The sequence below is a fragment of the Haematobia irritans genome, chromosome 1 (assembly GCF_050003625.1).
Source record: "Haematobia irritans isolate KBUSLIRL chromosome 1, ASM5000362v1, whole genome shotgun sequence".
Lineage (NCBI taxonomy): Eukaryota > Metazoa > Arthropoda > Insecta > Diptera > Muscidae > Haematobia > Haematobia irritans.
The window spans coordinates 119685220-119829398 of NC_134397.1; the positions used below are offsets into that span (position 1 = coordinate 119685220).

At 32.6% G+C, this 144179-nt stretch overlaps 1 protein-coding gene across 1 annotated transcript; it reads left to right on the forward strand.

Annotated features, from left to right (window-relative positions):
• Window positions 1-15236: 15236 nt before the first annotated feature.
• Window positions 15237-106552, forward strand: Ptx1 (pituitary homeobox homolog Ptx1). The gene is made up of 5 exons (XM_075291500.1): window positions 15237-16706; window positions 31606-32371; window positions 72859-73005; window positions 78156-78412; window positions 104297-106552. The coding sequence occupies exons 2-5, from the start codon at window positions 31891-31893 to the stop codon at window positions 104876-104878; spliced, it is 1467 nt and encodes a 488-aa protein (XP_075147615.1). The 5' UTR covers window positions 15237-16706; window positions 31606-31890; the 3' UTR covers window positions 104879-106552.
• Window positions 106553-144179: the final 37627 nt, after the last annotated feature.

Below are 144179 nucleotides of genomic sequence, written 5' to 3' on the forward strand. Positions count from 1 at the left end.
GAGATAATTATCGTTATAAATTGCATTTATATAGCATAGTTTGCAGCGCCCACGAGCCCATGCAAACATAACATTATTTAACAGAAACATACATATGTTTGCCACGTGGAGCAGTGGTTAGCATGTCTGCTTTGCATGCAAAGGGTCGAGGGTTCAATCCCTGCTCCGACCGAACACTTTTTTTATTTTTAATTTACACATTTATATTTATACTATATTAAATTTTTATAATGAAACTTCGAAATGTGGGTTATTAAAGATTTATAGTCAGTAACAGTGCTTGATATAAACGAAATTGACTGATTTTTGGATAAAATATTATTGTTTTATTGCAAAAATAACAATTTTGCAACAAAAAACTGTTTTTGGTACAAAACTTTAAAATTTGGAAGGAATTCAAACACTCTAACAAAAGAAGAACGTGGAGTCGAATATAAACATACATAAATAATTTTATAATATGAACATAAATTTAGTTAGGCGCGAACAGTTTTTTACTAGCATTTAACACCGTCGCTCTAAAATGCCTTTTATTTTTCTTTAATAATTCATTTTAAAGAAAATAAACTTTTTAAATTGTTTTAGCTGCAAAACTCGAATTTAATGCCCGCTTTTATATTTGAAGGTGTCCGTCAACTCCTCGTGGACTACTTATTAATAAAGAGGAACTAAACTTTGTTTTTATACATTTTACTGTGTAATTTTTCATATTTCCTCCTTATTTCATTTTACTGTCCCAACTCTAAAAAGAGTATAGTGCCCTTTCGTTATTTTTATGAAGACCCCTGATTTCTTTTAATGAACCAAGAAAAAAATTGTGCCCATAATGCCAAAATGATAAACAAAACACATGTCCACACATACATAAAATGCTGCTCTCAAGGCGAAAACATATGCTGTTTGTTTTTCAAATGTCTATTCTCTTGGTTGCGAATGTCCATTCTCTTTATTCAAATTAAATAATATTTAGACTTAAGCATATCAAATTTTTGGCCTTATCATAAAACAGTATTCCGAAACAACATACAAGCGGTTTCACAGAAATTGTTCTCTTTTGATTCTTTCGCTGTTATGTTGATATCTTTCGTCAACTCTCCCGGTTTCCATCTCTATTTCTTTCTCTATACTCTCTCTGTCGCTTTGAATAAAATATCACAACATATGTATGTTTAGTCGAAATTTGTAAATTTATATATGTTTGCATTCACACATATGATTTTTATGAAACATTCATGCCACAAACATAATATATTCTAACATATTAACATAGATGTCCCAAACATTTAGTGTTAGTTTAGGAACATTACATATTTGCACTTAAATATATTGTGTTTTAAAATTGTGCCCGAAACACATTTTGTTTATATCGGAACATATGAAAAACATATTTTTCTAACAGTGTACTTTTAGGCCAAAAAAGGTCGTTGGGGTCAAACCTGGCAACGGGAACCATAAATAAAAATTTCTTCAGCACAATTCAGTACATTTATCACAATGTCATGTTGGAGACCATAGCCAATCCTCACTTAAAAAAATTTAAATATAAAATTAATTTTTAATTGCTTCAATTATGGAAATGTTTAAATCAATCAATTGAAAAAGTAATTGACAAAATTTGGTTGATTTACTTCGCAATCTCTTACAGTTTCTGCTAGAGGTGTGCACGTGACACGAAATTGTTGTGACTCACGAAAATTTTCGTGATTCGTGCCTGAGTCACGCTCATGACAACAGCGTGAGTGTGCGTGATTAACAAACCAAAATGTCGTGCGTGAGCGTGAGTCACGAAAATAATATCTTCGTGAGTGTGCGTGAATAACGATTTACACTCACGAAAATATTCCTGCTCACCAACATAAAACGCTTAAGAGTTAAATGCAATTACAATTTTAGTGACACCTGGGATGTTAAGAGTTTAATAACACTCCCAATTTTAATAATGCTCATGTTTTCAGAAACATCGGCAAGGTAAATTAATCATAAAATTATTCGTGAGTCACGATATTTTTCGTGAGTCACTGTATTTTTCGTGAGTCACGACGTTTTCGTGCGTGAGTGTGCATGAGTACAAATTTTCTTTTCGTGAGTCCTACCAAAAAATATCGTGCGTGGGTGTGCGTGAGTATGATTTTTCAGTCGTGAGCGTGCATGAGCGTGAGTAGACTATTACTCACGTGCACACCTCTAGTTTCTGCTAGATGACTAGAGGGGTTCATTTACAGATTTACCTTGGATTTGCTGGTAAACTTCTTCGGCGTCACAAAATAGCTGCCGTATACTTTACACGGCCAGCTATTCTACAGTATTTTTAGGCTTCAAACTGAATACAGCATTTAGCGAAATTTAGATGGGGACTATATGCTGTACAAGATAGACTTGTGATCACAGTTGCCACAGTTGGTAGATTCTACCAAAAATGGTAGATTTTTTTACTGTTTGGTAGATTGGTGGAATTCTTGAAGTTTTGGTAGATTTTACAAAATATTACTCTCCATCTGAGTGTTACTTCACAAATTTTTTATAGAAATAACATTTTGACAAAATTTTCTATGGACATAAAATTTTGCCAACATTTTTATAGAAATGAAATTTGGACAAAATTTTCTGTAGAAATCAAATTTTGGCTAAAACTTCTATAGAAATTAAATTTTGACAAAATTTTCTATAAAAAATAAAATTGTGACAAAATATTCTTTAGAAATACAATTTTGACAAAATTTTCTTTAGAAATAAATTTTCGACAAAAATTTCTGTAGTAATAAAATTTTATTTATATCAGCTTTTAAGCTGAAATAAAAAAAAAAACAATAATGATTGAAGAATAAACCAACAATAACTAACAAAACGAATGAAATATAATTTTGACAAAATTTTCTATAAAAAAATTGACAAAATTTTCTATAGAAATAAAAATTCGACAAAATTTTCTATAGGAATAAAATTTTGACAAAATTTTCTATAGAAATAAAATTTTGACAAAATTTTCTATAGAAATAAAATTCTGACAATATTTTCTATAGAAATAAAATTTGGCAAAATACAATTTTGACAAAATTTTCTATAGAAATAATATTTTGACAAAATCTTCTTTAGAAATAAAATTTTGACAAACTTTTCTGTAGGAATAACATTTTTACAAAATTTTCTTTTTAATTTTTCTAATTATACGCACCACCATAGAATGGTGACGGGGGTATAATAAGTTTGTCATTCCGTTTGTAACACATCGAAATATCGATTTCCGACTATATAAAGTATATATATTCTTGCTCAGGGAGAAATTCTAAGACGATATAACGATGTCCGTCTGTCTGTCTGTTGTAATCACGCTACAGTCTTCAATAATGAAGCGATCGTGCTGAAATTTCGTCTTTTATCTGCAGGCAGGTCAAGTTCGAAGATGGGCTATATCGGTCCAGGTTTTGATATAGTCCCCATATAAACCGACCTCCCGATTTGGGGTCTTGGGCTTATAGAAATCGTAGTTTTTATCCTATTTGTCTGAAATTTGAAATCTATTTTATGACCATAAAGAGGTGTGCCAAAAAATGGTGAGTATCGGTCCATGTTTTGGTATAGCCCCCATATAGACCGATCTCCCGATTTTACTTCTTGGGCTTATAGAAACCGTAGTTTCCATCCAATTTACCTGAAATTGGAAATCTAGAGGTATTGTAGGACCACAAATACGTGTGCCAAAAATTGTGAGTATCGGTCCATATTTTGGTATAGCCTCCATATAGACCGATCTCCCGATTTCACTTCTTGGGCTTATAGAAACCGCAGTTTTTATTCAATTTACCTGAAATTGGAAATCTAGAGGTATTGTAGGACCACAAATACGTGTGACAAAAATTGTGAGTATCGGTCCATGTTTTGTTATGGTCCCCATATAAAACGACCTCCCGATTTGGGGTCTTGGGCTTATAGAAACCGTAGTTTTTTATCCAATTTGTCTGAAAATGGAAATCTAGAGGTATTTTCGGGTCATAAAGAGGTGTGCCGAAAACGGTGAGTATCGGTCCATATTTTAGTATAGCCCCCATAAGAACGATCTCCCGATTTAACTCCTTGGGTTTCTAGAAACCGTAGTTTTTATCTGATTTGCCCGAAATTGTAAATATTCTGGTATTTTAGGCTCACAAAAACGTGTATCGGATTAAATTTTTATCGGTCCAGTTGGTAATGCCTCCATATAGACCGACTTCAATTCTTGAGGGTGTAGAAGGCGCACTGATCATCAAAATTGCTTGAAACTCAATGTAAAATTTCCAGATTTTAGTTCTACAGATTTAAGATTTCAAATCAAGACGTTATTTTATAATTTTCTTGAACACTTACAAGAGATGTTAATGATTCCTCTAAAACTCAAACAAAAATGGTTCTTATAAATCCAAAATCTGATATAGTCCTCAAAGGTGAAATCTTTAAATTTATCTTCGGGAAGTGTCCTCAAGTCCTCAAGCTCTCCTGAAATTTCAAAGGAAACCCTAATATTTGGTTCATGGTGGTGTGTATTTAAGATTCGGCCCGGCCGAACTTAGTGCTGTATTGACTTGTTTTTTGGTAAATTTTTCTCAAAATGTTGGTATAATTTTTTTTGGCTCGAGTGGCAATCTGGCTTGTGATACTGTGTAAGATCAACTTCCGGATATTTTTCTCTATTTGATTAAATGAGTCTTCCATTAAGACTGCAACTTGGTTGCATAGGCGACCGTTTCGGAATTACCACATATTTCATCAGTGTTAAACTATGTTTAAAGAAAATATATTTATGATACACGACTGATATAACATATCTAAACCATGAATTGTATTTAAATGAATTTTTTGAATTATCGGAATGAATTTTTATATAAGAAAATCTGTTTCTTACAAAAATGTAACTATAAAGAAATTATTTATACACTATGGGAACTCTTTTTTCCCGCAAGTGGATAAAAAATTTCCCATACATGAGAAAACTACTAAAATTACATCGCTTACCGCTGAATGCAATCAATCATGGCTTCCCCATTCTATGCTTACCAACATATAGTCATTCCCATAAAAGAGAGCCTAGCGATAAGACATACTAAACCACAACCAATAAACCCAACTTGAAATTCTGAAAAAAATTTTTTGGTTCTTTTCTTTTCATATTGGGAACTTTTCTATATCTTTTTCGTTGCAATCTGTGAGTAATATACAAAATATCGTAAAACTCACAGGATTGTACAATCAGCATCCTCCACTTGCAACATCCCTACTACACGCAAAGAAAAAAAAAACGTTTGGAAAACATGTACCGAAAACGTTTTTCTTTTGTTAGAGTTTTTTGAATTGCTTCGAAAATTTTAAACTTTTATCACCAAAAAAAAATTCGTTTGGTACAAAGTTTTTATTTTTTCAATAAAAAAAGTTAGTTTTGAAACAACAACAGAGTCCATTTCGTTTACATCAAACACTGTTCTTTTCTGACTTTTGGTCTTTAATAAAACACATTTTACAGTTCAAAATTTAATATAGTACAATGTAATGTTGAACATTTTTTCGGAATCTTCCGAACATATGTGGAATGTATGTAAAAAAAAAAAAAAAAAAAAACTTTGGTCGAAGCAGGGATCGAACCCACGACCCTTGGCATGAGAGTCAGACGTAGCAACCACTGCTCCACGGTGCCAAACTAAATGTTTGTTTCTGTTAAATAAACTTTGTTTATTCGGTTCGTGGGCGCCGCAAGCTATGCTATATAAATATAACTTATATGGATAATTATCTATTGATGACCATAACAGGTACATAGCTCAGTGGTTAGTGTGTTGGTAAAAAAAGGTAAAAAAATTTTAGAAATTTATAAATTCGCATGATTTCTTCTACATTGTTGGTATTACAGGAAAAGGTGTTAAGAACTAAAAAAACTCGTGGATGTGAGAAATATGTGAAAAAAATGCAATTAGCAAGAATTTTTTTTTTTTAGTTTGTCTTTATGAAATTGTTGTTACATCCTGGAAAAGAATAAATGTTTATAACAAAAATTGTATACTTTTCTTCCAAATACACTTCCTTACAGCGAAAAGCAAATAAGAAACGAACTTTGTTTGTCTAAAATTTCGTTTGGGAGGAAAGAATTATTTTTTTGTACCAACCAATTATCAGAGTAAATTCGGATAATTCACCCATTCCTTTAACCTAGCCCACATTGACCCTATCTACCTTGTGACCTCTAGGCTAGGTTTAAGTGTCCAGCGCAAAACTTGAAAGTTCTTCTAAAGGCACAACTTTAAAGGCACTTCCATAAGTGTCCTCCAAAAGATGTTCTTTATTTTAACCACTCAGGAAGTTCTTTTAATTAAATTTTTTATAACTCGCATTTTTCATATTTTTAATGGGTAATTTTGAGTTTGTTTACTTCAGATGTGTAAAAAAAAAAAACAATAATAAAACTGTACAAATTATTTAAATTTTTTTCGAAAGAAATCTAAATCCATTTCATAAAAAGTGCGGATTTCTGAAAATATTTAAAGTCAACCGTTTGAGGCAAGCATTAGAATGCATTAGAAATCATAAAACATTATAAAAATTATTTATTTGTCAAAATATCACAAAATTTTTTAATTCACATCCAAAAGACTGAATTCGGATCGCACCTTAAGAAGTGACGCATATTCAGTGCAACGGCTGATGAAGTTGTGAACATTCAGCCTATGACAAACCCATGTTAAATTAATCGTTTATGCGCCAATTTTGTATCACTTCCAGATCCAAAAAGAACATTTTCACTACTTTTTTGGTCTAGTGTGCGGTTTAAGCTTAGGGCCCTATTTTCCCTTGCAATTCTCCCATTGGAAATTGTCATCATAACAGCCTTCTTTCGCAGTATGAGTTTGAAGGGAATTTCAATTCCTTCCTAATCTTGGTAACTCGTCCGCTTCGCAGTTCCCCGGTATGTTCCTATTGCCGGGCACCCATATTAAACATTGAACTGCTCAGCCACCTCGTTGATAACTTTGGGACAGTCTATGACCGTTTTAAGAGTTCAGGAATTTTACTGCAGCTTGACTTTCCCGTTCTCCTATCTAAAATTTGAATGATTTCATAGGTCAAACATTTTAAGATACTCATTTCTTATAATCCAGGCATTCTCACAAAAAACGAAACTAACTTTCCAAAAAAAGGTTTCATTCATTAATACATTGCTCTGTTCCTACAAATATCTTCACAATCTTTATTTTTTGCGGTGGTTGTAGTTTTTTTTATGAACTTACGGTACTAAAATAAAGGCAGTGGTGTAGCTGCTTATATTTTGGCCGAAGCAACTTCATTTGCTCTGTAAATGGGTTAAGGCAAAGGTTCACCTTGTGATTAGCTCCCACACGCACAGAAAAAACATGGTTGCCGCATCCATTTAATACTTATCTAGAGTGTGTAATTGTCGCGAAAACCATGTATTTTGTTTTTGTAAAAATAATTTTCGAGCGAAGAAAAATATATGTTGGCAATAAGCATTTAAAAGGATCTCAAATGCCGTTCTATTATAAAGGGTGATTCTTTTGAGGTTAGGATTTTCATGCATTAGTATTTGACAGATCACGTGGGATTTCAGACATGGTGTCAAAGAGAAAGATGCTCAGTATGCTTTGACATTTCATCATGAATAGACTTACGATCTGCCACAACGTCGAATTTTCAGTGAATGGGCCCTAGAAAAGTTGGCAGAAAATCCGCTTTTTTATCGACAAATTTTGTTCAGCGATGAGGCTCATTTCTGGTTGAATGGCTACGTAAATAAGCAAAATTGCCGCATTTGGAGTGAAGAGCAACCAGAAGCCGTTCAAGAACTGCCCATGCATCCCGAAAAATGCACTGTTTGGTGTGGTTTGTACGCTGGTGGAATCATTGGACCGTATTTTTTCAAAGATGCTGTTGGACGCAACGTTACGGTGAATGGCGATCGCTATCGTTCGATGCTAACAAACTTTTTGTTGCCAAAAATGGAAGAACTGAACTTGGTTGACATGTGGTTTCAACAAGATGGCGCTACATGCCACACAGCTCGCGATTCTATGGTCATTTTGAGGGAAAACTTCGGAGAACAATTCATCTCAAGAAATGGACCGGTAAGTTGGCCACCAAGATCATGCGATTTGACGCCTTTAGACTATTTTTTGTGGGGCTACGTCAAGTCTAAAGTCTACAGAAATAAGCCAGCAACTATTCCAGCTTTGGAAGACAACATTTCCGAAGAAATTCGGGCTATTCCGGCCGAAATGCTCGAAAAAGTTGCCCAAAATTGGACTTTCCGAATGGACCACCTAAGACGCAGCCGCGGTCAACATTTAAATGAAATTATCTTCAAGAAGTAAATGTCATGGACCAATCTAACGTTTCAAATAAAGAACCGATGAGATTTTGCAAATTTTATGCGTTTTTTTAAAAAAAAAAGTTATCAAGCTCTTAACAAATCACCCTTTATAAATGATAGAATTTGAGACCATTACATGGTCGGGAAAATCATGTACCTGACCATCCAATTTTTTTACTTTTTTGCAGGAAAAAAAGTATTTTTATGGGTTTCGTATAGACATGCCTAGAACCATTACGTGGCCATAAAGATCATGTAAATTTTTTTCGTGACCATTTAATTTTTTAACTTTTTTGCAGCGAAAAGAATTTTATAAAAGCATTGAGCAGGTACACACGATTTTCATTTTGCGCGTCAGTCGTGTGTTGATTGTTTCTTGGAATGGACAGAGAATACGGAATTACTGTGTTTTGTGTTAATTTATTTATTCAGAAGTGGCACGTTGTTTTATATGAACACAAAAAAAGGGAAGTGTAAATAAAAAAAAATTACCTGTTTTTTGTTCTGCTTTTTGATATATGGTATAATTTATTTTTATTTGCAGTTACATGATGTCTACGTTGGTACATTTGATGGGCACGAAGTAAATATGGAATGATTACTTATTGTTGAAATTGAACCAAAATAGAGTTTTGAAAAATATGTGATATTGGCTTGCACGACATTATAAATACAAATAAACAATGAATTAGTTTATAAATAAATGAAGTTAATTTTGTGTTTTCTTTTCTCAAGTGGCGTCCTTTTCTCGACGACGAAAAAAGTTTTTTCATAAAGATCAAAACATTTTAGGTTGTGACCATGTTCTTTTGACTGGAAAAAAAACTTTTTGACTAATAACATAACATTTTAGATCCTGACCATTGTCTTTTAATGGAAACAAAATTTTTTTTTTATCAATATAAAAACATTTTAGATGAGGCCAATTTTATTTTTCTTAGAACCATGTTCACTGGGCCAACATGGTTGCAGGTGAAAATGTTACATGGTCGCTGCAAAAATAGCTCCTATAATATTATTTTGCTCTTCGAATATGATTGTGACAATCATGTTTCTTCTATGCGTGCAATAACCTTCAAATAATTACAACATTTTCCTAAAACTTCGAAATCTAAATGTATATCCGTTTTTGTTGGAGTTGGTTGTTTGCTTTAGATATCCTAGAAACATCACGGTCTAGGCACACGATGCCAGCCATTGACATAAGAGTATATAAATAAAATATTTCTTATTTATTTGAAAATTCAATATCATTTTGAAAGAGACACTTATTCAAAAGGACAATTGTGTCCCTAAAACGAAAACGAAGGATGGAACACAGACTCAACCCGACAATCTAGGGGTGGGACAATTTTTGATATTGAAAAATGGTAAAACCTTAAAACGGTCGAAAGCGAATGAATAAAATAAACAAACAAGCAAACGCCTTGAAGTGCAAAATAATGGTATGGAGTATGCTGAGCAACGGATAGGATGCTTTGGATAGTAGTAGCAGTAGTGATGATAAAGCAGCTATCATTTTCACACAAAAGAAGTGGCCGATAAACAGGCTGGCAGTCAAGCAGTATATAAAAATATATTAAAATGACAAACACGCACACATTCACATACAAATACACCAACAAACAATGCCATTGAAAGAATCATGGCGCAAATAGGGATTTCGTTTGTGTTATTATTTTTTTTAATAAGATGGAAAGAGTTTTGTATCATGCAGGAAGTAAATTATAAAAAAATTAATGACCATTGACAATAATTTTGAAAGAAACTCTAGTGGGAGACTTAGTTGTAGAAAAATTTTTGATATACTTATAAAGGGTGATTCTTTTGAGGTTAGGATTTTCATGCATTAGTATTTGACAGATCACGTGGGATTTCAGACATGGTGTCAAAGAGAAAGATGCTCAGTATGCTTTGACATTTCATCATGAATAGACTTACTAACGAGCCACAACGTCGAATTTTCAGTGAATGGGCCCTAGAAAAGTTGGCAGAAAATCCGCTTTTTTATCGACAAATTTTGTTCAGCGATGAGGCTCATTTCTGGTTGAATGGCTACGTAAATAAGCAAAATTGCCGCATTTGGAGTGAAGAGCAACCAGAAGCCGTTCAAGAACTGCCCATGCATCCCGAAAAATGCACTGTTTGGTGTGGTTTGTACGCTGGTGGAATCATTGGACCGTATTTTTTCAAAGATGCTGTTGGACGCAACGTTACGGTGAATGGCGATCGCTATCGTTCGATGCTAACAAACTTTTTGTTGCCAAAAATGGAAGAACTGAACTTGGTTGACATGTGGTTTCAACAAGATGACGCTACATGCCACACAGCTCGCGATTCTATGGCCATTTTGAGGGAAAACTTCGGAGAACAATTCATCTCAAGAAATGGACCGGTAAGTTGGCCACCAAGATCATGCGATTTGACGCCTTTAGACTATTTTTTGTGGGGCTACGTCAAGTCTAAAGTCTACAGAAATAAGCCAGCAACTATTCCAGCTTTGGAAGACAACATTTCCGAAGAAATTCGGGCTATTCCGGCCGAAATGCTCGAAAAAGTTGCCCAAAATTGGACTTTCCGAATGGACCACCTAAGACGCAGCCGCGGTCAACATTTAAATGAAATTATCTTCAAAAAGTAAATGTCATGGACCAATCTAACGTTTCAAATAAAGAACCGATGAGATTTTGCAAATTTTATGCGTTTTTTTAAAAAAAAAGTTATCAAGCTCTTAACAAATCACCCTTTATATAAAATTTAAGAAATACACAATTTAAGCGCGAACGAAAAAAACTATTTAAGCTAAAGCGGCTAGTGTTAATGATGACCATCAATCATCGATTCGTCACCGTTCACAGTAATGGAGCCTCTGATACTTACCAACGTGGAAAATTTTGCGGAAGAATTTAGATGAAACCTAGATCATGCGATTTAACGTATTTAAACTATTTTTTGTGGGGCTACGCTTAAGCACATTTCTATACACAGAAAAAAATTTCACGAAAATGTTTCCAATTAAAATCTTAATTGAGTTTTAAAAAATATTCAATTAAAAATTGAATTGATTCAACAAATTGTTTAATTGAAACTAAAATAAATCACACAAATTTATAGTATCAATTAATTTTTTATTGGCTGTCAATTAATTTTTTAATTGATACTATCATTTCTGTGATTGAAGACATTCCAATTAAAAATTTAATTGGATCAATTAATTTCGTGATTGAATCAGATTTTTTTTGTGTGTACTGACAAGCCCGCATCAACGAACGAAGCACGGTTGCAACAGTTGGTAGAATTCAACCAAAAGTGGTAAAATTCTTGATGTTTTGATAGATTTTGCAAAAATTTTGAAATAAAAATTTGACAAGATTTTCTATAGAACTAAAATTTTAACAAAATTTTCTATAAAAAAATGTTGCCAAAATGTTATATATAAATAAAATTTTGACAAAATTTTCTACAGAAATAAAATTTTTACAAAATTTTCTACAGAAATAAAATTTTGACAAAACTTTCTATATAAATATAATTTTGCAGAAAAACATTTATTTGTTTGGTAGTTTTTTGGTAAAATATTTTCCAAATTGTGGTAGATTTTTTATGGCTGGAATGGTAACCGTGATTGGAAGACAACATTAATGTATTTATTCGTGAGATACCAGCGGCATGTTGTAAAGAGTTTGCCCAAAAAGGACTAAGCGGATGTACAATTTGAGGCGCAGTCGCTGTCAACATTTGCATGAAATAGTCTTCAAACATTTAATTATATGGACCGTATTATCGATTCAAAAATATTTTCATGCATTTTTCTGAATTTTATGTGAACATTTTCTTATAGTTTTTATGACACCGCCCTTTATAAATAATAAAGTGTTAGCTAAAATTGCATCAATAAGAGAAAGTTTCCTTCACCTTCCCAGCAAAAAAAGCGTCACCAAAAAAGTAATGAAAATGATCTTTTTGGATCCGTAAGTGGTACAAAATTGACGCAGAAGCGATGAATTTAACATGGGCTTGTAATAGGACGGAAGTCCTCCATTTCAAAAGCCGTTGCACTGAATTTGCATCACTTCTTTAAATGTGCTCCGAATTCAATGTTTTGGATGTAAATTAAAAAATTCTGTGATATTTTGTCAAATAAATAATTTTTATAATTTTTTATAATTTTTAATGTATTTTAACGCTTGTCGGAAACGTTTGACCTCAAATATTTACAAAAATTCGCAAATTTTTCAGATTGGATTTATCATTTTTTCGACAAAATTTAAATGATTTCTACCATTTTATGAATTCCTACTCTGCTTTTAACCTATTTGAAACAAAAAAAGTTTACATTACCCATTAAAAGTACGAAAAAAAACAAGTTATAAAAAATTGAATTAAAAGAACTTCCTGGGCAGTTAAAATAAAGAACATCACTGGGAGTGCGTCTTCTGGAAGTGTTTTTAAAGTTGTGTCTTTGGAAGAACTTCCAAATTTTTTTGCTGGGTTTTTACGTTAAAGAAACTAAAAAACAGAAAAAATACTAAATTTGTACTCCCCAGTAAATAGTTTAGAATTTCTTACAATTTGTAAATTTTGCTAAAAATGGGCCAATCTTGAATATCGTATGGCGCTAAAAAGCATTTTCGAAATTTCGTACTCCAAGTTTTTCCTCCCAACTACGAAATGTTCTTTAACAAGTGAAAAAATGTCTAATAATTTTTCTTGAATTTGTTGGCTTATATTTTTTTATCAAATTGAAGAAGCTTTCTTACAAATAGCACACTGTTTTCTGTTATTTAAATAAATTCTAAAAGTCCAGCTCACTAGAGAATTTAACTGCACTGAAAAAAACAGTGAACCCACCAGGAAAAAATCTTTCGGTTTATTTTAGAAAATTTTTAATATTTTTAGAAAATTTTAACTAAACAGTATTACAAAAGCTGGCATCACGCCGATATCACAAAAATAAGTAAATATTTTTCGACAAATTGAAGAAAATTTATTAGACATAATTAAGTTTTTTCACTTGTTAGAAAATTTTGTAGTTTGAAAGAAAAAATTTGAGTTCAAAATTGCAAGAATGTCTTTAGTGACATACGAAGTTCATGATAAATGCATTTCTAGTAAAATTTACAAGTTTAAAGAAATAATGAACTCTGTTTTGAGAAATACGAATTTAGTAAAGCTTTATACTTAATTTATGCATAATTTTTTCCCGTTTTTTAGTTAGTTTAACTAACGTACGCAAATAATTATTAGAGTAAAGGAAACTTTCTCCAAACATAATAATTCCATGAACTACAATAAAGTTAAATTGGCCTTAGTGAAATAGAGAGTTCATTTTTTTTGAGTGTAAAATTAATTTAAATTAAGATACAACAATTAAATCATTTTAATAAGTAAACCCAAGCCAGTTCTTCTTGTCTTTTGGACTAAAGTTATTTTTGTAACTAAGGCGTCTTACTGAGCGATTGTTTTTACCCGGCTGGCTAATCGACGCTCATATTTTGGATATTTTTAGAAACAAATCCCTGCTTCTCTCAAATCACATCCCTTGGTTGTCGGTTAAGAGTGTGTGGGGTGTGAGAGAGGCACAAAAACACAGAACAAAAATCGGCAACAAATAATAATAATGGGATAACAAAACGCCCTTGACACCCAGTAAAACAAACAGCCACAAAAGAATGCCAAAAAAGAGGATTAAAGTCATTCATACAAAATGAAACTAAATCAGCTACCACAACAACATATATAAGAAATGTAAATAAGTAGCAGCAACGACAAAGAGAAAAAAATGTTACCAACAACAATACCAACTAAAAAATAACCAAATGAGAGTTGAATAGAAAGAAAGGCAAAGGAACAATCAACCCTTTGGCAGAGTAATAACTCCCCCTCCCATTCTCTTACTATCTATACACTCAAAAACAAAATATGGGGTAATCTTTAAGGTTTCGTGTTTTTATAAATGCCAACTATTTTAGGTAATTGTAGAGAAAGTTGGAAATTTTCTGTTTACAAATAACAAATGTAGGAAAATCATTCTCCGGCGTTTCGTATTTTCTTCCTGAAATTTTTGTACCGTTCTGGAATAATGCCGTTTTAGAATGGCTCAACTCAATGGGGGTATGTTCATTCAGATTCATTATGATAGGCAAGCGAATTGTTGTTACTGAGGAGAGAAAACTAACCTCTCTACAAAAACACATATATCTCTCCTTGTCTAACATAGGCATTAGGCTTTGGTAAATGTTGTCAGTTTCTTATGGGGGGTTGTTTTTTTTTTTTGCTTTTGTTTGAGGGCTTCCATTATACTCGGTAATGGTTACCTAAAATACATCTTCTTGTCTCTCTTACACTCTGAGCTAATATCTCTTTCTTGTAGCTTTATATTGAATCCACAACTCGTTGGTTTCCCTAGAGAGAGTGTGACCATTGTTTTCTTTCCTTGTTTGATGGCTTCATGGAGTAGCACAGTGTTGAGTAGAAAATTTCTTATGTTATTGTTTTTACTGCTTGTTGTGAGTTCGTTGGAAATGAGTAAATACTCGTTTAATTTTCTTATCAGATTTTTTGTTGGTCGTTCGTTCGTTTCTTTCCGCACACTCGCATCCCTATATCCATCCATCCATTCATAGGTATGCCTGCCTTTGTGTGTTTGCATAGATATCTGTTTTGGCGCTGATATAGAGACAAACACACTCTATTATTAAGCATTATATGCCTGGTTTCTTATCTCCTATATCGTTGGGTTGTGAGCACCAAACAGCGATAAGACCATTTAAACACTGGTCGGCGGGTGTTGTGTTGTTGCTGGGGCTCCATGCTTTTGTGCCTTTCCACTGTAGTGTAGTGTGCGCCACTCTGAAATTTCTTTTCTCTGGTTTATTTTTTTCCATTGATATCTCTCAGTCAGTCGGTTCTAGTCTCTCGGGAAAAAAGCATTTAGGTGCCACGGTTGTACATTCGTTGCTTGGTAGTGCCTTCCTTTGAAGGTAAATCTAAAAATTGTGATTTCCCGCCGCTCTACAACGTAGTTCGATCCGGTACAAGAAGTCAACAATTCGTTATCAAAACCAAGCTCCGTGTCTCATCACCACCCACTCTATATGGCCCATTGGCTTTGGCAACGAGTAAATATCCATTAAAGAGAGTTCGAAGTACCCCCAGTACAAAAAAGGGGTGGCAAATACCCATAACCGCCCTAAAATTACTCTTCGTTGTGGTAGTAGTGTGCTGCTTTCGCCTTGCAGAGTCACTGAATGAATGTAAACGCGCGCTTCCATATAGTCCACAGTGTTTGTGTGCGTATGTGTGCGTGAGTTAAGTGAATCTACTTTAGAGCTGTCTCCGGCGGCGCGTTTCCGTTTTCCTTGGCTGCCTGCATTGTCATTCGTTTACGGTTACTCGTAAAGCAGACAACAGACAAAACAAATACCGCTCGTTTAACCTCATTACCAATCAATCCCATATCAGAGTTGGTTGATACAAAAATCCACCGGCCCTAGCGACCTAACGACCAACAATAGATCCACTCTTCATAGAGAGCCCAACATATCAAGTTCTTCCTCGTTTGTCCGCCGCAACCACATAGTGTCCAGAAATCATAGGCTACGAAGACGATTTCCCCATACATTCTAATTACCCCGCTGGATTAAATTATTAAAATAGTTAAGCCGTCGCGTATTAGAACTCCAAAGCTTTTAAAGCACTCAAAGCAAAAGCAAAAAACAAAACAACAATTCAAAGCCGCAAGGTTGCACAAAACAAAAAGTAGCCGTCGCCGTCGCAGCCATAGAGTTTAAATGATTAGCAATGTCCGATGACAAGAGTCAGTGAAAGTGTGATGAAAAAGAGAAAATAAAACGAAATCAAAGTTGAAATCATAAAAAAACAACAACAAATTAAAATGAATACAAAAACAAATCAAAACATAAAACGGTAAATTCAATAAATCTCCTCCTAATCCCGGCAAATACTACAAATTAAAAAGGAATTTCATAGTGCTATATAAAAAAATTATCTTTGCAAATAAGAAAAATTTAATAACTTTTTTAAAGCAATAAACAAAATTTAAAAAAAAAAATTAGAAAATAAGAAATTAAATCTCAAAAGGCGGTATAACAAATAATAAATTTTAACATTTTTTGCCAAATAAACAAAAGAAAAAAACGACAACAACATAATACTATAACATTAAAAAGTGTTTAAACTAAAGAATTGTGACAAAAAGATTTAAAACAAAAAAATTTCCAGAATAGCTATAAAATTGTGTGAGAATATAAAATAAAAAAACTCGAAAAAGTGGATTAAAAATCAATAAATCTTTTGCTTCATCATAAAATCAAGGCGTTCAAAAAGATACATCTCAAAGGTGAGCATATTAAAAAGACAAACTCATAAATATTAAGAAAAATCAATATGCTTCCATCATCTATGATATTTGACAAATGTGTCCTCGTGCCTCCTGCTTGGGCAAAGTTCACACAGTGGTCTTTAATTTGGTCTTTTCCTTCACTATGATTTATGGCTACCATTATCCCGGACCTCTTAGTTGTAGTCGTTCATGGTATATTAGCTAACTTATTGAGCAGATTTATTATGTTAGGCCAAAGATAATTAAAGTTAATCCCAGCCACATGAGTTCTTTGGCTATTTTATTTAAATCAAAATCGCTTTTTATGGGGTCAACAAGTTAGGCCCCTCCCATCATACAAAAAAAAAAAAACAAACATGGATAATAAAACATTTTCATGGATTAGATTTAAAGAATCGTATTATGTAAAATAATCAGTGCTTAATAGATACAGCGTTTAATAGAATATGAAAACAAGTTAATATAAGCCAAAATTTAAAGATGAAAAATTAAAAAATCTATTGAAATAAATTTGTATCACTAAAATCACTATGCGGTATAACAAAATGAAGTACTTTGAAATCAGAAAAAATGTAACTTTGGTTGTTTGCCAGTCCGTCCTTCTGTCCATCTACATGGTGTTCTCAGGATAGAGATTGTTTAATATAAGTCTGATCTCAGCAAAATATATGTTCTACTAAAAACAAAAGTTTCCTTGGATACACATACTCTCATTTTCCCTTAATGATTTAGCTATTATGCAGCTTCTTTAAAATAAGGACCTTTCCTACAAAGCTATATGGCTATATAAATCTAGGCTCCATAAAATTAAGATACAGATCACATTTATCGAATTTTTATTCTTCTTTTGCAATAAATGTATGTAAAATAACATTTCTTAGTTTCAAAAAAAAACAAATTAAATCAATGATATAACAGTCTCAAAATATGTTCTAGCCCATATTTGAATCTTTCTAATCTTTAATCCACAGATATTGAAATCTATAGGTTAAAATTATTTCTTTAAATCAATCATTTTTTTCCTTAATATAAAGAAAATATTAATAACTAGCGGAGTGATGCACATTTCGAAGATTAGATTTGTGTCCTAAAATTTAATGAGACGAATTAAAGAAAATATTATGAACATGCGTTTAATAAAATTTTTTAATTTTTTCTTTAATATTGTATATATTACGCGTCCCAGAATTGAGGCTATATAACTTTCATATTAGGTCAATATTTATTCAGTATCCAATTTCAATACAGCTCTTTTTAGCCGATTTCTTTCTAGATTTCCGTCGGTGTTTTGATATGGTTTTTATTAGCATGATAGGTTAGGTTTGGTATAGTTAGTAGCAGCTCGATATTTCAGGCTCACTTAGACATTCAGTCCATTGTGAGATCACAGTGGTGAACTTCAATATTTATTCAGTCAATATTTATTCAGTATCCAATTTCAATACAGCTCTTTTTAGCCGATTTCTTTCTGGATTTCCGTCGGTGTTTTGATATGGTTTTTATTAGCATGATAGGTTAGGTTTGGTATAGTTAGTAGCAGCTCGATATTTCAGGCTCACTTAGACATTCAGTCCATTGTGAGACCACAGTAGTGAACTTCTTTCTTATCACTGAGTGCTGTCCGATTCTATGATCAGCTCAATGACACGGGACCTTTTGGTGTTTGGTCGAAACTGAGTTTGAACCCACGACCCTTTGTATGCACGGCGGGCATGCTAACCACTGCACCACGGTAGCATGATAAAAATCTTCGTACAAAAAACATAACAAAAAACAGTTGTCTTCATTTTAGGACACAGATGTAATGACTTACTTGTAGAAACTTTGAAAACTTTATTTGGAAGAATTTCTTCATAAAAACCTTTAATCACGGAAGCATTTTTTGGAAAATGAATAATTTTTCAATTGTCTATATATCAATACATTCTTCTTTGAACAAATTTAGTTCTAAATAGCATGTGATTCAACTTCAAAATATAATGAAATTATTTCTTTTAATAAAAAGTATTAAAAATTGAGCACAATATCTAAATGATTAAGTTTTTATACCCTGCGCCACACTGTGGAACAGGCTATTATAAGTTAATGCATATGTTTGCAACACCCAGAAGGAGACGAGATAGACACATGGTGTCTTTGGCAAAAATGCTCAGGGTGGGCTCCTGAGTCAATATAACCATGTCCGTCTGTCCGTGAACACATTTTTGTAATCAAAGTCTAGGTCGCAGTTTTAGTCCAATCGACTTCAAATTTGACACAAGTATCTGTTTTGGCTCAGAATAGATCCCTATTGATTTTGGAAGAAATCGGCTCAGATTTAGATATAGCTCCCATATATATATATATATATATATATATATATATATATATATATATATATATATATATATATATATATATATATATATATATATATATATATATATATATATATATATATATATATATATATATATATATATATATATATATATATATATATATATATATATATATATATATATATATATATATATATATATATATATATATATATATATATATATATATATATATATTTCGCCCGATATGGACTTATATGGCCCCAGAAGCCAGAGTTTTACCCTAATTTGCTTAAAATTTTGCACAAAAAGAACAATTAGTACTACTCCGATTATTATTCAACCGTCGAATGGAACGGACGTGTTTTTTTAATAGCGGATAATAGGTACCTACTAAGAATTTCAAGTGTGGTGGGATATTAAGCCACCATGCAGCGAAATTCAAAGTCATCCACTGGGTTGCTAACTTCAGGGTCCAATGGACGGGTATCGACTGGAGTTATAAATTTGGGCAATGACCAAGAGTTAGGCCCAATTAGTCGACCTGTAGACGGGTCGACAGGTGGCGACACTTTGACAAGTCGTACTTTTTCTAAGGTAACGACATCAAAAGGAGGTAATCCCTCACGAAAGAGGTTCAAGGAACGCAGAAATGCTTTGTTTATCCTAAAGAAGTTAGGATCAGTCGACCCAAGCACCCTGTCGGCTAAACAAAGTGATTCCTTAAAATGGGCTCAAGGAATTCTTGAGGCTGGAAAAAGGGAACGATCACCGGATGAGCTGCCATCCTCCAAAAGGGATCAAAGATCGTTTGCCTCAGTTGCTAAAGACAGCCTTGTGATGGCTATCATTAATAAAGGAGCATTGGACGGTATGGTTCCAAAGCAAAAATGGGGGGAAATTGAGAATGCTTTGTCTGGCGTCTACTCACAGGTGCTGGAAAAGTTTCCCGGTCCAGATCCTCGACACCAAGAGGCTGGTTGGTATCAAGGACGATTTAAGCTAGTCACATTTGAGGACCAGAGGTCTATAGAATGTTTTAATGCTGCTCTGATACTAATCGGTTCAGATTTAGATATAGCTCCCATATATATGTTTTTCTGATTTCGACAAAAATGGTCAAAATACCAACATTTTCCTTGTAAAATCGCCACTGTTTAGTCGAAAAGTTGTAAAAATGACTATAATTTTGCTAAACTTCTAATACTTATATATCGAGCGATAAATCATAAATAAATTTTTGCGAAGTTTCGTTAAAATTGCTTCAGATTTAAATGTTTCCCTATTTGTTTTTTTACTAACATTGTGTTCCACCCTTGTGCATTATCCGACATAAATTTTGAGTCTATAGATTTTGTAGAAGTCTATCAAATTCTGTCCAGATCGAGTGATATTTAAATGTATGTATTTAGGACAAATCATTATATAGCCCCCAACACATTTGACGGATGTTAAATGGTATCGAAAATTTAGATCTAAAAAGTGGTGCAGGGTATAGTATAGTCGGCCCCGCCCGACTTTAGACTTTCCTTATTTGTTTTTTTTTTTTTTTTTTTTTTTTTTTTAATTTTATAGTCGAAATAGTACTGTAATTATTATTTAACAAATGCTAATCCAAAAGGCTTATAAAGCCTGAAAATATCGACCAAATGTGAAAGTTTATGTAAACAAACATTGTCTTAAAACTAAGGATAGTTGTTTTTATTTTAAACATATTTTAATTAAAATAAAGTTTATTTTTTTATTTTAAATACATTTGGAATAGTTATTTCTAAAATGTACGTCTTTCTATAAAAAGACTTTGAAGCACGCTCAAATGTTTGTAATAGGGAAAATAAAATTTAAAGAATCAACGCTTAAATATGCTTAGTTTTTGTATCATTCAATTAAACATTCAAAACTTAAAAATTGGGATAGACTTAATATTGAGAATTTTACAACATTTATTTAAGACACTATTGAAAGCAAATCCACTATACTTTGGAAAATCTGCAGTAACATAAATCCTATCCTATTTATAAGTCCCTAAATGTTCATGTAAATCTATTTGCTTCTTCAAAATATTCTTCATTTTATAGAAACTCTAGTTATGGCTCTGAATTAGGACCAAAACCCTTAAGTGAACGTTTTGTAGTGCTAATATTTCGTTGTTAGAAAGAATTACTACGAATCACTGCGCAAATTTTTAAACGAAACTTCATTAGCAGGTGAATAATTTCATTAACATTAATTGTCAACACGGAATCGTACCACAGCAAAATAAAAGCGTCGCCAAAAAAGCAATGAAAATGATCTTTTTGGATCCGGAAGTGGTGCAAAATAGACGCAGAAGCGATGAATTTAACATGGGCTTGTCATGGGACGGAAGTCCTCCATTTCAACAGCCGTTACACTGAATTTGCATCACTTCTTTAGGTGTGATCCGAATTTAATGTTTTGGATGTAAATTAAAAAAATTCTGTGATATTTTGTCAAAAAAATAATTTTTATAATTTCTTATAATTTTTAATGGATTCTAACGCTCGTCGGAAACGTTTGACCTCAAATATTTTAAAAAATTCACAATTATTTCGGATTTGATTTAGCATGCTTTTCGACAAAATTTAAATGATTTGTACCATTTTATGAATTCTTACTCTGTTTTTAACCTATTTGAAACAAAAAAGTTAAAATTACCCATTAAAAGTATGAAAAAAAACAAGCTATAAAAAATTGAATTAAAAGAACTTCCTGAGCAGTTAAAATAAAGAACTTCCATTTTTTTGCTGGGACGTTAAAAACTGAGCATTGTGTCAGGCCGTCGGAAAATAATTGTTATTTTATAGCAAGAATAAACTACGTTGTGCGAAAATTGAACTACATTATACTCCACATTTTGCGTTTGTAAAACCACGAAAAAAATTAACTAAAAGTAAAGAAAAAAAATCATTGGCGCCAAATCATGACCATTTTAACCATACTTTAGTTGATTCTTACTATTTGTGGGAATCGTACGAGAATTTTCTTTTGCTTTAGTGCATATTGAACTTATGTGAACGGTTATTGAACTTTATACACACGTTTGAGACATACGTAAAAAAGCAAATTTCACTAAGATGTGGAAAATTCGAATTCGAAAAAATAATCAAATTAGTATTTAAATTAATTTTTTTGCAATAAAAATTGGTTAATTTTAACGTCAGTGTAACTACGGAAATTTTCTGGTGTTCATAGATTAGTTTAATCGTTAAAATCTGTCGCAGTAATAGAACTTTTTTATTTCATAATATTTTTATTTTAACAATTAATGGTTGATTTTATTTAAAATTTAAATGTCGTCAGGCTAAAGATTTTAGCCCATGAAATACGAATTTGCTTAGCATAAAAGACGCATTTATATGATGTAAAGTTTTCTCCTTGTCCTAATGTTGATAAACTTTTTCAATGAAGGCGTTTTGTAATTATAATTAAGCGATTCAGGGTATCTTTGCATAAAAGAAAATTTTGTTTGACTTTAATAATTCCGAAAAATTCTTCAAAATTAATGAAATCGTCTTTACACGCAGAGAAGGAATATGATCACCCCAAACATGTTTTAAGAGCAAAATGTTATTTTTGGACGGTCACCATGGAACACTTTTATCGAAAAAATGTTGTTTTTGCGGCAAACATATGCATGGTTACCGAAATCCGATATATGCATTTTGTTCTCCATCCAAAAATAACATTTTGCTCTCGAAACATGGTTGAGGTGATTATATTCCTTCTCTGGGTGTAAATTTGCACTTTTAACTTTCGTTAAAGGAAAAATGAACTTAAAACAATTAAAAATATTAGGACATTAGTTATATACTAATTCCATTATTTATAAGCAAATAATTAATAAATTAATAAACGAAATTGTAAAATTTAAGTGATACAGATACCAAGAGATTGCCAGAGAAATTTGAAAACATATCAAAATATCTACGGTATTGTATAAATTTAGTTTATGACTCATAGAAACCATGTAGGCATGGCGGGCATTCTAAACTTTTTTTGCAAAGATGAGCTTGGTCTGAACTTTGTCCTGAAATTAGAGTATTTGTATTTATGTCGTATATTAGAACTTGCATATTATTTTAGTTTTAGATACCTCAAATAAAATATATAACCTTTGATACACGTGTTTCACACAGATTCTTTGTCATTCAACTGAAATATCAAAATTTGCAAATTATTTTTACCATAAATATATTGCTAGAATACACAATACAGAGGACACTGAAATATGTAAATAATTTTTTGTATTCTTTTTGTTTAAAATGGCCTTCCCTTTATAGGTATAGCATTTTTTATGACCTATCGAGTTTTACCTAAACTCTTGGTTGTTATTCGCACAAAATAATTATTTATAACGATTTATGATCATACTAGATTGACGTCATTTTTCTTGTCATTTTATCTGTCTAAATGACTATGGGGATAGCCGGTTAGAAAAACCAAAATGATATTGGAAGCTACAACAAGCAGTTCTTGTTGGGGTCTATTTGCATATTTTGTGAAAACAAATGCAAAAATAAAATCCAAAAACGCTTAGTAATAAACCATACAAATTATATATGAGTTTATTGTATATGTTCATATGCACTTAACGAAATTATTGAAAGATAAGAATAAATTTGCTGGAAAAGTATTGCAAGTAGAAAATAGTTAAAAAGCTTGTTGAGTAGGATCTAAAATAATTCAACCTTTGAGGTAAATTTCGGGTAGAATAGTTTTCCTAAAACAGTGTTTTCAAGAGGACACGTGTACCGCCTAAATGTATGCAAACATTCTTTTTTTAGTAGGTTAACCTTGATATTTTCCTGCAATGTTATACCATGTCTCTTTATCGGCAAATTTGCAATTTTTTTGCACTTTTTTATTGTGCCAATAAATACAAACCATTTTTAATTTTGTATGTACTTACAAAATAATATTATAATTTTCGAACTAACAATAAATTGTTGTTACAGAAATTTTTTAAGTCCAACAAAATTTTTGTTCATATAACAATTTTTTTTGATATAACAAAATTGGTTGCTAATGTGACAAAATATTACTAAAATCATAATTGTATTTACAAATTACGTTGTTAGTAAAAAATAAAATTAATTGATATTTTTTCTATGTATTTTTGTTATTTGATTCACTTAAAAAAAATTAATATCGCAAAATTATTTCTTAAATTCATTAAAAAATACGAATTTGATCTGTGCCTTAACTTCAAAAGTAGTTTACGCGCCCAATACTATATTTGTGAGCACTATTCCATTCTCAAATCATGGCGTTTTCACGCGGAGACATGTACCGCCTGAAAGTATGCAAAGAAAATTTCCTATTGCGAATAAATATTTTTTTTAACTATAAATATATTTTATATTTTACTTAAATGTAAATTGGTTTAAAATATAAAAAACTAATATTTTGTTAATTAAAAATAATAGTTCGTTGTAATTCTTTAAATCTTTGAATTGTTTAAGTAAATGGAAAGTGTTAGCTCTGGTCGTGAACAAAAGGCTAATACTATTTAAATATTTTTTTAGTAATAAATTAACAATCAAGATATAATTAAAAAAAATTGATTTCACAATTCTAAAAAACAAAAAAATCGGAATTTTCCTTTGCGAAAAATGCTGCCACTTTTAATAAATTATTAGGTCATCCCTCCTATAAAAATAAATATTATTTTAATTAAAATAATAGTTCGTTGTAATTCTCTAAGTCGCCCTCTCAAAAGCCGTTGAATTTTTTAAATAAACGTGTACGACTGTATAAATACATTTTTTTATATCAAAGATTATGTAACATTCTGTGGCACCTTTTAGCAATAAATTTTCTCTATGTACATAAATTTATAGCAATATAAAATAATAAAACACAATAATATTTAGCAACAACAAAAAATATGAAAAGCAGCCAAAGAATACATAGAGTAACCGCATGGCAAATAAATACATAATATTTATTCACATTAAAAATCAGCATAAAAGAGAAATACACAAACAAAAAAGAATAATTAATGATATTTGGTTGGCATAGGGTGCAAACCACAAAATGAGTTTAACCATTGGCCATGGCCAGAGTAACAAACAAAAAAATCACACAAATATATTGGCTAAATGAAAATGATATACTAAGCAAATAAACCAGAGGTATAAAATTAATAGCAGCAACCACACAACAAGAGAATAATCAACAATAATGGCAAAAGAGTAAATAAATAATTTTTCCAATATTATTTATTTACATACGCATAGATATACAACTTTCCATTATTTGATTCATTTTAAATTAATTGAAAATGGGCGGAAGTAAAATTTATTTACTAACCGTAACCAGAAAGAGGAATCAAAAAAATGTGTCTAAATTTTGTTATACCAAAAATAATTAGCCAAAATATAAAATGACAATAAATTTAAAATACCATTTTATGAAGACATTTATGAAGCAATGCTTTTTGAACTTTTCCGACATATTTTTTTCGAGATATATTTTTTTATGGACGGAGGAAGGCGAAAGAATTATTTCAGTGATTCAGATGTTTTCAAAATCGATTTAATCGAATATAATTATTTATTAATTGTTTAGTTTCTTTGTTGCCAATTTTTGCTCATTTTTATATTGCCATTTATAACCTATTTATGTTTTGTTTTATTTTATTTATTTACCTCCTAAATCAAGTACAATAAGATCTCAAATCTTATAATTGATGACTAATTGGTGTTGGAAGAAACTTTTGGTTAATTTTGAAAATTTTAATTATTTTTAGAAAATTTTAACTTACAAACGCTGGCATCACGCCGATATCACAAAAATAAGTAAATATTTTTCGACAAATTGAAGAATATTTATTAGACGTAAATATTTTTTTTTCACATGTTAAAGAAAATTTTGTAGTTTGAAGGACAAAAAAATGGAGTTCAAAATTGCAAGAATGTCTTTAGTGACATACGAAGTTCATGATAGACGCATTTGTAGAAAAATTTACAAATTTAAAGAAATAATGAACTATTTTGTGAGAAATACGAATTTAGTAAAACTATATGCTTAATTTGTGTATAATTTTTCCCCGTTTTTTAGTTAATTTTACTAACGTACGCAAAAACTTATTAGAGTAAATGAAACTTTCTCCAAACATAATAATTCCATGAACTAAAACAAAGTTAAATTGGCTTTAGTGAAATAGAGAGTTCACATTTTTTTGAGTGTATAGAAAGTGTATGGATGATTTTGGCTAACATCAAGTCATCGATTTGACTCCATTTTCTAAGTAATAAAACTGCCATTAGAGGAAAATAGACTTTTTTAAGAAAATTCAATTGGTCAATCAGTCGATTCTCTTCTTTGGCATCCCTACTTAGAACAAACGATATGAACAATTTCTGCAGACTGCAGGGAATGTAATCTCCCTCTCTCGTTTGTTCTATGAACAAACATACAAATTCTTAATAAAACAAAATATTCATAGATATTACTTTTTCTTCTCACCAAAATCAGAACCAAAGTAAACAAAAGACAGATTTCATAAATTGATTTCAAATGGAAAAAAAGTCGGTAACAACTAGAAATGTTTTATTTACTCGATAAATGAATGCTTAGAGATGAGATAGTTCGTTAGCACTCACAAAAAGTGAAATTGCAAAAAGACAACCAAAAGCAAAAAATTATGAAAATAAAGAATAAAACAATATATAGCACCAATTTTTTGAGTATTTGTGATCGTTATTACCATCGCCATCGAATCACCACCCAACGCAATAAATATACGCTCTCAGCCACTACACAATTTACTCAGCCAGCTATCAATTAAAAGCCACTGCGGCACATCGTTGCAATGTTCATTAGCCAATCTAAATATTTACACCGCAATATCTGTGCATTTTGCACTATCTGGCAACACTAGCAAATATTTACATTATCATCTAATTGCATTTGCATTCGCCAAAGAATCTGATGAACAAAAGATCGTCTATTTACCCCGGCTAAAGGAGTCCCGGTATATAGTGTGTGCGTGTGTGTGTATGCCTATGATTGTTTATTAGACTTGCCTAATGCATTGTCTATATACAGAAGCAAAAAACGCTTTCGCTTTCATTTAGTCCATGATGGGTCATAAAATATAGACTTAAAGAACACTGACACTGAGGCAAAATGCAATGAGCAAATAGAATTTGTTCTGTAAATGCCTGATAAACTAAATGCCCCCAACTATTCGTACTTTTATTTCTGAGTTTTGGCATATTATTATATTATACTCGTCTGGGTGTGTGTCTGCTTGAAAAAAAAACTCGTTTTTTTATTGCTAATAATTTTTATTGTAAAACAAAATCTTAATCTAATAAACTTGATCTCTGTTTGATCCTAGGTAGGATTATATTGTTTATATTGCATTAAAAGTTTTTCATATGTATAATTTGCTTGCTGTGAGGACTTGATGATGGCAATTTATTACATGGTTTAATTGTTTTTTTTTTTTTCGTTTTGAAATTTATTTATTTTGAGTGAATTAAAAATGATTGAAATTAGCTGACAATCATGAAAAACCAAAAATAATACAGCTATTGGAAAATTATATTGCCGATTGTAGATTTGTGATTTAAACGAATTTGATATGATTATTAATTTACATGGACTATCACTTAGACTATTCAGTCCATTGTGATACCACAGAGAGAAGTTCACAATGTGGTATCACAATGGACTGAATAGTCCTAACCTAACCTACATGGAAAATATGCACTGAAAAAAAGCATACCCGGTTCCAAAGATTTTGTCTTTACTTTAAAAAATTTGGTATTGATTCCGAGCCAAAGAAGCGGAGAATACAAGTAAGGATACTTTTAAGACACAATTCTCTTTTAAAATCGGGTTTTGTGTACTTGCTTCTAGGAAGCAAATTTTAATTTTTCGCTTTTTCAGCTTTTTTTCTTCATATGCTATCAAAGTCCTTTAAAAACAAGTTAACGACGACTTTATTTTCCAAATTAAGACTCGACTTCTAGTAGAAATTATGCTGTGTTTCAAGTAAAAAACGTCTTTAAAATAAAGTGTTGAAAAACATGTCCTATATTTGAACGATTTTTTGCTTTGTAGTCAAGATGCAAAAAGACAACAAATTTAAAGACAATTTCATTAAATTGAAAGATTTTTTCTAAATTGTTTAAGTCAAGTTGACCTTAGCCCAAACATTTTTTCTTTCATGTTATGATATCCATTTTTAAATCAAATCACTTAATTATAAGGACAATACGACTTCATTGAAAAGTTTATCGACCTTTGGTCAAGGAAAAAAAATTTATACTAGAGAAATGCGTCTTCTATGCTAAGCAAAATTTGCATTCGTATTTTAAAGACATGAAATCTTTGACCTCACGACAATATTTTTTTCAGTGTGGTTTGGTTTCTATACTATCTTATGGTGTAGGGTAGGTCGAACCCCAATCGATGTAGCCCCGAATAACAGTCTGTGTTTATTAATTGTTCGCAAGGTATAGGAACCACAAAATAAAAAAAAGTATTTAATTGGGATATATCTAATTTTCGATGTTGGTATATGACCGTAATCATGGTGCAATGTTTGGCATGCCCGACATGCATATACAGAGCCATGGGTTCAATCCCAGTTCGACCAAATACCAAGAAGTTTTCCAGCGATAAATTATCCCCTCTCAGTAATGTTGGTTGCATTTCTGATTGTTTCAAATCTTCTCTAAGTGGTTTCACCGCAAGGTGGAAAGCCGTTCGGACTCGGTTTTTAAAAGGAGGTCCCTTGTAATTGATCGTAACATAGAATCGTGCAGCACTCACTGATAAGAGAGAAGTTCACCACTGTGGTATCACAATTGACTGAATAGTCTAAGTGAGCCTGAAATACCTAACCTATCCGATTACTTTTCTTAATTTTATCGCAATGGACTGAATAGTATAAATGAGTCTGAAAATAAATCGGACTGCCACTTTAACCTAATGTAACTTTTCAAAAGAGCGTCTTCAAAGTAGTCCTGTATTTCCAGAGTGATCGAAGAATTAATGAGCGAGCAACGAAAAACACTTTGAAAATGGCCGATTTATTTATCCCCTGCTCCATTTTAATAAGCTACACTTGACCCATCGCTTTCATGACCCACAATAATTCTTGCGGCACCAAAAATATCGCGATTAATGGTAATTCCTGTAACAACGACGTGACTCACTACAAATCTCAAGTTTACTAAGGCGGCTTGGTGGGGCCTAACGGATATTTTTGTGGGTTATTAACTCTAAAATAACGAAAGTAAAATATGGTTCACAAGCGAATCATAAAATAAGGGACGTGATTAGCAACTTCAGTGTGATTAACTTGAAATTGTGAGCAAAAATAAACTCCAGAGTGATTACATTGGCGAGCGAGAATAAAATCGAAAATGTGATTAATTTTGGGGGCGAGATTAACATCCTAATGTGGTTGAAATTGTAATTGAGTTTGATTTAAGATTTTGTTGCGAGTTATTTGATCGCCTGATTTTGCAGAAACTTTATTCGGTTATCAAAAAACATGGAATATGCGATAAAGTCTTTCCTCATATTGGTCTAAACATCATTACACAGAAAAATTAATTTGAAAAAAGTTTGAGTTCTTGTTTAATAATTTTTCTATATATAATAAATACAATAACACCCAAACTGAAGAACTAATACAAAATCAATGCACCTGTTGCTTAAAAGGATGACTTCCGTCTTATGACAAGCCCCTATCAAATAGATTGCCTCTGATGCGATTTTGTCCCATCTGGGATCAAAAAATGAAATATTCACTGCATTTTGCTAATGATAACGTGTTTCTTTGCTCAGAAAATAATGAATGAATTTGCGCAGAAAATAATGAATAATGAATGAATTATAATGAAATGTCAATTTCAAATTATAAACTCTTTGCTTATGAATATATTGTCAGTAATAGCAATGATTTTTTAATAGAAGTTATAAATAGCTGAGAACACTGACTTAGTAACAAAAAAACTAAAATATAAATACATATTTATTTTTTGTTTTATGAATGTAGGTATGACTTCCATAAATGTAAGAAGAACCATGAATACGATTGTATATTTACTTGTACAATAAATGTTCATATAACAATTTAAACATAAATACACAAATAGATAACATAACAATAAACATAATTGTGGCATGCGACAGCAGTGAGGGAGAACTAGGCAAACAGTGGTTTGAAAATTTCAAGAAGATAGCAGGCCATAGAATCGTTATCGGCTAATGAAAATTATTTGGTAGAACAAATTTCGTTATATTAACGAAATGTGTCATTAAAAGTGAGCCAAAGAAATAAATTCGTTAATACAAACAAAAAAATTTTGTTATTATAATGAATTTTCTTTTAATCAATGTAACGCTACGTACTATTAACGAATATTTTCAATGTATTAATGAAAATGTTTAGTTATATCAATGAAAAATTTTCCTTGGCTCAATTTTAATGAAACTTTTTTGTGTGCACAAAGTAGAAATTATACCAAGAATAAAAACAAATGTCAAAATGTTCATTTTAAGCTAAAGATGGGATTTCTTTAAAAGAATAATATTTTAAAGTTTTATACAGAGACACGGATTTTATAAAGAAGAATGGGTCTTTATCACGAATAGTTAACTTTCAAATATAACTTCTACAATAAATTTTAGACTATTTTTATATTTAATCAAAATGTCCAATATCGTAGACTATGTTAAGCTTATTTGTTTTTCATTCAAACCTATTTCTTTTTGCATTTTTCAATGTCATTTTAAATCAAATATTTTCACTGTGTAATTTATAATATTGCTTTCTTAACTTAAATTAAAAAAAAGCTGGAGTGCTAATGAAATATTTTCGTTATGCCAATAAAAACTATCGTTGAATCAATTTTTATGAAATTTTTTTACCCCAAGAAAATTTATAATTTTAATTTATTCTTTATAGTACCACTGTGCACCATTGTCTCTCCTGTTTGTTCTGTAACATTTTTATGACGGTGTTTTGTGCCTTGGTTTTTTCTTGTATTTTTTTTTTCTAATGTTATCTTTCGACAAATGGAACTGGAAAACAATTTAGTTATCTATCCACCAAGTGTTTGAAGAAGAACGCCAAGAATCATTTCTATAAACATATGCATAGGGGGTATATGGAAGCATGATATTAAAGATTCGCCTTCCATCCTCCCTCCACCCACCAAACAAGGTGAAAAATGTTGGCCAACAAAAGAGAAACAAAAGTAATTTCACATTTTTGAAGACGAAAAAACAAATCTACGTTTCAAATATTTATCCTCCCATACCTCCATAGCAATGGGAAGAAAACCAAACAAAATCTTATTTTGTGGTAGAACCACCTTCAATGTGAAACATATACAAGTGTTAAATTATACTGCCTTCAGAGTGTTGGAGGTTAATCTTATTTGCTTGAAGCAACACCAACACCATACCAACAATGCCTTTTGTTTTCTCTTTGAACAAAAAAGAAGAAAAAATAATAAACAGAGCTCTTTGTTTGCTACGACATTTTCTTATGTTTTCTTTTTTTTTAATATTTTCCATTACAGATTTCCTTTTGTGAGGAGAATTTTTGCACGAGTATCATATACTTTTTGGAAGTTTAAAACGGCCTGAAAATTGTAAACTTTCCCCCCGTGTACGATACCGGCCTCACCACGACGACTACATTTTTGCAACACTTTAAGGACGTCGTCACGACGAAGTTCTCCGGCAGAGATCACCATCTGCCGCCACTACATCCGCATCACCAACAAACCACGCTGCACGGCCACCATCAGTCACACCAAGCTGTGCCTCAAGGATTCTCCACCATTTTTCCCACATATTTAGGCATGGATCGCGCCAGCGGCGGCAATGCTGCTGGCGGCGGCCATGGTGTATCGACCACACCCATTGGTGTTGGCGTTGGTGGTGCCCTAAATGGCCTTGAGGCCATGTCTGCAGAATCCACGGGTTTGTGTCTACAGGATTTGGTTAGTGCTGGTACAGCGGCCGGTGCTGGATCAGCTGGTTCGGCTGAGAGTGCCACCACTACCAGTACAGCGATGAGTAGTGGCAGTACTGGCAGTTCGACAGTGAATAGTAATGCCTCTGTAGGAGGCGGCAGTGATCACTTGCACAATCATCATAGTCTACATGATTCCAGTTCATCGGTTAGCATTTCACCTGCCATCTCTAGTCTAATGCCAATTGGTAGTTTAAGTCATTTGCATCATGGCGGTCAAGATTTGGTGTCTGGTTATTCACAGCATCCACATCATAGTGTTGTACCCCCGCATACGCCGAAACATGAACCACTCGAGAAGCTTCGAAGTAAGTATTGATAATGTTTAATTGATGTGTGTGTTTTTTTGGCGAACTACATTCTTTTGGGACGAACTACTACGGTATATAAAAATTTTATTGCTTCAATTGAAAATGAGTTTCATACATTTAATCAATCACATGAGTTAGTAAAATTTTTATTTAGACCAATTAATCTTTTAATTGTCTTAGATGATTGATATTAAGATTTAAGTGATTGAAGCAATTATAATTAACTAATAATCCAGTTAGTAGTTAATAAATTTCGCAATTGAAGCGAAATAGAAGATAAGTATTTCGATAAATCGATTTCTATAAAGAATTCGTTGCTTTCGCAAAGCTACAAATCATCAAATGGTTATTAGATCATTTACTATCTCTCACATATCTCTTTCTTCTATTATATCACTCTCGTTTTTTCTCTTTTCTCATGCTTATAAATTTACCACTCGTCTAGACAAACTCTCTCTCTCTCTATCAACTATTAATTAGATAAGCTCTTTTGCTTTTGGTTAGCCACGTATTAAGCAAATTTTCACGTTCACTGTCTAATGCTAATTGCCCAATAGCCCAATTTATAGCCACAATTTAGATTATTTTTATAGTCTCATCATTCTTAGAATTTTATTTTTACAATTGATTGGATTTGTGGGGAATTGCATGCCAACAACACACTGACCATCTATGAGTGACTGACTGACTGACTGAAAAATGAATAACGAAAATCACAACAAGTTGTTTGAATTGTTTCCTTGGACATTTCTGTTGTTCTGTGTATATTTTGGCCCCGTAATGGGAATGCATGTTGTTCCAAAAGTAGCATTCACATTTCCATATTTTACCTCGCTACCAGCTAGCATGAGTTCCCCGCTGTTTTTTGACAAACAATTTCTTTGCGTTTCTGTGACATTTAACAAATTAACAGCAAATTAATGGGGTTATAATTCACATAAAGCAAGGAAAAAACCAGCGATCGTCTGACTATGTCATGAAATCTTTGAGAATCAGTAGCATTGCCATCACCACCATAACCACATATACTCTGTGTCGAATCTACGCATGATGACTCTGCCTCAGTGTGATCATTTGCATGGATAATTACGGGTGCCTCCTTTTCAAAACTTGGGGGGGAAGGAACCGACAAACATGATGTTGATCCCCATTGCCATTGGAGATGGATATGTAGGTGCAATTACGAGGGCCAGTTGAAAAGTTTTACACGATAGATTAGTCGTGGTATAAGTTATTAGTAAGTGTACTAATACACACGCAAGGAAGGAATATGATCACCTCAAACATATTGCGGGAGCACAATGTTTTTAATTTTTGGACAGGGAAAATGGGCAATTTCTGTTGCAAAATTATTGTATTCTTCCCAACCATGTACAAGCTTGTCGAAAGTAACGTTTTTACTACAAAAAAATGTTCCATATTTGACGAGAAACCATGACTGAGGTGATCATATCATAGGAATATGATCACCTCAAACATGTTTCAAGAGCAAAATGTTATTTTTGTATGGTGACCATGTAACCTGTTTGTCACTAAAATGTTATTTTCTCGTCAAATATAACCTGCTTGCCGAAATCAGATACATGATTTCCTAGAAAATAACATGGTTGCGAAAACCATGTTACATGGTCACCACCCAAAAATAACATTTTGCTCTTAAAACATGTTTGAGGTGATCATATTCCTTCTCTGGGTGTATATACGAGAGTTACCTTTTATTTGGCGATTATATGTAGTCAGAACGTTTTAGTATACGAGCGGTCTTTTTGTTGTTTATAGCAACTTAAAAGATACATCTCGCCCAAAAAATGGAATTAAATCGTGAACATTTTCGTGCGATTGTTTTTTTTACCACATTCGCCATGGATTAACTCAACAACGGTTCAACTTAATTAAATTGTTGAGGATGAAGCTCCGTCAAAAATGAGTGTTTATCGATGGTGTAGTGAATTCAACCATGTGAACTATCATGAGATTGACACTAACCTTAGGCATTAGTAGTAAACAGCATACATTCAATATTGCATGGATATTTGACCATCAAAAAAATCCTACACAATTTGTCAGTCGCTCAAAAAAGGTTTGTACTCCAATTTTCCATAGAAATAAAATTTTTACAAATTTTTCTATAGAAATAATTTTTTTTTTTAAATTTTCTATAGAAATAAAATTTTGTATAGAAACAAAATTTGACAAAATTTTCAAAAAATTAACAAAATTTGCTATAGAAATAAAATTTTGACAAATTTTTCTATAGAAATAAAATTTTAACAAAATTTTCTATAGAAATAAAATTTTGACAAAATTGTCTATAAAAATAAAAATTTGAACAAAATTTCCCATAGAAAGAAAATTTTTGACAACATTTTTTATAAAAATTAAATTTTCTATACATTTAATATCTTTCAAAATTTTAATTTTCGTGATAGGCCCTACTATCAAAGTCCATTGTGAGTAAGTTCTTCTTTTATGTAGATGTAAAATCGTTAAAAAAAAAAATTAAATTCGGCACATTTACAATTAAAGGGATATTTAAAAAAAGACATGTTTTCATATTAGAAAATTTTGATCAAAAACATCAAAATAAGATTTTTATAAAAATTGGGTAGATTTTCGGTAAAATGTTCTACAAATTTTTCAAAAACAACAAACTTCAATATTATCCCTCGTATAGATAGTTGATTCGGAGACAAAATATGTGTTGAAACTTCCAAGACAGCAACCGATAACAAATCGTTGACAGATATATCTGCTCTCCCTCATATCGGTGGACTATATGTCCACCGTTCCTCTATGTGCGCGCATATAAATTGGGCCGTATGGGCAATCATGCAAGCCAAATAGGCGATAATTAGTCAACACCGTTAATAATATAGCCCAGGAATGGATGAATGAATGGCAAAGAATGGAATGAAAATCCAGGTTGTCATGTATTGTGTTTTTTAAATGTGGGTGTTTAATGGTGAATTTGTTTCGTTTTTTCCCCGCAATTTCATAGAAAACGACTATGGAATGAGATATTTAACAGCAACTAGAATATCTTCTAGAGGGATTAAGAAATACCGAAAGCAGGCACACTCCCATAGACAAATACGGAACTCAATCAAAGTGATTAGATTAGGAAAGAGATCCCATATCCATTTGAAATGATCAAAATCATATCATATATTATTGTAATTATGATTATAATCTGTTGCATGGAGGGAAATATCAATATTCCCAGCATCACCACCATCAGGGGCCGCATGCCGTAAAGAGTGGGTGCTAAAGTGTTTCCTTCCGCTGCCTGTCAAAATTATACACTCGAGAGAAAATTTCATATGTCCGCGCGGGTTAAATATTTGAGTGGTGACCTCTTTGAGCTTACCCAAAACGTCACTTCAATTCCCAAAACAATTTGTTACAACTGGGAATGCCAAAGGCTTTTCAGATTGTGGACGAAGGCAGGGAGAGGGGTTGGGGGCAGTCAGAAAACACTTTGCACCCTGACAAATGCCACATGCACTTGATGTTGATTTGTTTGTTGTACGGTTCAAGAGCATATCAAATTTCCAAACTGGGAAAAATGAATGAACTCCCTCCCTCACGGTACACATTCAGCAAAAGACAAAGGGCCACACACTTTACGCTCTCATAATTGAAGTGTCAAACAGCGAAATTACAAAAGCCGCTTAGGCAGACATAAAGGCATCGTCATCCCGGTGGCAGCAACAACAATGGCAAAGAAAAACGCATTCGAATATATTAGAGTGGGTGAAGGAAAATTCCATTCCATTAGGAATAAAAGAATGTTGCGATATTAAGATAACATAACATTATGGGATGTTGACTACCTTTAGACCAGTGATTGGAACATTTTCTCCGTCGGGATTATTTATTTAAAGCACTGATAGAAAATTTTTTGTTATATTGATGAAATATGTTATTGAAATTGAGCCAATGAAACAAATTCGTTAATATAAAGAAATTGTTTCTTTTTCATAATTAATTTTGTATTAGTAAAAGTTAAATGAACAATTTTCGTTTTTCAATATTAATGACCATTTCTTAGAGTGTGGGTAAATTATGAAGCAATTGGGGCATTCCCAAAAAAAAAAAAAAACCTACGGGAATAGTTTTCACTACTCAATTGTTATCTTCAGTTGTGAAGTGAAAACTATTGTGCTAGGTTTTGATTTTTTGTTTCCATAAAAAATAACAATAATTTTTCAATTAAAATCTTGATAGAATCTGAAGAATTTTACAATTAAAAGTTTAGTTGATTCAGTTAATTTTGAATAAAATAAAATCAAAAACATTTTTTTAAGAAATCAATTATAACTTTAACTTTTTCAATAGCGTCGTTAATAAATTGATATTATGCATTTGAAGCAAATATTAATTGAAACAATTAATTCTGTGTTTAAAACAAACAAAAAATATTTTTTCTGTGCACAAAAAAATGTATTTAACTAGTCATGTTTAATTTTAGTTTTTAAATTTCACTATTAGATTCCAATATATAAGTGTAAGTTTTTCACAATATTCTTTAACCCACCCTTATATACTCGTATACACCATGCAGAAACTTAAAGGCAAATATCTTCTTTGACTTACAAGTTCCCCGGTGGTGATAGTGATGTTGTTTCAATTTGTTCGAAATAATGTTCATGCGAGAGGGGTGCTCAATTAGCCGTAACAATTTCAAAAAAACAAAAACAAACGTACTCACATATTTTGGGAGAAGGACAAAGAGTGAACGAACACATTTTTTGGTGTGTTACAAATGATTACACAATGATTAGGTTAGAATTCCAAGGGAGTTTTGCTGTCATTCTGATGCTCATCATCACTAAACATGATGCGTGAAAATTTATCACAATATCTCTGGCTATATTAGTGCTACAAGCAAGCAGCATCTCCTTACACAGTGGGATATTTATGGAAATAAAAATTAAATTAATTTAGGCTAATTTGAAGCAAAATAAATAAAATTAAAGTAAGTGGCAATAAATACCAATATAAATAAATTAAATTTAAAAATATTAAATTCAACAAAATGTAATCGCTTCAAATTTAATTTCTTCAATTTATACCATATAAAATTAAATTATATCTGAAGTCTACTTCATATACATTGTATGTAATTCAAGAAAGAACAAAATATAAAATTAATCTAATAATGTGAATAAATAAAACTATTTTAATTATATTAAAATAAACTATGTACAGTTTTATTAGTCAGATAAAATATACTGCATAAGTAAATTATTTAAGTTAAATTATACTTTAAATAAATTAAGTTAAATTCAATTAAATACAACTTAAATAACGTTAAATAAATTAAAATTAAACGTAATTTTATTTCCTATATTTTAATTAATATTAAATTGATTTGATAATAAATTCAGTTAAAATAAATAAAATTAAATTAAATTTAGTTCTACATCAGATTAAAATCATTTTTTAAACAAATTTACACATTATTAAAATTTTTAAAAATGTATTGAATATCTGCATTCAAATTTAATGTGGATTAAAAGTATTAAAGCAGTATATTAATTAAGTAATTAAAAATCTTTAAATAATACTACATAATTTAAATTTATTTAATTAAAAAAAAACAATTTGTGTTAAATTAAATTATTGAAATTAATTACTTTTATTTAAAATCAAATAAAAAATAAACAATAAAATAATACTAAATTTTTACGTATTGTAATAAAATAAATAAATTAAATCAAATTAAAAAAATAAAAATAAATTTATATTTATTTTGGATAAAATTAGCAACTGCATAAATCATAAACTAATCTAATAAAATTTTGATAACATATAACTATTGAAATTAATTACTTTTATTAGCTAATTTAATTCAACTACAACTAGAACAAACTTAAGTAAATAAGTTTTTGTTACAAAAATTAAAATATTTTATCTTTTTCTTTTTATGCTTCTCAAATCTTAAAATATTCGTTTGTCTTTCATATAACATACTGAGTCTGAGTAGATAATAGGTATAATAATATTTATTTTTTTGTGTTTAATTGAATTCAAATGTGTAGATAATTAAAACAAATGTACTTAAACAAAACTAAGACCAATTAATTAAAGTGATTTAAATTCACTAAAACTAACTTAAATAATATTAAATTTAAATTACCCAAATTCAGCTAGAATGTTTTATAATAAATTTATTAAATAGTTTAAACTTAATTAAATTAACATAAAGAAAAATTAAATCACATTCAACCAAAATATTTTCAATTTAACTAAATTTATTAAATAAATTTAAACTTATTGTTGTAATGTTAAATTTAATTATTGAAATAAGTTCGTTTTACATAAATAAACTTGAATTGGAATAAAGTTAAATAAATTAATTTATGTTAACGTACAATTAATATATTTTAGCTTTTGTTAAGGGTGTTCAAACTAAAGAAAAAATTTGTATAACAAACATATTAACTTTCACAATAATAATAAATAAATTATAGTGATTTAAATTAAATAATACATAAATTATGTAATATTAAATTTAAATTAATCGAATTCAGCTAGAACATTTCCGTATTCGAATAAATTATAAAATAAATTTATTTTAAATAAATTATATTATTTATTTATATATTGTTTATTTTAATCATATAGTAAATGTATGCTAAAAAGATAAAAAAAAAAACATTGGCTGCTAAGGAAATTAAATTAGTAATAATAAATAAAATTAAATTATTTTCACTTTAATAATTTTTTTATATAAAATAAACTTTAAAATTATTAAATTTTATTTAAAAACTTTAAATTTGTTTAAATTCTACGAAAGTAATTTTTGGCTATAAAATCTAAGTTAAGTTTTAATTGCATTTAATCAAATAAAGTTACAATTAATTGCTGTAAATGAAATAAGGCATATTAAATTATATAAAATTATGTTAAATATATACAATTTAATTGATATTCATTTTATTTATTTATAACTTAATTCATTAATAATAACAAATTATAAAAAACTTATCTATACCGGCACTAGCAAGGCTATCGGGCTAGATATTAATTGACTATAAATAAAATTAAATTTATTTTTTAAAAGAAATAAATTGGCTAAATTTTAATAATTTCCAACCTTTAAATTTAACTTCATTTAAATTTAACTGAACTAAAAAAGTATAGATTAAGTTAAAATAAATTAAGTTAAACATAATATAATTTAAACTATTGATAATAGAATAAATACTATTGAATAAAATTTTATTTAACTATATTAGTTATAATTTAAATACTCTACATTAAAAGAAAATAGCCCCACTGTGTCATTACATCATTAACGTAATATTATTATCTTTTGTAATTTTCTTTCCCTATTCAAATGTCAAATTTATTGGAACAAGTGCGCTGCATCAATTGATGTAAAAGGCCCAAAGCGAAGCAAATGAAGACCCAATCAAGCTTGCAATAATTGTTGGCCTACTTGGCCACTCTTATAATGTTAACAGATGATATTTTGAATATAAATTCTCCATTCGCTCGCTCGAGACAATCATATCATAGTTCAACAACAAAAGCTTGCTTTTATACATATTTTGTCTCTTCGCTGATATTGTTTTTGGCAAGGGATAAAATGAAAACAATGGAAAATCGCATTGACACCGTAAATGATTTGTTTATTTTTGTTTGTTGTCGTCGCCGACATTGTCATTGCATGACAATCTCCGAGATGTTGTGTCTTTTGTTTTTGTTCTTGTCCACTTTCTCTACTGTTACACATTTTTACTCAAGTGTTTTGTATGCGAATGATGATGAGCCTTATATTCATGGGAAATTGTGACAGCTGTTGATGACATATTTTCCAATTTTATGGTTGACATTTGAATATCACAACGCGTACACATATAATATTGGCCGGGGTACTTGACTGGGTAAAAATTATGTAGTCTATTTGTGGTTTAATAATTGTTTGGTGGTATTTTTTATGCGGCTGGAAGCGAAAAATGCGATTAAGGATTTAGTGAGGCGTCCGTCTGCAGGCTAGACATCATTTTTGAAATTGCGTAAAAATTTCGGAATATGGCGCCTGATTTTAAAAAGTTTGGACAGATTTTGAAGAATCAGTTGGGCGACTACAAGTCATAGGAAAATTTAATATTGTTGACCTCCAATTGTTATGTAGGAAAGACTGACACTTATAAGCCTTAAAGTTTTTTTATAATTTGTGAAAAAATACAGTGTGACCTCCCGAACATAAAATTGGTCTCACTGACTCAATTTTAATCACAAAGTTCGCTAACATTTATTTATATGTTATTATTATTAAATATCTTTCAAACAATGTACTTGTAATTCAGATCTTTGTATGAAAGTGGCTTCAGGTAATATCTCTATGGCGTGAAAATTAAAATATTTACTAACCCGCACTCACACCTTATACACAAGTTTTTTTTGGTGATATTGAAATTTTAATCCCTTTTTTAACTACAACTGTGGACCAGTTCCTCCTCAATTTTTGTCTCATTTTTTGGAAGTAAAGTTCCTCAAAACTACAATAATTTAAGAAACTAACGATAAGACCTATTAAAAAATAAAATCCACCTGGCTAGTAAAACAACCAAGCTCTCAACATAGAACACAAAGTTCATAGAAATTTCAATTTTCTCAAACTGAACTTTCCACTTAAACTAAATTCTCCTCACACTACTGTGGTATAGCCATCGTAAGCAGCTACATGTGAATATCCTTAAAATTTTGTAAAATACAATAAAAACCTCTAGTCTGGAGAATGTGAATCTTGTTTGTTGGTTATTCTCATAATGATTTGTATGTTTGACTATTATAACCTTCATGGATTTTTTCCAACGATATGTGCATTAGTAAAATTTCCATGGTGTACTATTTACATTTGTCGTTGTCGGTTTATTTGGTGAACGAAAAAAATGTGAACTTTTGGAATATTGGACTCACAGAATAGCTGGAAACCGTAAGGGTATTCAGCAAAGATGTCGAGGCTTTACAATCAACTAAACAGTATCCTACTACAAGGGAAGTAAGAATACTTAAAATTTCCAACCCACAGTGGAAAAATGCTCTTTTTCAAGAAATTTTAAATGCGGACTCCCACCTTAGAATTGGGAAATTAATAGACAGCAAAGACGAAAGGTTATTCAAATGTATGTACAGTTGATTCCAAGTTTCGTTTGGTCTCTATCGAGAATACCGGTAAATTTATATCCGGAGTACTGTTCCATATTTCAAACTGAATCCTTATAAAAAAACTGAAGTGACAGATTGACTGAAATATGGGAATATAAACAAACATAAAAGTTTTATTTAAATACTTCGACTCCATGTTTAAACTCGAAAGCAATCATATACTCCCGCCAAACTCTCAATGAGATGACTGTGCACATTTTTTTTTTAATTTTGGTTGGCACGACTTGGAACTCCCTTAGATTAAGGTGTAAGCTTTCATTAGGGCAAGTGTAGTCTGATAATTAGCCTATAAAAATAACCAAGAAAAACTGCCGCCAATTGAGTAGTAGAATGTTCTTTTACACTGAAAAAAATATTGTCGTGAGGTCAAAGATTTCATGTCTTTAAAATACGAATGCAAATTTTGCTTAGCATTGAAGACGAATTTCTCTAATATAAAGTTTTTTTCCTTGTCCAAAAGTAGATAAACTTTTCAATGAAGTCGTAATGTCCTTATGATTAAGTGATTTGACTTACAAATGGGTATCATAACATGAACGATAAAATGTTTGGGCTAAGGTCAACTTGACTTTAATAATTCAGAAAAATTCTTTAAATTTAATGAATTTTGTCTTTAAATTTGTTGCCTTTTTGCATCTTGACTATAAAACAAAAAATCGTTCAAATTTAGAACATATTTTTCAAAACTTAATTTTAAAGAAGTTTTTTACTTGAAACATAGCATAATTTCTACTGGAAGTCGAGTCTTAATTTGGAAAAAAAAGTTGTCGGTAACTCGTTTTTAAAGGACTTTGATAGCATATGAAGAAAAAATATGAGAAAGCGAAAAATTAAAATTTGCTTCCTAGAAGCAAGTACACGAAACCCAAAAGAGAATTGTGTCTTAAAAGAATCTCTACTTGTATTCTCCGCTTCTTTGGCTCGGAATCAATACCAAATTTTTTAAAGTAAAGACAAAATCTTTGGAACCGGGCATGCTTTTTTTTCAGTGTAGGATCCGGAAATGGTGCAAAATTAGCGCAGAAGATATTAATTTAACATGAGCTTCTTATAGGACGGATGCTCACCATTTCAATAGCCGTTGCACTTCTTAAGGTGTGATGGAGCTGGGATATGACATGGAAATTTCTTTCTTGTTTATTCTTCTAACAATATACCGATATCACGTATCAATTTTCAACCAGATGGAATGATCCGGATCCAGAAAGCTTCAGCGGTCAAATCAGGGGTTGATATGCGAGCTATATCCAAATGTGGTTTGGACGGACGGACATTGGTACACTCAAAATCAACCAAGATCAATATAGTTAATGCGGTTGGTGTGTACCCCACCCTATCCACAAAATGACCATATAATACGGTATGAAAAAGCAATGTATAAATTGGGTGCCGCAGGAGCTCACGACAGACGTCGTTTATCGAAATTTCAATCTCTTTTTCCCATATAGTAACAAAGCTATTCTTGTAAACACAAATCCCAGTTTAAACATCCAAATCATAAGAGCTATTCCAACAGATAATTCCATAAAAACTTTAAATCAAAAATGCAAAAGGCTTAAAATAAATACTAGCCTATATCTGAAACGTTTTCATCTTCAACCCAAAAATCCAATATCTCAGTTAATTTAAAGATTATACTGAAGAAAAAAACAATTGTCGTGAGGTCAAAGATTTCATGTCTTTAAAATACGAATGCAAATTTTGCTTAGCATAGAAGACGCATTTCTCTAATATAACGTTTTCTTCATGTCCAAAAGTCGATAAACTTTTCAATGAAGTCGTATTGTCCTTATAATTAAGTGATTTGACTTATAAATGGGTATCATAATATGAAAGAAAAATGTTTGTCTTTAAATTTCTTGTCTTTTTTCATCAAAAAATCGTTCAAATATAGAACATGATTTTCAAAACTTTATTTTAAAGACTTTTTTTACTTGAAACATTGCATAATTTCTACTGGAAGTCGAGTCTTAATTTAGAAAATAAGGTTGTCGTTAACTCGTTTTTAAAGGACTTTGATAGCACATGAAGAAACAAAAGCTGAAAAAGCGAAAAATTAAAATTTGCTTCCTAGAAGCAAGTACACAAACCCCAAATTTAAAAGTATCCTTCTCCGCTTCTTTGGCTCAGAATCAATACCAAAACTTTTAAAGTAAAGGCAAAATCTTTGGAACCGGCCATGCTTTTTTTCAGTATTTTTCATAAAATGCAAAATGCTTTTATTTACCTTAAGAGAAATTTTCCTTACTTCGAAGACATACGACTTTAAAAGAGGGACGCAATCTTCAAAGATTCGAGTCCTAAATTTAACGAAAAGATGTATTATCCAATTTTGGATAATACATTTATTAACTATTTGTCCCCCTTTATTGAGGATTTGAGAAGTCTCGCAACAATTAGAGGAGGCACTAAAGCCAATTTAAATTTTTTTTAGTTCATGGAAATGATGACGTTGTTTTTAATCTCCCGAATAAGAGAAAGTTTCCTTTACTGTTTACCTTGAATACCCTTAATATTTACCACAATGAATATTTGTAAACCAAATGCATTTGGTTTCCTCCAAAAATATATGCATGGCAAGGTGTCATTGTCATTGGGGTCCTTGTATCCAGTTATCACAAGGGAGCATATAACACCAGTTGCAATGTCCATGTATGTTGGTGATATTTTAATGTCATTGCTTATGTTGTTATAGATTTGTTGTGTTGCCGCCGGTGTTCTATGGTTACTGTTGCTAACTTGCTCCAGGTATTTGGTGTTGAAATCTATGGTTTTGCAACGTGTTCAACATGTGTACATTTGGGATTTCAATTATTGGTTATTTAAACGAGTATTTTAGAGGAGTAACACACCTTTCCCCTTTCTAGCTTACTCCAAACGGTGGTCCATCCTTTTGAAAGGGGGAAATTTGTAGCAAACACAAAAAACATATATAAAATATATTAAAAAAAAAAAAAGAAATACATGTATGCATTTATGAATTTTAATGGCTTTAGAACGTGTGTGATTATGTTTTTCAGTTTTTTCCATACATTTTTATAGAATTTTTTATTTTATTGTAAATCTCTCGCTCTAAATGTTTTTACTCGATTGTACGATGCTTTTCAAGTTCATAGTTTTTTTTCGTCATGATGCTATTATGTGTTATGCCATGTCTATGTGTTTGTCTATACTCTATATTTTTAGCCATGAAAATTGTGCTTAATCCTTTTTGAGTGATGGTGGCTCAAAAGAGTTTTCTTTTTGTTGTTGTTAATATTTTACTTGATTCTACTGCTTCTGGTGATTTTTATGATTTGTTTTGTCTCATGTTTAAAATCATTTTTAATACCATCAAACGAAAATGTCTATGAAAATTTCATAAAAAAATACCATAACAGAAATACTCTTTAATATGGTCTCTGAAAGTCGTTTTTTAAATGCTGTTTTGTTTTTTCTTCGTTGCTCAAAATGACTCAGAAAAAAATATGCCTTCTGTATAATGTCTCAGTTTGTTTGATACGTTTGCGTTTTTTTTTTTGGTATGGAAGAAAAAAAAGAGAGGTGAGGAGAAGACTATTCTTTTTGGGGAATAGAGAATTTTCTTGGTGAATTATGTTGTCAGCAGCTGTGCTTGTGTTTGTTGCTTCGTTTCTTAAAGATCTCTTCTGTTTTTTTTTTGTAGGGCATTTAATACAATAATCACCCATCCCCATTAAACTTCCATCACATTCAACATTGTAAGGAAACATGTGCAGGTTCAAAGGCATTACATTTTTTGTTTGCTCTCCTTTATAGTTGGGATTTTTTTTCTCAATTTCTTGATAATATGCTGAATATGTTATGAATTGCAGAAATGAAAAGGAAAGTGGGTTGTATTCGAATCTTTATGAAGTTTTCCATTTAAATTTGGTAGGTTACATTGCATGCCATGGGCGAAAAGAAATTTGCAAATAGAAAGCCTTAATGGAAAAAGTAATGTTTTAATTTTAGGAATTTATAACAGGTTGGCTGATGAGTCCCCGGTCTGACAAATAGACGGTGTCGCTAATATTAAATGCATATTATTTTTATATAGTACCAACCTTCAAATGATTCGTGTCAAAATTTGACGTCTGTAAGTCAATTAGTTTGTGAGATAGAGCGTCTTTTGTGAAGCAACTTTTGTTATTGTGAAAAAAATGGAAAAAAAGGAATTTCGTGTTTTGATAAAATACTGTTTTCTGAAGGGAAAAAATACAGTGGAAGACTCTGCCCCAGGGAAATCAACAATAACTGATTGGTATGCAAAATTCAAGCGTGGTGAAATGAGCACGGAGGACGGTGAACGCAGTGGACACCCGAAAGAGGTGGTTACCGACGAAAACATCAAAAAATCCACAAAATGATTTTGAATGACCGTAAAATGAAGTTGATCGAGATAGCAAAGACCTTAAATATATCAAAGGAACGTGTTGGTCATATCATTCATCAATATTTGGATATACGGAAGCTCTGTGCGAGCGCGAGCTCACATTTGACCAAAAACAACAACGTGTTGATGATTCTGAGCGGTGTTTGCAGCTGTCAACTCGTAATACACCCGAGTTTTTCCGTCGATATGTGACAATGGATGAAACATGGCTCCATCACTACACTCCTGAGTCCAATCGACAGTCGGCTGAGTGGACAGCGACCGGTGAACCGTCTCCGAAGCGTGGAAAGACTCAAAAGTCCGCTGGCAAAGTAATGGCCTCTGTTTTTTTGGGATGCGCATGGAATAATTTTTATCGAATATCTGTAGAAGGGAAAAACCATCAACAGTGACTATTATATGGTGTTATTGGAGCGTTTGAAGGTCGAAATCGCTGCAAAACGGCCCCATATGAAGAGGAAAAAAGTTCCCCATATGAAGAGAAGTTCCACCAAGACAACGCACCGTGCCACAAGTCATTGAGAACGATGGCAAAAATTCATGAATTGGGCTTCGAATTGCTTCCTCACCCACCGTATTCTCCAGATCTGGCCCCCAGTGACTTTTTCTTGTTCTCAGACCTCGAAAGGATGCTCGCAGGGGAAAAAATTGGCTGCAATGAAGAGGTGATCGCCGAAACTGAGGGCTATTTTGAGGTAAAACCGAAGGAGTACTGCCAAAATGGTATCAAATCGCTCTTGAAGGGAACTATGTTGAATAATAAAAACGAATTTTGACAAAAAAATGTGTTTTTCTTTGTTAGACCGGAGACTTATCAGCCAACCTGTTATATTAACATAATTCATATTTCAACTGTTAACAAAAAACCAAAATCTCATATTATATTTTTCAAACAATTCAATTCTCTGATTTCATAATTTTCTTTAGTATTTAAAAATCAAATATTTAAATCTCTGGATTTTGTGTGTGTATCATTCTACAGGAAAACCCTGGCGAAAGCGAGAGAAAGAAAGTGCAAACACATCTTAATATTATTATTATTATTATTTATTGGATTTTTACGTGTCTTTATATCAACATTTAATCTGTCTCGACTGCTATCAGCAGCCCATCTCTTCTTCTGTCATATTCATTTAATCCACTCATATTAAGTGGCATATTTTCAATGTGATTTGTTAGGTATTTCACATATTCGCCCGTCTGGCTATCTCTCCCATATGGGACAAATAATTCGTATATATTTGAAATATTATTAAAAGATTAATTTATTGTTTATGAAGATAGAGAACATGATAGAAATATTCCTACAAATCACATTTCGTTGTATGTTTATACATATTTTTTAAGTTCAATATTTTAATTTCTTAAATAGCTTAAGACCTAATCCCCTCAGGGATTAAAGTTAGTCTAGGCAATGGCAAAAAAACGAAACGAGTAATGGAAAAATGATAAACATTGGCCAGCATTTTTAAATTATGACGATTGCCATCATCTGTGGCGATTGTCGACAAAAAAAAAAAAAGAAAACATAGAGAAAAGGGCTGTGAGTGATGAATAACAAGTATTAGTTTCCTTCACATAATTTGTGGTTTGTGTTTAGGTCCCATATATAATTTTTTTTTTTCAAATGAAAACTATTTAGAAAATATTTGTATATCTTGAATTTCGTATAGAACAAAGAAAAATCAAATATTTTTCTTAATATAAATAAATTTACATTTCACGAAACAAAATTAATTATGTATAATAAATTTTCCTCAATTTAACAAAAAGTTTTAATTTTTTTATTTTACTTGTAATATATTTTCTTCAATTTTACAAGAAGTTTTATTTTTTTTATTTTACTTGTAATATATTTTAGTTACATTTTTCTAAAATAAACATGAACTACAAAATCGACTAAAAAGAGGCTTTTCAAAATAAAGTAATTTTTTAGCATGCTTTAAATCTAGGCTAAATAAAAATTAGGATACGTATCTCATGTATCGAATTTTCATTCGTTTCACAATATCTTGGGTTAGTTTAGGTGGCAGCCCAATGTATCAGGCTCCACTAGACTAATCAGTACATTGTGGTGTTCGGTCGAAGCAGGAATCGAACCCATGCCCTTGTGTATGCAAGGCAGGCATGTTAACCATTGCACTACGGTGGCTCCCCACAATATCTTAAAAAAGCTATACGCTTTCAAATAATTGTCAGTTTAAAAATCCAAATTATAACAGATACTTCAAATTAAAGCAAATACAAAATCCCCAAATTAAAATTTTTTATTATTTGAAGTTTTTTATTGTTAATCCAAAGATTTAATATGCCTGATAATTTAAAGAGTATTTTTTTAAATCAAACATATTTTACTTATTTATTTATTTATTAAAAAAATGTAAAACAAAGGTCAAGAACTTTTCTTAATTTCATGTCTATTTTAAGAATTTTTTTATTGTTTTTGCCTTTTTTAAATTAATTTTATTATTTTCCTTTTCTATTACTAAAAACTAAAGTATTTATCCTCACCAAAGAACACTCCTAAAGGAATTAAAAATCCCCCATTTAATTCATATATCATTATCCCAAGTCTCGTCTTAATCGCGGATTAGTGTTGGGCCAATTAATTTACAAATTGAATTTCAAGGAAATTGTCCTCCATCGTGTGGTTCCTTTTGATTTGGAATGCAACAAAGTGATACCATATGTTAGACTTAATGTCTGTCTCTCTTTCTGTCTACACGAATAAATATTTTCAACATCTTTAATGTGACAACAATCACAAGTTCATGTTTGAAAATGTTCTCTCGTATAATTGCCTAATTTTGCTGCACTTCAATGAACCCATAAATTTTCCATTGAGGTTTAACCGGAACACATGATAATCACCACAATCACCCATATACGTAGTGGAAAGACAATCGAACAAACCATTTTTAGAGATTCAACCACAACAAGTCATCCTTCCCCCCTCCCGTTGAAAGAATATTCAAAAGGACTCTGTAGGAAAAGCAAGACCATCTCTTTGAAAGATTTGTCCATGTTTCATGGCCTTAGATGAAATGAGCATTTGTCGGGGACAAATGAGTTTTTGTTCACAAATGACATAGAAGCCATATATCAATCCGTTTTGGAAGATTTTGGATTTTATCCCCTTCTCCCCACATTGCTTTGTCAATGCTCGTAATCCTACATATAGTCGACTGTGTGGAGAGCTAGGAAAAAGAGAAATAAATTATAATGACATTATAGACCAATATGATATGGTTAAAAGCCACCACAGCAGCAAGCCGGAACATATTTTCCATCGTTTTTCAGCAATCTGCTATTATTTCTGGGCCTTTGTTTCTCTGCCCTTCCCAAAGAAAAGTCCTCATTATAGATGTTGTTATAGTCTATTTATTTGCAGCAATTTCTCCTAGAAATTTTGTTGTTGATTTTTTCGTAGAGATTATCTTTGGCAGAGATAGTTCTCCACGGTCTCCTTATAGTGCGGAGGGCAAAAGGACACTGACTAGCAATGATGGTCTTGAGTTTAAGAAAATAGTCAACATAGAGTAGATGATGTTGAGATAGTTAACAAATTGATACGATTTCTGTTAGCTTGACATTTCCACTATATGGCTATAATACGAAAAAAAAAAAAATTGATAAATGCCAAAGGCCATTAGAGAAAGAAAAGCCTTAAGATTATGGCTATTGAAACCATATCTACTGCAGTCTATATGTCATTGCCTCGTTTGCTTTTGTGGTTAATCCAAACCAAACAAAATTTTAGCAATGAATGGAGAAATAAGGCTGCAATGAAATATTATCGGTTTGACTAAAATGAAATGAAACTGATAATATGTTCTCATGTGTGTAGTCTTCTCTACTAGGCTTGAATGGTTTCAAAGGGTTTACAGGTTGAGATTTTGTAGGAAGTTAGCTGCATTTAGTCTACACTCAAAAATAGTTTACTTGGATCCAAAGAATTTTCCTTTACCCTAAAGATTTTAGTATTGTTCTTGAAAATAAAGAATTTTTTCCGCTCTATGAAATTAAAATTTATAAAATTTGTAAAAATTAGTAAATATTAGAAAAGCTATTCACACATTAATATATCAATCCATAAATAAAAAAATTTTAAAAAAGATACAAAATCCTCAAATTAAGTCTTATGATATGGTCTTCCTGGCAATTATTTCACAGGAAAAACAATTATTAATATTTTTCATATTGGATAGTTAACATCATGGTAAAAATATTCTCCAAAACTGGTAACTACACCCTCAAAAAAATCGGTTCTGTAACATATACTCCCAAATATATTTTGCTTCAAGCATATACATTTTTGGGTATTGCCCAAACATTTATATGTTTGATTTCTTCCAATATATAATATGTTTGAAAGCACATTGGTCTAAACAATATAATATGTTTGGGTAGTCTAAGTTCCAAACATTTTATATTTTTCCATCCAAATTCAATAATGTTGTCTTCCAAAAAACTATATGTTCTTATGTGAACATATAATATGTTGGAAACATTTTGAACCCAAAAATATTATATGCTTAGAAGAATTTTCTCCCAAAAAAGATTGTGCTCAAATTTTTTTTTCTGCCTAATTGTATATTCCCTCACATTTTTCTCACTTCCACAAGTTTTTTAGTTTTTAGCACCTTTTTCTGTAATACAACCATTTTAGAAGAAATTATTATATTTAAAATTTTTTTTTTTAATTTTACCTTTTGCCGGACGGGGATCCGAACAGCGGACCACACAGTTTATAAGCCAGCACACTAACCACTGGCCTACGTAGCTGTTATGGTCATCAAGAGATAATTATCGTTATAAGTTATATTTATATAGCATAGCTTGCGGCGCCCACGAGCCGATGCAAACATAACATTGTTTAACAACATAACATTGTTAAACACAAAGACAATAAACTTGAGGAAGATAGGAAATTGGCTTGCGTCATACCAAATGTTGCATTTACCATGTTAGTTCCATACATGTTTGTAATTTTTTTCATTTGTTTTTCATTTTTATATTTTAAACGAAAAACTTAATTTTCTTAATGAAACAATGTTAAATTTTGGACAACAACAAAAAAGTTACATTTTCCCGTTTAAGCAAATTTATTTCGTACACTTAATTTCTTTTTATTTGCATTTTAATGCTATGTCAATACTTGTCGTATACGCGTTTGGTTCGAGTATGAAACTAACACGGTAAATGGTTTGATCTCCTCAGTAGCCAATTTCCTATCTTCCTAGAGTTTATTGTCTTTGGTTAAACATACATTTGTTGGCAGCGTGGAGCAGTGGTTGGTCGTCCGCCTTGCGTGACAGGGGATCTGGGTTCGATCCCTGCTTCGACCAACACCATTTTTGTATTATTTTTTTTTTAATATATTTTTTAACATATATTCCAGATACGTTCGGAAGTTCCCGAAAAGGTGTTCAGAATTACATACTATTATATTAAATTTTTACTACGATATTGTAAAGTGTGTTTTATAAAAGACTTAAAGTCAGAAAAGAAAAGTGCTTGATATAAACGAAACGGACTGAGTTCAAGTCAAATATTATTTTTTTATTGCAACAATAAAAATTGTGTAACAAATAAAGGTTTTTGTATACAAGTTTAAAATTTTCGAAGAAATTCAAAAACTCTTACAAAAGAAGAACGTGAAGTCGAGTATATATAAATATTTTTCCATCGAATCCTAAGGTTAACGATAACCATTCAAAAGCACATTATATTTAAATTCTAAACAGTAATTTTAAAACAGCACATAAATTTATTTTGGTGTGAACAATTGTTTGCTAGCATGTAACACCATTAATTTAGAAATACAAATAAATATGCATTTTTATTAACGAATAATTTTGTACTTAATTTAATTCTTAAGGCCGGTATAAATTGGTATTATCACGTTAAAATGGCCATGTTTACCCTTTTACTTTTCTTTAATAATTTCTTTTAAAGAAAATAAACTTATTCAATTGTTGCTTTGGATCTTTCCCCACCATGTTATAATACAATTTACCGGAAAATGTTGTAATGTTATTCTTGTTTTGCCGCTAAAATGAGAAATAATTTTAGCGGCAAAACTCGAACTCAATGCCCGCTTTTATTTTCGAAAAAATCCGTCAACTCCTCTTGGACTACTCATTAATTAAGAGGAACTAATCTTTGTTTTTATAGATCTTCAAAGGTCGATACTTTCAATGAAGTCGTGTTGTTGTTATAATTAAGTGATTTGGCTTAAAAATGGGTATCATAAACTGAAAGAACAAATTTTTGACTAAGGTCAACTTGACTTTAATAATTCAGAAAAGTTCTTTAAAATTAATGAAACTGTCTTTAAATTTGTTGCATTTTTGCATCTTGACTCCAAGGCAAAAATCATTAAAAAATAGGATATGTTTTTCAATACTTTATTTTAACGACATTTTTTACTTGAAACATAGCATAATTTCTACTGGAAGTCTTGTTTTTAACGGACATTTTATAGCATATGAAAATAAAGCTGAAAAAGCGAAAAATTTAAATGTGCTTCGTACACCCAGAAAAAAGTGCCTTCGAAACTAAAGGAAAAATTTTTCATCAATATAGTTTATCCATTTTGTTTCCATTAAGGTAAAATTTTGTGAGAAATAATAAAATTTACTCGTTTCAGTAAAAATATCCTATACTGTAAGCAGTTAGGAATAGTTCATTAACTAGAATAAGGCATGGCATTTTACTCATACTATTTTCTTCGCTGGGTATAAGAATTTACTACTGAACAAGAAAATTTTATTCACCGATAACAAAGCATTCGTAAAAATAAACAAAACCCGAACTAAAACCAAGTTTCCTCAAAATTAGTAAAATTTCTTATAAAATGATAATTGCGACTTCCTTTATAATAGAAAGTTTTTCATACATACGAACAACACTTGGCATAGAAAAATATTTTAGTTCATTCGTACTAAGAAGTATGCAATCCAATCAAAACTTAAGGAAACACACTTGTTAGAATATAGGAAATTTTCCTATATTTCTATTGTCTACCTGTAATCGATACCTGTCATCGCAATCGATGTGTTTGCGCGTGGGTGTAATCGATATGTTTGCGCGTGGGTTGTTTTTTTAGTTGGAATCGCGTTGTTGTGGTATACGGAAAGATTGTTAAAAAATAATATTGTAAAATAATATAATAAATAACAAATAAAATATATAAAATATTTATTATTTTAAATTAGTGAGAAAAATTTTCGTTTTTTGAAAATAAATTTATCAATGTTCGTGATGGTATATAAAGAAAGAAAACACCAGCAGAATAACAACCCTTTCATTTGTCTTCATTTTGGAATCTTCAATTATCAGGTAATATTCAGTGACGCTAACCTTTTGTAACAAAAATGGTTTATGATTTTTTATATTTGTAGGTATTGAAATTGTAAAAGGAGGACAAAATCGTTAGGCAGCAACTTATTAAAAGTGAAAAGTACAAGAAGAAGAAAAAGTGCATTTTACAGTTGATAATATCACATGGAAATTGGAAACAGCGGAATAATAAACTAATATTTCAAGGAGATTCGATGCTGTTGATTCTTAATAAATATATTCAATGTATTAATAAAACATGTCTTTTATTGAAGATAAAATTGCTCATATAAATAAATAAAATTGTATTTAAAAACGAAGGTAAGCAGTTCTAATTATGAAGTAAAAGTTTTACCACAAATGTGTAAGATTTGTCCAAATGAATGAAAAAATTTCAATAAAATCATTCCATATATGAATTCAAATCAGTTAAATTTTTTCATTCTGTAGTATAGTGGTACATAAATATAGGAAAATGTTAACTAATATATGGAATGCATTATACCTAATTTCTACGAAAATCACATCGTTCAAACAAATAAAAATGTCTTTGGCGCTATACGAAGTTCAACTTTCTTCTCAATGAGTTCATTTTAACTTAAAGAAGGGGTCACTTTTTTCTGGGTGTAGAGTCAAGTACACAAAACCCCATTTAAAAGAGAATTATGTCTTAAAAGCATCCTTACTTGTATTCTCCGCTTCTTTGGTTCGGAATCAATATCAAAATTGTTAAAGTGGAGACACAATCTTTGGAACCGGACATGCTTTTTGTTCAGTGTATAGTGCCCTTTCGTTGGTTTTTATGAAGATCCCTTTAATTACCTTTGTTTGAATATTTTGACTTATTCGTCCTACGTTCCGATTTGTTTTGACGAAACAAAAAAATTGTGCCCGTAATGCGAAAATGATAAGCAAAACTCATGCTCTTTTTTTCAAATATATTTTATCTTGGTTCCGAATGAATTTTCTCTCCGAATACTCATTTTAATATTTTACTTAAGCATATAAATTTTTGGCGAAGTCTTATATCACAACATATATATTTTTACTGATAATATGTAAATTTATACTTGTTTATATTCACACATAGTATTTTTCCTATATTTAATGAAATTTTCTTTGTGTATATATATTTGTAATGCGCCAATTGGTTACTTTCATTATTTTACTTCCAGCATACACTTTGTCTCTCTTTGTAAACACATATATGTTTATGGGCTATTTCTAAATTAATATATGTTTGCATCCAAGCATATTATATTTACAAACATTTTATGTCCCAAACATAATATGTTCTAACATATTAACATATATGTCCCAAACATATTATGCTAGTTTATGAACATTATATGTTTGCACTCAAAAATATTGTGTTTAAAAATTTGAGTTCCAAACATATAATGTTTATACCCAAACATATGAAAAACGGTCTTTTTCGTCCGTGTAGTTGTTTTGGAAGTACACTGAAAAAAGTACTGTCGTGAGGTCAAAGATTTCATGTCCCTAAAATACGATTGTAAATTTGCTTAGATGCATTTTTGTGATATGAAATTTTTTGCCTTGTCCTAAAGTACATAATATTTTCAATGAAGTCGCTTGGTCCGACACACAATACGACACTCAAAATGATCTGCCAGCCACCAGGATATTAAATCTAAAATCAAATTTTTGAACACCGTGTACCAGAGAACGGATGCGATATACCGCAATCGACCAGTGTATCGCTATCGCACTCAGCATATGTATACGGTTTTGTGAACCGAGTATTGCTTTAACACTACTAAACAACGTAACCAATACTGATGGTGGTTTTGTTCTAGCATTTGTATTAAAGTAAACGGTCGCATGATAATTGTTATCTTACTCACTGCCACCGACATTTGTGAGTAAAATTGCAACGTGAAAAAAACCAATGATTGCAGTTTTCTGTTGTGTACCTCAAAACGGAGTTTTTTGTCTCAATTTTCACATTATGAAGAAGTTTTAGAGTCTGTCCAATATATGCATATATGTGCTTTTGGTTAGCCGCTATATCAATCAGACGTAAAATTTCCAAACATTTGGATATAAATTCCCTTCTAATATACTTGGCAAATTAAAACTACCTTTTTCTTCCATCGAATTTCTTTTGTTCTTATCTTGGATATTTCTTTCCCGTTTCAAGTTATCACAATATCAAAGCTTGGGACAAAAAAAGTTAATGAGATTTCAACGGTAATTTTGTTTTGGCTTCTTCCCCATTTTTTCTGAATTCACTGTGATTTCTGTATTCCTTTAGGTTTTTCTCTCATTCCCTCTTTGTTCAAAGTTCTTTGTGATCCTTGTACTTGTATTTACTTTACTATTACTGTCCATTATAGCAGTGATTTTCTTAGAGATTTTATGTGACCATATCAAAGGCATGAACGACCCTCTTCTTAAATTCGTATCCTTAGACCACATTGAGGGCATCACTATAGCTTAGTTATGTCTCCCCGACATGATAGTGGAACCATATGGGGGATGTTTGGTCTCATTATTTTGTCATATCATTTAGTGAAATGTTTGTCCTACACCATGTATCCTCTAGTGTGATTGTAGATGTCCTTGGGACAAGTGTGGGTGGGTTGAATGTGATGGCTACCCTTTGTATGACCATGATGTAGTTTGTTAAACAATCATTTGAGGGGTAGTTTGGTATTACCATCATTCGCCTTCTCATCACTGCTTTTGTCTTTCTAAGTTTTTTTCTTCTCTATTTATTTTGTGTGTGTTTCTGTGTCCTTGTCTAGGATGGGTTTTTTTTCTTCTCCATATTATGGCTATAAAGGATTAACTGGACCGTCTGATGATATTTTTGGACCATCTGGTTGGGAGGTTTCAGTAAGCGACCTTCATGTGTTGATTATTCTCCCCTTTTTTGTTCTCTATCCCCCCTGATAGGCTAATAACAATTGACTTTGGGTGATTTTGGATAAAAGAGAATTTCTTAATTTTTATTTAATTCCAAGGCAAATCGAGCTGAACCAGAACAAACTAATTATAATGATTTTAATATATGTGGAAATTATTTTCCCCCATAGTCTAGGAAAGCTTTAATAACAAGATATTTTGTTTATTCATTAAAAACGTTACATTGATAGAAAAAACTTTGTGATATGAATTGTTTTTTTTTTTTTTTGTTTTTAATAGAGCTAACGAAACAATTTTATCAATGTACGTGGGATTTTGATAATTAGTTAACTTAAAAAATAAAAAAAACGTGATTACTAGTTTAGTTAAACTAAATACACCGAAAAAAAGTGAACTGTTTTATAGGAAGAATGAACTACTTCGCACGAAAATTGAACTAAATTTTACTCCACATTTTGAGATTTCCACAAAGCGTTGTTAAAACCAGGAAATTTCAACGCCCTGTTGTTCCTTTGAACTGCAGTTCGCGAAATGACATCATCTCATAGAAGAAAAAATTAACTAAAGTAAAGAAGAAAATCATTGGCGCCAAATCATCACCATTTTAACCATACAGTAGTTCATTCTTACTATTTTTGGGAGTCGTACGAAAATCTGCTTTTGCTTTAGTTCATATTGAAATTATGTGTACGGTCATTGAACTTTATACTCACGTTTAGTTCATAAAATGTTTGAGACATACTTAAAAAAAGTAAGATTTCATTAGGCTGTGGAAAATTTCGATGAAAATAATAAAATTTAAATACAAGCCAATAAATGTTTTCCAATAAAAATAAGTTAAATTTAGCGTTAGTTTAACTACGGAAATTTTTTCTGTGTATAAAACATTAACGTGAAAACATATTTTAAAAATTTTGAAATATTGTCTATGATTTATTTTGAAGATATTTTATTAAAAACTCTTATTATTCGGATTATTCTTGAATATATATCAGATGGAAAATGAACAATTCGATAAATGACATCTGTATCCAAATTTCAATTTTATATAGACTCAATTTATGTGGGAACGGGAAAGTTTAAAGACTTTGTACCCAATTAAACATTTTTCAATTGCTACTTTTTTCATTGCTGTGACTTTTTTTGCAATATAATCCCAAGATACTTTTTACGTAAGCATAAAACTAATTTTCAATACATTCTAGAGATTCGTGAACTTCTCTCTCAGTGCTGCCCGATTCTATGTTAAGCTCAATGACAAGGGACTTCCTTTTTATAGCCGAATCTGAACGGCGTTCCACATTGCAGTGAAACCACTTAGAGAAGCTTTGAAACTCTCAGAAATGTCACAAGCATTCAGCATTGCCAGAATTGTTTCATTAAAAATCGCTAGATTGCGGTAAATTGGCAACGCTGCTAGCATTACTGAGGTGGGATAATCCACCACTGCAAAAAAGGTTTTGGTGTTGGGTCGAAATTGGGTTTGAACCCACGACCTTGTGTATGCTAACCATTGCACCACGGTGGCTCCCGTGGGTCGTATGCCTCCGTACAGGTCGTATGACATTCAAGTATCATAGCAAACATTTTCTCATACTTTGAGAAGCGTATCTGAATATAACAACTTCCATTTTTCACTTTCAAGTGTCTGTTATAATTTAGACTTTTACCCCCATTTTCATAAAGCTCCATTAGTGTTCCGTTAACTAACCAACTTTTAAACCGTATTATGGACGATGCTGTCATCTTGGCTTTATATTAGGTTAGGTTAGATTAGGATCTTAACTGACGAAAATTTTTTAGTTAAAATTAACCGTAGAGAAGATATTTGCAATTTACTTTCTGCTAACTGGCAGTTAAAGCCTAATGGAGCTACATGAAAATGGTCGTTAAACTGGAACTAATTTCAATTTTAGCTAGTCTACACCCAGAAAAAAGTGCCTTCGAAACTAAAGGAAAAAAATTTCATCAATATAGTTTATCCATTTTATTTCCATTAAGGTAAATTTTTGTGAAAAATAATAAAATTTACTCGTTTCAGTAAAAAAATCCTAAACTGTAAGCAGATAGGATTAGTTCATTAACTAGAATAAGGCATGGAATTTTACTCATACTGTTTTCTTCGCTGGGTATAAGAATTTCCTACTGAACAAGAAAATTTTATTCACCGATAACAAAGCATTCGTAAAAATAAACAAAAACCGAACTAAAACCAAATTTCCTCAAAATTAGTACAATTTCTTATAAAATGATAATTGCGACTTCCTTTATAATAGAAACTTTTCATATATACGAACAACACTTGGCTTAGAAAAATATTTTAGTTCATTCGTACTAAGAAGTTTGTAATCCTTTCAAAACTTAAGGAAACACACTTGTTAGAATATAGGAAATTTTCCTACATTTCTATTGTCTACCTGTAATCGATACCTGTCATCGTAATCGATGTGTTTGGGCGTGGGTGTAATTGATATATTTGCGCGTCGGTTGTTTTTTTAGTTGGAATCGCGTTGTTTTGGTATACGGATTGTTAAAAAATAATATGGTAAAATAATATAATAAATAACAAATAAAATATATAAAATATTTGTTATTTTAAATTAGTGAGAAAAATTTTCGTTTTTTTAAATAAATCTATCAATGTTCGTGATAGTGTACAAAGAAAGAAAACACCAGCAGAATAACAACCCTTTCATTTGTCTTCATTTTGGAATCTTCAATTATCAGGTAATATTCAGTGACGCTAACCTTTTGCAACAAAAATGTTTTATGATTTTTTTATATTTGTAGGTATTGAAATTGTAAAAGGAGGACAAAATCGTTGGGCAGCAACTTATTAAAAGTGAAAAGTACAAGAAGAAGAAAAAGTGCGTTTTACAGTTGATAATATCACACGGAAATTGGAAATAGTGGAATAATAAATTAATATTTCAAAGAGATTCGATGCTGTTGATTCTTAATAAATATATTCAATATATTAATAAAACATGTCTTTTATTGAAGATAAAATTGCTTATAGAAATAAATAAAATTGTATTTAAAAACGAAGGTAAGCAGTTCTAATTATGAAGTAAAAGTTTTACCACAAATGTGTAAGATTTGTCGAAATGAATGAAAAAATTTCAATAAAATCATTCCATATATGAATTCAAATTAGTTAAATTTTTTCATTCTGTAGTATAGTGGTATATAAATATAGGAAAATGTTAACTAATATATGGAATGCATTATTCCTAATTTCTACGAAAATCACATCGTTCAAACAAATAAAAATGTCTTTGGCGCTATACGAAGTTCAACTTTCTTCACAATGAGTTCATTTTAACGTAAAGAAGGGGCCACTTTTTTCTGGGTGTAGATTTTTATTGCTTCGACGTGGTCCAATTACCTTCCCATTTTTCATTTGTTTTTTATGCCACCCAGAAAAAGGACGATTGCTTGAAGCCTCCCTAATTTTCTGTTGTAGGCTTCCCAATCCGTATTTAGTTCCTCTAAGACTTTGATGGTATTAAAAATGACACAACTTTAATTTTAGGATGCGCAATTTACACAATATTTAGAACAAATTTCTTTAAAGTAATGAAATTTTACATAAAAGAAAGTTTATCATCTTTGCTTATAAATTTTGTTTTATTAAATTTAGGGCAAACGTTTTGGAAATTTGCGTCCCTCTGTTTAAGTCATACTTTCCTTAAAGTAAAGAAATTGTTCTTAAAGTAAAGAAACACATTTTTGATTTAAAACCCGTCCTTGAATTAACTGAAATATTGAATCTTTAGATTTAAAATAAGAACGCTTTAATGTTTTAATGTTTTTTTTTTTTTTTTTTTTTTGAATTAAGAGAAATTTTTTTACTTTGAAGTATCTGTTATAATTTAGATTTTTAAACTGGTATGTTATTTGATTGTACGTGAATAGCTTTGTTAATAAATTACAAACAGAGAACGCAAATTCCATAAAGGAGATCAGTATCCTAATTTTAATATTATTGATACTAGATTTAATTGGGAATCAATACCTAAATCCTTAATGGAAGGTGAAAATCTTTGGACACCAGTATTTTTTTTTTTTTTGAGTGTATGCATTGTATAAAACTTATACGAGAATATTACCTTCGAACAGGTATGAGACAGGCATATATTAGCGTATTATTGCTGTTTTCTCTCCTGTTTAGACAGATGATTCCAATTTCATTATCTCCATTAGTACATTGTTTAGGCAAAGGTACGGATTACAATTACAATAAGAAATATTAAGATGGCCAATCTTCAATTATTTTAAGAAAATTTGAAAAATTCAACTTTTCAAATTGGAAAAGCTGTCTTCCCGCCAATTTGGATTATAGTTTTACTATTTGCTTTAAATATGATTGAAAGGGGCATTCCAGTAGGGAATACTACTTCACCTATTAATCTTTGGGAAAGTTTGAAAAATATTTTGAAAATATGAAACTTTTCCCTTTTAAAAATGTAATTCCAATAAAAAAAATTTCTAGTGCAAATATTATATATTTCCAGTATCTAGAATATTTTGTTTTGTATGAAACCTCCTATGAATTATTTATAAATAATAGTGAGTGTGTGAGAAAATCGATATTTGGTTACACATTTAGAATTCATAATCACTAAAGAAGGTATGACAACCTACAACACTCTCTCCTCCGCCTCTACGCCCTCTAGCACATAAACAGTTTACAATGGGGGGTAAGAGAGGGCAAAATAATCCATATATTTCCTTGTTTGGTTTGCCAAGCTACTCTGTAATACACCCACTTTTTTATACATCTGCTGTATATCTAAATGTGCGTTCGTCTGTCTCATTGTATTTCCCTTCGCCCGGTTTGTCTTCCATGCAGGAAGAGTCTCTGTGTCTCTGCTTCATTTGAAATTAAAGTGTTCGGAAAAGCGGACGGAAGTTTTTTTCACTTCGAATAAAATATCATGGGAAGACATGGGAGTTTTTCATATTCCCGTGTCGTCTGCCACGCACTGAAGATGAGATAAATGGGAAAATAAGACATTTTTTCCTACGTTTTTGTTTTTTGGTTTCTTGTTTTTGTGGCCTATGGTCTTGGTAGATTGTATGGAGATGATGATACTGTTGTTGCAGTATTTTCTTCTTTGGTTTTGTCTTGTCAAATGTGTGACTACCCCATAAGGAGCATAAGGTTTAGGATATAGAGGAGATGGGGACACTTAAGACAACATTTATCCTCATTTTCCGGTTGCTTTACTTGCAACTGTTCGGAACAGTGCCAGCCATAGGCATTCTGCAGAAACACTTGTTTTTAAAGCATCAATGCATCATGTGTGTTTGGCCTTGTTCAAATATTTCTTTTGGGATTTTTTGGTGGAGAATTTTCTTTAAGAAAAATTATTTTTTGTGTATTTGTACCATCTAACAAATTTTGATTTATATATTTTAAAATTTTTAAAGTAAAAAGTGAGTATATAACTTACTCATAAGAAGACTCTGTTCCACACAGAAAAAAATTTCCGTAGTTAAACTAACGCTAAATTTAACTTATTTTTATTGGAAAAAAATTATTTGCTTGTAGTTAAATTTTTTTATTTTTATCGAAATTTTCCACAGCTTAATGAAATCTTACTTTTTTATGTATGTACACACAAAAAAAATAATTCTTTCCTCCCAAACGAAATTTTAGACAAACAAAGTTCGTTTCTCATTTGCTTTCGCTGTAAGGAAGTGTATTTGGAAGAAAAGTATATACTTTTTGTGATAAACGTGTATTCTTTTCCAGGATGTAAAAACAATTTCATAAAGACAAACTCAAAAAAAAAAAAAAAAAAACATTGTTTTCTTACTAATTGCATTTTCCCTCACATCTTTCTCACATCCACAAGTTTTTTTAGTTCTTAAAGACCTTTTCCTGTAATACCAACAATGTAGAAGAAATTATACGATTTTATAATTTTTTTTTAATTTTTTTACCTTTCGCCTGGACGGAGAATCGAACCGCGGACCATGCACTTTGTAAGCCAACACACTAACCACTGAGCTATGTACTTGTTATGGTCATCAATAGATAAATATCCATTTAAGTTACATTTATATAGCATAGCTTGCGGCGCCCACGAACCGAATAAACAAAGTTTATTTAACAGAAACAAACATTTAGTTTGGCACCGTGGAGCAGTGGTTGCCACGTCTGACTTGCATTCCAAGGGTCGTGGGTTCGAATCCTGCTTCGACCAAAGTTTTTTTTTTTGTTTTATTTTTTTTTTTACATATATTCCAGATATGTTCGGAAGATTCCGAAAAAATGTTCAACATTACATTTTAGTATACTAAATTTTGAACTGTAAAATTTGTCTTATTAAAGACCTAAAGTCAGAAAAGAACAGTGTTTGATATAAATGAAAAGGACTGTGTTGTTGTTTCAAAAATAATTTTTTTTATTAAAAAAATAAAAATTTTGTAACAAACGAATTTTTTTGGTGATAAAAGTTTAAAATTTTCGAAGCAATTCAAAAAACTCTAACAAAAGAAAATCGTTTTCGATACACGTTTCCCAAAAGTTTTTTTTCTTTGCGTGTATCACACATTTAATGAACTAAACGTTCAATGACCACACACACAAGTTCAATATGAACTAAAACAAATGAAAATTTTCGTACGATTCCCAAAAATTGTAAGAATTAAAATGGTCATGATTTGGCGCCAATGATTTTCTTCTTTACTTTTAGTTAAGTTTTTCTTCTATGAGATGATGTAATTTCGTGAACTGCAGATAAAAAGTACAACAGGGCATTAAATTTTCCTGGTTTTAACAACGCTTTGTGGAAATCTCAAAATGCCGAGTAAAATTTAGTTCAATTTTCGTGCGTGGTAGTTCATTCTTCCTATAAAACAGTTCACTTTTTTTTCGGTGCATGTTCACCATCCAAAGATAAGATTTTGCTTTGAAACAAGTTTGAGTTGATCATATTCCTTCTCAGCATATTCGTTCTTAAGGTCAGTACTATGTTCGCTTTTCGCATTGAAATTATTACGCGGTTACTTTATTAAAGCAATTCAATATAAAGCAGTTTCTTGTACCTCTCGATTTCGGCAAGACATATTCCTGTAATGTTTGTTTTCATTATAATTTTGATTTCTGGAAAAGTAATCGTGATTTTCAACTCGAAAACCGAACATGACTTCCTTTATGAGAAAGTCAAAAATTGTATCAATTCGCGGATTGATTCAAAAGAAAAGTCGTTTTTCATTGCCTTACTCGTATGTTGCCAGTAGTGGCTGATGATGGTCAATACTTCTATTGATCCCTCTTTTACATTTTTTTTCGAAATAAATTCTTAAACATTTGAAAAAATCATCCATTTTTAATTTGCGATCCTATTTCGGGATTTGAGTTTTCTTTTGTATTTCGGGGTTAGAAAAAGAAAGCAAATATTAGTCATCGAAAATTGTTTGTTTGTTTTTTAAAATATTTTTTTATTAATTATCTATACACTTTTGCATGCGTTTGAACCAATTGTCGAAGCGCTTTTCACACTCTGATTGAGGTATCTCCGTTTAGATTACATGTTTAATCTAAACGCATCAACCGCTTCTTCGGGTGTAGACAAACGTTGGCCTGTAATTTGATTTTTTACGTATGTGAATAAAAAGAAGTCATTTGGGGCCAAGTCAGAACTATACGGCGGACCATCAAATCGATGTTTTGAGTGCTCAAAAATGCAGTTGTTTGAGTCGATGACTTAAAGCTCCCATTCTTGGGGTGAACAGTGATCCGTCATCGGCGGTTGGTATTCCTGATTTCTTGGAAGACAACTGGAACACAAATAGTTTTGTACCACTCAGAATTGACTGTTCTGCATTGTTCTAGTGACACGATTTCGACACATCCAGTTTTTCTGAAAAAAAACAGGCCATCATTTGCTTGGAAGTGCGTCGTGTGCGAACAACTTTTGTTGGCTTTGCTTCATCTTAAAACATCCATATAGTCGAATGCTCTCTACTTTTGGGGTCATACGCGTAAATCCACGATTCATAACCTTCGAAGCACCGTGATCGTATTTGGAAGCTTTTCATTCGACCAATCGACACGTGCCTTTTTTGAGCGATTGCAAATTGTGTGGGATTTTATTGACGGTCAAATGTTCAGGCAATATTGAATGTATGCTGGTCCTGCTAATGCCTAAGATTGTCTTAATTCCACGATAGGACACATGACGATATTGCAATATCAGTTGGCACACACCCTCAATGGTTTCCGGAACAACCTTCACGAAATTCTTGTGGAAGTGAACTTCGACCTCGGTTGAATTCACCACCGATAAACACTGGTCCTTGGCGGAGCTTCATCGTCAAAAATTAAGTTTATCGATGCACTGTTATTGAGTTAATCCAGGTCGAAAGTTGTAAAAAACTAATCGCACGAAAGAGTTCACGATTTAGTTCCTTTTTTTAGGCGATATTAATATTTTAAGTTGGTGTAAATAACACAAATAGCGCCGGAACGTTAAAAATGTTAATCTTTACGATAGAGCTTTCAGTAGACAGACTGCAACACTAGGATTGCCCAATTCCGAAATATTAAAAGTAACCCTCGTATCGACAAAATTTTCATTCTACTCTAATATTTCATAGAACATTTTCTAACAAATATGAGTATGTGTCTTCACCATAGATAACTTATTTGCTCTACTAAAACAAAATCATTTCAACATTTGTTTCAACTTCTTACCATTATTATGATTATTGTTATTTACAATTACGAGTAATGTCTTGGGTACTCTCAAATGCTTTGAAATCTCTTCGACCATATGTACATATACAATTCGTTTATAGTATTTACATTATTATCGTCTACATATGTACATACATAGCCAACAAATATTCTTACACATGAAAGAGCATCTTTTGTTGTTGGAGATAACAGTTTTATCTTACTTTGAACTTGTGGTTATCAGATTTAGAGAGTATAGAGACATGGTTTGAATTCAATGAAGCTGTTAGCAATCTTGGTTTCTTAATAGTGATAATAACGATGATGATGATGACGATAATGATGATCATGTTGGTTGGGTCGTTCGTTTGTATTTATTTGCATAAAATGTGTTAATGACGCGTACAACATTACAGAGATAAAAGAATTTTTAAAATAAAATTCTAATTCTGCATGGTATACAATAAATAAATTAGAGAAAATTGTAAACATGAGTTACATTATATATCCAGAGTTCCTCAATCCGCTATTAGCAGCTATTGTCTTTAGGAAAATAAGAATCGTTTGGAGTGATAGGTTGCTAGCATTTCTAAATCACTCGCTGGACATTTGCCAGTTTATTGTAGGGTACACATTTATTTGATTTTACCCTTTGGCAGCCCTTTTTAGTTTCTCTGTCTCTCTCTTAAAGCTAGAAGAAGTCTAGTTTTCACTGATTCCTGTTTAACCCCAACACCTGTTAAAATTATCTTTCACCACATTATTTATGAAACTAAATGGAGTGTGAAATTAAAACCCATTCGACAGACTATGACATTGAACCCTTTTTGGCAAAATCCATAATCATTAATTCTTTCACAGCATCAATAACCCTTTCATAAAGGGAACATCCTTTCTCTTTATTGAGACAAAGAAAAGGCAATCATTTATTATCGACGTATGAAAGACAGTTTTGTTTTTCCAAATGTCAAAATAGTTATTGTAACAGTGGTAAAAATAGATATAGGAAGAAATTAGCACTTTTATGTTATTGCCTTTCTAGGAGAAAAATTGCACATATGGGTTTGTAAAGGTTTCCAAAAAAATTTCAGGGAGGAATTCTTATAACAATAACATATTGTATGGGGAAATAATAATGACGAAGCGGTTTTGAATGGAATTTCGTTCGTTTGGGAACACTGGTGGAAAAAAATTTCATTGTAGCAACGAAATGTGTCAATAAAATTGAGCCAATTAAATGAATTCGTAAATATAACGAACTTTTTCATTATTATAAAGCATTTTTAGATAAACAAAAAAACGCTTCGTTACATTAATAAAAAATGTTCATTGTGTTAGTGTAAATGTTTTATTGGTATAAAAAATGAATGAAAAACAGCTTTAACTTAATTTTAATGACATTTTCTTTGTATAAAGCTATGTTGCAAAAAAGTGGAATTTTGGATGTTGAAAAATCAATGGAATATTGGAATTCACTGCCGAAAGACTTTTCTTATGACAAAATTAAGTTAACGAGGAAATACGGTAGCAAAATGTTCAAATATGTATTCATATATTTGTGTGTGTGTGCGTGTTGATTCCTCATCGCCCAATTGATTTATAGTCATTTTTCCTTCGAATTAAATGACCAGTATTTTTCGTTTTTGTTTATTTTTCCTGGCATTTGTGGTTGCTTGATTTGTTTGGATGGTTTCAATTGATCCCCATCTGGGCTAGTTATTGTAACCCACACACTTTCTATTTGTTTAGTATCTTTTGTCTTTGATTTAAGACTAGAGTGTCGTGTGTCATCTTGTTTGATTTTCTGTCTCATAAAAATTGACAAATAGCCAAAACTATGTCTAAACAATTCCCAGCAATTCAATCATTTACTATTTTCCCTATATATTCTGATATATTCTGGCAAATAAACCTTAAGTGGCATTGTGGTTAACAGGCAAAGGGTCTTTATCCTATTTAAGGATTATTTGTTCTTATTGTTTGTTTTATGGGGCAAACAAAAACAAAAAACTTGCAATCAATAGTTCTCACACCCTAATGATGAACAATGACATTGAAATTTATATTGTATGTTTAATTTTAGGAAAATCATTCAACGTCCATTCATTCATTCTTTTAATTTTTTTGGTGGACCACCATTTAGCCTTTGTTTTATTAGCAAGTTATAAAGTCAATGTTAGTGAAAAATAATAGTAGTTCTTGGCAACTTGGTAGTTTGAAAATCCGAGAGCTAAAAATGATTAATAGAAATGGGGGTTGATTTTTGGTCAGACTTCTGCTAGGATAGTCACCCTTAAAATTCCGAGTGTTTACTATGAATGAAAATCTCAGAAATCATGAATGAGTTGCAACAAAGGCAGCTTCTAGAGAAATATCGACACTTTGCTAACCTACGGGAGGTTTGAGTTTTCAAAAAATGGAAATGAAATAAACAAAAATATGAAAATGCATTCCTTTTATATATGAGCCTTCTTTCGTCTTTTGACATTGACACCTCTACACCAGAAAACAAAAGAGAAAGAGGCGTTATATGCTACTGTCAAATATCTATGGGTATGGCCGTATGTCTGGCTGCCAAGCTGACAGTTGGTTGACAGCTATTAGCTAATGCCTTTTAATGCTGCTGTAATCCTCTACTTTGACAATGATAATTGTAATTTTTGACAGTAGGTGGTAACGTGCCAAGAGATTTATGATATTTTTTTGAAAAACGAAAAAAAAAATTGAATTGAGAAAAAAAAACCAAAAATGCAAATTAGTTTGGTCCTATATATTGTAACTGATATATATTTAATATACCACTGTTATTTTTAGTTTTCCTAAAAAATGTTTTAATTTCGAATCTTAAACAAAAAAACGAAAAACCAGAAAACTCCATGTTTTCGTACGTGACTATTTCCTCAAATTTGAAAATATATATGCTGTTGGTTGATGTCACAAAAAAAGAAAAAAAAACACAAACAAAATCATTTCATTTTGGTCTTAAAATAAATATTTTTATAGTTAACAGATGCTCAAAAAATTAAAAGAAATAATATCGACCATAACCCACCCTTTTATTGCATGACATACTGAAGAAAAATTGTCAATTTTGCGTTACACATAGTTTTGTTGTCATCGAAAAATTCCTCCCAAATATTATTGCATATTGTGAAATTTGGAAAATTTGAAATAAAATTCAATTTCAAAATACCCATTGTTTACAAAGTTGTCATGTTTTCTTTTAAATATTTTTTTGCATTTAAAATCAAATATTTTTTTTTGTCTTTTTGGTAGCCTGACAATTATTTTATGAGCATTTCTAAAATTTTATGATCATAGGTGATAATAGTTTATGTCATAAAATTTTCTAAAGATTGTTGGCTAGAAAAATGCCTATAAAAGTTTTATGACAATTGGGTGGAGGTAAATTACGAAATAAACACAAAGGGTTAAAATGTGTTCTGTGGTAACAACAAGAATATTTTTAATATGAACCTAGGTCACTTTTGTTGTGACTTATATTAATTTTGACAAAAAAAAAATCGCCAACTTAATTTAAAGAAAACTTCAAAAAATATAACAACGGGAATAAGAAAAATAAGATAAATAATATTAAAAATAAATAATATTAGATAAATAATATTAAAAAAATATAGTAGTTTTTAGTTTTTTAAAATGAAATTAATTTCATTCAATTAATTTCAAAGTCAGTAACTTTAAAACTTTTTTAAACTTACTGACTTGGAATTTAAATTAAACAACTTAAATAAACGGAGGCGATTTTTATATTTTAAAATAATTTGAATGAAAATAAATTAAATTACATTCGATTTTAATTTAATAAATTGTACGCAGATAATTATTTATTTTATTACTTTTTATCAAAGCTTTTTTTTTAATTATTCTAAATAAATTTAAATAAAACAGATAAATTAAATAGAGGCGTTTTAAATTATATTAAACTAAAACTAATCTCAGAATTATATAACACTAAATAATATTGAATTATTTTAGTTTAAATCAAATTTAAATTGAATTGTAACAAATCGAATTAAGTTAATTCATACCAAACAAAAAACTCTCAGCCAATTAAATAAAATGTAATGGCAAAATTATATATCTTTAAATTTGCCTATGAAAAATCTATTTTTTTTTCTGTGTAGTAGTATAAACTTCAATTCTGTATATAATTTTCCATTGTATATGTCCATCATTACAATGATTCTGATTATTTTATTGGATAACCACACACACAATATTACTACCGGAATGTGTGGTATTCCTCATAAATGGTTGTTCTTCTATCGTAGTGCCTATTAAGATCTCATAAAATTCCCAAGAACGCAAGAAACCACCAACACCTTTTGGTGGTTATACCCTATTTTCGAAAATACTTAGAAATGAACTCCAAACCACCACTAAATTTTGAGGAGCACTTGAAGAAGAAGCGACAATGTCTATGCATTTGACACATGCCATAGTATGACATTAACGATGACACATTCAACCTGTGAAGTGTCATATATTCAACTCTTGAAGAGGCATTTATATGTATTTCTCTCACTCTCTTGTAATGAAATTATCCACATACTTGAGAAGTAGTTCCTCATTGGTTACGAAAACAAATGGTTGGCATATTTTCGAAAATCAATAAAAATTCAATGAGACTATCTTCGGGGAATGGTGGGTGTCACATAAAAATGTGATCTCAACATGAATTATTAAAGGCATTTAGAAAATATCTGTGCATATAAAATTCCGTATTTCTTGTTGTCGTCATTGAAATTGAGATAGCCACTTAGAGGGTCATTATGGAGCAAATGTTTACATTTGTTTTTTTCCCCAGAGGCCTATGTCAAGTGGTTGTGTCTAACACCGTGTGCTTTTAATTTACGAGACTTTTAAGGAAATTATTTGGAAAATTGATAAATGTTCTTCTTTCGGACATTGTGCATAAATTTTATTTTATTAAGTTGAGTTAATGGTTTAATTGACCACAATTTTATTTATGGTTTGGTTAATTTAATTAGCAAGAAAATTATTTAGAAGCCTATTTACATGTTATGGTAATTTTTAGGAACACTGTTATTAAATACATTTAAATATTAATTTGACAAGACCAAAGAATCACATTATGAGGTAACTTAATTTAGCATTCTATTCTTTTTTATTTTATTTATTTATTACTTTTTATTATTATTATTTTATTACTTATTTTCAAAGCTTTTTTTTAAATTTTTATACCCACCACCATAGGATGATACCCCCCATCCTTTAACTTTGTCATTCCGTTTGTAACACATCGAAATATTGCTCTAAGACCCCATAAAGTATATATATACTGGGTCGTGGTGAAATTCTGAGTCGATCTGAGCATGTCCGTCCGTCCGTCCGTCCGTCTGTTGAAATCACGCTAACTTCCGAACGAAACAAGCTATCGACTTGAAACTTGGCACAAGTAGTTGTTATTGATGTAGGTCGGATGGTATTGCAAATGGGCCATATCGGTCCACTTTTACGTATAGCCCCCATATAAACGGACCCCAAAATTTGGCTTGCGAGGCCTCTAAGAGAAGCAAATTTCATCCGCTCCGGCTGAATTTTGGTATATGGTCTCTAACAACCATGCAAAAATTGGTCCACATCGCTCCATAATTATATATAGCCCCCATATAAACCGATCCCCCGATTTGGCTTGCGAGGCCTCTAAGAGAAGCAAATTTCATCCGATCCGGCTGAAATTTGGTACATTGTGTTAGTATATGGTCTCTAACAACCATGCAAAAATTGGTCCACATCGCTCCATAATTATATATAGCCCCCATATAAACCGATCCCCCGATTTGGCTTGCGAGGCCTCTAAGAGAAGCAAATTTCATCCGATCCGGCTGAAATTTGGTACATGGTGTTAGTATATGGTCTCTAACAACCATGCAAAAATTGGTCCACATCGGTCCATAATTATATATAGCCCCCATATAAACCGATCCTCCGATTTGGCTTGCGAGGCCTCTAAGAGAAGCAAATTTCATCCGATCCGGCTGAAATTTGGTACGTGATGTTAGTATATGGTCTCTAACAACCATGCAAAAATTGGTCCACATCGGTTCATAATTATATAGCCCCCATATAAACCGATCACCAGATTTGACCTCCGGAACCCCTTGGAAGACCAAAATTCATCTGATTCAGTTGAAATTTGGTACGTGGTGTTAATATATGGCCTCAAACTCCCATGCAAAAATTGGTCGATATCGGTCCATAATTATATATAGGCCCTATATAAACCGATCCCCAGATTTGACCCCCAGAGCCCCTTGGAAGGGCAAAATTCTTCCCATTAGGTTGGAATTTGGTACGTGATGTTGGTATATGGTATCCAACAACCATGCAGGAATTGGTTCATATCAGTCCATAATTATATATAGCTCCCATATAAACCGATCCCCAGATTTGACCTCCGGTGCCTTTTGGAGAAGCAAAATTCATCCGATCTGCTTGAAATTTGGTACGTGGTGGTAGTATATGATATTTAACAACCATGCCAAAAATGGTCCATATCAGTCCATAATCGTGCATAGCCCCATATAAACCGATCCCGAGATTTGGTTTTGGAACCTCTTGGAGGAGCAAATTTAATCCGAGTGAGTTGAAATTTGGTACATTGTGCTAGTATATAGTCGTTAACAACCATGCCTAACTAGGTCCATATCGGTCTATAGTTATATATGGCCCTCATATAAATCGATCCCCAATCATACAAAAAAAGGTCCATATCAAGTTCATAATTGTATATAGCCCCCATATAAGCGACCCCCCATATTTCAATTCTGGCTCTCTACGTACAAAAAGTCCATATCGATTCGTAATTATTTGTAGACTTTACTATACATAACTTTTTTGTCTAATATATACCATGTATGGACTAAATCACAATTTAGAAAACGATGTTAAGAAGTTTTAAGATACCACATCCCAAGTAATTCGATTGTGGATGATAGTCTTTCGTAGAAGTTTCTACGCAATCCATGGTGGTGGGTACATAAGATTCGGCCTGGCCGAACTTGCGGCCTTATATACTTGTTTTAAAATAAATTTAAATAAAACAGCTGAATTAAATAGGGGCGATTTAAATATTATTAAATTTGTTTGAACATAAATTAAATTAAAATTAATTTGAGAATTATTATTAATTAAAATATTTCGTAACTTCAAACTTCATTAAGATCAGGCAAAAGCTGAAGCTTGAGTATTCCAAAAAAGAAAGGCTAGATCGACTTGGCTAATTATCCTGAATCCATGTGTATAACCATATAAGGAAAATATGTAGTGGTCTATGATACTAAAATATATTTTGCAAAATACCTCTTTCTTTCACTGCAGTCAAGCTTTTAAAATATTTTTATTGTTTAACTATTTGATCAGCTTGGAAGATGTTTGCAATAACCATTCATAAGTTCAATTATCTTCTGCCTGGCCCTTAAGGAGATAACTACCATTGAAACGGTTTTCCAAAGTAGCAGGAAATTGTATTATCCCTGAACTATCTTGGCCATTATTGTGTGGCTGGCCCAAAACGGCCCATTAGATGCACAAGACCCTCCACTGTAAAAAACGCCACATAAATGGTCATAAATCCTTTTATGAGCCATTTAATAGCATTTTAAGTATGTTCTTTTGGCCTTCCTTATTTTTTCCCTATCGTCTTGGCTGCCAAGCCTTTTGCCAATATTCTTTTGCAATGGTTTTATGCCCATTCATGATTGCTATTTTCTTGCCGCTGCATCATCTTAGCCCCCGCATATGAGATTTATCATCAGATATTTGAAGTAGCTTTTGTCGAGTAGTAGTTCGTTTTTCCCATAAAAAATGGAAAATAAATATGGCGGGAAAGCAAACACAAAAAAAAGCAACTGTTTTGAAAGTATTAAAGCAATGATGTTTTTTTAATATCTTTACTTTTTTTCTTTTTCGCCTCTTCTGGTTTATTCTTTTCAGTCTGGGCTGAGACTGGTGATTTTCGTGATAGTCATAGTTCTATGGCCGCTGTAGCAAATGGTTTGGAGACACCACATTTAAATAATTTCCAAAGCTCTTCGTCAGCCTCATCATCGCTAACAAATCGGAGTAGAGATCGTAAGGATGGTAAGTGATTTTGATTTTTTCCAAAATAACATTTTTAGATTTAAGATTGATTGAATGATGATGAACTAATAATCAACGACCGGTGTTTCATTAATTCGAAATGTGGTTTATGCAAATAATCTTCAGGACAACATTGCTTTGCTTATTGCCATCATTTTTTTTCCGTGTACCTCATTAGTTCTGACGTAATTACAATATTTACTATCGCCTTCGACTTGATAATGTATGAGAAAATTTATGAGATCTCTTTCGCTGCAATCTATTACGTAGATATCGACTGGCTACCACAATACACTACAAAAAGACCCTTAAAAATTAATAACACTCGCGACTATCAACTATCGTATACTAATCATACCGATGACTACCTCCCCCAAAATGGGCTGAAGTGGGTAAAAAATGTAAGGTATCCGATAACCAAATTTCCTTTGTCGGCAAATTTTGACCCCAACACTCGATTATGATTACGATGATTGTGATTTCATGTACGCACTTAAAAAAAAATGTTCCACATTTTAGGTGTCCGAAAAAACATAATCATACCACAAAAATGATCGATCGATGTTGAATGGAATGCTTTTGTTTTTGTTTTTGTTCAGTTTTTCCATAATAATAAAAAAAAAGTTCTATAAATCTGATTTTATACAAAACAAGAAAATATAGGGTAACTGATAGACTACCCGCCACAAGCAGTCATTAATTTTAGGCGGCATAGAACAAAAACTGTCTTTGATGTGACTATTTAATATAAATTTCAATTGAGTAATATGTTTTTCTATAAAAAAAGCCAGGGGCTCTAGAGGGGGGAGGTAAGATAGAGGGTTACCCCTATTCGTATAGGCCACCTCTCCATGGTGTTATTAATGAAACAGTTTCGGTAATTAATTTGTCAACATAAGTTCAAAACACAAACTGTTATCGACCAAAATATTTTTGATTTGTCTTGGCACTACCTCCACCTCCCCCCAACCAATAAGAGAGGGTCCCATAATTTGATTAGACAGTGAATTTTTGTTTTGGTTGATGGTAAAATAAGGCGCCCTTTCCTTACGTTACGATGATAAGTGTAATAAAAGTTTTGTCAACACATGAATATCAGAGCAATAAATGTTGTCATCATAAAGTTGGCAGCGGTAGCAGTTGCACATTTGTTGCTTGTTCTAATCACTTATCAGATGTTTTCCTTATCGAAATTGTCGATTTTTTTCTTTGCATTTTTTTTTAATTGCGTTTATAATTATTATGATCCAATGTAGATATAATGTGTTTTAATAATTTAGGAAAGAAGAACAATTTTGAAATAGTATTTGGAGGAATAGGATCAAAGATGTTCATTTCCAATATGCAACGTGCAAAATTGAGGATGTTTTATCGAAAAACTTCTTCGATTTAACTGATAAACAAATTTCACTATTCAACAACAATATGGTGGTTTTATTATACCCTAAACCACATAGTGGTAAGGGTATAATAACTTTGATCTGCCAAAAAATGTGCCTACCAGAAATATTGATTTTAGACCCCATAAAATATATACCGATCGACTCAGAAACACCACCTGAGTCGATCTAGCCCTTGGTGTCCGTCCGTCCGTCCATGTATTTGTTGTTCGCAGGATTCCGATCGCAACTATTAACCGTATGTGACGGGTTTTTTTTGGTACAGGGCCAAACGCTATTGAATTTGGAAGAAATCGGAGATATAGCTCATATATATATATATATATATATATATATATATATATATATATGTATCGCCCGATTTCGAAAAATGGGGTCAGATTTCATTCATCGATCGGCGTCAAAATTGCCACAAAGTAATCCAATTGACCACCCTTTAAGTGTGCCAAATTTCATCGAAATCGGTTCAGATTTAGATATAGCTCCCATATATATGTATCGCCCGATTTTCCCAAATTTGGCCATAAGTCCCTTATTTATCAACCGAAGTTGGCCAAATTTAATTCTCTAAAGCACTTACTATATGTGCACAAAATCATCGAAATCGGTTCAGATTTCGCTATAGCTCCCATATATATGTATCGCCCGATTTTCACAAATTTGGCCATAAAAGCCTTATTTATCAACCGATCTCACTCAAATTTGACTTACTCTAATGTTCTAACATATAGAACTGACTATATGTGCAAAATATCATCCAAATCGGTTCAGATGTAGATATAGCTCCCATGTATATGTAGCGCCCGATTTTCAAAAATTTGCCTCTTATAACCTTATTTTTGACCATAGTGCTCTCATTTGTTAACCGATATTACCCAAATTTTGCACAAAGTAATCTCATGTAATATCAACAAAACCTGTAAAATATAATCCAAATCGGTTCAGATTTAGATATAGCTTCCATATATATGCATCGCCCGTTTTTGAAAAATGTACTCCTTATAACTTTATTTCTGACCATTTGACCTTATTTAGTACCCGATCTTACTCTAATTTAGCACAAGGTAACCTACTGTGGTGTCAACCAAATCTGGAAAATATCATCAAAATCGGTTCAGATTTTGATATAGCTCCCATATATATGAATCGATCGATTTTCCCAAATTTGGCCATAATACTCTTATTTATTAACCAATGTTGCTCTAATTTCAAATGTACATGTATTAGCCAATATATTTTGACTTAAATGTAGCTCTTACATAAATCTATTGCCCTATTTTCGGAAATTTGGATTTATTACCACACTAATTGAGCGATTTTATTTTTTTAATAATGGACTCAATATTAGTGGCATACTAACTCTGTAGGTTCAGAATAAACTATATGTTAGCTCCTAATATCAGACATTTCTGTTCAGATTGTGGTAAAACTCCCATAACCATGTACCCATCAATGTTCTTAAATATGGAAATGCGGGGTTTCCCCAAACCTGTACCATTGATACCCCACAAACAATGTTTACTAATACAGTAGGGGTGGTTTAGGGTATGGTATAGTCGGCCCCGCCTGACTTTCTACTTTACTCACTTGTAATTTACATATCGGTAAACAAATCTGCTATTCAAGATTTATGTCCTAGTACATTTATCAATTTAATATCGATTAAAAATATCCTCAATTTGATAAAAAAAAATATCGTAACATATTTATATTTTTTTATCGAATATGGTTTGCAAATATTATTGATAAAATTCTTGTACGTAAGGTCGTTGGTATGCCAAATTCCTTTATCAGAAAGTATTTTCGCATATTATTGCTGAAATTCTAGTACGATTGGTCGACATATTCATAGCTTTTGATGGCACCATTTATCAAAAACTTCCAAACTTGATGCACAAATAGATCCAAAGCTTCGCTATTATTGCTTACAGGTTGAGACATAGAGGCTACCCGTTATTTCAGACTCCCTTAGACTATTCATTGTTGGCTTAAATATGAACTCGGGCAGTCAAATTGCAATATAATCCTCGGACTATGTGTTCCTCAACTCGAAAAAGCCTAAAGACTGCCGAAAATCTCTCAACGAGATGCCCATCATTCAATATTCTCCTAATGTGGTTTCCTGACCAAAGCACCAGGGAATTGCGAGTCAGCAAGGCTAGGAACGACGAGAGTCAGCAAGGCTAGGAACAACGAGAAGGCTTATGATGGCGAATGTTCGATGGGAGAATTAAGGGTTTCACTGACACCAAGCAAATATGGGCCCAAAGAATCATAAACCGCACACTAGATAAACTAGAGTTTTCAAGACGTCTGTAATATCGGGTCTCTGCCTAATAGTTTGCAAAAAACTATTGGCGTGAAGTATAGTGACAACCGCATTAGTTGTTATGATGCGGAGGAAAAGGAATCAATTAATAATATTACAATGGACTGAATAATCTAAGTGAGCCTGAAACAAATCGGACTACTACTTAAACTTAATCTCACCTAGATTATTCAGTCTATTTTGATACCATAAATAATGTTGAACTCTCTCTGCTACCCGATTTCGATTTCATTGACAAAGGATCTCTTTTTAAAGCCATGGTACGAGGGATGTTCCTCCTGAATTACCGTCACTATGAAGATGAACTTCAACTTAATATTCCAGAACGAGTTTGGAATTCTTAGCCCTGTATAATAAAATATCTCTTCTGTGAGTGTCATTTCTAATTTATTATTTTTTGTTTGGAATAGTAATAAATTGTTTGGAATATTAATAAATAATTGACTAATAAATAAGCTAATTTTTTGAGTATTTAAAATACAGTGCACTCGCGGTAACGTGAACTAATTAAAACCAAGAGAATGGTCTATAAACGCTTCATACACCCAGAGAAGGAATATGATCACCTCAAACATGTTTTAAGAGCAAAATGTTATTTTTGGATGGTGACCATGTAACATGGTTTTCGCAACCATGTTATTTTCTCGGAAATCATGTATCTGATTTCGGCAAGCAGGTTATATTTGACGAGAAAATAACATTTTAGTGACAAACATGTCACATGGTCACCATACAAAAATAACATTTTGCTCTTGAAACGTATTTGAGGTGATCATATTCCTTCTCTGCGTGTACATACTAATAATGAGGGTGTACCATAGAGGCTTAAGGTAAGTACTATGTTCAGTTTTCAAGCTGAAAACCAGCTTGTTTTCGCAGTTACTTTTTTAAATCAAATTATTTAGAAATATAAAATGCTTAGCAATCAATGCCTTGGATCTCTTTCATGCCTAATTTGACAAAATTTTATTAAAATATGGTCGTCTTCATACATATTTTGGTAATTTTAATTTGGTGTTTTGGTAGAAGTGAGCACTATACCTCTAAACAGTGTTGTCAATGCATTGTTTCCGGTTTGTCCGGTATTTTTAGTATTAATGATTCGCCGATTCAGCATTACTTATAGTTTCACTTTGACAGTCACACTATATTTTTATTAAAGTTAACAGGTTGATAAAAGTTTCGTCAAGATGTTTTCCCATGTCGAAAAATTTATATTGCTCTTTAAAATTATTGAACTATGAATGTCGACTTTGACTTCCTGGTTTTGTACATGTCATTATCATCTTGAGAAAAAAAAACTGTAAATATTACACTTCACATAGTCTTATAATTAAATATTTCTTATCTGTCGAATAATTTTCCACGATTACCTGGTTTCTTATCCTTATCCTTCTTCTTCATCTTGTTCTTTTTTACAGGCAATAATCGTTCCCTCAATGAGACGACCATTAAAACCGAAAACATATCAAATTCTGGTCATGATGAGCCAATGACAACGTCCACCGATGAACCAAAAAACGATAAGAAAAACAAACGTCAAAGACGTCAGCGAACTCATTTTACGTCACAGCAATTACAGGAGCTGGAACATACCTTCAGTCGTAATCGTTATCCGGATATGTCAACACGTGAAGAAATTGCCATGTGGACAAATTTAACGGAAGCTCGCGTGAGGGTAAGTGTTTCAAGATTGTAGAACTTTAAATCTGTTGGTATATGTGGCAGAGGAAGAAGAAAACCCGCTGTTGTAGACATTTTTATGATGATTGATTAGGATGATATGAGGGCAAGGAAAATATTTTACCTATGGTTACAAAAACATTCAAAAATTCCTTCTACATTGTATGTCTATAAAATGTTTATATGTTACCATCACTCTGGTAACATTGGTGGCAACATAACCTCAAACCTTTCATGAACTCATATTTATTGTTTACAAATGTCACTTTTGTACAATTTTGGTAAATCGTAAATTTCAGCAAGAGGTTTTTGTTTCGCTGTCTCTGGTTGCTAGGATCTGTGGTTTAAATGCAACACCATCTCTTCCCCTTATGAAGCATACATGAAATGATTTAAAAAGAGATTAAACTTCCGCGGCTAGATTGTTTCATTGTTGCTAGTGGTCGTTTTTCCTCTTGCCAAATGGGTGGTCTATTGTCACAAAGGCGGTGAGACCAACATCTACAACAATTGTTCTCGTTTATTTGTGGTCTGAAATATTTTGCACCAGTGCACAAAAAGCAGAGATCTGAATTCACAGAAACCAAAACAATATTTACCAGGAGTTACCATTGTTGGTGCAATGGCCTGGCTGCCACTGCAGTTGTATTGCAATGTAAATAGTCTTATCATTCCCCGGTGAATGAAACCTATACGGCCAGTGTTGAAGTCGGTCGGAAGAAAGCATTGAACACTTTTGGGGGGCCTTAAATAGGCTATTCAACAAAGCTGTATAGACATCCTCTAGAATTTATCATTTTTGTACCATAAGATTATGGAGATCCGAAAAGGGAATTCAGCCAGACACTGAATCTGCCTACTCCGCCTCCACCAACATTTATTCAGTATCAAGTCGCTGTAAACTTTATATTTTGGGATTAGATAATAAAAACAAATATTAATCAACAAAAATAGCTTTATTGTTCTGGAAAATATTCCCCAATAAGATCTATGCACTTTTGCATTCGTTTGAACCAATTGTCGAAGCAAGGGAGCCACTGTAGTGCAATGGCTAGCATGCCCGACTTGCATACAAAGGGTCGTGGGTTCGATCCCTGTTTCGATCGAACACAAAAAGGGGTGAATTATCCCCTCTCAGTAGGGTTGTCATTTTGGTCACATTGGCAATTTTTCTATAGAAATACAATTTTGCAAACATTTTCTAAAGGAATAAAATTTTGCAATAATTTTCAATAGAAATAAAATTATGCAAAAATTTTTCTAAAGGAATAACATTTTGTAATAATATTCTATAAAAAAAAATTACAAAATTTTTCTATAGAAATAAAATGTTGCCAAATTTTTCTAAAGGAATACAATTTTGCAATAATATTCTATAGAAATAATATTTTGGAAAAATTTTCTACGGGAATAAAATGCTGCCAAAATTTTCTACCCAAAATAAAATGTTGCAAAAATTTTAAAAAATATTCTATAGAAATAAAATTTTGCAAAATTTTTTTATAGAAATAAAATTTTCTATAGCAATAAAATTTTGCAAAATTTTTTTATAGAAATAAAATTTTCTATAGAAATAAAATTTTGCAAATATTTTCTATAACGATAAAATGTTGTCAAATTTTTCTATAAACATTAAAAAAAAAAAATCTATAGAAATATTTTTTTTTTAATTCAAAATAAAGATATATTTACAATTCATATAATTGCCTCAGCGCCTCCAAGGTATTTTTGAGGCTATCTAGCAACGTATTTCAAGAAAAATATTGGAAATACCCCAGCAAAAAAGCGTTGCCAAAAAAGTAATGAAAATTGTCTTTTTGGATCCGGAAGTGGTGCAAAATTGACGCAGAAACGATGAATTTAACATGGGCATGTCATAGGACGGAAGTCCTCCATTTCAACAGCCGTTGCACTGAATTTGCATCACTTCTTTAGGTGTGATCCGAATTCAATGTTTTGGATGTAAATTAGAAAATTCTGTGATATTTTGTCAAATAAATAATTTTTATAATTTTTAATTCTAACGCTTGTCGGAAACGTTTGAACTCAAATATTTTCAAAAAATCACAATTTTTTCAGATTGGATTTAGCATTTTTTTCGGCAAAATTAAAATGATTACCATTTTATGAATTCTTACTCTGTTTTTAACCTATTTGAAACAAAAAAGTTAAAATTGCCCATTAAAAAATGGAATTAAAAGAACTTCCTGGGGAGTTAAAATAAAGAACATCATTGGGAGTGCATCTTTCCGAAGTGCTTTTAAAGTTGTGCCTTTGGAAGAACTTCCAATTTTTTTTTGCTGGGACGTTCTATAGAAATAAAAGTTTTCAAATACTTGCAATAGATAAGTCCAAGTGTTTTCTTTGAAGTTGCAAAAATGGTCCACTGGTGCGAATTTAGGTGCGATTTTGTAAAAAAAGCTGCCTCTCAGTAATGCTGGTGACATTTCTGAGTGTTTCAAAGCTTCTCTATGTGGTTTCACAGCAATATGAAACGCCGATCGGATTCGGCTATAAAAAGGAGGTCTCTTATATTTGTCATTAATGTGGAATCGGGCAGCACTCAGTGATAGGAGAGAAGTTCATCACTGTGGTATCACAATGGACTCAATAGTCTAAGTGAGCCTGAAATATCGGGCTGACACCTAACCTCATTGTCGAAGCAGTTTGCCACATTTTGGGCGACCTTCACGAAATTTATCTTGGTGTGAAGTATGACCTCGGTTGAATTCAACATACCATCGGCAAGCACTGGTCCTCGACGAAGCTTAATCGCCAAAAATTGAATTCACCGATGCTGCACTGAAAAAAAATATTGTCGTGAGGTCAAAGATTTCATGTCTTTTAAATACGAATGCAAATTTTGCTTAGCATAGAAGACGCATTTCTCTTATATAAAGTTTTTTTCCTTGTCCAAAAGTCGATAAACTTTTCAATGAATTCGTATTGTCCTTATAATTAAGTGGTTTCACTTAAAAATGGGTATCATAACATGAAAGAAAAATGTTTGGGATAAGGTCAACTTGACTTTAATAATTCAGAAAAATTCTTTAAATTTAATGAAATTGTCTTTTTGCATCTTGACTACAAAGCAAAAAATCGTTCAAATTTAGGTTTTTAACTCTTTATTTCAAAGAAGTTTTTTACTTGAAACATGGCATAATTTGTACTGGAAGTCGAGTCTTACTTTAGAAAATAAAGTTGTCATTAACTCGTTTTTAAAGGACGTTGATAGGACATGAAGAAAAAAAGCTGAGAAAGCGAACAATTAAAATTTGCTTCCTAGAAGCAAGTACACAAAACCCAAATTTAAAAGGGAATTGTGTCTTAAAATTATCCTTACTTGTATTCTCCGCTTCTTTGGCTCGGAATCAATACCAAAATTTTTAAAGTAAAGACAAAATCTTTGGAAACGGGCATGCTTTTTTTTCAGTGTGTGTTGTTGATTTAAGACGCATCCACAGTTGGAAAAAATAATCGCACGAGAATGTTCACTTTTTAATTTCATAGTTGGCAGATTGCAACACTAGGTTTGTCCAACCCTGCAACCCTTGTAATATTCAAAAAATTTCGCTCAGAAGGCACATTTAGAGTGTATTTTATTTGTATCCAAAAATGTTGACCTTCCCTTAATGATTTTGGTATTGAGTCTGAAGATGCGGCTTCTTAAAATACATGAAATGTCTATTCCCTTTTTGCGATATTTAATAAAGCCAATCACGTTCAAATAAATGCGGGTTTAAGTAAAAAATGTTTTTTTTTATTCCACAAAAAATTCTAAATCTCTAATATAAAAAATCCTCAAAATAAGTCTTAGCCTATATTTTAACCGTTTTTATCTTAAATGTAAGGATTAAATATTTCACTTAATTTAAGAAAGATTTTTGTGCGTTAGTTCCAATATTTGTGTCCTAAATTAAGCATTAATTAAAAACAATTTGAAATAAAGACTGGAGACTTTCTACACACACAAATTTTTTTTCTGATTCAATCACGAATTTAATTGATCCAATTAATTTTTAATTGAAATGTCTTCAATCACAGAAATGATAGTACCCATTAAAAAATTAATTGAAGGTCAATTAAAAAGTTAATTGATCCAATTAAAAAATTAATTAATAGTATTATTTTTGTGATTGATTTTTGTTTCAATTAAAAAATTTGTTGAATCAATTAAATTTTTAATTGAATATTTTTTAAAACTCAATTAAAATTTTAATTGGAAAAATGTTCGTGAAATTTTTTTGTGTGTAGTAATTAAAATTTCATTATTTTAATAAAACTCGTCCTTGATATTGTGTAAATTGCTTGTCATAAAATTTAGGTTGAGTAATCTTTAATACCACGTACATATTGTCAGTGTATGAATGAAGTGTAAATTGGAATAATCTTAATTTGTTTTGATAACGGATAATTGCCCTCGCCGAATAGACAAATTTAAATCGGCTTAGCCGTTAATACACCTATGACATAGGCAAAAATTTTGTGTCTGAATCGGCTTCATTTTCTCAATGCAGATTATTTAACATTTCCTCAAGCTTATCAATTTTATCGCCTTCAAGGCCTTCATTGTGCCTCGTTAGCCTTAAATCATTATTCCTGGCATAATTTTGCATTTACAGATGTGATAAATGCGGTAGTGTTAAACCTCCTACCAAAAATACAACATGCTCCAGAGTCCACAAATGAAAAAAAAAACAGACAGACAGCAACACCACCACCAACAACAACAACTTTGCAATATTTCGCGCATTGCAGTTGAAAATATGTTGGGACTACGTTTTGTGGAATACTCTGTTGCACCATTTTGTAAAGTTGCCATAAATTTCATCACCATGTTTGCAGTGGTTTTACTAACAGTAGCATCAGCGGTTTTTACCATCATCATCATCATCATCGCACGACCATTGGTCATTACCGCTAACAATGGCATCAGCACCATCACACCCAAAACGTGTGGTTCTCGGATGTCCGGAAAAGCCTACATCGCGACCATTGTTGCCTTAATCGTTTTGCCGTTGTTTGCTATGTGAAAGCATGAACATTTTGAACATCCCACCAAACTGAACTGAACTGAACTGGGTATTTAAAGCTCTACGGAATGATGGTTAGAGTCGCTTGCTATCCACATGTATCCATATTTTAACTTAACTTTATGTATACAAGCTAAAGCGGCCATGTTTATGAGTCTATAGATGGTATTTTATTGTAAATTTAAAAATAAAGGAAATTTTGTTTGGTATTTATATTAAGCCGGCAAACATATTTCCGCGAAAGGTTTAAAAGGGAGAAATTTAAGAGAGATTAAAGAAAAAAATGGAGAAAAATGTATTCGGAAACTTGGGATTGGCACCCCAAACCCATAAGAATAATTAAAGTTCTTTATGTGATTACAGAAATATTGAAATTTAGTTTAGATTACATGATAGAAAATGTTTGGTAATTTTAATGATTTTTTTTTAATTCTGTCAGCAAAAGGATTTCATAAATACTATGAAATGTTTTGTTATTATAATGATTTTTTTTATAATATTTAAATATTTCATCATATAAATGAATGTTTTCATTGTCTTAATGAAACATTTTCGCTATGTCATCGAAAAAATATCGTTGTATCAATTTTAATGATATTTTATTTCTGTGTAGATGAATGGTTATTGATATTTTTAGAAAATGATACCTTTCATAATGTTAACGAACACATTCATAGACCTAATGAAAATATGTCTTTATATCAATGATTAATTTTTAGTGACATTTTTATTGTAGTATGGTAACTTATCATATCCAACTCCAATCCTCGGGGAAATTTCCAAATTGCTTAGCTATATTGGAAAATTCAGAAGTATAAAAAAGAAGAGGTAAAGTCCATAATCTACATTGAATAGACTATTCGTTAGGCACCACGATTTCTTGGACTCAAATTACAGAAAATATTTTTTCTTGAAACACACAAAGAAAATTTCATTAAAATTGAGCTAACGATTTTTTTTTCATTTAGACAATGAAAATATTCGTTAATATTAGGAATTGTTTTGTTGATTCACATAAAATTCGTCATAATAACGAAAAAATCGTTATATTAATGAATTTGATTTATTAGTTAACTATAAGAGATAATTCTGTAATATTGAAATATGTTTCGTGACCAACGGTAACCATGGAAAATATTTCGTACTTAGAGTAAAATGTCCTGACTTTAAAATTACCTTTTTTTAAATCTCCCAGCAAAAAAATTTGGAAGTTCTACCAAAGGCACAACTTTAAAAGCACTTCCAGAAGAGGCACTCCCATTGATGTTCTTTATTTTAACTACCCAGGAAGTTCTTTTCATTCAATTTTTTATAACTTGATTTGGTCATACTTTTAATGGGTAATTTTAACTTTTTTTTGTTTCAAATAGGTTAAAACAGAGTAAGAATTCATAAAATGGTACAAATCATTTAAATTTTGTCGAAAAAAATGCTAAATTCAATCTGAAAAAATTGTGCATTTTTGAAAATATTTGAGGTCAAACGTTTCCAACTAGTGTTAGAATCCATTAAAAATTATAAAAAAATTTTATTTGAGAAAATATGACAGAATTTTTTAATTTACATCCAAAACACTGAATTCGGATTACATCTAAAGAAGTGATGCAGATTCAGTGCAACGGCTGTTGAAATGGAGAACTTCCGTCCTATGACAAGCCCATGTTAAATTCATCGCTTCTGCGTCAATTATGCACCACTTCCGGATCCAAAAAGAACATTTTCATTACTTTTTTGGCGACGCTTTTTTTGCTGGGCTATTGCAATTCTTCCACATTAGGTCAATTTTCTTTTACTATTAGATAATCAAAACTTATAAGAACAAATTTCGGTAGTATTGCCAAGAAAAATTATCATAAAATTCCAGTCACAATAAAAATTATAGTGAATTATTGAATTGTATTATTCAATTTTTTTATTGTAATGGACTTCTGTTTTAGCGTTCTCTGATTAAACCACCTATACCACCCAAAAATGCAAAACTATTATACATGGTGGCTGAAATATAATGCAAAAATAAAACACTATATTTTGTTCATTTGTTTAAATTCTATTGTTCAAAAGAAAAAAAGTTGATAATAAGATAACTTTTAGAATCAGTTTAAATTTGTTTGTGTTGTTACCTTTGGCACGAAGATTGACCTTGGGTTAGGTGGCAGCGCGATGTATCAGGCTCACTTAGACTATTCAGTCCATTGTGATACCACATTGGTGAACTTCTCTCTTATCACTTAGTGCTGCCCAATTCCATGTTAAGCTCAATGACAAGGGACCTCATTTTATAACCGAGTCCGAACGGCGTTCCAGTGAAACCACTTAGAGAAGCTTTTGAAACCCTCAGAAATGTCACCTGCATTACTGAGGTGGGATAATCCACCGCTGAAAAACTTTTTGGTGTTCGGTCGAAGCAGGAATCGAACCCACGACCTTGTGTATGCAAAGCATAGGCCGACAAACTTGAGATAATCGACACTTTGTTTGAAGGCAACCTTATGCTCCGAAATGCCCCTGGTGCAAAAGACCAACGGATTGAGATCTGAAGATTTTGGTGGCCATTGTGCGGTAGACATGAAGCGAGGAGCGTCTTTTTTAAGCTTTTCTTGGTTGGCATGTCCAAGGTTTGCAGACTTCACTATTGTCTTTAGAATATTTTCTCCAGTGGATTTTGATCAAATCTGACCTTAACTTTTGGATAATTTCTGGCGTTGTTAACGTTTGATGGTACGGGAAACAAAAGATTTATTCATATTTAAATGGTGGGGGGCTATAGCCACTTGTGGTTGTGCCCCCCTTGTGTAAGTTTGTTAACACTAAACTTTATCGCGAACGGAAAATAGTTGTTCAAATCTTCACGAATAATAAACAAAAGTAATTCACGGTAACGAACATAGCAAGTAAATGAAAAATCGCGAATGTGTTTAGATTTGATCCGGATTAATACAAGCCTTACTAAGACATCAGTAGTTGTCGCATTTAAACACAGATTCACTCAGAATCATCAATTTCTGGCGATTTAGCCTTATCAGTGCGTCTGTCTCAAAAAAAAAAAAAAACATTGGATTCGAAGGATCGCATACTCTTATGTTTTACTTATTGTACCAAACCCGATGAACAACTGTTGTACATAATCCTGAACTAAGCCCTCAAAGATTGGTTCTTGAACCAGAGTTTGATATGTACCTGAATTTGTTTGTTAGAATAAGTCGTATACATATAAATGGACCATCCCTTTGCGTACCCGATAATTTACGATAATTATCAAAAATGTTTACTGGAAGTCATCCGTTTACTCCAAAAAGCCAGCAATGGGAGCCAGAGTGATACATCAAAAATTACATTTAAAAAATGGAGAAATTACAAAATTTTGCTGTAGATATTTTCCCAGTAAAAACTTGCAAGAGGTAGATAATATATAGATTCATTTATCGTAAGCATATGTTTATTCGTGAGCGTTAGTTTTTTAATGAATTTTATCTTAAACTGATGTTTGCTCATGTACTTGAGTTAGTCCGTTAGCCTAGTTTGAGCATGTGATTTTCTTTAAAGTATGTTCTCGACTCACGCCCACACCTCTAATGGAGGGTATAAACCCGGATTTAATCTCCGTGGAACTCAAAATCGTAATCTTTTCGAAAACTATTAATTTCTGTTTTTATATAAACAAGTTAGTAAAACATATGTCAACTCGAATTCCAGTAGCAAGCAAACATATCTTCTCTTCAAATATTTCTAATAAACGTATGGGATCCCACCATAGCCTCCTAATAAAAATAAATCATATAGGTTAAGCCTTTTATTAATAAAGCTGTGTTTTCTAAAGTAATAAAATTTCTGATATCTTAGCTAAGCTTATAATCCCTTCATAACATCTGCCCCTATATGATGATCATAAAAATCCCAGCCCTACATTTTTCTGATTATCTCGATATCAGCTGACTTCCTTCTAGCTCATACTCGAACTAATCTAAGGTCATTCGATTGCTACCTATGCTAAACTGATTAGTCAACTCTATGTCAATTACATTGAACAATAACCAGAGGCGAAATGTCAACAAATATTCATGAAAATCAATGAGACATTTATAATTATATGATTAGTAAATAAAACAAAAAATGGATGGCGCCTAGCGGCAAATATTAAAAGAGACAAGCAACCAAATAATGATGATGACGACAAAAACAAGAACAACAACAAATGGTAACATAAACACAAATAATACAAAATAAATATGCCATTGTGATGTTGTTGTGACTCACTGAGAGATACTTAAGAAACTGCAATGGTAACTCTATCAAGCTCATGGGTATGATCGGTTTGACGAACAAATGTCAACATAGAGTAGGAAAAGTAAATGTGATCATAAGAAACATGATCGATGACAGTAGTTAGACAAATTGACAAATATTTTGTGGAGATTGTATAGAGACATCACACCGGTGATGAAGAAACATATGAATGTGTGTACATGGGTGGCTAATGTTTGAGATTCATATTTTCGACTTTTCTAATTATGGTACTAATAATTGTGCTATGTTATCTGTCCAATTGTGTATTTTAAATAAAAGGGTGAACCGTTTTGTGTGAGAAAATATTGTTGGCGAATAACCACCAACCATGGAAAAATCTGTGAGCAATGTTCAGGTTTCAATTAAACATAAACATTTTCTATGAGTGCCATACTGGTAGACTTTAAGCATATACCAAGCAAAGATACCCTTAATGTCATATTCCATTTCTAGCCCTTAGACATAGTGCAACAAGCGCACTTTCACTGATTTCATGTCCTTAAAATACGAATGCGAATTTTTGTTAGCATAGAAGACGCATTTCTCGATAAACTTTTCAATGAAGTCGGTTTGTCTCTATAATTAAGTAATTCGACTTAAAATTGAGTATTCAAAAACAAAAGAAAATTTTGTTTGACCACGGTCAACTTCGATTTAAAAATTCTGAAAGAATCTTTAAAATTAATTAAATCGTCTTAAAATTTGTTGACTTTTTGCATCTTGACTATAAAGCAAAAAATCGTTTAAAATTAGGAAATTTTGTTTCAAATGACAGGGATATTTTAATGATCAGGGATTTTTGGGAGCCACCGTGGTGCAATGGTTAGAATGCCCGCCTTGCATACACAAGGTCGTGGGTTCGATTCCTGCTTCGACCGAACATCAAAAAGTTTTTCAGCGGTGGATTATCCCACCTCAGTAATGCTGGTGACATTTCTGAGGGTTCGGACTCGGCTATAAAAAAGGAGGTCCGTTGTCATTGAGCTTAACATCGAATCGGGCAGCACTCAGTGATAAGAGAGAAGTTCACCAATGTGGTATCACAATCGACTGAATAGTCTAAGTGAGCCTGATACATCGGGCTGCCACCTAACCTAACCTAACCTAACCTACTCAGGGATTTGGAGCGGAGCGGTGCGGTGCGAACCCTTTTTTGGCCTGAGCGGAGCGGGTGCGATATTTTTAAAACCCGGAGCGGAGCGATTTCCAAAAGAAAAACAGCTCAGAAAAACAAATATTAGATTTAATCAAATGTGATGATAGTTTCTTTTTATTTCGTTTGCTCTGGTATAAATGAAGTTTTGTACAGGGAGTAGAACTAATATTCCTATTATACATGCCAAATTTGGTTGAAATCGGTTCAGATTTATATATAGCTCCCATATATATCTTTCGCCCGATTTTGGGTCATATGACCATGGAGACTAAAGTTTCACTCCGAATATTTTGAAATTGTGCGCAAAGAGTACAATTAGCATTGTAGCAAAGTTAAAATCGCCACTGCTAAGTGCAAAAATTACATTACAAATTTTCCCATACTCCTAATACGTATCTAACTACCGATAAATCATAATTTCACACATAATTGTTGTTCTGAAAAACCTACAGAATCTAGACCCCAACCTCCAGATTTCCATGTTCATGCAAATTGGATAAAAACTTCGGTTTCTATAAGTCCAAGAAGTAAAATCGGGAGATCGGTCTATATGGGGTCTGTACCAAAACATCGACCAATACTCATAATTTTCAGCACAACTCTCTATAGATTTCTAATTTCAGACAAATTGGATAAAAACTTCGGTTTCTATAAGCCTAAGGCCCCAAATCGGGGGATCGGTTTATATGGGAGTTATATAAAAACCTGGACAGATATATTCCATCTTCGAACTTAGCCTGTGTGCAGACAAAAGACGAATGTGTGCCAAATTTCAGGACGATAACGCTATTATTGAAGGCTGTAGCGTGATTACCACAGACAGACGGACATGCTTATATCGTCTTACAATTTCTTCCTGATCAAAAATATATATACCTTATATAGGCGAAAATCGATACTTCGGTATGTTACAAACGGAATGGCAAACTTATTATACCCCAATCACCATTCTTTGATGGTGGGTATAAAAAACAATTTTTTCTAAGAAGAATGGCCTCGGGATTTTTAAAATCCAAATCATAGTGGACACATCAACGAAACAAAACTTTTTTATTAAAAAAAAAAAAAAAAAACTACAAGACAAGGATCTAGAATCCTCAAAGTAAATCTTAGCCTTTTTCTATGTATAGCCAAAATTTTCTACATATGCTTTTCGTTATACTAAAGAAAATTAGCATTACTTCAAACGGAGGGAAGCAAATTTTAAAGATGATGGCCTGAATTCAAAAATTTAATATTTTAAACCAACATTTATAAATTTTATTGTAATTAAAATTTTATATTTTAAATTTGTAAATTTAGTCTTTTAAAACAGCTGATGCCTAATTGTTCATATTAGGATGATTTATTTTTTTCAGTGAAAAGGAAAAAGATTTATTTTTTATAATTTTCCATACTTGAGTAAAAGCCTTTTTAATTCAGAAGACATCCTTTTCTGTTAAGAGGCTGCTATTATTTTAGGTTAATATATCCCAAAATATCATAATATGTTTATTAAAGATGTTAAATGTTGATTCCATTTGAAAATGGGTATTAGAAAAAAATGGGTAGTGGAAAATTCCATTAAATTGAAGACAATTTGCTTTTAAAAAAATTTCAAAAGCTCTTCAATCTTATAAAAATCATCTTTAAATTTGATAGATTTTTTTATCTTGCCGACAAAGCTAACGATATGAACTCAAAATAAGCAAAAAACGTTTTATACAAACATAGGCCACAATTTTACTAAATTCGTATTTCTTCAAACATAGTTCATAGTTTCCTAAAATGAGCAAATTTTACCTAAATTGTTTGCGTCTTGAACATTGAATGGCACTAGGGATATTTCAACAAATTTTAACTCCAATTGTAATATCGAAATACAAAATTTTCTTAAACAACACAAACAACTATTTATGTTAATTATTTTTCTTCAAGTTGACTAAAAAATGAACTGATTGGTAAACAGTTGCAATATATTTTTGTCAAAATTTTCTAAAATAAAACTACATTCTCTTTGATGGTGGATTCACATTTTTTGAAGGTAGTCCATTTTAAATACTTTACCCCTTTCCAATCGCCATCTTCAACGAAAGTGTTAATATCTTTAATTGTCCTCTTTCAATTTGCTTTAGTTGAAGTCAAAATAGAAAACAGTAAAAATCCTCTGTTCAATTTCCTATTTTATGAGTTTTTTACAAAAGTTAAATTATGTCCTTTATCCTGTGTAAAAATAACAAAAAGATACCCTTGGAGAGAAAAAAAACAAAACGTTATGTTTGCACAGGATAATCCCTTTTTTATAAATTGTGTTAAATTTTATTACCTTTTGTTATTCCAAACTAACAAAACTCAACAAAGAACAATCAAGCCAAAGAATATATAACAAAGTGACTTTATTTGGAAAGTGGGAAAAGAGCAAGCAACCACCACCACAACCACTGCCATTACCACCATAACCAACAGCATGGGGGGAAGAAACATCATTAATTTCCATGTTGTTTGGTATTCATTTCAAATCTAAGCAACTCCATAAGGGGGTAATTTTCACCAACACCACTAGCCGTCATTACCATTATGCTTATATTCATCCATACCCCTTGCTCGAGGAATTCTCCTTGTCCTTTGCCTGGGTTCAACACAAATTCAATGTTGATGACAAATTATAAAAGCATTGTTTAACATTTAGATTTGATTATATTACATTTGCCAAAACCATCAATTTTATTATGTCTATGCACCAAAGAAGCAAGCAACCCAGTGAGCAAACCAACCAGACAATAGGTCCGGAGAGGGCAATAAAATGCCTCATAAAGCAATCATAAGGTGGCTATGGCTAAAGATACAAACACCCAGACCCAAGGCTTTGTATAAGCCAGAGGGGGAGTAAAGTGAGTGAGAGGAGGTAAATAAATTGCTACAATATGGGTATCATTAGGTGTAAAATATGCTTTTTTGTTCCCCCTTTGTCACTCGGGCTTCCTCATCATGGGTGTTTTGCATGGGGAAATCATGTCACTTCTCGGAACACATGTTAAAATTGACATAATTTCGCATCATAAAGTTTTGAAAATAAAAAAAATATAAATATACCCTCAAAGGGCTATGCCACAGTGCTCTCACATAATGGAAAGATGTGAAGCAAACACTTGTTCTCTTATACCGAAGATATGCTAAAGTGGTAACTTTGGTAGCCAAAATTATTCTCAATATCCTCATCATCATCATCATGAGATTGCAAATGAAGCCAATGATTATTGTTTTTATATCAACTCTGGTATTTTATCTCTCTTATAGAATATACCAAAATCAACCCCCTTAAACCATAATGATGGGAAAACTTTCATTCTCGATAGAGGAAAGTTTACCCAAAAGAAGATCCATGGAGATATTAGGATGAAAATGTGACCATATGTACAACGATACAAATTGTTGGCAAATTTGCATTAAAAATCCATGAAATTACCATTACCAAGCCATTGCATTGCAGCAAAACAAATTTGTCATCATCAATGTTCGTAAGCATTCTAACCTTGCATCAATGGGTGAAAGCATTACTGTCATACAAACTCACGCGCACACCTTAGACAGAGTTGTCTTTTTGACAGAAGTTTTTATTGCTGCAGGGATGCAAAAGTTGACAGTTATTAGTATTTTATTTAACAGCTGTTGTTATTTTTCTTCTGTTCTTGGTTTGTTATTGAGATTTCCACAACAGGTAAATGTCACTTGTTGTGAATTAATGGAATGAGGTGTTGACAAAACTATCTATCTATGTCATTAACTTATAGGCGTTAAGTATTTAGCCTAAAAAACATACTATTAAAATTTTTATACGTCGACAAGAAGATGAAGGGAGTTGTTATTATTAGTGATTGAAAAGACCAGACCAACGACCAAACCCAGGCTGCATTGATATCAGGCTAACAAAATAGTAGTAAAATTTCTTTATTTTTTATTTTGTTTGTCCTAAAATTAAGATTACACCATTTTTATATAAGGTCAATACTTTTTTCAGTGAACCTGTTTGTCGGGTCCACTGTCCTAGTACGATTACAAAACTCGACCTTTTTAAAAAAAAAAACATCGAAATTTCGGAGTCGATTTTTGTAATCGTAAAATCGACTAATAGATTTTTAAAATTTTTACCCTCATTTTCATGAACCTTCGATAGTGTTCCATTAACTAGCGAACTTTTAAACCGTATTATGGACATACAGTATGTCAAGAAAGTGTTTTGACAATAGGACAACAATTCTGTTTTGTTCCAAAATTAAATATAATGAAATTTTAAAAATTATTTTATTATGTATTTTGCAAAGTATAGGTTAGGTTATGTAGCAGCCCGATGTGTCAGGCTCACTTAGACTATTCAGTCCATTGTGATACCACAGTGGTGAACTTCTCTCTTATCAGTGAGTGCTGCCCGATTCCATGTTAAGCTCAATGACAAGGGACCTCCTTTTTATAGCCGAGTCCGAACGGCGTTCCACATTCCAGTGAAACCACGTAGAGAAGCTTTGAAACACTCATAAATGTCACCAACATTACTGAAGTGGGATAATCCACCGCTGAACAACTTTTTGGTGTTCGGTCGTAGCAGGAATCGAACCCATGACCTTGTGTGTGCAAGGCGGGCATGCTAACCATTGCACCACGGTGCTGTGTACGTATACATACGTGCAAAAAATAAAATATTTAATACTTCAATTATTTGTGGAATTTGAAATATTTGGCAATGTCAAAAGACTTTCTTGACTACTGTAGCTATCATCTTGCCTAATGTGGGTCAAAATTTAATTTTGTGCCTTTTTATGCCAAAATTTCATTCAAAAAGTCGAAACTTTTTTATAGTAAACATCGAAAGGTCAAATTTGTGCTAAGACCGGAATTTAGCTCTTTATGTTCTGAAAATTCACCAAAAAATTAAAGTCCACCTTTGAATTATCTCAAAAGACGAATGTCACGAAATGACAGAGAAACCTTCCCGGATTACTCTTAAATAGCGTCAAACACAACTCTGCAGTGGTGTCCCGGTAGCTCTGATTCAGCAAATTTGGCTGAGCGATTTACCTTAAAAAAGAAGAATCGAATAACCGGTCGATATTGAACTTTTTCTTCGCAGGGTGGCCTTTTTTAAGAAATTTGGACGAGGCTCATAAAAATATGACGGTAGCAATTGCAAGAGAAGTGCCATATTCACTCAAAAAAAAAAAATGAACCCTCTAAGGCAGTAAAGCTAATTGAACTCTATTTTAGTTCATGGAGTTATTATGTTTTGAAGAAGTTTCCTTGACTTTAATAATTGTTAGCGTACGTTAGTAAAATTAAATTAATTGTCGTGAACTTCAAATGGCACCAAGGACATTTTTGCAACTTCATCTTTCAAACTACGAAATTTTTTTAACAAGTAAAAAAATTAATTACGTCTAATAAGCTTTCTTGAATTTTTGTGATATCGACTTGTAATCGGTTTATTAAAATTTTCTAAAACTAACATAAATTTTCTAATATTATCAAAAAAAAAAAAAATATTTTTATATATTATCCTCGTGGGTTCATTGTTTTTTGAGTGCAGTTCATAGCACAGTTCCACCTTCAAAATAATGACATTTAAAGCTATCTAGCTTTAAATCTAGGTCCTAATAAATCAGAAGGCTACAGTTCTGCTTTATGGAATTTTCATTGCTCTTTTTGACAAACTTTTTTATTTTTTTAAGTTTATTTCTCTAAAGTTTATTTCTTTAAAGAAAGCTCGTATATTAGTTGCATTGAATTTCTATTTACATTGGTAAATTATGGGAACATGGGAGTATATACATGCATACATGCATCTCCAAGTAATTTTTTTTATTTTATGTCCCTTTAAACAAATTTTATACGTTTCCCTTTTTTGATAACTTTTTGTGGTTTGCAACAATCATTTTAGGTTAGCAATATATCAATTTCCACAACATAAAATTTGGCACAAAGCTACCTTAAAAAAACACACACACAAATATGCTTCAAATATCTGGTCACATATTTTATGGGCCACAAAAAATACCTAAGCAATGATTCAACCACCCACCTTTGACTAAACACTCAACCACCACCAGTATAATCCTGCGTTTGGCCATATTTCTCACCTCTAACTTCTATTCTAATAACAACTCTCTCTGTTAAAGGCAGTTGTTATTGGTCTGGTGGTGGTGATGGTAGCCGCAAGGTGAACAGCGACAGGTGTTGCCAATTGTCTGTAAAGCACATTTATATTTATCGCATTGGCAAAATGACGTAAAAAACGAAAACACATATACACTCTCAAACATAGAATAGCCATTAAATGCTCGTTTTGGGTATTTTTAACAAACCAAATGAAACCCGCCGAACCAAACCCAGAGTAAAAGTTCAAAGGTAACTCCATACTAGCACGTAGGAAATAGGACATAAAACTCATACATATGCTAGTATGAATGGATATATGAATGAGTTTGAATGGACCTAGGTCGTTTATTTCTATACCTTTGATGTTCTCCTGGGGTTTTTTAAAAATCCATAAAGTCAACCATTAATGGTTGTCGCGAGTATATTTGCCGCGTTTGCCTAAGAGTGGTAGTCGATCAGATGGGATGGGGCTAGATTTAGAAGCTTTTCTGGTTTTTTTTATCGCCATATTGGCTGTTACTCTCTGCTCGACTTGGCTAAATGGCCTTAGCCACATATTTGGGGATTAGTTCGAATTAAGTTTAATGGAATTGAAAAGACTTTCGTTGGGCAAAGGTTATTGGCCAGTTTGTTAGTTTTTCTATGGAGCTGATGGAAGTTTTTTTTTATTCTGTTTTTGGTGGAGACTATTTTCCGTTCCATTTACTTTGGGAAAATTTATCCAATTTAAATCAATTACTGGTGAAATTCATGGGAATGTTTGTAAAAATCTTTTTTCTGTCCATAGCATTTTAATTAAGAAATAACATGTCTAGACTAACTGGCTGGCGTGAAGGCTCGTGGCGATGGTTGCAAAAACAAAAGACACCGTTTAAATTACCGAAAAATCGAAAATTTTACACTACTAAAACGCATTTACCATGCATACACGTACACACACACACCTAAAGATAGAAAACCCTATTTCCCCAATAGGTTATAGGCATTTGGACCAATACTCATTATGAAATAAGGGTAGTTAAGATATTTGAAAAATACATTCTAGTGAATATGTTACTAACAAGTTGGAATAAAGTCAATTAAATGTCTAAGGATTTCTTTCTGGGGCTAAAGGTGGTTGGTTCGCCCTGATTTAGTGGTCTATGTTTCAATTGAATTTTCCATAACTAAATGCAAGCACGCGTCCCAGTAATGGTTAATTAAAATCTCATATAAGTCAACTGGTTAGGTTTTCTAAAGTCACATTTCTCCTCATTATCTACCAAGTATGGGAAGGGAGTTTTATGTGAGAATAAAATCAAATATTTGTTTTTCCTTTCACTTTGTGGGAATCTGGATGAAGACATCTTCCGATTACAATGTCAGTTGACAAGTGTAACGAAAAGCGTAAATGTTAATTGTATAGCGGGTTAATGTAATGAGCATCAAATGAAGGAGATGAAAAAAACTTTTGAGAATTTTAGGAATTGCCTTTGTATGTTACCCTGGGAACGATTTGGAGAATATGTATCTTGATCACAATTTTTATGGATAACGGTCCTTTTTATGCAAGAGAAATTATAGTTTGTTTCTCACACTGTCTTTAATGAGTTGTCGTGATGTATTTTTTTAACTAAAAATTTACATGGAAAAGCAACTCCTGATATTGTCAAAAATTGACGGATAGGCTTTTATTAGAAAAAAGTTAAAGAATCAAAGTATACGTTTTATAATCTAGGAATGGGAATGAGAAACGAAATGCGACTATTACAGTTTTACAAAATTTGAAAAGTAGACTTTCGACTGTTCGATATTTTTTATTTTGTAGAAGTCGATTTTTCGTCTCATTAAAAATTTAAATCAATCAATAAAAGACGATTATTAAAAAGTTGCGACTTGTTTGATGTGTTTTAAGCATAAAAAGGGGATAAATAACATTTGTCGACTTTTCGGCTTTATCGAATAATCGATTTTGGTCACTAGAAAAATCGATTAGTCAATCTTGACTAATATCAATAGCCGATCAATAGTCGCTTTTCATAAAATTCAATCGAATTTGAAAATTACGAAAAGTCGACTACGACTTTAATATGGCCTATCGAAGTGTGTCAAAACCATTTTATCGATAAACGCCATTTGGCTCGCTTCGAAAATACCCTTAAAAAATTGTTTCCTATTTAAGTGTTTTTGCTAGAAAATGAAAAACTGCAATATGCGATCATTCGACTTTTTTGTGAACTTTAAATTGAACTAATCGATTTTGATTTTTTTTTAATTAAATAATCTACTGAAACGGATCAATTAAATATTGGCGTCCACTTTTAGAGTAACTTCACAGAATTGGGACTGCTTAACAGTCCCATTTGTGCCAGCTCAGAATCTTCAAAGCTAAATCCTATTGTTCCTATTTTTGAAAATCCAAATACTTTCTAAAAAACTAACGAATTCGATGAAGTCGAATTGATTTTGCTAAGCAGTACAGATCATCTACTACTAAGCTGAAAATTTCTCTTCAAGGTAGTATAACAGCCGTCCGGATATTGAAATCAGTACAAATTATTAAACACTCCCTAATTTTTTGTTTTTTGCTGCTGGGCAATATATTGTCTAATTGTTATCTTTCATCTTCATCTCTATTATCCTACCAGTATGTATAGACAAACTCCTCCAGTTATACAACAAACAAAAAACTGCAACGGAGGGGAGTGAATTGTTTTTTATTTCCCCATAAAAAACAACAGAAATCTCTTGAATTGAATTCGAATTGCAAGGATATGTGAAAATGAATCTGTCTATCCTTGACATTATTGACAATTAATCATAATAAACCCTAATAACTGGCCTTCACATTTGTTTACACTCAAAATCACATTTAACCCAAGATGTAAGTAAGGAATTGAAGCATATCCCAAAAAACTTTCCATCCAGGTCTTTATTTGGCAATTAGTCAATATTTGTTGACATTCCTTGCCTTTGGCAAAAAAAGGTGAATATCCTAAAAAAAAAAAACTAAATAAACTCCCCTATCTTGGCTAGGTCATCAATCAAAATTGTCTTTGGCTCAGCAAAAAAAAAGGAACCCTATGCCAGTATAAGTTTGGGTATCTTTTTTGCAATTTTCCAATCGAAAGTTAACGTACCATAAAAACAACAACTTCTTCCTTCCTAGTTTGTTGCTGTTTTTTGTCCACTTACCTGCAGGATAAACGACAATATGGAGTTTTTTTGTTTGTTGGTTGACTGGTTCGGTTAACATTCTATCATCGTTGGCTTTCAACAGAAAACCAATTAAGATTTGCTAAAACATTCTCGAGTGTGGAGGTTAACGATGCTTGGTTACTGGATTTTGTATCCGTTGATTTGGGACTGAATGACTAGCAGAATAGATGGATGATGTTTCCAAGCAGACATGGTTGCAGTTTAGGAGGACGTATGTATGGAAGAGGAGACCATTATGGTTAGCAGGATAGTCGTCAGTGTTAGCAAATGATACGTGAAAAGTGACAATTGACGAGATCGATGACGTTGGCATAAATTCGTTTTTCGTTCTTTGTTTTTCTCATATCGCCTATTGCTGCATGAATTGGTGATATATGAGCCATGGGATTTTTTTTTGGCATTTGGTCAATAACTTTTCTGTTTTGAGTTGATAGAAAAAGGCAATTTTCATTGGCTCTCTTTAAATTTAGATTTCATGGGAAGAATTTAATATTTAACAAAGCCAAATAAAACTCTTTAGGCTACGTTAAATTTAATTTAATTTTATTTGTTCAGGCTTAAATAAAATAGGGTGTATTTCACGAAATTAATTTAAATGAAGTGTTTTAAATTAATCTTTTAAAGCAACCTTAAATCAAATCAGTTCAAATCAACCCAATTTGATTCAGTTCAATTCAAATTAAAGGTAAAGTACTTTTAAGAATTGATATGATAAAATAAATTAAAAAAAAATCCCAGCCAGATCTATACTAAAGGCTGTGGAAAAGTTCATTCGCCAGAACTGAAACATGTACAGTCTAGGCGTGTATAGATTTGTATCTGGCGTTTTCTTTTCAATGGTTCTATTAACCAAGTTCCTTAATCTAATTTGTCCACATAGCTCGAATAATAATTAATTGTAAATTAAGATATAATGCATTTGGACGTTAATTGCCTGTTTGAGTACCAGGCTAACATGAAAAATAATAAATTAAAAAATTAAATTTAAATGACTTGATAAAAAAAAAACAAAATTTGGTACTCCAAAAGAATTTAATAAAAATAAATCAACAAATTTAAATTTATTTAAAACTTAATTCAATCAAATAAAATTAAATTAAATTGAAAAATGATTCCCAAAATTTCGATATTTTTTAAATATTTTGAGTAATACAAATCTACAGCATCAAAAAATTTTAGAACATTTATCAAATTTGGTTTAAATCAATTTTTTTACAAAAAAGTAACAAAAGAAAATAAGTGTAAATTAAAAAGCAATTTTAAATTGCTATTTAACGAAAAAATAACACAACACAAAAATAAATTATAAGCTATTTCATATTGCTTTCGTACTCAAAAAAAAGTTTTTAAAGATTTCCTTTTATACTTCATCGTTTTCAGTAACATCTTAAAAATATCAAGACATCCAAAGTTGCATCAGATATACGGTCTAAGGGTTGTTCATACATGAATTACGGCAATACAATAGCCAAAATGGGTCAATAATAATTAAACCTTTTTAATAAAAAAAATTATTAATACGGAAATTTAACAAATTTGAATTATTTTTGGGGATCCCGAAAAATCTTGGGTCTCAAAATATAATATCCCGAGATTCAGGATGCTTCCCATTCAGAAAATCCCGTGATTTCAGGACGGGATTAATCCCGAATGACAGCCCTAGTTCATAGATTATTATGCTTTAGCTAAAAGTTGTATAATATGAGAGTTTTTTTCACATTAAGATTTTTTGTGTACGTTAGTTAAATGAACTAAAAAATAGTGAGATATGCACAAACGAGGGACGTAATTTTTGTTAAATTTTGAAATTATACGAAATTCTGAACTATTTTGTGCGAAATACGAATTTAGTAAATCATTATACTATTTTTTTTTAAATTTCTACATTTTATCAAAAATACGCCAATCATGTACTTTGTATGGCACTAAAGACTTTGTTGCAATTTCAAACCCAATGATCCAATTACTTTTTTAATTGAAATTTCTTCAATCCTCGAAATTATAGTATCACTTAAAAAATTAATTGAAAGCCAATTACAAAATTAATTGATACAATTAATTTTTGTTTCAATTAACAAATTTGTTGAATCAATTTAATTTTAATTGAATATTTTTTAAAATTCAATTAAGAATTTAACTGGAAAACTTTTCGTGAAATTTTTTTTCTGTGTTTAAAATTTTCTTTAACAAGTAAAAACATAATTATGTCAAATAATTTTTTTTTTTTAATTTCTCAAAAAATATTTACTAACTAATATTTCTAAACCTAACCAAAATTTTCTTTCCTGGTTCACTTTTTTGAGAGTAGTTAAGCTTATTTTAGGAGATCGAAAAGAGGCTTCTTTATATCCGATTTCAGTTTTGAAAGAAACTCAAATCACTAAGAGATAGAATACATGCATAATTATAGGTTTAATCGGCTTAATCGAATTGTCCCCTTTAATGTATTGTGTTGCTTAATTTTTCTCAATATACATAACTTCCACTTAAAATGCAATTCACAGATTATTGCAACATCGAAAGTGTATCAAAAAATCTATAACTATCAAGTTATTATTCCATACCCGCTGTTATACTCTTCAAATTTCAGCAAAGAGCTCTTTAAATATACTTTAATCACACCATGTGAAAAGGTTATAATATTCACCATTGTTATCATAACACATGTACGAGTATTATCAAGAGGTTGGGGAGAAGCAATTGGCTCTCACCCTCAATTGGCATAGAACCTAATAAACAGAAACGTTTTTTTTTTTCGCTCACTATTGGAAGAGTAAATGCTGTGTGTTTTTGCGAAAATAAAAAGCTGGAACTTTTCTCATAAATTAATATTTACCCATTTTTCTTTGTGTTGTTGTTTGCACTGCTGTGAGTTGTGTGTGTGCTTTTTTCTTTTGCCATTCGACGCTCATTTTTGGGTAAATAAAAATTTTTGATTTATTCTCTTGCCATTTTATATACCTTCCTACCAACTCTCACACACACACGCAGAGCCACAATGGCAAAATCGAATAATAAATATACAAATGTATGATATAAATGTATGTGCTTGCTTGTTGGAGTGGTTGAATGGGGCCGGAGGGGTGGGGGAGTTCATTTAACATCCATACAAACGTGATGTTATAATTCTTCCATTATTATTTTTATTGTGGGGGTGGCTTAACATTCATTTAGGGTTGCCATGCTACATGCATATACACTGAGTGGTCGTAGTACCAGTCGTCAGTCTACTATATTTATGTAATATCACCACACTGATATTAAACAAACAAACAAACTCTCACACATATACATATACCATGATATCGATACAATACCATCACAGTTATAATGGAAGTGAATGCCAGCAAACGTAGAACCATGAGAAGTACCTACCATCAGTAGCTGAAGAAGCGGCATTGAAACTAGGGAAGACAGGGTAGTGGTGGCAACAAAAGACGAAGAAGAATAACATTTTCAAGTATTGTAGTACGAGTATGAAAAGTGTATTTATTCTGGGGTATTTATGTATTTTATAATTACTGCACATGCGTATTTTTGTACTTAAATCCCCACAGAAACAAAAATTCCCCCTCATCACAACTAAACTACACTCCAAGTTCTTCTAGCCTTGCCACTGTCATTGTGCTCTACCCCAATGGGTTTTGAGCCATTCCAACAGCAAACTCTGGTGTCAACAAAGGAATATGGAAACCAGGACATTTGTTTCGTTGAGATGGAGAAGCAAAACGAAGAGCGATTATTTTTGTAAAGGAAGGATGGCTGGGGAGTGGGGGCTCTTATTTTATTTTATGGAGGGTAACAATTTTTCACAAAAGCAAGACAAAAACCCCCGCACACACACACACACTCACAAACGACGAAAGCCGAAATACAAAAACAACGACAGCAGTAGCAAAATAAAGATGGCGTTCTCCAAATAAATAAATATATAAATATCTTGTTTTATAAAATCTACACAGATCATGAATTCTAGCAAGGAAAGGGACTCTCATCCCAAATACTCCACATATACACTGAAGGCAACGGGGGTGCTAGAAGAAAGGCCAAAGTACATTTATTTTCATTTAAAAGCAAAAACAAAAAAAAGAAACACGAACAAAATAAAAAAAAAACAAATTTGATTGAAACAGCTTAAAATTTAATATTAAAGTTTGCTCCAAGTAATCGAAACATACGTAGCACTGTTACTGTTACTTTGGGGAAATGTGGCAACACCATCTGTTGCCATTTTCATGAGGAGATAGCTTTAACGAAGTCAAAGAAAATATGTCATACTAGAATTTATTTTTTCTGATTGACACTTTTGACAAGCTGTGTAGGGGAAACAATATCATAATCAATAAATTGTGTATAATTTTTTTGTGTACAAAATAAGTTATGGGTCGTACATAAATATTCATGAAAATGAGATACTTTATTTCATTCAAAAACAATAAAAATTACCGTTTATAATTTTATAAATACACTCAGAGTGAAAGTGAACCCACCATAAAAGAAAATGTAGAAAATATTAACTAAAACATTTTAGTAATTGCAACATGTCACAAATAAGTTTATAATTTTTATCAAATCGAAAAAATATATTAAAAATAATTATTATTTTTCCGTTGTTTAAGAATTGTTCATGTTTTGAAGAAGAAAATGAAATTAAAAATTGTAAAAATGTATTTAGCGATATATGAAGTTCAAAAAAGACACAATTTAAGGAAAATTTACTCACTTCATTCATTTTAGGAGAATATTAACTATTTTCAAATTTAGTAAAATTGTGTACTGAATTTGTATACAATATTTTTCTCCCTTTTAGTTCGTGTAATTAAAGTAAACAAAAAATAATTAAAACAAAGATCACATTTGGCATGAACTAAAATAAATAGGCTTTTTTGAACTTCTATCGTCGACTGGAAATTTTAAAATTTTGCGGCATTCAGACTCCACTATTTGGTTTCAGTTATTACGGGTAATTTAAAAAGTTTGAATCCTGGTTTACATTTCACATTTTTTACGGGATAACGTATGGCATCTCTACACTCAAAAAAAAAGTTTAATTGGATCCAAAGATTTTGATTCCGAGACAAAGATGCGGTTTCTTTAAACTAAAGGCATTTTTTAGGGACCTCCCTGGCTTTAAATCTAGGATCGATAAAATTAAAATTGGATACAGATCTCATTCATCGAATTTTTATTCTCTGTTTGCGATATATTAATAAAGGTATTCATGTACAAACACATTCCAGTTTCGAAATCCAAATTATGCAAAGTACTTCAAAGTAAAGGCTGTTTTCTTAATGCAAAAAAAAAAAAACTTTAAACAAAAGATGCAAATCCTTAAAATAAGAGTTAGCCTATATTTGAAGCATTTTTATCTTAAATTTAAAAATTCAATATGTCAGTTGAGTTAAACACATTTCTTTAAATTAAAAATGTTTTTCTTTATTTTAAGGAACATTTGCCTTACTTCAAGAATCTACAACTTCAACAGAGGGACGCAAAATTTCAAGATTTGTGTCCTAAATTTAATGAAAAAAAATTTTTAAGCAAGGATTATAAACTTTCTTTTAATTAAAATGTCAATATTTTAAAGAATTTTGTCCTTAGCATTGTGTAAATTTCGAGTCCTAAAATTTAAGATGCATAATCTTCCATATTAGGTCAATATTTTTTTCAGTGTAATATTTACATTTGATTTAATTTTTACATATGACAATTGGTAGGTATAATTGGTACCTGAAAATAATAGTAGATTTTGAAAAAAAAATTTTAGAGGTTTTTCACAGGAACATCACTGTGACATGTCACACGTTTATCTTTATTCTGTTCGGGCACATATATTATGTGGTTCTGCTTATAGGGAATTTCATGCAATATACGGGTAACGATGATAGTCTACCTTAGTGTTGCCAAATGAAAATTTCTTATTCTATTTCGTTGACATAGCGTTGCCAAAGATTCCTGATTTTTTAAAGCCACCACTAAGCCGTGTTTGTAAAATCCGATTTCTTCTTCTTCACTTTTTTATATTAAAAATTTAAATTTCAACGCGAAAAATCCTAATCATCCATATTTTTCTTTCTTTCAGGTGTGGTTTAAGAACCGTCGTGCCAAGTGGCGTAAACGTGAACGTAATGCCATGAATGCTGCCGTGGCTGCGGCAGATTTTAAATCTGGTTTTGGTACACAATTCATGCAACCCTTTGCCGATGATTCTCTCTATTCATCCTACACTTACAATAATTGGACCAAAGTTCCCTCACCGTTGGGGGCCAAACCATTTCCATGGCCCGTCAATCATCTCGGATCAATGGTTACCACGAATCACCATCAAAATTCGGTGAATTGCTTTAATACGGGTGCCAGCGGTGTAGCCGTGAGCATGAATAACTCTATGCTGCCTGGTACCATGGGTACAAATTTGACAAATACCAATGTAGGAGGTGCTCCCTGCCCCTATAGTACACCTGCCAATCCCTATATGTATCGTGCGGCCGCTGAACCCTGTATGACCTCCAGCATGTCGTCGAGTATTGCCACCTTACGTTTAAAGGCGAAACAGCATACCACAGGCTTTTCAAGTCCCTATTCGGCACCATCGCCCGTCTCACGATCCAATTCAGCCGGCCTCTCAGCTTGCCAGTATACGGGAGTGGCTGATGTTGTCTGAGAAAACGCCCTTGGGGCCCTGCTGAATCAACATCAACACCATTTGCATAATTTCTCGGGCACCCACAGTGGCGGCGGCAGCGGTGGAGTTGGTGGTGTCAACAATGGCAACCACTGTTCCAATCTCAATACAAATTTGCAACACTTACATCACAGCAACAATAATTCGCTACTTCATAATAACAACTTGTTGATGGATCATCATGATGGAGGTGATACGAAATCTCCCCATGATCATCAACATAATGATGTTACAGGCAATAATGGTGGTGGTGGTAACAATGGTGGCGGCAGTGGTAACTCCAATGGCCTAATGGGCTCAGGTGGTAATACAGATGGTGGCGATGATGATGAGGATGTTATCGATTGAATTCAAGAGTAAAATGTATGAAATAACCTCTCCCTCCTCCTCATCCACCACCTCGAGCAAATAAAACAGAATATTGACACCCTTTAGAAGAGAAGATATATCAAAATTGTAGTTTTAAGACATTTGAAAATAGTTGACAACACAAAAAAATCAATCAACTTTTTTTTTAGCAAAAGAGATTTAAAAGAAAAAAAATAATTGTTATTTGTAAAAATGAGCGTAAAATAAAAGAAAATTGATAATAGTTTACTAAGATAACATAATAAGAAAATGTAATCGTATAAGAGTATAACCTTTGGCTCTGCCTTGTGTGGTGAGATGGTTGATAGTGATTTGGGAAAATAAGCTATTAGAATTGAAGTTTACAACTATTGTATGGTAATTACCACAGTTCATAAGGCGGCCTCTGTCATCAGTGGTGTTTTTCCCTTTGGTGGAAAACAATTTTTGGTATTGCTACATATGTTAACTAATTCAAATGAATTGCCATATGACTTACAACTTCCTCACTTACAAGGCAAAGCAAATGAAATGTATTTTTAAAAATACTTAAAACAAGAACAATAACTACTTTAAATTATTTTGATTGCAAGGAAACAAAACCCCTTTAACCAAAAAAGCCTCCCAAAGATATACTTTATATTCTGGTCATTTATGTTCATTTTTTTTTTTGGTAAAACAAAATCATTTCCTAAGCTGAAATCATTGTAAATATTAACAAATTTCTAGGATAACTTATCAAAAACATTTATGCCAAATATTATTTAAATAAATTTCTTAATTATTCTCATTTAGTTATTTAGTTTAGCTGATTTTTTGCATTTATATATATTTGTCATATTTTTTCACTCTCAATGTTATTTGTCTTTATTGATCTATACATATATATATATAAACTTTTTTTTTTTTAATTCTGTTTTTAATATTATTCATTAATCGTAATTAATATAGACTTCTTAAAATCTATACATATTATTATTGTATAACAAAATAAGATATTGATAATAAAATCGAGAGTAATACATATTAAAGAAAAAATATTAAAAAACAAATATCAGAGAAACCCCGGAACTCCTCCCTAAAAAACAAATACACATCAACAACAACAAACCGGAAACAACAGTTTTTAAGAAGTTGTCTAGTCGTATATAAACTGAAAATAAAAATAATTATAATAATTAAAAAATTATACCACAAACCAAACAAACAAACCAAAAAAAAAAATCACATAAGTAATTTTTAAGGAATTTAATCAAAACAAAAAAAAAAAGAAGAAACAATAAAAATTTAATAAAAATCCAAAAAAAAAAAAATGGTGTATGATTTATAAAAAATATTAGGTCTGTGATTTTGTTAGAAATGTAATTAAGTACTCAACTATGCCCTCAAAACTCAAATGTGAGCTATATTAAAATACGGCCCAAATTTGGAATGGTTCTTTAAACCAAAGAAAAAAAATTGGAAGAAATTTGTGGCTTCAATATTTTCAAAAAGTCAAATCAAAACAGGGCCGGATATATACCAAATTTAGCACAGTTGTTTATAGTTTAAAATACTTTGAGATTTCCAATATCATGAAAATCGTATCCTCTTAAAATTTCTCCCTGATCAAGAAAGAGATATTTTAATTTGTTACAAACGGGATGGAATTTTGAGTATAAAAATAAATATAACAACAACTGAATTCGTTCTGCCAGTGAAGGTTCAAATCCAACGATGTATTCAATTTCCGAACATCGCAATCTCTTACGAGAATATTTTCCCAATAACGTCACTCGATGCATCCCGAAATGATGGGCTGTTACTTAACAGAAAGCCCATATGGCGACCTGGGGGCTAATCACGGCAGTCGATATCGAATTCATAATCGTATCGAAAAAATTGCCGATACGATTAAAAGTTTGGATCACGGCATTCGATCGAAATTTGATGCAATTTCTCTAGCACTGCCAACAGCAAAAAATGAAGCAGAACAAATTGAAATGAACAAAATTTTATCTCTTTTTTTATCTTATCTCTTTTTACATTCCTCCGAATATAAAATAATTTGGCGACAAATAAGGAAAGGACACATTGTTATTGTTGTAAGTACATGGGTTTGAAATCGTGTGCACTGTTAGAAAGTCACCTTTTTGCAGGCTCAATGGACGATTTCGGCTGACGAGGGAGACGTTCAAATGGAATATATCCCCATGTTTCGGTTTACGAATTCGCAAAATTTTCCTCAACCTCTATAATATGAAATTTATACACACTGTTCTTACACCCAGAAAAATGTGCCTTCGAAACTAAAGGAAAAAATGTTTATCAATTTAGTTTAGCCATTTTATTTCCATTAGGTCAAATTTTTGTGTGAAATAATAAAATTTACTTGTTTCAGTAAAAAAATCCTAAATTGAAAGCAGTTAGGAATAGTTCATTAACTAGAATAAGGCATGGAATTTTATTAATACTGTTTTCTTCGCTGGGTATAAGAATTTACTACTGAACAAGAAAATTTTATTCACTGATAACAAAGCATTCGTAAAAATAAACAAAAACCCAACTAAAACCAAGTTTCGCCAACTGACTTCCTTTATTATAGAAAGCTTATCATACATACGAATGACACTTGACATAGAAAAATATTTTAGTTCATTCGTACTAAGAAGTATTCACTCCTTTCAAAAATTAAGGAAACACTCTTGTTAGAATATAGGAAATTTTCCTATATTTCTTTCTACCTGTAATCGATACCTGTCATCGATGTAATCGATATGTTTGTGCATGGGCTGTTTTTTTAGTTGGAATCGCGTTGTTATGGTATACGGAGAGATTGTTAAAAAATAATACAGTAAAATAATATAATAAATAATAAATAACAAATAAAATATTTGTTATTTTAAATTAGAGAGAAAATTTTTCGTTTTTCCAAAATTATTAAACATATATAACAAACAATAAGTCTATCAATGTTCGTGATGGTGTATAAAGAAAGAAAACAGCAACAGAATAACAACCCCTTCATTCGTCTTCATCTGGAATCTACGATTATCAGGTAACATTCACACAGTGACGCTAACCTTTTGTGAAAAAATTGGTTTATGATTTTTTATATTTGTAGGTATTGAAATTGTAAAAGGAAGACAAAATCGATACGCAGCATTAAAAGTGAAAGGATCAGTTGGTAACTTTACATGGAAATTGGAAATAATGGAATAATAAACTAATATTTCAAGGCCAGTCGATGCTGTTAATTCTTAATAAATATATTTAATATATTAATAAAACATGTCATTTATTGAAGAAAAAATGCCTATATAAATAAATAAAACTGTATTTAAAAACAAAGGTAAGCAGTTCTAATTTTGAAGTAAAAGTATTACCACAAATATGCAAGATTTGTCCAAATGAATGAAAAAAGTTCAATAAAATCATTCCGTATATGAATTCAATTCAGTTAAATTTTTTCATTCTGTAGTGTAGTGGTACATAAATATAGGAAAATGTTAACTAATATATGAAATGCATTCTACCTAATTTCTATGAAAATCACATCGTTCAAACAAATAAAAATGTCTTTGGCGCTATACAAAGTTCAACTTTCTTCACAATGAGTTCATTTTAACTTAAAGAAGTGGTCACTTTTTTCTGGGTGTATGGACAAGGAATTTATGTGGAAGAAGATGGAATTGTTCAGATGTTATTGACAAGCCAAAATTTTGCGTTTTGCGAATTCGTAAACCAGAACAGTGGGTATAATTTTTGGTGGCATGTCAACGTCAATTCTACCGCTTTACAATTGTCTGCCGTCTTAAAACTTTTGGCCAGTGAAAGCCTTCATCATTCACTATTCTTACAAGGTGGTCCAGAAGCGTTATGTTGTCACGGAATGGTACGGTAATTGGTTGATCACAATCTCTTGGATATCGATCTAGCATGCGCACTTGTTATATGGTTCTTTACCAAGCTAGGATGCTCTCTCCCGAACTCGACTATGACCAATTTTTGTTTAACTTTTATTGGAGTTACATTAGTCCTAAATATTTAAAATATGTTCATTATACGGAAATTTACTACAAAAGTACCAACAATTCGAACTTAAGCTAATATATTTACTATTCTATATGGCGAAAACATATAAAAAACAAGTAAAAAATGTTTTACGATTGCAATTTACCAATCGAAAAAATTGTCGATCAAAAAAACCCGATATCGACCCCCGTGATCCGAAAAATTTAGATTTCGATCAAAAGTTCTCGATATCGAATGCCGTGATTAGCCCCTGAGTCTACACCCTCAACAAAAAAAAATCGCTTCTGTAACATATATATTTTCATGATGGGTCCAACCAAAATATTGTTTGTATTGTTCTAACATATTATATTTCATGCATGTACTGGTAAATGAAATTTTCTTTGTGTATATATTTTAAAAAGGCGCCAATTGGTTACACTTCCATTCTTTTACTTGAAGCATACTCTCTAGATCTCTCTTTGTAAACACATATTTGTTTAAAGGCTATTTCTAAATCAATATACATACAAGCATATTATATTTACAAACATTTTATGTCCCAAACATAATATGTTCTAGCATATTAACATATATGCCCCAAACATGTTATGCTACTTTATGAACATTGTATGCTTGCATTTAAAAATATTGAGTTAAAAAATGTATAACATATAATTTTTACACCCAAACATATGAAAGAGTCTTTTTCGTCCGTGTACGAATGGCCACCCGAAGTGACATCTTAAGTGACGCTATCAGCAGCCATCAAAATACATATGTTCTTAAAGTAAGAAACTTGCATGCACAAATGGTCATCTTCTTTTAATGATTTTGGTATTGATTGAGCCAAACGATGCGGCTTCTTAAAAATAAAGTCTATTTTTAGAAATATATCCAGCTTTAAATCTAGGACACATATCTCATTTATCGAATTTTAATTTTCTTTTTATACCCTCCATCATAGGATGGGGGTATATTAACTTTGTCATTCCGTTTGTAACACATCGAAATATTGCTCTACACGCAAAGAAAAAAAACGTTTGGAAAACGTGTACCGAAAACGTTTTTCTTTTGTTAGAGTTTTTTGAATTGCTTCGAAAATTTTAAACTTTTATCAACAAAAAAATTCGTTTGTTACAATTTTTTTATTTTTTCAATAAAAAAAGTTATTTTTGAAACAACAACAGAGTCCATTTCGTTTATATCAAACACTGTTCTTTTCTGACTTTTGGTCTTTAATAAAACACATTTTACAGTTCAAAATATAATATAGTACAATGTAATGTTGAACATTTTTTTCGGAATCTTCCGAACATATGTAGAATGTATGTAAAAAAAAAAAAAAAAAAAAAAACTTTGGTCGAAGCAGGGATCGAACCCACGACCCTTGGCATGAGAGTCAGACGTAGCAACCACTGCTCCACGGTGCCAAACTAAATGTTTGTTTCTGTTAAATAAACTTTGTTTATTCGGTTCGTGGGCGCCGCAAGCTATGCTATATAAATATAACTTATATGGATATTTATCTATTGATGACCATAACAGGTACATAGCTCAGTGGTTAGTGTGTTGGCTTACAAAGTGCATGGTCCGCGGTTCGATTCTCCGTCCAGGCGAAAGGTAAAAAAATTTATAAAATCGTATAATTTCTTCTACATTGTTTGTATTGCAGAAAAAGGTGCTAAGAACTAAAAATCTTCGTGGAAGTGAGAAAGATGTGAGGGAAAATGCAATTAGCCAGAAAAAATTTTTTTTGAGTTAGTCTTTATGAAATTGTTTTTACATCCTGGAAAAGAATAAACGTTTATCACAAAAAGTATATACTTTTCTTCCAAATACACTTCCTTACAGCGAAAAGCAAATGAGAAACGAACTTTGTTTGTCTAAAATTTCGTTTGGGAGGAAAGAATTATTTTTTTGCGTGTAAGACCCCATAAAGTATATATATTCTGGGTCGTGGTGAAATTCTGAGTCGATCTAAGCATGTCCGTCCGTCCGTCCGTCTGTTGAAATCACGCTAACTTCCGAACGAAACAAGCTATCGACTTGAAACTTGGCACAAGTAGTTGTTATCGATGTAGGTCGGATGGTATTGACCATCCGATCCGGCTGAAATTTGGTACATGGTGGTGGTATATGGTCTCTAACAATCATGCAAAAATTGGTCCACATCGGTCTATAATTATATATAGATCCCATATAAACCGATCTCCAGATTTGGCTTGCGAAGCCTCATAGAGAAGCAAATTGCATCCGATCCGGCTGAAATTTGGTACATGGTGGTGGTATATGGTCTCTAACAACCGTGCAAAAATTGGTCCACATCGGTCCATAATTATATATAGCGCCCATATAAACCGATCCACAGATTTGGATTCCGGAGCCTCAAAGAGAAGCAAATTTCATCCGATCCGCCTGAAATTTGGTACATGAAATTGGTATATGGTCTCTAACAACCATACAAAAATTGGTCCACATCGGTTCATAATTATATATAGACCCCATATAAAACGTTCTCCAGATTTGACCTCCGGAGCCTCTTGGAGGAGCAAAATTTATCCGATACGGTTCAAATTAGGAACGTGGTGTTAGTATATGGTCGCTAACAACCATACCAAAATTGGTCCAATCACACAAAAATTGGTCCATATCAGTTCATAATCATGGTTGCCACTAGAGCCAAAAATAGTCTACCAAAATTTTATCTCTATAGAAAATTTTGTCAAAATTTTATTTCTATAGAAAATTTTGTAAAAATTTTATTTCTAGAGAAAATTTTGTTAAAATTTTATTAGGTTCATAATAAAATTTTCATCATTGTCAAAATTTTATTTCTATAGAAAATTTTGTTCAAATTTTATTCGGTTCATAATCATGGTTGCCACTCGAGCCAAAAATAATCTACCAAGATTTTATTTCTATAGAAAATTTTGTCAAAAGTTTATTTCTTGTGATATAATTTTTTTGTATAATTTTGTGAACATTTTATTTCTATAGAAAATTTTTGTTAAAATTTTATTTCTGTAGAAAATTTTGTCAAAATGTTATGTCTACTTTGTCAAACTGAATTATATACGTATTGGATCGATCTTTTTTGATTTAATATATACCACGTATGGACTTACATACAATTTAGAAGATGGTGTTAGGAGGTTTTAAGATACCTTGCCATCGGCAAGCGTTACCGCAACTTAAGTAATTCGATTGTGGATGGCAGTGTTTAGAAGAAGTTTCTACGCAATCCATGATGGAGGGTACATAAGCTTCGGCCTGGCCGAACTTACGGCCGTATATACTTGTTTTTCATAACAAAGCTATTCACATATAACAGTTGATTCAGAGAAATCTGTTAAGTATGCTATTTTTTAGATGCTCCTGAAAAGCAATTCGAGTTTATGAGGACCATTTTTGCTACATAGGTTTATCAACTCGATTGTACGTCATCTAGGTCCTCCAGCTGAAATGATCGTCCTTGAATTCCACGAATTCATCTTGTCTTTGTTTTTATCAAAAGCCCAACATGGAAGCTTATGACCTTGAGATTTTCGTTTGAATAACTAATGTTAGACAAAATTTGTATATCCTCCACCATAGAATGGGGGTGTATTAACTTGTCATTCCGTTTGTAACACATCGAAATATTGCTCTAAGACCCCATAAAGTATACATATTCTGGGTCGTGGTGAAATTCTGAGTAGATCTGAGCATGTCCGTCCGTCGGATGGTATTGCAAATGGGCCATATCGGTCCACTTTTACGTATAGCCCCCATATAAACGGACCCCCAAATTTAGTTTGCGGATTCTCTAAGGGAAGCAAATTTCATCTGATCCGGCTGAAATCTGGTACATGGTGTTAGTATATGGCCTATAACAACCATGCAAAAATTGGTCCACATTGGTCCAATTTTATATAGCCCCCATATAAACCGATCCCCCGATTTGGTTTTCGGAGCCTCTAAGAGAAACAAATTTCATCCAATCCTGCTGAAATTCGGCACATGGTGTTAGTATATGGTCTCCAACAACCATGCAAAAATTGGTCCACATCGGTCCATAATTATATATAGCCCCCATATAAACCGATCCCCAGATTTGGCTTGCGGAGCCTCTAAGAGAAGCAAATTGGAAGAGCAAAATTCATCTGATTCGAATGAAATTTGGTACGTGGTGTTAGTATACGGTATCCAACAACCATGCAGGAATTGGTTCATATCAGTCCATAATTATATATAGCCCCCATATAAACCGATCCCCAGATTTGAACTCCGTTGCCTTTTGGAGAAGCAAAATGCATCCGATCTGGTTGAAATTTGGTACGTGGTGGTAGTATATGATATTTAACAACCATGCCAAAAGTGGTCCATATTAGTCCATAATCATATATAGCCCCCATATAAACCGATCCCGAGGTTTGGTTTTGGAGCTTCTTGGAGGAGCAAATTTCATCCGAGTCCGTTGAAATTTGGTACATTGAGCTAGTATATGGCCGTTAACAACCATGCCTAACTAGGTCCATATCTATATATAGCCCAATCAAGTTCATAATTCTACACTGAAGAAAAAAACCTTCTTCAAATTGAAGAATTTCTTCATCAAGTTGATGAAAAAATTCCTTAATTTGGCTCCAATGATTTTTTCATCAATTCTATGAAATGCGTTTCATCCAAATCCGGAGATATGAAATATTTCATCAAATTGAAGAAATCTTCTTAGAAATTGATGAAGTTATCGTCATCAATTTTGATGCAGCCCTTCATCAATTTGGACATTACTTCCTTCATCAAAACTGATGAACCTCTTCATCAATATTGAGGAAGCTGTTCATCAATATTTATGAAGCTATTCATCAATATTTATGAAATTTCTTCAAAATGATGATTTTTCATCATATTTGAAGTATACTTTCATCAAAAATTCTTATAAACTGTGAAGAAATTTCTTAAAATATATGACACATTTCATATAATGTATGAAACTTCTTCATTTTGATGAAATGTTTCATATATTATATATGAAATGTTTCTTCAATTTTGATGAATTTTCATAATGTCTATGAAATGTTTCATTAAAGTAAAATTGTTTCTTCAATTTGATCAAACATTTCATACATTATGTATGAAGCATGTCATCAACTTTGATGAAACTTCATTGAATCTATGAAATATTTTCATTGGAGCCAAATTGTTGAAATTATTTCTTCAATTTGATGAAACATTTCATTTATTGTTTATGAAACATTTCATCAACATTGAAGAAATTTCATTGGATTAATGTAATATTTTCATTAGAACCAAATTATTTCTTCAATTTGATGAAATATTTCATAAATTGTTTACAAAATATTTCTTCAAAATTGATGAAATTTCTAACTAACTATGAAATATTTTCTTAAATCAGAGCGAAATTAAAGAAAATATTTCTTCAACTTGAAGAAATGTTTCATATATAACGTACAAAACATTTCTTCAAATTTGATGACATTACGGAAATGTGACAAAATTTGAAAAAAACATTTCTTTCTACATTCTATATGAAACATTTCCTCTATATATATATAGCCCCCATATAAGCGACCCTCATATTTCAATTCTAGCTCTCTAGGTACCGTGCAAAAGTCCATATGGATTCGTAATTATTTGTGGACGTACCTATACATACCTTTTTTGTCTAATATATACCACGTATGGACTAACTCACAATTTAGAAAACGATTTTAAGAAGTTTTAAAATACCACAACCCAAGTAATTCGATTGTGGGTGACAGTCTTTCGTAGAAGTTTCTACGTAATCCATGGTGGGGGGTACATAAGATTCGGCCTGGCCGAACTTACGGCCGTATATACTTGTTTTTATTAATTTTTTTTATTAAATTTATGACACAAATTTTGGAAATTTGCGTCCCTCCGTTACAGTCGTATATCTTTGAACTAAGGCAAATTTTCTTTAAAGAAAAGAAACACATTTTTTATTTAAAGAAATCGTCCTTAAGTTAACAGAAATATTGAATCTTTAAATTTAAAATAAAATCGCTTCAAATATAGGCCAAGACTTATTTTGAGGATTTAGCAACTTTGGCTTAATGTCTTTTTTGGAAGTAAAAAAAAACATTTTGTACGCTGATGTATAATTTATTATTTGGATTTTTAAAGTATCATTTGTACGTGAATAGCTTTATGAATATACCGCAAAAAGAGAATGAAAATTCGATAAATGGAATCTCTTTCTTAATTTTAATTTTATTGATCCTAGATTTAAAGGCAGATAGGTTGCTAAAAAATGTCTCTATTTTAAAGAAGCCGCATCTTTGGCTCGGAGTCAATACCAAAATCTTTGAATCCAAGTCAACTTTTTTTTGAGTGTAGTCTTTAAAATAACTGAGACATTAACTGAGGTTGGGAGATAATCCGCATTTCCATATTTAAGAAAATTAATTTATGAACAGCAATATCTGATATTAGAATCTTTACAGCAATCCCTCGATTTACGTTGTTTCGATTTACGTCGTCAAAGTTTTTGTTCCATTCAACTTCGATTTACGTCGCTATTCGATTTACGTCGTCGATTTTTTGTTCCATCCAACTTCGTTGTGTAAAATAAAAAAACGCACAGGTCCCAAACAAAAGAAAGTAAAACGTCCTAGGTCCTGGAGGTGCCGGCGCTTAAGAATGCCAATGGCACAAATAATCCTGGCGGCACTCCGGAGCGTCTTGTTTTTTAACTCTGCACACGTTTAGTATTTGATTTATTTTTTTTTTTTTCTTAAAATACGAATGCGAATTTTGCCTAGCAAAGAAGACTCATTTCTCTGATATAAAGTTTTTTTTCCTTATCCAAAAGTCGATAAACTTTTAATGAAGTCGTTTGGTCCTTAAAATTAAGTGCAAATTTTTTCTGGGAGGTTTAAGCCCTCTCCCCAGAGGCCTTCCTACGCCTATGAAGATAGGATGATATTGCAAATAGGTCATACCGGACTACGTTTTTATATAGCCCTCATATAAACTGACCCCAGATTTTACTTCCGGAGTCTCTTGGAATTACAAATTTCATCCGATGTGATGTTAGTATATGCTCTCTAACTACTATACAGAAACTGGTCCATATCGGCCCAGAACTATATAAAGCCCCCAAACACACAGAGAACAATTTGGTTGGAAATCGGTTCTGATAATGAAAATTCTACATTTAGACTTATATATTAGGTGTGTCATCCTATTTTCCTTAATGCAATCATCTTTTCATGCTTACTATCATTTGGCAATCATTTCAATAGAATTTCATTTGTGATACAAGACAAATGGTTGAAGCAACAAAATCTATATATTTTGAAGCATTTGTTTCGAATTCTGTTGGTACAACCAACTTTTTCGTAACTGTCATTTAGCAATCAGCAATAACATACAGTATGTTATTCACAACCGAATCCTATGTCTTTAAATGTCACTTCAATTTTTGTTAATTATTTGGTGCTCAAAGAAGATATTTTTTTCAATTAAACGTCACAAAAGCTGTTCAAAGCATTCTTTTGATTATGACCGGCTGTAATTAAAGGACGTAAGTAAAAGATACGTCACGATATAGGAGTGGATCATTTATGTTGGGTATATTATAGGGCACAAATAATCATACGTACCACACCCCAATCGGATTTAATGATATATCTCCAGGATGCTTTGTGTACTTGGAACCTCACAGAGATGTCGTTGTGAATAAAGTGGTAGGTTCTGAACTGTTTTTATAAACATGAGTGTACCAAAATCTAACTAATCTTATTTGATTTATTTTTAAACAATAATCCAATATGTCAACGTTGTACAACGGACCCAAATGAATACAAAGGGGCCAGATTCGGCCGAACACTCAAAAGTTATTTATTGTTCGTAATGTCTAAGACACTATCGGGACGCACTCAGCAATAAGAAGAAGTTCATCACTTGTGGTTTAAAAATTTGCTTGCTTGTCCTAACGTGTCTGTACACACAAAAAAATTTCACGAAAATTTTTCCAATTAAAATTTTAATTGAGTTTTAAAAAATATTCAATTAAAAATTTAATTGCTTCAACTAATTTTTTAATTGAAACAAAAATCAATCACAAAAATAATAGTATCAATTAATTTTTTAATTGGATCAATTAACTTTTTAATTGACCTTCAATTAATTTTTTAATTGATACTATCATTTCTGTGATTGAAGACATTTCAATTAAAAATTTATTGGATCAATTAATTTCGTGATTGAATCAGAATTTTTTTTTTTTTTTTGTGTAGGCACAGACCAAAATAACTTATAGCGACCAAAAATAACTTATATGCACAAACTAGTAATACGGGTCCATTTTTATGTATTTTAATATTAAAAACAAGTAAGGAAAGTCTAAAGTCGGGCGGGGCCGACTATATTATACCCTGCACCACTTTATAGATCTAAATTTTCGATACCATATCACATCTGTCAAATGTGTTGGGTGCTATATATAATGGTTTGTCCCAAATACATACATTTAAATATCACTCGATTTGGACAGAATTTGATAGACTTTTACAAAATCTATAGACTCAAAATTTAAGTCGGCTAATGGACTAGGGTGGAACACAATGTTAGTAAAAAATATGGGAAACATTTAAATCTGAAGCAATCTTAAGGAAACTTCGCAAAAGTTTATTTATGATTTATCGCTCGATATATATGTATTAGAAGTTTAAGAAAATTAGAGTCATTTTTTCAACTATTCGCCTAAGCAGTGGCGATTTTACAAGGAAAATGTTGGTATTTTGACCATTTTTGTCGAAATCAGAAAAACATATATATGGGAGCAAATTTGACACGCATATCTATAATGCTAATTCTACTCCCTGTGCAAAATTTCAACTAAATCGGAGCAAAAAATAGGCCTCTGTGGACAAAGGAGTGTAAATCGGGCGAAAGCTATATATGGGAGCTATATCTAAACACGCCAATTATGACCAGATCGGTGAAAAATATATATGGCAGCTATATCTAAATTTTAACCGATCAATAGGGATCGTCTTTGAGCCGAAACAGGACCCCATACCAAATTTTAGGACAATCGGACTAAAAATGCGAGCTGTACTTTGCACACAAAAATACATCAACAGACAGACGGACAGACAGACAGACAGACGGACATCGCTAAATCGACTCAGAATTTAATTCTAAGACGATCGGTATACTAAACGATGGGTCTCTGACTTTTCCTTCTTGGCGTTACATACAAATGCACAAACTTATTATACCTTGTACCACAGTAGTGGTGAAGGGTATAACAAGTAAGTAAAGTAGAAAGTCTGGCGGGACCGACTATATCATACCCTAAACCACCCTTACTGAATTAGTAATCATAAGCATTTGTGAGGTAACATTGATATAGGTCTGGGAGATAAACCGCAGTTGCATATTTAAGAAAATTAAGGGGTACATATTTATGGGTGCTTTGTCTCAATCTGACTATAGCTCATAGTCACTGTTGCCAGGGAAAATGTTCGGTTTACCCTACAAGGACAAAAAAATATCCCTACTTTCCAATACATTCCCAAACAATTTTCCCTACAATATTTTTCGTTAAATTTAAACAAATTTTACAAAACAAAAATGGTTCTAAATACTTTATTATCTTAAAACATGAAAATGCAACGTATATAACCTAGAAAATAAATTTGTATTACCATCACGGTTGCCACAGGTGGTAGAATTCTACCAAAAATAGTAATTTTTTTTGTTAAATCTCTATAGAAATAAAATTTTGGAAAAAGTTTCTATAAACAAATTTTTTTTGAGAAATTTTTCTATAGAAATAAAATTTTGATAATAGATTCTATAGAAATAAAATGTTGAGAAAAAATTCCATAGAAATAAAATGTTGAAAAATTTTTTTATAGAAAAAATATTTTGAAAAAAATTTCTATAGAAATAAAATGTTGACAAGATTTTCTACAGGAATAAAGTTTTGACAAACATTTCTATAGATATATTTGTTTGGTAGATTTGTGGTAATCTTCAGATTTTGTTAGATTTTTTTTTTGGCACGAGTGGTAACTGTTGTTACCACACATTGTTAAAGATCAAGCCTTGCTAGCTTCTAATTTCCTCCTCTAGAGCCACCAAAATATAAAAATTATTACAAATTGTGTTGAGTTAAAATGTCCCTACATTGTGGCTCTACGTACTAAAAGACGCTAAATATTAGAAAAAACCTACATAGAGGGAATTTCCCCTACTTCTAGCAACACTGGCTGTAGTTGATATTGCACCTACGGGGTTAGTATGCCACTAATATTGAGCCCATTATTAAAAAAGAGAAAATCGCTCAATTAGTGTGGGTAATAAATCCAAATTTGTACAAATCGAGCAATATTCTTATGTAAGAGCTACAAGTACGTAGCCGATCGTATTGGCTAGTACATCAAAATTTGAAATTTGAGTAACATTGGTTAATAAAATAAATAAAAGTATTATGGTCAAATTTGGGAAAATCGAGCGATGCATATATATGGAAGCTATATGTAAATCTGAACAAATTTTCATAATATTTTGCGGGTTTGATAAATACCACAAAAGGTTACCTTGTGCAAAATTTGAGTAAGATCAGTTAAGAAATGGTTTAATCAGTTAACATAAGGTTATTAGGGGCAAATTTTTCAAAATCGGGCGATACATATATGGGAGCTATATCTACATCTGAACCGATTTCGATGAAATTTTGCACATACCGTTAGTACTATAGAGGACTGGATCTAGCCAACTTTGAGTAAGATCGGTTAATAAATAAGGGTTCTATGGCCAAATTTGGGAAAATCGGGCTATACATATATATGGGATCTATATCTCAATTTGAACCCATTTCGATGAAATTTTGCACATACAGTCAGTGCTATTGAAGAATACATTTGGCCAACTTTGAGTACTATCGGTTGACAAATAAGGGTTTTATAGCCAAATTTAGAAAAATCGGGCGGTACATATATATGGGAGCTATAGCTCCAATAATCGAAATCGGTTCAGAAACTGCGGCGATACATGTATATGGGAGTTATATCTAAATCTGAACCGATTTCGATGAAATTTTGCAGACTTAAAGGGTGATGAAAAAGTTTACTATGTGCAAAATTTGATGACTTGTGCCCAAAAAACACCCTGTACCAAATTTCAAATCGGTTAATAATTGCGACCGGAATCCTGTAAACAACAAATACATGGACAGACGGACGGTCAGTGTTGTCACTTTAAAGATTTTCAACATTGAAATTCTCTTTTCTTCATATTTAAATTTACATCATCTAATTTAACGATGAGGACTCAATTCACTTTTAAATTTATATTTTTTTACTGGATATTTAAAAACAATTTTTATACCCACCACCATAAAATGGTGACGGGGGTATAATAAGTTTGTCATTCCGTTTGTAACACATCGAAATATCGATTTCCGACTATATAAAGTATATATATTTTTGATCTGGGAGAAATTCTAAGACAATATAAGCATGTCCGTCTGTCCGTCTGTCTGTCTGTCTGTTGTAATCACGCTACAGCCTTCAATAATGGCGCTATCATCCCGAAATTTGGCACAGATTCGTTTTTTGTTTGCAGGCAGGTCAAGTTCGAAGATGGTTTATATCGGTCCAAGTTTTGATATAGTCCCCATATAAACCGACCTCCCTATTTGGGGTCTTGGGCCTATAAAAATCGTAGTTTTTATCAGATTTGCCTGAAATTGGAAATCTAGAGGTATTTTGGAACCATAAAGAGGTGTGTCGAAAATGGTCCGTATCGGTCCATGTTTTGGTATAGCCCCCATATATACCGATCTCCCGATTTTGCTTCTTGGGCGTCTAGAAACTATATTTACCATCCGATTTGCTTGAAATTGAAATTTTCTAGAAGTATTTTGGAACCATAAAGAGGTGTGTCGAAAATGGTCGTATCGGTCCATGTTTTGTTATAGCCCCCATATAGACCGATCTCCCGATTTTGCTTCTTGGGCGTCTAGAAACTATATTTACCATCCGATTTGCCTGAAATTGGAAATCTAGAGGTATTGTGGGACTATAAAGAGGTGCGTCGAAAATGGTCCGTATCGGTCCATGTTTTGGTATAGCCCCCATATAGACCGATCTCCCGATTTTGCTTCTTACGCGTCTAGAAACAGTATTTTCTATCCGATTTGTCAGAAATTGAAAATCTAGAGGTATTGTGGGACTATAAAGAGGTGTGTCAAAAATGGTCCGTATTGGTCCATGTTTTGGTATAGCCCACATATAGACCGATCTCCCGATTTTTCTTCTTACGCGTCTAGAAACAGTATTTTCTATCCGATTTGTATGAAATTGAAAATCTAGAGGTATTTTGTGACCATAAAGAGGTGTGTCGAAAATGGTCCGTATCGGTCCATGTTTTGATATAGCCCCCATATAAACCAACCTCTCGATTTGGAGTCTTGGGCCTATAAACACCGTAGTTTTTATCCAATTTGCCTGAAATTGGAAATATAGTGGTATTTGTGGACCATAAAAAGGTATGTCGGTTCATGTTTTGGTATAGCCCCCATATAGACCGATCTCCCGATTTTGCTTCTAGGTCTTCTAGAAACTATATTTACCATCCGATTTGCCTGAAATTGGAAATCTAGAGGTATTTGAGGACTATAAAAAGGTGTGCCGAAAATGGTGCCCATCGGTCCATGTTTTGGTATAGCCCCCATATAGACCGATCTCCCGATTTTGATTCTTGGGCTTCTAGAAACTATAGTTACCATCCGATTTGCCTGAAATTCTTGAGCTTCTATAAACTTTATTTATTACCCGATTTGCCTGAAATTCGAAATCTAGATGTATTTTTAGACCACTAATAAGTGTGCCGAAATTGAGGTATATCGAGGTCCATTTTTTGGTAAAACCCGCATATAGACTGATCTCTCGATTTTTATTTCTTGGGCGTCTAGAGACTATATTTTTTAGCCGATTTGTTTGAAATTGAAAATCTGGAGGTATTTTAAGATCACAAAGATGTGAGTAACAAATGATGCCTATCGGTCCATGTTTTGGTATAGCCCCAATATAGATCGATCTCCCGGCTTTATTTCTTGGGTTTCTAGAATCCGTAGTTTTTATACGATTTGCTGGAAATTAGTAATCTATAATGAAATTTTAGACAAACGAAATTTCCTTTTCTTATAAAGTAATTTCGTTTATTCAACGATTGTCTCTAAAATTTGTGCCAAAAAAACTTTGCTTGTCTAACATTACGTTTCTAAAAAAGAAAACACTTCTTTCATGGTCATGAAAATTGCTTGAAACTGAAAGTAGAATTTCCAGATTGAACTCATCGTATTTGTTTAAATAATGGCGGAAAAATCTACAGATTTAAGATTTCAAATCAAGGCGTAACTAAAACTCAAACAAAATTGGTTCTCATAAATCCAGAATCTGATCTGGTCTTCATAGGTAAAATCTTTAAAGTTTGTCTTCGGGAACTGACTTGCTTGGGAGAAGATTTGTCATCAAACCCGTTATTATCAAGTAACCCACTACGACGAAGAGTTTTCAAAGTAAACTATTATATTTGAGTCATGGTGGTGGGTATTTAAGATTCGGCCGGGCCGAATTTACTGCTTTATATACTTGTTAATTTATAGATTTATCGTTAGCTTACATGGTGCAAAATTAATGTCTCTCATAAGCGTGTTAACCGAAAACTAAAATTCAAAACTCAAACTTGACCCCAAGTATAAATTGATAAATTTTTAAGTAAAACTAATCTTCAAAATAAAGTCTTTAAAGACATCCCTTTATGGACAAGTTACAATCATCATTGAATTTGCATTGAAACCCCGTTTTAACTTTATTAAAGGCAAATTGATCTCAGTTCACTGAAAAAACAGTGAATCCATTAAAGGGTGATACGGTCAACATTTGGTCAAGGGAAAACGCGTGTAAATCGGTGAAATCGTTTATTTAAAAAATCAAATTAAATTTCTTTTTCAAGTTCAATTAGTATAAAATTCAGGAAAAATATTCAGTTAGGCTTTTGCTTTTCCAAATCCGAATTGCCGGGCCTCACACTTGACAACTGCCATCAGATTTTGTACAGCCACCTTGTCCACCTTCTTCGCCACAGAAAGCCAGTTTGCCTTGAACTGCTGCTCGTTCTTAACAGTTTTTTTGGTCTTCTTTAGGTTCCGCTTGACAATAGCCCAGTATTTCTCAATTGGGCGGAGCTCTGGCGTGTTGGGAGGGTTCTTGTCCTTGGGAACCACCTGCACGTTGTTGGCGGCGTACCACTCCATGGCCTTTTTACCGTAATGGCAAGATGCCAAATCCGGCCAAAACAGTACGGAACAACCGTGTTTCTTCAGGAAAGGCAGCAGACGTTTATTCAAACACTCTTTCACGTAAATTTCTTGGTTGACAGTCCCGGAAGCTATGAAAAGGCTGCTTTTCAATCCACAGGTAAAGATGGCTTGCCAAACCAGATATTTCTTTGCTAACTTTGACAGTTTTATGTGCTTGAAAATATCTGCTACCTTTCCCCTTCCTTTTGCGGTATAAAACTCCTGTCCCGGAAGCTGCTTGTAGTCGGCTTTGACGTAGGTTTCGTCGTCCATTACCACGCAGTCAAACTTCGTCAGCATCGTCGTGTACAGCCTCCGGGATCGCGCTTTGGCCGTCGTATTTTGTTTATCATCGCGATTTGGAGTCACTACCTTCTTGTAAGTCGATAGTCCGGCTCGTTTTTTGGCTCGATGCACGGTTGTAGACGATACACCCAGCTTATTTGCGGAATCTCGGAGAGAGAGGTTAGGGTTTCGCTTGAAACTACCGGCAACTCTCTTTGTCGTCTCAGCGGCTTCCGGTTTTCGATTTACCCCCGATCCAGACTTCCTGGCTGTCGACAAACGTTCCCAAAACACTTTAATTACATTTGTAACGGTTGATTTGGCAACTTTTAGCCATTTTGCCAGCTTTGCGTGCGAGTAGCTCGGATTTTCGCGATGCGCGATCAAAATTTTGATACGCTGCTCTTCTTGCTTGGACGGCATTTTGACAACTGAAGAGTGAATTCCAAAATCAAAATAGGGGCGACATTCTACACACACAAACCTTCAAAATGAGGGGTGTTCAGGTTTTTTAAATGCAAAATTGAAAGAAATACGTCAAGTTTATATTGACCAAATTTTGACCGTATCACCCTTTAGGAAGAAAACTTTTGGTAAATTGTAGAAAATTTTCAATATTTTTTAAAAAAAATTTAACCAAACAGTATTACAAACGCTGGCATCACGCCGATATGTGATATTTAATAATTAAGTAAATATTTTTCGACAAATTCAAGAAAATTTATTAGACATAAGAATTTTTTTTCATTTGATAAAGAAAATTTTGTAGTTTGAAGGAAAAAATTGGAGTTCAAAATTGCAAAAATGTCTTTAGTGACATATGAAGTTCATGATTCACATATTTGTAGTATAATTAACAAACTTAAAGAAATAATGAACTATTTGGTGAAAAATACGAATTTAGTAAATCTTTATGCCTAATTTGTGTATAATTTCTTTCCAGTTTTTTAGTTAGTTTAACTATCGTACTCAAAAATTATTAGAGTAAAGGAAATTTTCTCCAAACATAATAATTGCATGAACTAAAATTAAGTTAAATTGGCTTTAGTAAAATAGAGGGTTTACTTTTTTTGAGTGTTCGATGTTTCTTTTATGTATCTACCAATTTGAATTGCCAAACTCTAAGGTACCCAAAAATGACATCTGTATTTTAAGAACATGTAATATTTGTGCTTATTTCAATATTTTGTTTTTTTTTTTCAGTGCAAATTAACTTTACAGTATTCTACATTTCATAAAACTCTTTAAAATGAATTTGGTCGCTATTTGAGATTTTTTCAAAAGCTAATCCACATTTCCCCCATTGTGTGCCATCAAGGACATCATCTTAAATTTATTACAGAGACCTACTTCATTACTTTGACGTAAAACATTTGTTAAATTTGAAAAGTATACATAATGTGCTACATACACGTACATACATATACATTACATACCCTTAGTTATTGTACATAGCGATAGCCATAAATATTTATATATTTAACTTGTACATACGAATGTCTATATTTCATTGCCTTTGGCAACTGGGGGTGATTTCCGTTTCCATTTGCTGCCTTAAGTAATGTTTATAATTAACTTTTTGGCGTAATTAATGCCAACTCTAATTATTGTTAATCATGCTGAGAACAAACCAAGAGCTCTCACCATGAATAAATTCCATGAAATAGGGCTTCATCAGCGTAGGAAAACGAAGAACTGCAAGAAAGAAAGAAAAAAAAAACAACAACAATAACATAAATATATGAGCTACAATTAAAATCATTCCGGCGCAACTCTTCCCCAACTCCAAGACATTCATGGTAAAATCATGGGTTATGGGGTAGCGATCGAATGAACCTGATTTTTGTAAAAAATGTTTGGTATTTAATAAAATATCTTTTGCGACTTTGGCTCCAACATCTACTCCCATCTTATATTTCTAAGACGTAAGCAATAGGGATGTCTATGAAGGACACTGGTACAATGGTAGAAAACGTTATTAACAACAAAGGGGAAAAAAGCTTGCCAGGTTCCAAAGATTTTGTCTTTACACCAATGATTTTTCGTATGGATTCCGAGTCAAAGAGGCAGAGAATTGAATTTGATTCTTGCATCTTTGGTACTAGGAAACAAATTTGAATATATCCGTTTTTTTCTGATATTGTGCTATCAGAGTTCTTTAAAAAAGTTTTAACGGCAACATATGAGGGCATTTCGGAATCTTCTTAGCCTAGCACAAAAAGCGCGGTATAAACAGAAAAAAGTTAAGTGTTTTGGAAACTTATATCTCTGTTATGAACACATGTTAAATTTTGTTTCGATTTGGCAACTCCTTCATATAGAAACAGGTGTTCCAAAAAAGCGCATCCGCAATTTTTTTACAATGGAAAAATTAGAAATGCGTGCTGTCATTAAATATATTTGGTCGTACAAGCATTGAAGATGAACCACGTAGTGGACGTCCAAAAACAGCAACAACAACAGAAATTGTAGCCAAAGTACATGATATGGTATTAAATGATCGACGAATAAAAGTGCGTGAAATTGCTATATCATGGGCATCTCAAATGATCGAGTCCATTTAATTTTGCACGAAGGACTACAGATGAAAAAGCGTTCTGCAAGATGGGTTACGCATTTGTTAACAGTCTATCAAAAACGCATAAGAATGAATATTTCTCAAGCTTGTTTGGAGTGTTTTAAGCGAAATAAAATGGATTTTAAGCGTCGTTTCATAACTGTTGATGAGACATGGATCCACCACTATACTCCAGAGACAAAAGAACAATCCAAACAATGGACTGCAGCTGGAGGAAGTGCCCCAAAGAATGCAAAAAACAATTTAATCGGCTGGTAAGGTTATGACCGGGGCTGTGCAGTCGGAGTCGGAGTCTGAAGATTTTGCTGGAGTCGGAGTCGTAGAAATTTTGCTCGACTCCGACTCCGGCGAAACAAAATTTTAAAAACATATCTTTCTAAATAAAGAAATATTTTGACAAATTAGATTCCATTAGGGGTTTCAATCGAAGAACGAAAACGAAGTACTGGATTTCAGGCCATTCTGTGTGTATTTATACGGGTGAAATTTCACGGTGATGTAAAAACAAGTATATACAGCAGTAAGTTCAGCCTGGCCGAATTTTAAATACCCACCACCATGAATCAAATATTATAGTTTCATTTGATAATGTCAGGGGGGTTTAATGACCGATATTTTCCCGAGTAGATCAGTTCAACCAGTACGCTAGATAAATGTAAACATTTTACCTATGACGACTAGATCAGATTCTGAATTTATAAGAACCATTTTTGTTTGAATTTTAGAGGAATCATAAACATCTCTTCACGCAGAGAAGAAACATGATTGCCACAATCATATTCGAAGAGCAAAATAATATGATAGCAGCTATTTTTGCGGCGACCATGTAACATTTTAACCTGCAACCATGTTGGCTCAGTGAACATGGTTCTAAGAAAAATACAATTGTCCTCATCTAAAATGTTATTATATTGATAAAAAGAATTTTGTTTCCATTAAAAGACAATGGTCACGATCTAAAATGTTATGTTATTCGTCAAAAATGTTTTTCTTCTAGTTAAAAGAACATGGTCACAACCTAAAATGTTTTGATTTTTATGAAAAAACTTTTTTCGTCGTCGAAAAAAGGACGCCACTTGAGAAAAGAAAACACAAAATCAACTTTATTTATTTGTTTTTATTTATTTATAAACTAATTCATTGTTTATTTGTATTTATAATGTCGTGCAAGCAAACTTCACATATTTTTACACACTCTAGTTTGGTTCAATTTCAACAATAAGTAATCATTCCATATTTACTTCGTGCCCATCAAATGAACAAACGCAGACATCATGTAACTGCAAATAAAAATAAATTATACCATATATCAAAATGCAGAACAAAAACCAGGTATATTTTTTTCAATTACACTTTCCTTTTTTGTATTCACATAAAACCACGTGCCATTTCTGAATAAATAAATTAACACAAAACACAATAATTCCGTATTCTCCGTCCATTCCAAGAAACAATCAACACACGACTGACGCGCAAAATGAAAATCGTGTGTACCTGCTCAATGTTTTTATAAAATTCTTGTCGCTGCAAAAAAATTAAAAAATTAAATGGTCACGAAAACAATGTACATGGTCTTTATGGCCATGTAATGGTTGTAGACATGTCTATGCGCAAACTATAAAAATATTTTTTTCTCTGCAAAAAAGTCAAAAAATTGAATGGTCAGATACATGATTTCCCTGACCATATAATGGTCTCAAATTCTATCATTTAAATAATAGAACATGTTTGCGGCATTTGAGAACCATTTAAATGCTTATTACCAACATATATTTTTCTCCGCTCGAAAATTATTTTTACAAAGACAAAATACATGGTTTTCGCGACAATTACATACTCTAAATAAGCATTAAATGGATGCGGCAACCATGTCCAAATATGTTTTTTCTGTGCGTGTTGTAAGTGTGCAAGAAAATGATGAAATAACGCCTTGATTTGAAATCTAAAATCTGTGGATTTTCATCCTAATTATGGCTACGAGAAGTAAAATTTGGAAATTTTGCATTCAGTTTCAAGCAATTTTCATGATCAGCGCGCCTTCTATACCCTCAATAAGTGGAATCGGTCTATATGGAGGCCTTACCAAATGGACCGATAAAACTAAATCATATACACTTTGTTATGGGTCTAAAATGCCAGTATATTTTCAATTTGTAGCAAATCTAGAATTTCTAGAAATTTCACAGTATTCAGCACATTTAATTGTAGTTCTAGAATCTAGACCCCAAATCGGAGGGCAGGTTTATAAGGGGGCTCTATCAAAAACTGTACCGATACACAAAATATTCGACACATCTCTTTATGGTCCTAGAATACTTCTAGATTTCCAATTTCAGGCAAATTGGATAAAAACTTCGGATTTTGGAAACCCAATAAGTAAAATCGGGAGATCGGTCTATATGGGGGCTATATCAAAACATGGACCGATACACCCCATTTTCGGCACACCTCTTTATGGTCCCAAATTTCCGATGTGAGGCAAATCGTATAGAAAATACACTTTCTAGACGCCCAAGAAGCAAAATCGGGAAATCGGTCCATATGGGGGCTATACCAAAACATGGGCCGATAAGCACCATTTTCGCTCCACTTTTTGTTGGTTCTAAAATACCTCTAGATTTCTAATTTCAGGTAAATTCGATAAAAACTACAGTTATTATAAGCCCAAGACCCAAAATCGGGAGGTCGGTTTATATGGGGACTATATCAAAACTTGGACGGATATAGCCCATCTTCGAACTTGACCGATATAGCCCATCTTCGAACTTGACGATAGCGCCATTATTATAGGCTGTAGCGTGATTACAACAGACAAACAAACGGACATGCTTATATCGTCTTAGAATTTCTCCCTGATTATCAATATATATATACTTTATATGGTCGAAAATTGATATTTCGATGTGTTACAAATGGAATGACAAACTTATTATACCTCCGTCACCATTCTATGCTGGTGGGTATAATTAGGTTTGACTAGAATATGGGCTGAATTGGTCAATTGCACTGTCCGTTTTTAACATATTAAAATATCGATTTTTGACCCTATATGTTACATATACTCTTGATAAAGGTAAAATTTTAATGCAACGATCTGAATTTTTGGCAGGCATGTCGAGTTCGAAGATAGGTCATACCGGACAATTTTGTGATATAGCAACACATTTAAAATATAGCAACACTTCTAAAACTTCAGGAAGTCTAATTATTTGTTGAAAATTTGTGTTTTTATAAATACATATTCTGGAGATTGTTGTTATGTTATCTACCCATATTTTGATGTGGTCTCTACACCCTCACAAAAAATCGCTTCTGTAACATATACTCCCAAACATATTTTGCTTCAAGCATATACATTTTTGGGTATTGCCCAAACATTTATTTGTTTGATCTCTTCCAATATATAATATGTTTGAAAGCATATTGGTCTAAACAATATATGTTTGGGTAGTCTAAGTTCCAAACATTTTGTATTTTTGCATCCAAATTCAATAATGTTGTCTTCCAAAAAACAATACGTTATTATGTGAACATATAATATGTTTGGTAGCATTTTGCACCCAAAAATATTATATGCATAAAAAAATTTCTCCCAAACAATATTGTGCTCAAAATTTTATTTATTTATTTATTTATATATAAATATATTTACAATCATAATGAATTATGAAAATAAACAGGTAATATAGGTGCTAACAACATAGGTTTTCGATCTGAATGCTCAAAATGTTGTTTCTGCCTAATTGTATATTCCTCCACATCTTTCTCACTTCCACGAGATTTTTTAGTTCTTAGCACCTTTTTCTGTAATGCAAACATTGTAGAAGAAATTGTTATATTTTATAATTTTTTTTTAATTTTACTTTTTGCCGGACGGGGATTCGAACAGCGGACCACACAGTTTGTAAGGATCAAAGAAGTAGCTGATCAATTGCCCAAGGGAAAATAAAATGTTAATTTTGTAATAACAAACAACAACCACCAACTTAATTCAATATCGCTCCCTGTTAAATAGCGCTCCAAGCTACTAAACACATATATGTTTATAGGCTATTTCTAAATTAATATATGTTTGCATCCAAGCATATTATATTTACAAACATTTTATGTCCCAAACATAATATGTTCTAACATATTAACATATATGTCCCAAACATGTTATGCTAGTTTATGAACATTATATGCTTGCACTCAAAAATATTGTGTTTAAAAATTTGTGTTCCAAACATATAATGTTTATAGCCAAACATATGAAAAACAGTCTTTTTCAACCGTGCATATAGTTCTGTGTCGTATTTTAATTTATTGGCCTGAAATTAAAATGTAGAGTTCTTTACATCCCAAAACTCGTGAGATTTGTCGTCGAGTCATATCAACATTTAAAATTAGAGTTCTTTTGGACATATAAACACATATGGCAAAATAGAATACTTAACATAAGTATATCAGTCTATTTGTGGAATCTTAAAAATACAATAGGAATACTGTTAAAATGAGATTTAGGTGCACCACCAGGAGTCGACTCCGGAGTCAGAGTCAGAGTCGGAGTCGAGGCTAATAAAAAATGCTGGAGTCGGAGTCGAGCAAAATTGACTCGACTCCACAGCCCTGGTTATGACAACGGTTTTTTGGGACTTCAAAGGTATTTTATTGATTGACTATCTGCAAAAGGGTAAAACAATAAATTCGGAGTACTATTGCAACCTTTGGATCAATTAAATGTACAAATCCGAGAAAAACGTCCTGGCTTACAACACAAAAAAATAATTTTTCATCAAGACAACGCACCAGAGCACAAGAGTGTTTTAACAATGGCTAAAATCAACGACTTAAAGTACGAGTTGCTTGACCACCCATGTGCTCCCAGTGACTTTAACTTGTTTCCAAATCTAAAAAAAATACTTGCTGGCTAGCGTTTTACCTCAAATGAAGATGCAATTACAGTTGTAAACCACTATTTTGAAGACCTTGAAGAAAACTATTTTAATCAAAGGATAGAATTGCTAGAAAAGCGTTGGATTAAGTGTATTGAAATTTCAGGAGATTATATTGAAAAATAAAAATATTTTTGAAAAACTAACTATTCTCTTTCATTGATAGGCTAAGAAGTTTCCGAACCGCCCTCGTAGAATTTCAAATTCAGACTGGACAAGTAGATGTTATGCTAGGTTTCAAGTGAAAAACGTACTTAAATAAAGTGTAAGTGTACTTAAAATAAAGTGTTGAAAACCATCTCCAAGATGCAAAACGTGACCAAATTTAAAGACGATTGCGATAATTTTGAAGATTTTTTTCTGAATTATTAAATCCAAGTTGGAATTAGTCAAAAAACGTGTTCTTTCATGCAAATTTGTAAGTCTAATCACTTAATTATAAGGAAAAAACGACTTCATTAAAACAATTTTCGAGAAATGCGTCTTCTATGCTAAGCTAAATTCCCATTCTTATTTTATATACAACTGTAACTGTTATGTAACGATCCACTATAAACTGACCATATATTTTTGTCCTTGCTACTTTTCACTACGGCCGTGGTCAGAGCATATAAGTGTTCATACAGAAAGTATAAGCCTAGATCCGTTGCAACTAAGATTATAGATAGTTCAAGAAAGTCATAATTATGTATCGTCGAATAAATTTAAATGGGAATGGAAAGATCGCTTGGTGGAGCCTGATTGGCCCCACGTTGGACGCCATTTAATTTATTTAACGATCCCTATGCGTTGGATCGTTCCAGTACACGCTGCACCAAAGTGTCTCGACAGTATTTTAACCCAAAACTGGCGGAGCGCCGTCTTGAAGTGATCGACACAATAGTATTTTTTAATGCCAAAATGGCCAGACGCAAAAAACTTTATAAGGAATGATATCCGGTAGAAGCGAGAAACCTCCTTTTAAGACATTCTGTTCACTTAGTGTGATGGTCCGAGTCTTCTTGGAATGGTTAGGTTAGGTTAGGTTAAAGTGGCAGCCCGATTAAATTTCAGGCTCACTTAGACTATTCAGTCCATTGTGATACCACATTTAACTAAAAGTACCCATTACATATGGGCACTTCTAGTCTTAACCACTGAACCTTCTCTATTATTTACTTTTGTGGAACCAACCAGATTGCTCCAAAAACATTAACAAACTGCTTAAGTTAACGTTTTCCAGGTCAGCCAGTAATCTAAAGCTATATGCTCCTAAAATTCGCTTACGCCTTACACAAAAAGCAGGACACTCACACAAGAGGTGTTTAATTGATTCCTTTTCCTCCACGTCATGACAGCTTATACAATAGTCATTATACTTCGCACCTATAGTTTTTGCAAATTCGCCTATCAGGCAGCGACCCGTTATAGCAGATATTAGGAGTGCTATCTGACGCCTTGAGAACACTAGCATATCTAGTGTGCGGTTTAAGTTTAAATGGGGCCATATTTGCTTGGTGTCGTTACAACCCTTGCAATTTTCCCATCGAATATTGGCCATCATAACAGCCTTCTCACGCAGTAAGAGCTTGCAGGTGGCCAGGGGCATACCAACAAATTCTAGTTCCCCTGGAATATGTAAGGTAGTTCCTAGCCTTGCTAACACATCTGCTTCACAGTTCCCCGGTATGTTCCTATGACCAGGCACCCATATTAGGTGAATATTGCACTGCTCAGCCATCTCGTTGAGAGATTTGCGGCAGTCTATGGCCGTTTTTGAGTTAAGGAACACAGAGTCCAAGGATTTTATTGCAGGTTGACTGTCTGAGTATATATTAATGCCAATATTTGTTGGAACATTACTTCTCAGCCAATTCACCACCTCTCTTATTGCCAATATTTCAGCCTGAAAAACACTACAGTGATTAGGTAATCTTTTCGCTATTCGAATTTCCATATCTTTAGAATATACTCCGAACCCCACTTGTCCATTCAATTTGGAGCCATCAGTATAGAAATCTATATATCTTTTATTCCCCGGGGTCTGTGTACACCACGCCTCACTGTTGGGAATTAGAGTTTCAAACTTTTTGTCGAAAAGTGGTTTTGCCAGGGTGTAATCCACTACGTTAGATACATCTGGCATTACTTTGAGGACCGAACTATGACCGTACATTTTTTCCGACCACAGCGATAGCTCGCGCAACCGCACAGCCGTTGTTGCAGCTGACTGTTTGGCCAAAATGTCTAAAGGCAATAGATGTAGCATGACATTAAGGGAGTCTGTTCCTGTCTTACTAAATGCGCCTGAGATACATAAGCTCGCCATACGCTGAACTTTATCTAAACAAGTCGGTTTCTGAAGTGCCGGCCACCAGACTACAACACCATATAGCATTATAGGTCTAACCACTGCCGTGTATAGCCAATGCACAATTTTTGGTCTTAGTCCCCACTTTTTCCCTATTGCCTTTTTGCACGAGTACAAAGCTACCGTGGCTTTTCTCGCCCTCTCTTCAATATTAAGCCTAAAATTCAGCTTCCTGTCCAAAATAACGCCAAGGTATTTTGCACACTCACCAAAGGGAATTTCAGTACCCCTAAGGAAATGGGCCTAACCGTGGGAGTTTTGCGATCTTTGCAGTACATGACTATTTCTGTCTTTGCTGGATTTACACCAAGACCATTACCTTTCGCCCATTTCTCAGTCATCCGGAGAGCTCTCTGTATAATATCTCTGATTGTGGATGGGAATTTTCCCCTGACTGCTAGAGCCACATCATCTGCGTATGCCACCACTTTTATCCTTTCTTCTTCTAGAGAAACCAGAAGGTTGTTTATAGCAACATTCCAAAGAAGGGGTGATAGAACTCATCCTTGGGGAGTGCCTCTGTTCACATACCTTTGTATGTTTGCTTGCCCTAGTGTGGCTGAAATACGTCTCTTCATTAGAAGTTCGTCTCTTCATTAGAAGTTCAGCCTAAGTATACCTGGATCAACATTCAGAGTTGTCAGTCCATTTAATATCGAGCTCGGATGGACATTATTGAACGCCCCTTCGATGTCTAGAAACGCCACGATTGTGTATTCTTTGACAGATAGTGAGCTTTCAATAAAGCTGACCAGTTCATGCAATGCGGTCTCAGTAGACCTGCCCTTCGAGTATGCATGCTGTCGTTTCGAGAGCAAACCTGAATCCACGCTAGTTCTAAGATACATGTCTATCATCCTCTCCAGGGTCTTAAGTAGGAATGAGGATAAGCTGATTGGTCGGAAATCCTTCGCACTCGAGTGAGAGGCTTTTCCTGCTTTAGGTATGAAGACGACTTTTGTTTCCCTCCACTTTTCTGGAATATATGCTAAGTTTACACATTGTTTATATATCACCGTAAACCAGGGGATAATTCTTTCAGCCACTGCCTGTAACTCCGCCGGAGTAATTCCATCAGGTCCGGGGGATTTGAATGGTCCAAAGCTATTTAAAGCCCATTTTATTCTAGATTCCGACACAATTTCCTCGATAGGAAATGATCGCTGAGCCTCTGTTACACCGCCGGAACATGGTTCAACCGTCTGATTTCCAGGGAAGTGTGTGTCCAAAAGTACCTCCAACGTCTCCTCACTGGACGTTGTCCAATTTCCCTCCGATGTTTTAATGAAACCTGGAGCGGTGTTAGTGGATGCTAGTACCTTCCGTAGTCTGGAAGCCTCTGACGTATTCTCAATACTGCTACAGTAATCATCCCAAGGGTTTTGTTGAGACCTTCTCAGTTCTCGTTTATATTCTCTCAGATTCATCTTGTAAGTGTCCCAATCCTCCGGAGCTCTTGTGGACTTTGCTTTGTTAAAGAGCTTCCTGCAGGATTTCCTCATATTACTTAACTCCGTAGTCCACCATGGCGGCCGATTTTTCCCGTTGGTTTTCCTCTAGGGCATGCAGCTTTCAGTGAAATGTTGAAGGCCTTAGTAATCCGCTCCACTGCGTGTTCGATATCTTGCACAGAGCTCATATTTGTCTCCGGCACTTCCGGTATCATCAAAGTGAACGATTCCCTATACCTATTCCAATCAGCTTTCCTAACATTTGGCGGAAATATGGTCTTTGAAGTACGAACAGCCAATCTGAAACTGATGTAGCGATGATCTGAGAAGCTATGTTCCCTCAAAACTTGCCACTCAGATATCTTATCATTCAGTTCCGGAGAGGTCAACGTTACGTCCAAAACCTCTTGTCTGTTCCTGGTGACGAAGGTTGGTGCATCTCCCTTATTGCAAACTACCAGGTTAGTACGCAAAATAAACTCTATTAGCGACTCTCCCCTTGCATTAGTATCACTACTTCCCCAAATACTATAATGTGCATTTGCATCGCATCCCATAATGAGTTTTGTCTTTGTTTTTAGTGACTCCTCAACTAAGGTCTTAACGGCACAGGGTGGCATCTCCCTATCATGTCCCATGTAGACCGAAGATACCCAATATTTGCATGTGGATATCTCTAGACTGGCTACGACAGTGTCTGCATTGCTCAATGAAGGAAGCAGAAACAAGTTTAGTTCGTTTTTAGCAATTATACATGCTCGATTTATATCGGTACCGGTATTATGCAAAAGTTTGAAACCCGGAGTGCTTAATTCACAGATCTTGTCCTTATATATGTATGGTTCTTGAATAAGAACTATATCTATGTCTCCTTTCATCAGGAGAACTTTTAAGGCAGCACAAGCGGCCTTACAATGGTGAAAATTTATCTGGAGGAACCGTAGAACCATCCAAATTTTCAACCACCGTCACATCAGCCGCTTCAATTGAGTCATCAAGGGCTTCCTCTTCACAGATCTCGGTGACTCTCGCAACAATCCGCGGTTCAGCTTTGGTGAAGCTTGAGCCTGTAGAAACTTCCCGCATATGATTTTCGCCATAGTCTGTAGGTTTTATGTCTCCTTCGGCTTCGCTAGGAGATTTTTTCACTGCTGACTCTACCGGAGGCTTGTCCGTTTCGGTATCCTTTGGCTGATCGCTTTTGTATACCTTCATATGGATATCATGAAAGCCATAACTTACGCGTCCTTGGTTCTGGGCTAGATGTGGCAGCGACTCTATGTTTAATATAAACACCGCATGTCGTCTTGGTCCATCCTCCTCATCCAAACGACCAATCTTCCAATCGGCGGTTGGAAGATCTGGGTTACATTCTTTTAGTCTCTCTAGTATTGACTCAGGATCAGGAGGGTTTGCCGGTATCCATGCATGTGCTCTAGGTTTAGCCGGTATGTCTTTTTTATCGACTAACTCCAAAGCGGCTCCTTCCCAAACTTCACCAATTAGCATCAATGCAGCTTTAAAGCAATCCATAGACCTCTGGTCTGCAAAAGCTATTAACTTATATCGTCCTTGATACCATCCAGCATCTTGTCGTCGAGGACTTGGTCCGGGAAACTTTTTTCGCACCTCTGAGTAGACACCAGACATCGCGTTCTCAATTTCCCACCATTTTTGCCTTGGAATCATACCGTCCAATGCTCCTTTATTAATAATAGCCATCACAAGGCTGTCTTTTGCAACTGAGGCAAACGATCTTTGATCCCGTTTAGAGGATGGTAGCTCATCCGGTGATCGTTCCCTTTTTCCAGCTTCAAGAATTCCTTGAGCCCATTTTAAGGAATCTCCTAATTCTTTTAGGATAAAAATCCTAATTTCTTTAGGATAAACAAAGCATTTCTTCGTTCCTTGAATCTCTTTCGAGAGGGATTGCCTCCTTTTGATGTCGTCACCTTAGAAAAGGTTCGACTTGCCAAAGTGTCACCGCCAGTCGACCCGTCTACAGGTCGACTAATTGGGCCTGACTCTTGGTCGCTGCCCAAATTTATAACTTCAGTCGTTACCCGTCCACTGGGCCCTGAAGTTAGCAACCCAGTGGATGACTTTGAATTTCGCTGCATGGTGGTTTATTATTTCCACCACACGTGAAATTCGTAATAAGTACTTATTACGATGAAATACTCCGCTATTAGAAAACACGTCCGTTCAGTTCGACGGTTCAATAATAATCCTTCTTGGAATATCCATAGCAGAGAATCGGCTAAGCCGATATAAATTTGTCTATTCGGCAGCGGACAATTATCCATTATAAAATCAAGCTGAAGTTATACGAATGGTAATGATATTAGTTAACCAATCTTACAATCACATTTATATTTCAAATTTTCTGAGCTAAATTTTTGAAAAATTATTATAGCAACTTGATACTGACGGATTTTCGGTGCAAAGTTAAACATTTTGAAAAAAAATTAAAATAATTAATAAATTTTTCTGATTTAAAACAATATTTTTGATTAATTGGCGACTAATTTTGAGTCGAGATGAGTCGACATATTCGATGGCGGCTACGACTGGCAAAAACTGGTTAGCAGCGGCTGAAATCGGCGGCGCGACTCGGCGGCTTCATTCTCTGATCCATAGTCTTCGGAAGAAATGTTTGTCTTCCCACGGCTTCAACACTGTGTGGAGGGCATTTTCCGGATAATATTCGGGATTTATACGTTCGTTTAATACGAGCGAGGAAGGACGATAGAGCGTTATGACGGTCCACACCATTACCATTGAAGGCGCTTAAGTTTCGAATCGTAAAAGAAAGCAACACCAATAGATAGACTTTTCGAATATATCAATGTACAGGTCGCAAGGTTTTTGTATACCTTTGAGAGGCAAGTTTTTCTAAGCCACCCACTTGATGTCGGGGGCTTAAAAACAGCCTGCCTTGCCAAAGATATACAAACGACATAAGATCCAAAAACGAGTTCCCTGAAATAGGCACTTATTTGAATATGAAATAAATCCTGGAACAGCGCTAGTTTTTCCATTTCTGCTACTCTTATTTTGGCTCGATCGCCCCAAAAAGAAAATCAACTAAGGTCCCAAAATTGGAGATCATTTTTTATAATACTGTTTCAAGGTAAAATGCTGAAATATGTTTGTACAAGTAAGGAAATAATCGAGGTATTGAAACATAAGTGCTATCTGAAGGTAGAAATTTGAGGAATACCTAGATTAAAAAACGTAAATTTCTTAAATTGGAACTACTTGATCTTAGACCCCATGAAGTGGGATTTGGTGAAATTCTGAGTCGATCTAGCAATATACGTCCGTCTATTGAAATCACGCTAACTATCGAGGGAAATAAGCTATCGACTTGAAACTTGGTACAAGTGGTTGTCCTTTATAGCCCCCGTGGCCTCTAAGAGGGGTCTAATGAAGGAACAATTTCATCAAATCTGGTTGAAATTGTTTCATATAAGTCCAAAAACCGAATCTTTGGATATATCTATAGTAGAAAGTCTTAAGTCTGGCCGTACATATCAAATCTGTTACAATAAAATATTACTCGGAACAACAAATGAGTGTAGAGTTGCCACCATTGACAAATCCCCAAAATCGAAAATCCCCATTTGAAAATGAAGCACAATCCTAAAAAGGGAATCGGCGTCCATATTTATTTAAAATTTTTGAGGCTTATTTTCGTAATGCATATGGGCCCCAAAAATAAAATGAAGTTACTTCCCAAAAAAAAAAATCATAAAAATTTGGTGTTGTCGTTTTCCATATAAGTCTTGGGGTCCTACTTCATGTAGGTTTTTTGTCTCATGGGGCATATTCATGGCACCAATCCTATGTCTCTAGCATAAGCGCTTATCCGCTACGCATTAAACGCCATGTTAAACTCTTCTATCGAACTGGGCGACAAATAAGCAGCACTTGGCAAGAGTGGTTGGAGCTGGATAAAAATGGCTTGTATGGCTTCCTGCAACCCCAAATTGTGTCGTTGGGGTTGATGAGCAATACATCATGTCTTCATTTTGAAATTGTCTTGAATTGTACACCCACGTTTTACATTGTTTTCATTTGTTGAGACTGCCGTCATCCACAAAAAAAATACCAGCATTCCAAAACTACCCCATTCTTATGCCATTCACTTCAGAGTAGTTAAATTATAGCCAAAATTTTTCTCCTTTCATGCAATCTTATATTCATAGGTTCACAAAGATTTTCATATTCTCTTTCATGGGCATTGTCTTCATTATCATCTCTGCCAGTTTAATCATTAGTAGCAGCTTCATCGTCTTCTTTAAGAATACTCCCCATCATTATTATTGTTATTCTTAACGAGACATTTTATTTGACTTGTGCACTCTACATTAAGTAAAAATTTCACAAGGGTCATGTTGGGGCATCGTTGCTTAGAGGAAATTTGATCAAGAAAAAAAATATTATCGTAACGTATCGCATTTAAAGTCGCCGGGACTGGGATCGTGGAGGTATGACTACAGTGGGATATAACATATCGCCCATTTAGACATCATGTTTGCGGCGTACCTCAGATGGAGGTATCCAATGCGAAAGCTGAAAAGGAGACTTTTGTATCTCTGAAGGTTAACAACAGAAACAGAGGTTGATACCCTTATAAAGACCAATTTAGTAGTCTTATATAGTAGAGTCTATAAATAATTATGAACCGATATGAACCCATTTTCGAGCGGTACATTGAGGGTAAAATTTCAAACGCATCGGATGAGCTTCCCAGGAGGTTCAAAAAGTAAAATTTGGGGATCGGTTTATGTAGCGACTATATGTATAATTATGGACCGATGTGGACCAATTTGTGCATGTTTTTTAGAAGGCATATACTAACACGACGTACCAAGTTTCAACCGGATGGGATGGGCTTAAATTCCTTTAGATTTACAATTTAAGCCACACGCAGAGAAGAAACATGATTGTCACAATCATATTCGAAGAGCAAAATAATATGATAGGAGCTATTTTTGCGGCGACCATGTAACATTTTAACCTGCAACCATGTTGGCTCAGTGAACATGGTTCTAAGAAAAATATAATTGCCCTCATCTAAAATGTTATTATATTGATAAAAAGAATTTTGTTTGAATGAAAAGACAATGGTCACAATTTAAAATGTTATGGTATTCATTAAAAATGTTTTTCTCCTAGTTAAAAGAACATGGTCACAACCTAAAATGTTTTGATCTTTATGAAAAAACTTTTTTCATCGTCGAAAAAAGGACGCCACTTGAGAAAAGAAACCACAAAATTAATTTTATTTGTTTGTTTTTATTTATTTATAAACTAATTCATTGTTTATTTGTATTTATAATGCCGTTCAAGCAAACATCATATATTTTTACACACTCTATTTTATTTCAATTTCAACAATAAGTAATTATTCCATATTTACATCGTGCTCATCAAATGTACAAACGCAGACATCATGTAACTGCAAATAAAAATAAATGATACCATATAGCAAAATGCAGAACAAAAAACAGGTACTTTTTTTCAATTACACTTTCCTTTTTTTGTAGTCACATAAAACCACGTGCCACTTCTGAATAAATAAATTAACACAAAACACAGTAAATCCGTATTCTCCGTCCATTCCAAGAAACAATCAACACACGACTGACGCGCAAAATGAAAATCGTGTGTACCTGGTCAATGTTTTTATAAAATTCTTTTCGCTGCAAAAAAGTTAAAAAATTAAATGGTCACGAAAAAAATGTAAATGGTCTTTATGGCCATGTAATGGTTCTAGACATGTATATACTCAACCCAAAAAAATACTTTTTTCCCTGTAAAAAAGTAAAAAAAATGGAATGGCCAGGTACATGATTTTCCCTTCCATTTAATGGTCTCAAATTCTATCATTTAAATGATAGAACATGTTTGCGGTATTTGAGAACCATTCAAATGCTTATTGCCACCATACATTTTTCTCCGCTCGAAAACTATTTTTACAAAGACAAAATACATGGTTTTTGCGGCAATTACATGCTCTAGATAAGCATTAAATGGATGCGGAAACCATGTCCAAACATGGTTTTTCTGTGCGTGCAAATCGGATAAAAATTGCGGTGTCTACAAGCCCAAGAAATCAAATCGGGAGATCGGCCTATATGAGGGCTATACCAAAACATGGACCGATATACACCATGTTTGACACATCTATTTATGGACCTAAAATACATGTAGATATCTATTTTAAGACAAACTTGGACCGATATACACCATATTCGCCACAAATATTTGTGGAGCAAAAAACATCTAGATATTCGACAAACCTATTTATGAACCTAAAACACCCACGAATGTCCACACGGATGAAAAAGACTGTTTTTCATATGTTTGGCTATAAACATTATATGTTTGGAACACAAATTTTTAAACACAATATTTTTGAGTGCAAGCAAATAATGTTCATAAACCAGCATAACATGTTTGGGACATATATGTTAATATGTTAGAACATATTATGTTTGGGACATAAAATGTTTGTAAATATAATATGCTTGGATGCAAACATATATTAATTTAGAAATAGCCTATAAACATATATGTGTTTAGTAGCTTGGAGCGCTATTTAACAGGGAGCGATATTGAATTAAGTTGGTGGTTGTTGCTTGTTATTACAAAATTAACATTTTATTTTTCCTTGGGCAATTGATCAGCTACTTCTTTGATCCTTACAAACTGTGTGGTCCGCTGTTCGAATCCCCGTCCGGCAAAAGGTAAAATTAAAATAAAAAAATCATAAAATTGAATAATTTCTTCTACAATGTTTGTATTACAGAAAAAGGTGCTAAGAACTAAAAAATCTCGTGGAAGTGAGAAAGATGTGGGGGAATATACAATTGGGCAGAAACAAAATTTTGAGCATTCAGGTCGAAAATCTACGTTGTTAGCACCTATATTACCTGTTTATTTTCGTAATTCATTATGATTGTAAATATATAAATAAATAAGTATGAGCACAATATTGTTTGGGAGAATCTTTTTTAAGCATATAAAAATTTTGGGTGCAAAATGCTTCCAAACATATTATATGTTCAATAACAATAACATATTGTTTTTTAGAAGACAACATTATTGAATTTGGATGCAACAATGCAAAATGTTTGGAACTTAGACTACCCAAACATATATTGTTTAGACCAATATGCTTTCAAACATATTATATATTGGAAGAGATCAAACATATAAATGTTTGGGCAATACCCAAAAATGTATATGCTGGAAGCAAAATATGTTTGGGAGTATATGTTACAGAAGCGATTTTTTGTGAGGGTGCAGTTTCTAAAAACTCGAATAAATATTGCAGGGTCTAGATGTTCAAGAAGTCAAATCGGGAGATTGATTTTTATGGTGGCTATACAAAAACATGGATCAATACACACTAAATTCAGCACACTTGTTTGTGTATCAAATAACCTCTAGATTTTTAATTTCAGGCGAATCTGAGTTTAGAAGTCACAGAAACCAAATCGAGGGGTCGGTTTATATGGCTGTTATATAAACCTGGGCCGATATAGCCCATCTTCGAGCTTGGTCTGCTTGCAGACAAAAAACGAATCTGTACCAAGACATGGTTCGATACATAATATATTCGCCACACCTATTTGTGGAGCAAAAATAAACTCTAGGTTTTTAATTTCAGACATATGTGCGTCCCAGAAGTGTACGAAATCAAATCGGAGATAGATTTGTACACTGTAAAAAGCATGCCAGGTTTCAAAGATTTTGGCATCGATTCCAAGCCAAAGAAGCGGAGAAGTAAGGATACATTTAAAACACAATTCTCTTTTAAATTCGAGTTTTGCATACTTGATTGTATAGAATATATAGGAAGCAAATTTTATTTTTGTTTTTTCAGTTTTTGTCTTCATATGCAATCAAAGTCCTTTAATATCGTGTAACAACAACTTTGATTTCCAAATTCAGAATTTTTCAGAGTTATTAAAGGGTGATACGGTCAAAATTTGGTCAATATAAACTTGACGTATTTCTTTCAATTTTGCATTTACACCCCTCATTTTGAAGGTGTGTGTGTGTAGAATGTTGTTCCTATTTTGATTTTGGAATTCACTCTTCAGTTGTCAAAATGCCGTCCAAGCAAGAAGAGCAGCGTATCAAAATTTTGCTCGCGCAAAATCGCTAAAAGTTGCCCAATCAACCGTTACAAATGTAATTAAAGTGTTTGGGGAACGTTTGTCGACAGCCAGGAAGTCTGGATCGGGGGTAAATCGAAAACCGGAAGCCGCTGAGACGACAAAGAGAGTTGCCGGTAGTTTCAAGCGAACCCTTAACCTCTCTCTCCGAGATGCCGCAAATAAGCTGGGTGTATCGTCTACAACCGTGCATCGAGCCAAAAAACGAGCCGGACTATCGACTTACAAGAAGGTAGTGACTCCAAATGGCGATGATAAACAAAATACGACGGCCAAAGCGCGATCCCGGTAGCTGTACACGACGATGCTTACGAAGTTTGACTGCGTGGTAATGGACGACGAAACCTACGTCAAAGCCGACTACAAGCAGCTTCCGGGACAGGAGTTTTATACGGCAAAAGGAAGGGGAAAGGTAGCAGATATTTTTAAGCACATAAAACTGTCAAAGTTCGCAAAGAAATATCTGGTTTGGCAAGCCATCTGTACCTGTGGATTGAAAAGCAGCATTTTCATAGCTTCCGAGACTGTCAACCAAGAAATTTACGTGAAAGAGTGTTTGAATAAACGTCTGCTGCCTTTCCTGAAGAAACACGGTTGTTCCGTACTGTTTTGGCCGGATTTGGCATCTTGCCATTACGGTAAAAAGGCCATGGAGTGGTACGCCGCCAACAACGTGCAGGTGGTTCCCAAGGACAAGAACTCTCCCAACACGCCAGAGCTCCGCCCAATTGAGGAATACTGGGCTATTGTCAAGCGGAACCTAAAAAAAGACCAAAAAAACTGCTAAGGACGAGCA

Excerpts from the sequence above, each read along its gene's own strand:
- Ptx1 (XM_075291500.1), top strand. The coding sequence starts at position 31,891 with ATGGATCGCGCCAGCGGCGGCAATGCTGCTGGCGGCGGCCATGGTGTA. Across the intron at positions 32,372-72,858 it reads ACCACTCGAGAAGCTTCGAA|TCTGGGCTGAGACTGGTGAT; the intron begins GTAAGTATTGAT and ends TATTCTTTTCAG. Across the intron at positions 78,413-104,296 it reads TAACGGAAGCTCGCGTGAGG|GTGTGGTTTAAGAACCGTCG; the intron begins GTAAGTGTTTCA and ends TCTTTCTTTCAG.